Source organism: Colossoma macropomum, unplaced genomic scaffold (assembly GCF_904425465.1).
Source record: "Colossoma macropomum unplaced genomic scaffold, Colossoma_macropomum, whole genome shotgun sequence".
Taxonomy (NCBI): Eukaryota; Metazoa; Chordata; class Actinopteri; order Characiformes; family Serrasalmidae; genus Colossoma; species Colossoma macropomum.
In genome coordinates, this window is record NW_023494810.1 from 14,219,505 (window position 1) to 14,363,683 (window position 144,179).

The 144,179-nt window shown below is 38.4% G+C and overlaps 3 protein-coding genes across 3 annotated transcripts in view; 2 read left to right on the forward strand and 1 right to left on the reverse strand.

Moving 5' to 3' along the window:
- faim2b (Fas apoptotic inhibitory molecule 2b) overlaps window positions 1–1,803 on the forward strand; it is a 9,763-nt gene extending 7,960 nt beyond the window's left edge. Inside the window, exon 12 of the mRNA XM_036559888.1 lies at window positions 1,654–1,803. Coding sequence (XP_036415781.1) covers window positions 1,654–1,803 — 150 coding nt within the window. The remainder of the gene's footprint in view (window positions 1–1,653) is intronic.
- A 9,113-nt stretch (window positions 1,804–10,916) lies between these two features.
- rbms2a (RNA binding motif, single stranded interacting protein 2a) lies at window positions 10,917–85,971 on the reverse strand. The gene is made up of 14 exons (XM_036560025.1): window positions 85,869–85,971; window positions 53,941–54,107; window positions 39,644–39,702; window positions 38,596–38,687; window positions 27,176–27,333; window positions 26,619–26,698; window positions 25,436–25,545; window positions 23,672–23,715; window positions 21,942–22,035; window positions 17,819–17,869; window positions 17,541–17,651; window positions 16,781–16,861; window positions 16,610–16,697; window positions 10,917–15,593 (listed from the first exon to the last, which is right to left on the reverse strand). The coding sequence occupies exons 1-13, from the start codon at window positions 85,938–85,940 to the stop codon at window positions 16,617–16,619; spliced, it is 1,200 nt and encodes a 399-aa protein (XP_036415918.1). The 5' UTR covers window positions 85,941–85,971; the 3' UTR covers window positions 10,917–15,593; window positions 16,610–16,616.
- Window positions 85,972–125,628: 39,657 nt separating this feature from the next.
- The window catches only part of lrp1aa (low density lipoprotein receptor-related protein 1Aa), a 258,152-nt gene continuing 239,601 nt past the window's right edge, over window positions 125,629–144,179 (forward strand). The window contains 1 exon segment of the mRNA XM_036560017.1: window positions 125,629–126,197. Coding sequence (XP_036415910.1) covers window positions 126,101–126,197 — 97 coding nt within the window. The 5' untranslated portion in view covers window positions 125,629–126,100.

Genomic DNA, 144,179 nt, shown 5'->3' on the forward strand with positions numbered 1-144,179 from the left:
AACGTTCCACTTGAACCTGTTTAACTACATAAAATGCTACATTTTACCTCTCGCTAGTTTGTGCTGTGCTCTCCATTCAGTATCAAGTCAACAGCTTTATATTTCTTTTGTTCTTTTTTAACTAAACTGTTCAACATAATCATTACACTAACAGTTTTATGGGTTTTCATTACTAATTTATTAAAATTACTAATACAAATCTAGCAAATCTATTTCTTTTCTAATCCTCGGTTTATATTTTATTTATATGTTACTTTTGTGTCACTTACTTTTTTACACACTTAAGAAAGATGATTCTTCAAGGGTTCTTTAGCAAAAAGAAAATGATTAATCATGATTAAATGGTTGTTTGCATGGTGAAATGATTCTTCAGATTGATTGAGAATGTGTTGTATGAGATTTTATATAGTACCAATTAGGGTTCTGCTATTTTTACGTGTCAAGCTTAGATACAATAGAAATCTTTTTGGTGCTATATAGAACCATTTTCAACAAGGTTCTATATAGAACCATATACAACACATTCTACATCAATCTGCAGAACATTTCACCATGCAAACAACCATTTGAGCATGCAAATGGTTCTTTCAATGTTCATGGTTCTATATAGAACCATTGTCTTTACTATAGACCCCAAGAGGAACCCTCTTTTTCAAGGGTGTACAGTAAAGAATAAACGGCTTGGAGAAGACTAGAATCAGCCATTTCTCTGAGTCTGAACCCTTGAAGGATCATATTTTTAAGAGTGTATGAAGAGCATGTTCAATATAATGAAGTTAACTGATGTTAATTCATTACACAGGGAAGAATATTTGATTCAAGTTAATGTTAATAATTACAGATTAAGTAGAATTTGTAAAATTTGATCACTGCAGCTCAATGGACACCATTTATAATGGCTGGACTGTCTGAGGTGATCTTACTCACTACAGAAGTGTGGATCACTGAAAATTAGAAAGCAACTATAACTCACATACAAAGTTACTTAGGCTTGAATCTGTGGTGACACTTTATTTTGAGTGGTCCTTTTAGATGAAACAAACCCACAACAGACTCTCAGTAACATGTCAATAACATACAAGGGTTAGGATTAGGACCAGGATGAGGGTTAGGATTAGGTTATGGGTTGAGGTTAAGGTTAGGGTTAGGATTGGGGCCAGGGCGAGGGTTAGGATTAAGTTTTGGGTTTAGGTTAAGGTTAGGACTAGGGCCAGGGTTAGTATTAGGGCCAGGGTTAGGGTTAGGTTTTGCATAATGGAAGTAACAAATTAACAATACATCTACTTAATGTAAGTAATGTATCAACAGAACATCTACAAGATATTTACTTCAGTGTATTCAGATGCTTCACTACTGCTACTTCACTGATGTGTTGTTGATGTGTTACTGATAATCTGTTTTTAGAGTTTATTCATCATCACTCCAAATAAAGTGATACCAACCTGTTACATAACTTTATTTAATTCTTCAAGGTACTAAATTTGCATTACCTTTATGTAAAGTGGAGTAATTTAAGTTTACAGTATGCGGGAAAATGTGAAACAGTTACTGTTCATGCTGTGATACAGATGTGACAGACAGAACGCTGGAATATTCCACTTCTTTTGGCCTTCTTCACCTGCTGTACTTCTCCTTTGCTCTCTCTCTCCACAGTTTCTGGCGTTTGACACTCAGCTGCTGATGGGGAATAAGTCGTACGCTATGAGCCCTGAGGAGTACATATTCGCTACTCTGAGTCTCTACCTGGACATCATCTACCTCTTCACCTTCCTGCTACAGCTTTTTGGCGAAGGAAGGGATTAATTCATCTTCTATCCCTTCAACTTTACACTTACTAAACCAACATTCACCATTCTGCACTCACAGTGTACACTCTTAAAAAGATGGTGCCTCAAGGGGTCTTTAGTAAAGAAAATGGATCTATATAGAACCATGAACACTTAAAGAACCCTTTGCATCATGAAAGGGTTCTTTGCATCATGAAAGCGTTCGTTGAATCGATGGAAAATGTGCTGTAGATGGTTCTATATAGAAACTTTTTGAAAAGGTTTCTTCTATTGTTACAAGCTTGACACCGTAACAGTAGAAGAACTGTTTTGGGTGATACATAAAATCATTTTCAAAAAGAACCATCTACAGCACATTCTCCAACAATCCTAAGAACGCTTTAATGATGCAAAGAACACTTTAATCATGCTAAGGGTTCTTTAAGTGTTTGTGGTTCTATACAGAATCATTTTCTTTACTAAAGAACCATTGAAGCACCGTCTTTTTTAAAAGTGTAGGTACAGCACTGTACAAAACTCAGAGACCAACTTCATTTATTTACTTTCCAGTCAACACAGCCATTCAGTACAAGTCGTTGATTTTCAGGAGGTATTTTGCTGTTGTTGAAAGAAAACCTCATATCTCCAAAATGGTAACTTTACAGGAGAAGGGAAAAACACACTTTACTTTTTATGTAAGTCAATGGAACCAGATGTTTTTCCTAGTCATTTTAGGCCATTCCTTTTGTTCCATTCATCATGAAATTTACATACAATGTAAAGGGCAACAAGCATTTTCAAATTATGTCAAAAACTGAAAAATGACAAAAATGAGAAGACAACTCAGCTCTATGGGTCTGAAAGGATGTGTAGCTGTCAAGAAGCCTCACTCAGAAAAGGAGACGAACACATCAAACAAATAAGCTGAACAATGGACTGACCACCCCAGAGTCCAGACCTCAACATCCCTGAATGTGTTTGATTACTTCAGAAAATGATCAACCAACTTCTAAGACTGAACTTTGGAGGTGTGTCTGCAGATTTCTTTCAGAAACTGACAGTGAGCCTCCTGGAAAGAATGGAAGCTGGAATAAAGGGAGTTACACTGAACTGGTTGGAAATGAAATAGACTGACTTTTGCACAGTACTGTCAGCGACATGTTGGGAGGAACGTAATGTTCACAATCCTTTCAGCTAAAAGACTCAGCGAATGGCATCTACTTTGTGATTCACACCCAACAAAGACTGTAAATCTTACCAGGTACGCAACATCCAGGCCTCAGAGTCACTCAGTAGACTGTCCATTTCCCAGCACAAGGGATGTCGAATGCTGTCCATACTTTTGGTTGACCTCTCTCTGGGGTGGAAGGACATCAGTATTCCAGTCTTTTGAAGCACTGGAGTGGCCAATCTAGACCTCTACTAGTCACTTGCTGAATTTCTTGCTTTTTGAAGCACATCAGTGGAGGGCGGGACAAGTCTGGCATCACTGTCATGTGTTTTTATTTTGTTTATTCTTTTTTTTTTACTAGAGTACTCAGACTGTTTTAGCTCAAAATATTAAGCAATACTTTATTTTAAGACCACCTACACAGGGACTTTATAACACATGCATAAGCATTGAATTACACATTTAAAAATTTAATTGATTTTATTCAGTAATTGTGAACAGCTTGTGTCAGTATTCACAAGATGAAGTCATATTTTATGAAGTAAATTAAATTATATCGAAATAGGAACCCCTGAATTAAATAAACCCCTGATATATAGCACTTTTATGAAATATGTAATGGAACTCAAACGTCTAGCTAAAAACACTAAGCAGCAGTTTATGAAAGATTTTGATAGTAGACATATGCTTGGAAACATTTACACACTTAAAAAGTTTCTTTAAGGGTTCTTTAGTGAAGAAGATTGTTCTATATAGAACCATAAGCACTCAAAGAACCCTTTTTTATGATTAAGCGGTTCTTTGCATCATGAAATTCTTCAGAATGATGGGGAATGTGCTTTAGATGATTCTATATAGCACCAAAAAAGGGTTCTTCTACTGTTACAAGCTTGGAATTGACAACAATAGAAGAACCCTTTTTGGTGCTATATAGAATCCTTTTCAAAAAGATCCTGCATCAATCTGAAGAAACCTGTCATGATGCAAAGAACACTTTAATCATGAAAAGGGTTCTTTGAGTGTTCATTGTTCTATATAGAACCATTTTCTTTACTAAAGAACCCTTGAAGAACCATTTTTTAAGAGTGTATTGAACCGTCTAAAGTAAATGTGCTGTCATTATATATATATATATATATATATATATATATATATATATAAAAGACCTTATGAAGGTTACTGTATTTCAATGAAGCAAGAGATCTGATCCCCCTGCTGTTCTGTATGTAGTTCAGCTCTCATCAGGTGGAAATGTAGCTGTTAATGTAATATTAATGGTTCTTGCAAGTGGCCTTTTATCTTAGCTTCTTGATCAACTTTGTTCATTTTAGGCACTGTTGTTTAGATGTTTACAATTTTAAAAATGGTTTCTAATCGAGAATAAAGTAAATAAACAATGACTTGTTCTCTCTTACAAAGCATGATTCCGTATGAAACTGAAAATGGTTCTAGACGACTTTATCTATGGCCCCGAAAAGTTGGAGATGGAACCATATTATATGGTTCTTCTCAAAAAAGCCCAGTGGTTCAGTCAAACTGATATAAATTGTTCCATATTGAACTTAAACAGTTCAATTACTTAACGTTTATTATTATTAATTATTGTAGGAGGAAGATGATGTAGAGTAGTAATAATACTACAATCAACAGTAATAAGAAGAACCATACAGAACCATTTATATCTGTTTGACTGAACTGCTGGGGTAATACACAACATACTGAAGTGAATGACTGTTTATCATCCAACATTTAATAAAGTCAAGCTGAAGAACATTTTAGACAGTGAAGAGTTCAATTCCTAAATTATTAAACCCTAGAATCAACTCTAGGGTTCTATACAGAACCATCTGTTTAAGTGTGTGTTCCATGATGTGGCCGAATGCAAAAACACCCCTGATCAAATTACATGGTGTGTTGATTTTTTTTAAGTGAAAGTACGCTCTTAAAAATGGTTCTTTAAGAGTTCTTTAGTAAAGACAATGGTTCTATACAGAACCATAAACACTCAAAGAACTATTTGCATGCTTTAATGGTGCCTTGCTGGGTGAAATCGTTCTTCAGATTGATGGCGAGTGTGTTGTATATGGTTATAGAATTCTTTGTGCTATTGTTATGATGTTAAGCTGGAACCCTTTTTGGAGCTATCTAGAACAATTTCAAAAGGGTTCCATAGAACCCTGTACAACACATCCTTAATCAATCTGAAGAACTATTTCACCATGCAGAGAACCATTTCTGCAAATAGTTCTTTGAGTGTTCATGGTTTTACAGAACCACTGTCTTTACTAAAGAACCCTTGAAGAACTTAATGCATCCTCTACAGAGAACACACTTCTAGAAATTTTAGTGCACAACTTCAGTTTATTTGCAGAGTTTAACATATTTGGGAAAACAAAAACTTGAAATAAAAATGTTCCACAACTTTTGCACAACCTACAGGTTCTCTTTTCTTCACACTGTGTTGTAATTCCATAAACAATAACTGTGTATTAAAATGTGCAGTACTGTGTTCTCTGTAGAGGATGTGTTCTTATTTACACTCAGAAAATCAACAACGTAGAATTTAACCGCTTTTACATGGTGACACATAAAAGACACACATTTTACAACGATTAAAAACATTTTTTATTAAAAAAAGAGAAAAAAAATCAACAGAGTGAACTTCAAAAAAGAGTAAAACCAAGAAAGAAGATCTTTTTTTTTTCCTCCAACAAATAAAAAACAGAGTAACAGAAAAATCAGCAACTGTGGCACAGGAAGACAAACTCACCGGCTAGCTACACCGGCTAACATCCTAACAAAAAAAAACCAAGATATCAAAACTCCTGAAACTCCTCTGCTTCTGCTCACTGTACAAAATGAGTTATTTTATAAATAAGGAACATTTTAAAAAGCAGTTCAAGAGACAAGCCAAGCGTTTGTTCAGCTGTGGGACTGACCGGCGAGTCAAACCTGGCGAATTCGGAGTTCATGGACGGCTGTCGAGGCTAGGGAAAGCTTTTCATCTCCCAACCCAATACAACTAAGTTGAAGAGACTCGAGTTTTTACGCTATGAAAATATATCAATTAGAGATTTCACAGAAATTGCATATTCGTATACATAAACAAAACATCATGTTAGAGTTGCATATTAATACTAACATGTTCTCGTCATACTATTGCTTTAGCTAGTTTTAATATGGAAATGACTCCTACGATCAAAAAACAAATGCAAAAATCTCCAGGCCACTACATCCTCTACTTTACAGGGCAAGTAACTTAAGGCATGTTGTATTTTACACGCACACGTCTATGTACAGTATACCTCACTAACCAGCGAGGTAATAGTACGCTAGTACATACAGTTTAGACTATAAACACATATACTTTATAGTCTTGAGGCATATACATTTACCCTTCTTAGTTCTTCGAGGCACATTTTCAAACTCTGAATTCTGCAGGTTTGAATTCTGCCACGATTTCAGTCAGGTGTTAGCACAGTTAGCATGGCTGTCGTCTACTGAACCGCTCGAACATCCCATTATAGCAGCCTAACGTTTTGAAACTATGAAATGAGCTGTACAAGGCAACAACAAGAACGCATGTTGATGCTTTTTCTATAAAAAGAGAAAAACGTCCTATTAATAATACATGAACAAGCTAATGGAAAATCCCACCTGCTGCTTTTCAAAGTTTCTTCATAATTAAGCGGTTAAGATGTAAACGGAGTCATTCAGAGTGGTTTGGTGTGAAACGCTCCGTTCTCAGAACTGTTCACAGCGGTGGTGATAGGAACCAGACGTCCACCTCTAAAAGCTCCCTCACAGAAAGTTATTACATGAAATGGTTATGAATACACTGGCTGACGCATTTTATGATAGCTTTAAGAAGGTTTTGGTCTAAAACACACATTTTTCTTAATCCATTCATGATGGAGGGACACATGTAGGTCATTATAAGGCAAAAAAGCTTGTTTAGGTTCACTGGTGGTTTTGGATAGTAATAATTTGTTATTCTTTGTCTATAATTGTGTTATACTTTGTTAAAAAAGATGGTTCTTTAGTAAAGACAGTTGAACACTTTGAACGCTTAAATGCTTCTGTGCATGGTGAAATCGTTCTTCAGATTGAAGGAGAATGTGTTGTATATGGTTCTATACAGAACCTTTTTTGAAAATGGTTCTATATAGCACCAAAAAGGGCTCTTCTGTTGTTATGATGTCAAGCTTGTACACAATAGCAGGACTCTTTTTGGTGCGAAGAACCATTTAAGCGTTTCAGCAGGGAAGAAATTTGAATCTCATCAATAACATTTCACACCAAGCCACTCTGAATGTCTCTGTTTACATCTCAAACACTGATTTATGCAGAAATTTAGAAATTTTGGTGGACTTCCCCTTACAGTCTAACCATACTAAGAGTTAATCGTCTGTATTGGCTCAGGGTGGGTCCTGACTCATTCAGTAACACAGTTCATGATTAAAATCCATATCCTGCAGCACAGAAGACAAATGCTGGCATCGTTACGAAGCCATAAGAGGCTAACGACAAGAACAAGAGTCTAGAACCTAAGATGTACTCAAAACAGACAGAGAACCGAACATAAGATCTTGTCTTGCCTCTTCCGTCTGTGCAAATCTGACCTACACCCGACAAATCTCATCATTTTAAATATTAGCTATAATCTCAGATAATTTACACATTTCAATATCTCATCCGACAGTGGAAAAAATAAATAAAAACAAGTTTAAAAACATGATCTGAAAACAACACTGTAGTGTAACAACCTGTCATTTCATAGTTTCAAAACTATATTTCATGTTTTTGGATTGGTAGTGATGTCTGATACGTTTCCATCAGCTTTTATATTGCATGATAAAAACCCATATTCTTTCCTTCATGAGGTGAACTGCATGTTTTAACCTGTGAAATATGTTTCATATAGTATCTACACAGAATATAAACAATTACATCACACTGACAAAAGAAAAAAAGAGTGAAAGATGGAGAGAAGAAGAGAAAAGAACAGAACCACTGATCAGGAACCAGCTTCCAAACAAAAAGAATCATAGTGTTAAGGCCGACTTTTGCCAAAAGCATTACAAACCATACTTATCATACAATGATCTCTGAGGACTCCTATCATTGGAAATGAATTAAAGAGGAAATCCACCCATTTTTCAAAGTTTCGGCAAAATTAAATGGCTAAGATGTAAGCAAGTCCTTCAGAGTGGTTTGGTGTGAAATGCTCTGTTATACACTCTTGAAAAGATGATTCTTTAGTAAAGAAAATGGTTCTATGTAAAACCATCAACACTCAAAGGTTGAAAGTGTTCTTTAGAATGTACTGTAGATCGTTCTATACAGAACTTTTTTGAAAGGATTCTATATGGCATCCATAGAAGAACCCTTTTGGGTGCTATATAGAACCCTTTTCAAAAAGGTTCTATACAGAACCGTATAAAACACATTCTAAAGAATCCTTTAATCATGCTAATGGTTCTTCGAGTGTTCACACTATTTTCTTCACTGTAGAGGTGTAGAGTGTAGAGTCAGAATTGTTCACAGTGGTGGTGATAGGAACCAGACGTCCACCTCTAAATCCACCTCATTATGAATACACTGCCTGATGTCTGAGATGATAGTATTTGATAAAGTTTTGGTTCAAAACATTTTATTTTTAATCCATTCATGGTGAAAACACACATGCAAGGACATAACAGTCCCAAAATAACTTACTATTTCAGATTTTCCAATATTTTATCATCATTAACATTCCATATAAAACTCAGAAACACGTGTAAGTTCACTGGTGGTTTTGGAAAGTAAATAAAATGTCTATATTTGTGTTGTAGTCATGGCAACCCCTGGTTCCTATCACCACCACTGTAAAGACATCTGAACTATTTCACACCAAACCACTCTGAATGACTTTCACATCTCAACCACTGAATTATGCGGAAATTTAAAAATACCCCTTTACAACCATCATCTACTTGACTTAATAAGTTTCCCTGCTCTCTTTAAAACAGATGTGTGCCTGAATCGACATATTGCTTTCTAGCGGATGGCTTCATCGTCTTTGGTAACAGATGTAAATAAAACGTATGTGGTACTGAGTCCAGTCTTAAAAATAAAGGCTCCAAAAAGGGTTCTTTGGAGGCATGCCATACAAGAACTCCCCCAAGAACCTTTCAATGGATGGTTCTTTAAAGAAAATGAGATGTAACTATGTACAGTTATACACCTATTAAAAGTTTTTTCCTTGAACTGTACGTCGAAGCTGAGAACCGTTCAGGAACCTTTAGTTTTAAGAGCGTAAGAAATAAAAATTTACATACAACCTCTGACTTGAGTGTTATTTTCATTCTAAAAACTTCGTTCTACTATGATCTTCACTCTCAACAAGTTACAAATCAGCTAAAGGCTTGCCACTGCTGTTACAGATGAATGTTGACCATTACATTTTGCTTACAAAATGGTTTAAATCAGCTTTTGGAAGCAGGTGGTTGGCATTTACATTCACATACGGTAACACAAAGGCAAAGCTCTTACTGTTACTTCGAAGACACTGACGCTGAAGAAATATATCGTGGCCCTTAGTGTTTATAGAGTAAGCCCTTGGATCATGTTCAGATGTCATTATGAACGGAGTATGAAATGTAATACTTGAATTTGGGGAAAATGATTAACGTAGCTACTACTGAAAAGTCAGACTCCACCCATCACTTATTTCATTTCCAGTCAAAACAGCCATTGAGAGCAGGTTATGTATTTTCAGGAGATGTTTCTGAGGAGATTTTATACAAGATAATCACTTGTATAAGGAAGGAGAAAGTCCTTTTCAAAACTAGAGTTCAAAATGCAATTGAAAGTTACAGAGAAAATGTGCCTCCTAACAACCACCTGGAAGACCTGGTAGACACCAAAACTGCCCCATCAGATAAACAGCACTTAAAGCTTCCATCTTTGAGGGAGAGGAGAAAATCAAGCTGCTTCAGATCTGAAAACATCCACAGGTGTTTCTGTCCATCCTTCCACTGTGAGAAGACAACTCAGCGCTATGGGTCTGAAAGAAGCTGAACAATGGACTGACCATCCCAGAGTCCAGACCTCAACATCACTGAATGTGTTTGATTACTTCAGAAAATGATCAACCAACTTCTAAGACTGAACTGCCTCTTTCATCTCTTTCACACTTAAAAAAAAAAATGGTACATCAAGAGTTCTTTAAGGACATGGTTATAGATGGCATAGACGGTTCTATATAGAACCTTTTTGAAAAGGGTTCTATATAGCACCCAAAAGGGTTCTTCTATTACAACGTCAAGCTTGTAAAAATCTAAGAAGCTTTTCGGGTGCTACATCTTCAGATTGATGGAGAATGTGCTGTAGATGGTTCTATATATAGCACCAAAAAGGTTCTTCTGTTATTACGAACTCTTAAAAAAGATGGTTCTTTAAGGTTTCTTTAGTAAAGACAGTGGTTCTATATAACCATAAACACTCATGCTTAAATGGTTCTCTGCATGGTGAAATGATTCTTCAGATTGATAGAGGATGTGTTGTACATGGTTCTATATAGAACCCTTTTGAAATGGTTCTAGATAGCTCCAAAAGGATTCAAGCTTGACATCATAACAATAGCAGAACTCTTTTTGGTGTTATACAGAACCATTTTCTTTACTAAAGAACTCTAGAAGAACCTTAAGAAGAATCATTTTTAAGTGTGTGGTTGGTAGAGTATTATGAGCTTCTCTACCATCGCAATGTTTGTTGTTGTCAGAAACTTTCGACTCTGGACTGCCCTCTAGTGGACGTATTGCTTAACATCCAGATCAATGCATGAAAGTATGTGGGCAGTGACGGCTACACTGTTTGAAACAAACGTATTCATTTTCTTACATAACTGCTGATTTCCGAAAAAAAACAGAAGCTGTAATAAAGGTAAAGAGTGACACACTGAACACTCAAACAGCTGAGATTAGATCTTCTGTTTGTTTTTTTGTTTTATGCTTCTGTTGATGCTGACAAATGAATACCTGGTATGTTAATAGACCTTTTTAACTGGAAATGCAACAAATGAAGGGTAGTTTCTTGCTTTTGCACAGTTCTGCAGGTCAAATAGAATTTAAAAAGGTAAACGGAAAACGGGAGTAAGTGAACCGAAGTTTCTGGGTGGCATAAATCATGCAAATGCAACCACGAATCCTATGAATTCAGGGGAAAAAAAGAAGTAACACTGCCCTTGCAGTTCCTTTTCTATATCTAGAAGATCCTTATTATCTATTAGAAATAGAGAGAATAAAACTCAATGAAAGTTCTGCCCGAAAAATATGACGTTACAGCTAAAAGTGGAAGAGAAAAGAAAAACTAGACTTGATAAAAATCACCAAAAGACAGGACAAAAATGCAGAAGAAACAGCAGCACTGCAGGAAAAAAGAAAACAACTAAAAAACACTCCCATCCTTTCACATCCTCTCAACAGCAACGTTTTGAAGGATCTCTAAATCTGATTTTTTCTTTTAATGAATGAACCCAGCACCAAAATCTTAAACATACTTTTTCTCTAATGTACACAGGTAGCATCACCTGAGGAGGCTGTTTTAGCCTCGTGCACACTCTAACATCGCGATAAGCCTGAGCCAACTCAAACAAGCGCCTCAAACAGTCATCACACGCAGTTCATTATAACACTATGATGGTGCTAGACAGGTGATGCGAAGGCCTCGTCATAACATTATCAGAACCTTTTAGAAGATATTTGGGGCGACTATTCAACTAACACCACTTAAAGTCACTTCTTCACAAATGGCCAGTCAAACTAATTCAAGCAAAAATCACAGTGCAAGTGGAAAAAGGAAGTAATCTATTAGCAGAAGGAGCTCATTAGACTTTTCTCTAAAATGATACACTCATGTAAATGCGAGACTTATTTGTGCAATCTTGCACACCAAGCAAGATTATTCAGTGAAAATGATACATTATCTTACTTGCGCTCTGTTCGATCATCGCAGAATCTCCAAAAGCAAAGAGCTACAAACATCACTAAATGTGGAAGCACTCATCAGCTTCTGAATAAAGACATGGTTTTCACTTTAACAAAACGGACAGCAGTTCAGTGTGACCGTTTGTCCGCTCTGTGAGCAACGAAGGATCTTATTTGCACTTCAAGACATCTTGTGTGGAGGAGCATCTCCAAAATCAGCTGAGCTGTGAGTGAAAGGGCTCAGAAAGTTTCACCTCCCGAACAAGGTGGAGAAACTGTCTGCTCTCCATGCTAGGAGTGGCAAAAACCCCAAAAATCCATCCGCATCCACAAGACATGTGCAAAGTAGATCTCAGTGCAAAGACATTCCCGGGCACGCCGTTTTAAGAGAAGATTAAAAAGCCTTTATTAAAACATGGCAATATGTATTAAAATGTGCCGACGTGCTGTGGCCTCACATCAGGACACATTTCTATTGATATCGATTGATGATTCTTAGATGGTGAACCTGGGAATTTCTTTGCTCTGGGATTTACTTTCCTCTTGAGATTACTTCAGAAAATGATAAACCAATTTCTAAAGACTCATTTATGCTCAATGTTAAACATGGATACAAGTAAGGACGGAGCCCTTTGTCTGTACTTTGCAGTCATTTTGTCTGTATTTGTACACGTTCTCCGAATGCTTACAGATACAGACGAAACGGGGCAGAACAATCAATGCAGCCAATACTTCACGTGAAACACAATGTCAGTTTCTCTCACTGGTAAATTAATTAAAAGAAATTCTCTGTCCACATGTCGCAAAGTATTAAATGGGCCCACAGACCGCCACCGCCTACAACACCGCCTCTTTCGTCTTTTTCATGCCTTGTGGATGCGGATGGATTTTTTGGTTTTTGCCACTTCCAATATGCAAATGTTACTTGGAGTCTGCTGCCCCAGGAGCACGTCTTTTTGCTTCATTTTTGTGACGTCTGCAGTGCTTTTTCATTTTTGTTTTTCACTGTCTGCTCTCCTTTCGCTTTTCCAAAGTTGAAAGCATCCTGCACCGCACCACAGCCTGCATGTTTCATGATGTTTTTGATAGATTTTTCTAGCAAGAACACAGTGAAATCATTTTAAAAACCTGTCCGTGTCTATAGTTCTGATGTGGAAAGGTCTGAATATCTCACATTTGCATGCCATTTGTGTTCAGTGTGGAACGGCCTTAAGGCTGATTTATACTTCTGTGAAGAAGTCCTGGGGAAAATACTCTGGGGAGAACACACCCTAAGCCCTGCAGCACTTTGGTGACATCAACAGTGTGCAGATATACACCCCGTAGAGGTCATTACACCAACAGAATGAAAATCGATTCGATAGGTTAAGGCCCAAACCCATTTCTTATTTTTACCCCTACCCGAGGGGTTTTCGAGGGTCACCCTGTCCCTTAGAACTGAGTTATAAGGGGTAGTGGTTGAAATCTTCCCCTATAAAATGTGACAACCCTCAAATAAAAAAGAACATTACTTCATTAACAGACTACTAGCGGTGCTCTGTAGGCGACCCTGCCTGTCTGCAGTGATAGCAGAGGAGGGTAAAGCTCAGCTACCTCCCTGCTGGGCTTTACTTACATTTAGGGAATCATATTCCTTCAAAGAGGGGGATACGACAATTATTTATTACTACCCATTACTACCCACCCCTAATGATTCAGTGATACGAAGCTGAAGTCAGCTATTCGCCAGCTTCTTGTTCAAATTTTCCCGCTCCACCTTAAACAGAGCAGCAGTTACATTCTGGCGCTTCAGGCGACAGAACCGCTGGACTATTTAAGGCGGAACGGGAAATTTAGCTAGCTGGCTACTGAGACGTTAGCATACTATTAGCGTTTTTTTATGCTTGTTATGAAGATATATACATTGAATAATACACTGGTTATCGTAACTTTTTAATGGAAAAAAAATCTCACATATGTGCGTTTCTTTGGTCACTTGCGCAGCCAACTTGCTGTTTTTTTTTCTCTTAACACTTTGTTTGGAGTGCGTCTCTGAAAAACCTCCTAACACTTCCTAGCCCTACCCCTAGGCGTGAACCTGCAAAATCAAGGGATAGATCTAAGTGGTAGGGGTGAGGGGTGAAATGGGATTGGGCCTTAGTGTCATAACTAAATAGAATATTGCTTCTCTGTAACTCTGTTATCAGATGAACTAAGACTCTCTGTGTTAACTGTTGAGCTGCTAGCGAGCAATGAGGGGTGAAAGGGGAGGGGTGAGAACCCCTGCTGTGAAAAACAATTCACACCTCTCCACAAGGATGGCTGTGCCGACTTGCAGGTGGGATGAGTGCTTAAATAAACAATGCTTAACCTGAACCAGAACCTGCACAAAAAACAGAACGGAGCAGTTTGAGGACCTAGGAGCTCAAATGACTCATAATCTTAGAGTAAAAAGCTCAATTCTACTGTAGCACATCAAATACTTTGCTGCTTGTATTCATTCTTTACACTCCCACTTCTTCACCATTCAATTTCTGTGCATTCTGGTTTGGACACTGTGCACAATGCCTGCAGACTTTTTCAGAAGCAGAAATATAATTCAGCCTTTACTCACAAACTTACCAACCCTACTGACAAGTGATTATGACTAGAATATATGTGACATGAGCTAAAGCGAAATATATGTAACTAGTGATGATATACTCAATGCAATTTTTTACATTAATTTAGTCAGCCTATATTTTATATTTCTGTACACAGAAATGTCAACATTTTCTATTGAAATGTTAACAATTCTAGATATAGAAATATTACATTTTTCTATAAATTGAGCTCACATCAGACTTTTTCCTCCACTTTTTGGCGAACAGATATCCTGAAGATTCGGTGCCCACAGTTCTCGCCTTCTCAGAACGTTTCGGTAAATTTAAGCAATTCTACATCACTATGTACTAAAACAGACCAAATTCCAACAAATAAATAATAAAATTATGATTGTCGGTTGCATTTTTTTAAAAAAGAGAATAAATAAAATGTAGATACTAGACTTACAGTAAGATATAATCTCATTTTTTCCTTATTTTTTTTTCCGATGGCGTGAGATGAAGAAGTGGCTTTAAAAGGTTTACTCCTAACACGTGGCTAAACACATCAAATCCAAAATTACGACAAATAAAACTCACTGATCGAATCTGAATCTGTACAAAAAAATCTTACTGCTGCTGATTGAAAAAAAAGAATAAAAATAGAAAAAATGCTTGCATATTTTACAAAACAAACAAAAGAAAGAGAGAAAATAATAAAAGACACACTGTGTTGGAACTTTCTCTTTGCTCAGCTCCGCCGCTACTCCAGAAATATTTCTTAAAAAATAAGAATTTGCTGTTACGTGCACAAAGATAACACACTGTGTCTCTCTTTTACCCTTTTATGAATTATCATTGTTGTTTTTAGTTTTTTTTTCTGTTTTGTTATCAAAATAAATCAAAGCTCCTTCTCTAAAATCCCCCACCTTTGGTTGAGCGACTCTTGAAGAGCCAAGCGAAAGATGAGTGATGTCCTTTTTTAAATCTTTCTATTCTACAAAAAAAAGACACGTGTTCCTTTTGTTATCCGTGTATGTCTCTGGTACTGCTCGTCAGTGGAAACTGCACATCTCCCGGTGAGATTTCTGTCGTCCACGGCAACAAGTACCAATCACTCCACATCCTGGAAGAAAAGAGGACACGTTTTGTGATGCTTTTATGACTCCTTCTGGACGATTAGATCAGACATTTGCACATTTAAAACTGAAAAACTGGACTGAACAGTTGATGACAGATACACAGGTGACAAAACCAGACAGTTGCGCTGCATAATACAGGTAAAGAGTCTATATCCTGCATTATTCCTGTATTTTATTGTTTTCTTGTTTACCTACTAATAATTCTACCAAATCAGTTCAAAGTCAGAGCTGAAACACATTTGGGACTTTTAACTCATCTTGGACTTGGACTAAAATCCTTTTGCTTTGAGTGACCCTATACTTTAATTATGTTTATTTTATTAAATTATTAAATGCTCCAATTTGTCACTACCAAAACAATCATAACACTACCCAAACTTTACCAAATGTTTCGGTAGTGACTGTTTTGGTAGTGATAATTTTAGCTAATTTCGAGCAGAACTCAAACAGCTGTACACACATAAAATCATCATTTTTTATTAAAACACAAAAAGTTGAAAATCTGTGTTTCGGTAGTGACAATTCTTAATGTTCCACACTGATTTGCAGACTTTGGGACACATTTACATCAAAACAATGGGATCTAACAGCTCACCGTGTGGCCATGAGGGACAGGGATGCAGCCTCACTTCCTGCTCTAAAATGCAGGGGCTAAAATAAGGCTCCGTCTACAGACTAAAACTGTGTGTTTCGGTAATGACATGAAAATGTGGGATTGAATTTTTTAAATAAAGTTTTTTTTTTTTTTTTTTGAAGTGTAAGTTTAGGGGTTGGGACAGACGCCTCCCAATAGAATGTACTCTATAAATGATGGTTTTGTGTATATTTAGCTTATTACTATCTCTATTAATGGCTTGGGTTTAAATAAATCATAACATAATCCTTGTAAAGGTCTGAATCCTTCACTGTTTTTATTTATTGATTTATTTATTTATTCAGTGGGAGCGCAGTTTGAAGAAATGGTCCATATATACACATATATACATCTCTTTTTTCTTACCTTAGCTTCATTTGCTATGCTGGTAGGAGTAATTTGTGTGTTCTGCAGGTGTATCCATGGAAACCTGTTGTTGTTGTCCACTGTTTTCCTGCAATTGAACGCAGAGTATTTAGCCCAATGAAATAAAGAATGAAGATCAGTACAGGAGGCTGTCTGAGACGCATATCTTACCTCTACTGTGACACTAGAGGGAGGCACTGGGGTGTACTGTGGGATGTAAGTCCCTTGCATAGTTGTGTTTGCAGGCATGTACTGTGGACAGCAAACAAAGGAGATTTTCTCACTATTTATTCCTCAGTATACACACTTAAAAAGATGGTTCTTAAAGGGTTCATTAGTAAAGGCAATGGTTCTATTTAGAACCATGAGTTCTATATAGAACCATTTCATGCTTAAATGGTTCTTTGATGGTGAAATGGTTCCTCAGATTAATGGAGAACATGTTGTATATGGTTCTATATAGCACAAAAAACATCACTACAAGCCTGATGTTCTAAGTGTAAATAAGTTAACATGTCCTCATCAGAGCCCACATCTGCACACTGTAATACAGAATTCAGTAAATGTTTCCTTACTGAACTGAACATAACTGTGCAAAGGTTATAGCACATTTTAGATTTCATGTTTCATTTGTTTTTAACATGTTAAACACAGATAATGAAAACTGTGCAAAACAATATGCAGAAAAATCTCATATTTCGGTGTGTTCTCTATAGAGGATGTGTTAACTTACTTACACACAGAAATTAAACAAAGCATGTAATTTGACTGGTGGTGTTCAAATCTTTGCACAGGACTTGTCTGTGGTAAACGCCTGTACAGTGCAGGACGTATCAGGCAGAGATTGGGATGAAAAACGCTATATATACATATATATGGAGAGAGAGGGAGAGAGAGAGAGAGAGAGAGAGAGAGAGAGAGAGAGAGATACCGTGCCAGCGCTCCCCAGCGACAGGTGACTGAGCTGCTGGGTGAGGGGGCCCATCATAGAGGTGGGCTGGATGGACATGGTGTGGTCCATAGCTGGGGTCAAAACGGTCCCCTAAAGAGAGACGAATACGATTAGAGATGATTAAAGGGTTCTTTGCATCATGAAAGGGTTCTTCAGACACAAATACTAACATTACTAACTCAATGTCTCGTAATACTGGCCTTTTAAGAATTTTGTGATGCACTGAAAGACAGATGTACAGTATTTATATTACTTACTGTTGGCTGCATGAGGTACGACTGATGATGCATCCAGGAGGGACTGTGCACCTACAGTAAGAGAGAGAGAGAGAGAGAGAGAGAGAGACAGAGAGAATGATTATCATAAAACAGAAAACAGAGTCAAACAAATGTATGCTTTCATGTAAATGATGTAAATAAATGAATTTGCACATTAAGCTAATGCTGTAGTTGCCTATGTGGCCAAATATACACACAATGCATGTGTATATAAATAGCAGTACTTTTACTGGAGTTTAAGTCAGGCTACTCTACTCATCTCTTACAGGAGGGCAACAAATTAAGAGTCAAACAAACAGAGGTGGGATAGTATCCTAAACCCTCGTTCCAGTTAGAGTATCGTTGCATTAGTGAAATAATAACTGCAGTAGAATTCATAGCACCTTTCCAAAAAACAGCCTGAGTACTTGTACAAACATAACAGCTTAAAAACTACAGAGTAATAGACAGAACTGCAGTGAAACCAGAGAAGTTTGTCAGATACTAGATGGGCGTTACTGACTGAGTCCAAAATGCATGGGTTCCTACGGACACCTATCAGCACTAAGTAACAGCAATGCTAGCCAATCAGCATTTAGTAGCAAAAATGCCAACCAATCAGCACTAAGTAGCAACAATGACAACCAATCAGTGCTCAGTAGCAGCAATGCTAACCAATCAGCACTCAGTAGCTCTAAAAAACTGGTTCATGTGGAACTTCTTAGTGCATCCAGCATCTATCAGCATCGGAACTGAAGTCTGTACAGCTCTATTCTTCTCTTTTCAAATCTTTTTAGATTAAAATAAATTGCTAAAGCTCCAAAGTGAGAGGAGTGATCAACAGTGAAGCAGAGCAGGAGCTGAGCCAACGCCAGAGAATGAAGTTAAACCCCCAAAAGAGAATTAGGAGCCAAATGTTAATGACTAAGGATAAAGTAGATTACTCACTAATGCACCTGAGCAGAAGTAAAAGTATTAGCAATTTAAAATATCCATCAAAATGTACTTCAGTACACTGATCTGAGTAAACGGAACTACAATGATGCGTCTAAAAGTTAGTGAACTGGGAGTGTGTAGACTGCAACATGCAAGATGAGACACTTGAAACAGCAGACGTCTGTCTGAATGTAACAAAGACAGGCGGATCATATGGCTGAAGGACTGTCACTTATACTACATCCTATACTTACTGTACTCCTATACAGTGACAGTGACAATAAGGTAGAGTTTATGTTAGTGGTAATAACCAGCGTAGCTAATACAGTTATATCAGTCCTACTATAAATGTTAGGGAGGCACAATTATATCAGAATCGTATTGGTATTGGTAGCTATTTGCTTAAAATACATATATTGGAATTGGACAGATGATAAGATTTGACCAATAATTCAAACTGATATTTGCTGATGTAGTTATTCTGTGAATGAGCAGAACGTTAGAGCTGGTTTATGATGAGCCTGGCCACTTCCTGTTTCCCTCGTTATATCAAAGCACGACTGCAACACCAGTGGGGCGCACATAAGCAAGTTCTTAATGAATGGGGGTGAATTGAGCTAAACAGCTAAAAATGAAAAGTTAAAATAGTTTCTAATCACTTGCCCAGAAATTTCCTTTAATTTTAGAAAGCAAAATGACGCATTTCACTAAAGAATTAAAGAAAACTTACCTGTATGTTTCCTTTTTGTCTACAGCAAACGGAATAGTAGGAACGCTAACATTACTGCTAGTGAGTGCTGATTGTTTGGCTCACTGACTCATTGGCTGATTGCGCTTACTGACGTCATGAACACACATAAGACGCTGCTTTAAATTCCTTTAACTCGCGTTCCAAAGTTTTAAAAATATAATAGCAGTGTTAAAATGCTTTATGCTGTTCAGTGTTCAGGAAATAAATGTGTTCTTTTATATTAAAATGTTGAACCATTTATAAACTATGATTTTGCCCGAAGGCTCCATCTTCAACCATTCTTCTGGACTCGCTCGGGAGCGCCCTCTAGTGTTTGAGAAACCCAGAAGACGTTACAGAGTTAAAGAATTCTCTCTACAAGATCTCTGGCAATGCTACATTGGACACCACTAATATTTACATATATTCAGTTGACATCTGTAGATTAACATCTCTATTAGTGCAGACAGCGGTTCAAGGCTGTCTAGACAGTTGGCAAACACATTAACTGCTTGAACACACACTCTGAATGTTAAACGCTTTATTGATACATTGCTTCACATGCTACAAAGTTTAACTAGCGGTCACAAACAGTTCCTGTGTGTTTGAACATGCTAGGACTCGACTCACAGACCTGTCTGCCAGTAATTTAGGGTACAGTGAACTTCTGTTTTAAACTGCGTCTATTTCAGGGCATAATGTTAAATGTGACATATAATAATGAAATAATAAATATTAATAATATTGAAAAACCCTGGCATTTTTCCGTGCAAATATTTCTTAAACAAAAAAAAGAAACCTTGGAAAATACAGTGCAATGTAAGTTTTATATACACTTATGCATCAGCTTTTAGATCAAAGGTATCAAACTCAAAGGGGGCACCAGTCAGGTGCTATTTTCCAAGGGGGGGGGCAGGAATAGGGGTTGGGTTGGCGTTCAGAATGCTGGGAAACATGTGTCCCATAATTGTGTAAAAATATGCACTCATTTAAGCACATCTAAGTCAACATTTATTAACAATTTTTCTGTAACCACAAACAACAACTACTACTCGTAGTATTTAGTAGTAAGTACTAATTATCACTAATAATAAGTAGTAGTAAGAGTAGTTTTATACAGGGTGATTAAAAAAGATTAATCCAATTTCAAAGCGCCATATTTTTACAACCGTGAGGCGCCTAGGAACCAATCACATACCAATTGAGAGAGGGGGTCATAGAGTTTCTGACTGTCACCGGAAAATGGCTCCCTTCAGTCTGAGAGGAGATGACGACCCCTGAGCAGAAAGCGTTTCGCGTTCTCCACTTTAATAAGAGTGAGTCTGTCATATGAGGGAGTTTTTCCTTGCCACTGTCGCCAAGGCTTGCTCACTGGGGGCGTGGACCCGGATTCTTTGTAAAGCTGCTTTGTGACAACATCTGTTGTAAAAGGCGCTATATAATTAAATTTGACTTGACTTGACTTGACTTGGCTCATAACTGTGCAAGGTGATTTTCATCTGCAGTGAGCCTCCAACAGCTCAGAGCGTTCATCGTTGGTTCCACAACACTGGATGATCTCCGAAATCGCACTGAAAGAGCTGTGAATGCAGTGACACCTGACATGCTCAATCGCGTTGATGTTGTCCGTACAGCTGGAGGAGGTTCATATTGAGCACTTGCAAAATTACATAATAAACTTTATGCTCACTTAAACCATTTACAATTTACTGCATTATTCTGTAATGATTTACAAGCAAAATAAAATTTGAAATCGGATGAATCTTTTTTGAATCACCCTGTGTTTCAGTGTTTGATTAAATCAAATAAACTTGCATTCAACAGTACAATTGTGGGAAAATACTGACATTTCTGCTGAACATGAGCGAAGCTGTTGAGAGTGCTGACAGAGTGGTTTAAGTTATTATTCTCATTGGACTTCAATGATAATTCCATTCATTTCCAATTGTGGTGCACTGTACCTGCTACTGTGTGCTGAATGAATCCGCAAAGTCAGGTTTAACTAACTATCGCTCTGAATTAGAATAATAGCTGAGTTAGGTGCAGCTATATTACAGTCTGTGCAGCATTCATGCTGCGTCAGGTTCGTGTTTGAATGTGTCCTCTTGCATGCAGCTCTGTTTCTGCTTTTAACATCATAATCATCAGTCTGAGCTGATTTTATAGAGCTAATGTTGAGTAACCAGACACAGTGTCTAGTGGGTGAAGCTGGAAATATTTAGCAGCAGAATAACGATATTTAAATTGTATTTAAATTGTAAATTTGTGACTGGTCGGTACTTTGAAACCCCTGTTTTAGATCTAAAGATTATGAAAATCATGGATTGAGTCAGGTGTGTTCAATATTTTGACTAAAATAATGATGCAAAGAAGTATGGTATTTAAAAAAATACATATAAAATCAGTTCTGTCCCTGCAATGCTGCAGAACTGAGGCCGAAGGGAGCTGATCACTGACCTGGTAGGACGGGACTTGAGAGGGCATGTATGGGGACAGAGAGGTCTGAGCGATCATTCTGTTGGGAGCGATGCTGTAGGGAGACGAATAAAACCTGGAAATTAAAAAACACAAACACTTTTAATCTGCTGGTATCTTATGTATGTTACTGTGCAAATGTCAGAGACTCTTACTTTATATCATTTCCTGTCAAAATGGCCATTAAGTACAAATGCATCAAACAAAGAAGCTGAACAATGGACTGACCACCCCCAAGTCCAGACCTCGATATCACTGAATGTGTTCGGATTACTTCAGAAAATGAACCAACCAACTTCTAAGACTGAACTTTGGAGGTGTGTCTGCAGATTTCTTTGAGAAACTGAAAGTGAGTCTCCTGAAAAGAATGGAAGCTGTAAAGAGTGACACACTGAACACTCAACCAGCTGATATTAGATTAAGGTGTTGAACCTTCTGTGTAATTTTCTGGTAAACATGTGTACTTAATGACATTTGACTGGAAATTAAATAAATGCTGGGTGGTGTCTAACTTTTGCACAGTAATGTCTATAAAACATCTTATCTGAGTATTTTTCTGTATTTCTGTAAAGCACTTTATATATTTGTCAAATGCCTGACTATAAAGTGCAAAAGTAGTCTCATCTCTAATAAAACAAACTATACATATTTACAGCATAATTGACAAATATTTTAAATTGATTCACATGAAAAAAAATAAGTGTTTCACATAAATGTACTGACATAATTCAGAAATATCATATTGTCTTCTATGATCAAATAAGAATGTTATGATAATTGTAGATACTGAGTAATTTATAGTAGATACTGAATAATTCATAGTAGATGTTGAATAAATCATAGTACATACTGAATAATTCACAGTAGATACTAAATAAATTATAGTAGATGCTGAATCATTCATAGTAGATGCTGCATAATCTACAATAGATACTAAATAATTCATGGTAGATACTAAATAATTTAAAGTAGATACTGAATAATTCATAACAGATACTGAATAATTTATAGCAGACGCTGAATAATCCACAGTAGATACTGAACAATTCATAGTAAATACTGAATAATTTATAGTAGATGCTGAATAATTCATAATACATACTGAATAATCCATAACAGATACTTAAAAAATTAATTGTAGATACTGAATAATTTACTACATATTGGAATGTATTTAACGTTATTTAACCAGGATAAAAATCTTACTGAGATTTAAAATCTCTTTTACAGGAGTGTCTTGGCAAGACAGGCAGCAACACAAAACAAATTTATAATTAATAAAAGTTGCTGAATAATTTAAGTAGTTACTGAATAATTCATAGTAAGTTAGCTAATTCAGAATTAGTAGTTCTTAGTCTCAATACTGAGGAATAATGCTGCTGCAGTACTACCTTTGGCCACTAGGTGTAATCAACTCATACAAAGTTTACCGCAGACGGTGTTTGCTTGCGCATAGATCAGGTCTAAGCAGTCAAGTCTGCTTGATTAATGTAGGCATATTTCTAACAGATAATAAATAAAATGTGGCTTGGTGAGAGGTCCTCCTTAAACCCGTCAGCGAGCTGGATGATTGTCTACTGCAGAGCACATTAACAAGAACACTGTCACCATCTATAATACGCTGTCAGAATGAGTGAGAGTTCCTCGGTTATAGACAAAAGTCTTCAGTCTGCTTGGGTGCACACTGTGTCCTCTCTCTCCACTGTACTCACCCGTTCTGTAAGGCAGCTGGGTCATATGTTAGTGTCATTCCTCCCTGAGGGGACATAAAAGCATTATCATGATGGTGCGCAGACACTCAGACAGGTTACAGTTACTGTGCATATGAAACCTTTATTGACGCTGCACCAGGCATTCCAAGATAGAGAGACAAAACATAACACATAACACAGGACTCACTTTCAGTCCTGTCATATTATATGCTTTAACATATATAACATATCTGTGAAACCAAACACAGCATTTCAAGGGGAATTCCACCCACTTGTCTAAGTTTCTGCATTATTATATGGTCAAGATGTAAAGAAAGTCATTACTATCAGAGTAGTTTGGTTCTAGAGAAACTCAAAAGTCAGAATTGTTCATAGTGGTGATGATAGGAACCAGACGTCTGAAGAAGAATGTAATGCCTTTAAAGGCTCTTTTTAGGTTTTGGCCTATAAATTATTTCTTTTAAATACATTTATGGCAAACAAGTGCATTAAGCCGAATTCTAAGGCTGATCCCCCACCACTATTTTACTGTCATCAACATTTCTTATAAAACTCAGAAGACACGTGTAGGTCCACTGGTGGTTTTGGATAGCAAATAAAATGTCTATATTTGTGTTGTAGTCATGGCGACCCCTGGTTCCTAATCACCACCACTGTAAAGAAAGCCAAACCATTTCACACCAAACCCCTCTGAATCACTCTGTTTACATCTCAAACACTCAATCATGCAGAAATTTTGAAAAATCAGGCAAAATTCCCCTTCGAGCAATCTTTACATTTGAACAAGGCATTTAAAATGATTTTTTATTTTGTCAGTAGCTGTGTTTGCACTGACTTTGTGTGCATGTTGCAAGTAGTTCTGGGTATTGTCGCAATATTTTAAGTATCGATACCAATGCCAATAATTTCAATACCAATTTCTGAACGATACTTTCTTGATAACTCGTTAAAAATTATAAATTGAAAGTGGGTGTGGCTTAAACCAGAAATAAGTGATCACAAAGCGATATATATATCAGACAGCCAATCAGCAGTCTAAACTTTGGAACAAGCATGCCTATTGGCTCACGGATACTAAGACGGACTACTTAGGTCCTGAAATTCGGCAGTAAATATTTTTTTCATACTCAGTAGTACTGAAGTGAAGCAGTAAAAGTAATGAAATTAGAATCTAGTTGCAAGCAATAAAATAAAAATGTGTTATCAAAAAATATGTCTGACTGCAGCTTGTTTCCAAATTAACTTATAGTGATAAAAATGCTTTACATAATGATGTCATTACTGCAAAAAAGTTATTGTTTTACTTCATTAGATTTAAAAACGGCTTTTCCATTAAGCATTTCATGAAAAATAAAAAGTTACAGTTTCCATGAATCTTCCATAGTTTACGAATGAGGGCAACAAAGAAAGGCATAATATGCAGAAAATGGTTTAATATTGTGCAGTTTGTTATAATTATTATGTCTTGAAACTTAAACTTGTGTGTAATTGCATATTTTGTTCAGTCAAAAACATTTTCACCACAGTATTTCACAAGTTTAAGTATCAAGTGATAGGTTTTCCAAAAAATATCATTCAATCAGCTACATTGTCAAACACTTCAAATATAAAACACTTTTTCACATAAAGCCCTCACATGGAAACCTGCCTGGCCACAGAGAGAACTGCAGCAAATAAGAACAAAATTTGGGTGGAATTCCCCTTTAAAAGGTACAAAAGCATGCAGCTGGGAAGGCAGCACTTTGAAAAGACTAAACAAATTACCGTGTCAGCGTCTCTTGCCCAGGGCCGGCCGTTCTGTAGGTACTTTCCCTGGTTCTGCCGCTTCTTTTGTCCGCCGTCAGCAAACTTGCATAACAAGGGTTCTGTCGGCACTGAAATCAAGATGGAGAAGCTGCATTAATAATCCGAAACATAAGAAGACGCATCGCATTACTTCTAATGCCTTCAAAGTACAGCTGCACAATATTATTACTCTTTATTTTGACCCTGTCTGTAGCTATTTTGATAAAGGAGGCTACAATATGCAAACGATCCCTTCACTAATCACAGACATTCTTTGGGTGTCGGATGAATCAGGGCATTCCCATGATCCAATAAACATTAAATATGGTGGTCAAAAATACAGATCAATCTATTATTTCATCAAAGCAAGAGTTGTTTAGTGTGATGTTTATGATTTTAATACGCATTTTGTCTACTTTGTGCAGCCCTAACTAGAATATTAAACTGCTACTTTAATCACCCTCAGGAGGGAAATAATTAGCTCCATTTGAAATAAATATTTCAGTTCCTTTTTTACTTTTCAAATACCATAAATTTCAATAAGTGATGCCGACAAAACATACATTTCAAAAAGTGGTGGGGACAAAATCAAATGTTTCAAAAAGTGGTGAGGATAACGTGATACATTTCCAATTTTGTGTTGGGGACAAAATCAGATCTTTAAAAAAGTTGTGGGGACAAATTCATACATTTCAAATTTTGTGATGGAGTCAAAATGAGACATTTCAAAAAAGTGGTGGGGATGAAATCAGACATTTCAAATTTTGTGGTGGGGATCAAATCAGATCTTTCAAAAAGTGGTGGGGACAGAATCATATATTTCAAGTTTTGTGATGGAGTCAAAATCAGATTCAAAAAGTGGTGGGGACAACATCATACATTTCAAAATTTGTGGTGGGGCTAAGATCAGTTGTTTCAAAAAGTGGTGGGGACAAAAGCATTCATTTCAAAAAGCAGTGGGAACAAAAATCAGAGATTTCAAATTTTGTAGTGGGGACAAAATTAAAATTGCCTTTTTTAAAAGAGGTGTAAATACACGGTGCCTGAGCTGTTTAGCGTATGAGGTTTCAGAGAGATGTGAAAATTGAATAGAATTTAATGGTCATGCTGAATTAGAAACAGAAAAAGACAAATCAGATAAATCTCAGACACACAGACATACCTGGCACTCCTGGAGGAGTTTTGATATATTTGCCATTAAAATGTTGAATGATGGCTTCGCATTTTTCTGTGGATTCCATCCTTTAAGAGAGGAAAAAAAAAAGTGTTTTAGCAGCTGAACAGTAACTCAGTGAACAGTTCCAGCAGAAGAAGCTTGAGAACAGAACTGCCTGTGCAGGAAAACGTGTGACTTAGTGGTTTGCTCAGTTTAGAGGTAGAATGGCTGTATTTTGAGAACAGTTAAAACAGTTACATCACTGTGGGGCATTTTTGTGGCTCATTTTCATTTTCCTACAGCAGAACTGTGAATAATACTGTTCAATAACCAGACATAACCATGACGTGAAAACAGACAGAGTATTTCTTCAGTGACCTTAACACATATTACAGGACTAATGCACATCTGAACATGGAGTTTTCCCATCTAATAAGTAAAGCCATAAATAAATGTGTTCACAACACATCAGGACTTTTTCTGATCTCAAGGTGATTACGCCCCCAAAGGTTGCTTCACAACACTAATGCATAAAGCAGTGACAGCTGTAGGTGTTACTGTACCGTGCGAAGCCCACGCCTCGGCTGGTCCCATTAGCATCGCGAAGGATGCGTGTAGAAATGACCTGGCCAAAGGACTTCAGCATAGCCTCCAGCTCCTGCTCGTCCATCGACACCGGCAGATTGGAGATGTACAGGTTAGTGGGGTCCTGTTCCTGTTGCTGTGAGAAGAGAAGAGAAGAGAAGAGAAGAGAAGAGAAGAGAAGAGAAGAGAAGAGAAAACAGTAGAGTAGAAAAGAAAAGGGAAAGGTAAAGAAAAGTACAGAACAGAAAAGTACAGAAAAGACGAGAAGAGACAAAAAGAGAAAATTCAAGAAGAGAAGAGAAGAGAAGAGAAGAGAAGAGAAAACAGAAGAGTGGAGAAGGGAAGAGAATAGAGAAGAGAAAACAAAATAAGAGTTGAGAAATCAAAATTACTTTCATGACATCAAAACAGAAAATTTGGGGAGTTTTGGTATTAAATTGGTGCTAATGTGCTTTTACGCTCTTGAAAATAAAGACTGCTTTATGGTTCTTGGCACAGATGACAGGTTCTAGGAAAAACCTTAACCTTAACTGGTATAGAATCTTTACGTCATGTATAGATTCTCGAAACTTTAAAAAGGTCCTTCACATATGCAAGAGCTGCACAACATGCACAAGCACCAATCATTACATTTACACAGCCTCAAAAACAATCAGGCCCTTTGCTCAATACTAGCTTAGTATCAGCTCATTAATCCTCATATGAATCTTATAAATAAGTGAAAACAATGACTTGTAGCTTGTAGATGAAGAATAACACCAGAGTGCTGTTAATGAGAAATGGAAGAATCAATAAGTTCATTCTCCAGGCCCAGAGAATGTCAATATGCTGTTGACACTGGATCTAATTATCCAGTCATGTAGCATCAAATTGTGCACATTCATCAAATATTCAGTTTATAGATTTGGTCTTCGGCCCACCCTCCGCCCTGGGGCCTCCAAAAGACTTCAGATAAGAAACGACTGCAGCACATTCAAATTTCAGTCTGGCACTCGCACAGCCGAACGAGGATAAGAGGAAACATTTGAATGATGCACGGTTGACTTCAATTACAAATCTGTGAAGCAAATGAGTCACCTCAAGCAGGAGGCACCCGGCTCATGCTTTATTAATCCGAGATGCTGTGCAGCAGTGGATGTGCACGTTTTAGAGTTTCCCTGCTTCAACAAGCCCATTTCAACACATACACAGCATCTGAAGTTTGCTTCTTTAGTTTTGCACTGAAGCTACAGGGCTAATGTAGCTAAGAAGTAATGGAAGTCTATGGAAGCCAGTTAGTATGGTGCTAACTGCATGCAAATTATAACACGCTCACCTTGAGTAGTTCAGTATCTGTGTTTTCTGACACTGTATGACACAATGTAATCTATAAACATGGACCAAAGCATATTAGCAAAGCTAAAAACAGCAGCAGCCGAGCCTTATTTTGTTTTGAAGGTTACAGTGTCAGAAACCACTTAATCAAGTCTATTAGAGATTACCTGCAAGGGTATTTTTCAAATGTCTGTATAATTAAGTGGTTAAGAGGTAAACAGAGCCATTCAGAGTGGTTTGGTGTGAAATGCTCCGTTCTAGAGTCAGAACTGTTCACAGTGGTGGTGATAAGAACCAGACGTCCACCTCTAAAAGCTCCCTCACAGAATACACTGCCTGATGACACATTGTTGTACTATAGTTTTGAGTGTTTGGCCTTAAAATCCATTCATGGTGGAGGCATACATGCAGGGTGTAGCGAGGCAAAGTAGTCCCCAAAGAAAATATTCCATATAAAACTCAGAAGACACGTGTAGGTTCACTAGTGGTTTTGGATAGTAAATAAAATGTCTATATTTGTGTTGTAGTCATGATGACCCCTGGTTCCCATCACCACCACTGTAAAGAAACCTACAATCAACCATTTCATACCATTTCATTGGTTGATTGACTACATTTGGAGTAAGTAAATGTAAACTAGATTTGTCTCGAAACTACTGCTTTAATTAGCTGCATGACGAAAACATCTTTAGTAAAGACGGGAGGGGGGGGTCGTGTCCTTTCCAAGCATGACAGGAGGAGGAAGAATGCCAGAAGAGGAAAAGGAAGGGATGATAAAAGACAGGAAACATGAAGGCAACAGACTCAGGATTTGGGGGGGTGAAAGAGTGACAATAAACGTGAGGTACAGTAACCAACAGACAGATTCTGATGGCGGCTAAGAAGAAAGACAGAAGATTACAGAAAGCGTAAAGGACAGGAAGGGATGAGGGCAGGATGTGGGCTGTCTTGCACTCCTGTTCAACTCTCTGGGGATTTCCTTCGGTCTTTTCACTCTCGTTTTTTCTCTACTCCTCCCACCTACCTCTTTCGCTTCATACGTACACTGCCCTATCTGTGAAGTTTTCTTTGAAAACAGAAATAAACCACACTGGAACACCAATCCTTTGCGTCCTGCTTTTCCATGTTTTTGCTCCAATAAGTAAAAACATACTGTATATGAAGACAATGTTTGAATGCGTACAAAAATGATATCGCTACAGCATTTAAATAAGGCAACTTCATTCATTATTTGCAGCCTAAATGTTACATACGTACATAAATACTTGTTAAAGCACATAAAACTGAAAATGATTAAAGACAAAACTGATGCAAAATACTACATTATGGCTGGGGTGTTAAGCAACTGGGACAAATGATATTTATATTACACATAAATGCTGATTTATTTCCATTTTAAACCAAATTTTACAGATCATTAAGAAGCTTAGGACACTTCCCCTTTGTGTCAGAGAGGGCAACAAAGCCTTAATCACGACTAAACATTCCACTGAATTTAAGAAAAATCCTTTAAAGTACAATAAGCTATGTTTTCACACCCATCCACTCAGAGAACTATACACTTCAGCAGTAATTACAGCCACATGTTTAGGTCTTTACTCAGTTGCTAAAGCTGGATCAAAGAGAAACCAAACAGCTTCATCATTTTTGCTTATAATATATGAACTCAAAACATAAGACTCATTTTAATATCAAAGACGAAGCATGCTTGTTTTTGCTGAGAAAAAAAGAATTGCTTCCACATTGTTTGGCTTGCTTATGTATGCATGAATGCAAAAAACAAATAAAATGTACCAACCAATTACACTACCATTATCAATAACTGGTTCCAACTATTCTCAACCAAAACCTGCATGTTTATAATTCATTCATTCACAATACAATTTAATACAAAAAATACAAGTGTCCCAACAAATGTACGCTCTTAAAAAAAGGGTTCTTCAACAGTTCTTTAGTAAAGACAACAGTTCTCTACAGAACCATGAACACGCCTAGACCCCTTTGCATGCTTAAATGGTTCTTTGCATGGTGAAATGGTTCGTTGGATTGATGCAGAATGTGTTTCCATGTAGCACCAAAAGGGATTCTGCTACTGTTATGATGTCAAGCTTATAACAATAGAAGAGCCCTTTTTGGTGCTATATAGAACCATATACAACACATTCTCCATCAATCTTAAGAACTTTTACATCATGCAAAGAACTCTTTAATCATGCAAAGGGTTCTTTGAGTGTTCACGGTTCTATACAGAACCACTGTTTTAATAAGGAACCCTTGAAGAACCATCTTTTAAAGAGTGTAGTTATAGTAAAGAATACAGGCCTCTGGGGTTTGAAGGCTTAAACATCTCACATGGAACTATGGAGTGTTTAGCCATGTTCTCTGTCATAAGTCATATCACAGCATGCAGTGATATAAACAATGTGATATTGTCTGTATTTCGCAACTCCAATGGAACTCAAATAATCAGCCAGTCAGTCTTTTGGATCCTCTGTGTTTCCTCTGTAACTCTCGTCAGTGTCCTGGTTTATCCGTCTGTTGAGATACTGTTTATATCAGCTATTACAAACTGCATGCGTGCCTGAGCGCGTGACGCACATGTGGTTTTATCGTAATGACATCTGGAAATTAAAATAAAGCATGAAAGACGTACGTAAAAAAGGACAGACTTCTATATTTTAACATCTTTTCTCATCATTTATACTAACACCATGTAATAGATACTTACACACAGCATGCAGCACCCCCTGATTTCAGGGCTGCAACTGCTAAAAATAATAATAACAGAGAGATCTGAACTTTTTTCCCAATTTAAGCATTGCAAAAATGTGTGTGCTTGGTTTATAGTGGAGTTTTTTATTCTATTGTTATTTATATATTTCCAAATTCTGCAGTAGCTGCACTGTTTAACTTTGTATTTTCATTAAAGTGAGCCCTCGACTGCAGCTGGCTGTTTTAGGCAGGTCACTAAATCACACGCAGATTGAGGTGCAAAGTGTGTGCAGAGCTGTAGGCCAGCTCTGAACCCCAAAGCAGCCTAATACTGTTTTTAAACCATTTTTTTGTTTAAACTGAGCAGCTGGCAACTTATGCTCTTAACTAGAACTGGGCTGGTCAGCTAGCTAACAGGTAGCCAACAGCCTAAACAACTCTATCATTAATATCACAGGCTTGAATTAAAGCACTTACGGTATGATTAACTGTAAAACAGCCATATAAAAGCCTAAAAAATGTCACTTGAATTGCTTACGCACTTTAAATGTTCGTGTTTCCGTCAGAAGCAGCGTCAAACCCAGGCTGAATCCCAAACGGCTCCGTATTCTCTAAATATTAAAATAAAGTTTAGCATCTATAGCCAAATAGTGCATCATTTGTTGAATGTGGATGTGTCCCAAATGACTATTTCTTAGTTGTATTTTGCACCGTTGGGGTGCAGGATATTTAAATTCCTACGTAGTCCACTATGTAGGGAGCAGGGAGCCATTTGAGATTCAGCCCCAGCACGAGGAGAGGGGCGCCGCTGGATTGGTGCTAAATCAGACTCGCGGTGGTGATTTGGTGACCAAAAAGCGCTAATAAAGTGAAAGTTTTTGTATTAAACAGTGCTGTGTTATCATAAGTTCATTGTTATACCACAGAAAGTTAAAAAGTCATGAAATGATCACAATATACAGTGATGGGCGACTGAACATTCTCCTCATGCAGTGGTCCATGGTTGCTTGGTAACAATACCATACGATGAGTGAGTGAGCCCTCTCATTGGTTAGGACTTTCAGGAGCTGGACTGAAGGCCTTACATGTCAGATTAACTACCAACATAATTAGGCAGTAAGAGAGGAATCAACCAATCATGCATTAATGTACAATGGCATTGCTAGATATAATCACAATAATTAACAAATAATTAAGTTTCATATAAAACATAGAACAACTTTTACAAGCTTCAAATGCACAAGTTTAATGTAAAATGGCCAAAAAACGTTTATGTTCATCACTGTGAGCTTAGCGCTAATGTACCCACAGGAGCGCTAGCAGAAATTAGCATGGAGATGTTAATTTCTCTGGAAGCCTTTCCTGAATTTGACACAGATTATGATTTTGAAAATGGGGTTTTCATGTTAAAGCTTGTGTAACATTCACAGACAGGGATACAGAAAGGCAAAGAGAGAGAGAGAGAGAGAGAGAGAGAAACAAAGCAAGGCAGACAGCAGGAGTTTTGTCACCATCCAATTAAATTTGTATTAACACGTGTTGTGTGGTGTATCTAAAAGCGTGGGCCTATTTGTCTCATTGTGAACATGTGGGTGGTTGAGTATTGTCCGCAGCGCGCTCTCCGGGCAGTCTGCGAGTCGCAGAGGGATCAGCTTAATAGGCCTACAAGAGAACTATTCACTGTGCACACAAGCACACAAAAGGCAGACAAGAGTGCAGCGCCCACTCACCAGCCAGCAAAAAGCCCAAACAATCGCACGCACAGACAAAGAGCACGGCACAGGCCGGCTAACAGGACACACAAAGCCCACAGAAAGCACCAGGGGGTCAGTTGCTGTGTAATTCTATTAGAATTTGCATAGCTACAGCCCGTTCTCTCTCCATTTCAAACCCCCTCCCCCATTCTGCTACGCTTTTATATACGTTAGATCAGACGACAGAGTCTGACTGAGCAGCGTTCTGCGTGTGCTATCTGTGTTAACAGCATGTATGTTTCTGCTTTAGCACACACAAAAACAGAGAATGGACGCATTAGATAACTAAATAAGGTCATATGACAGTCAGAGCCAGTTTAAGAGGACCTTGGTCACTTCCTATTTCTCCTGTTATTCCAAAGAAATGACTGCAGAACACTAGATGGCGTCTGTGTGCAAATCCTTAATGGAGCTAAGCGGATAAAAACAAGAAATAAAACACATTTCTAGCTATTTACGTGAGTATGTCCTTTCATTTTGGGAAGTAGAAGGATGTACTCTGTTAAAAAAATAGAAAATTTACCAGTACATTTCTTTTTTCTACAGTAAACTACAGGTGTTGATTGGTTACCATTACTGCTACTGAGTGCTGACTGGTTAGCATTACTGCTGCTGAGTGCTGATTGGTTGGCATTACTGCTACTGAGAGCTGATTGGTTAGCATTACTGCTAGTGAGTGCTGATTGGTTAGCAATACTGCAACTGAGTGCTGACTGGTTAGCAATACTGCTACTGAGTGCTGATTGGTTGGCATTACTGCTACTGAGTGCGGATTGGTTAGCAATACTGCAATTGAGTACTAATTGGTTAGCATTACTGCTACTGAGTGCTGACTGGTTGGCATTACTGCTACTGAGTGCTGATTGGTTGGCATTTCTGCTACTGAGTGCTGATTGGTTGGCATTTCTGCTACTGAGTGCTGATTGGCTAGCATTGCTGTTACTTAGTGCTGATAGGTGTCCATAGGAACCCATGCATTTTGGACTCGGTCAGGAGCGCCATCTAGTATCTGACAAACTTCTCTGGTTCCATTGCAGTTCTGTCTATTACTCTGTAGTTTTTTAAGCTGTTATGTCTGTACAAGTACTCAGGCTGTTTTTGGAAAATTGCTATGAATTTTACTGCAGTTATTATCACACAGTGCATTAATGCAGCTGAGTACTGACTGGTTAGCATTACTGCTACTGAGTGCTGATTGGTTAGCATTACTGCTACTGAAAGCTGATTGGTTAGCATTACTGCTACTGAGCCCTGATTGGTTGGTATCATTATTACTGAGTGCCTATTGGTTAGTATTACTGCACAGATGTCAGATGTTATTTGCATATATCACTCTTAAGGGCGCAGCGACAAAAACAGCCTGTTTAATTCTAAGGGATAAAGAGGTTATAAAAGGGTCACGTAGAACAGAATTCTGACTATTTTTGGTACATAAAACCACACAAACGACATAAGTAGGGGGAAAAAGTAAAATGCAAGAAAAATATAGGATGTGGGCCCTTTAAATATGCACACATGCTCAGATGGAGGGCCTGGGTTTGTGTGCCTGTGTGTGGGTGTGCCAGTGGTTATATAACCAAGGTAAAGAAACCCCTATCATAAAACAGGCATGAGCTGCACGGCTGCCAGGAGGCCTTTCAGGACTGTGTAATGTGTAACAGCGCTGCACAATATACACTGCATGCCCAAAAGTATCCAGACAGCCTTTTTAACGAGTGCATCCAGCGTTTTAAGTATAAGACGTAGAGTGGTTTGTTGTTAAATGCTCCAAACCTACCGCAGTGTTAATGATAGGAACCAGACGTCTGAAGAGTTTAATGTTAAGTTTCTCTGTAATGCTCCATTTCACATCAAACCGCTGTGCATGACTTTGTTTACATCTTAACCATTTAATTATGCAGAGACCTTTAAAAATGAGTGAAAGAATGTGCACCCATTGCTGACGCAGTTTATATAATCTCTGTAGAAAAGCACTGATCAATAGACTGGACCCTCTGGAGCAGCCGCATATCAACCTACGGTCACCATGCCCTTCGGCTAGAGGGGTGTAAAGCCCCCCAGCATTTAGTTTGTGTATAAAATGTATTAATGCCTGTTCATGTGAGTGTCTATTTACACAACATTTGAACTTGAGATGGAATGTTTAGCAGTTTTAATGATATATCGTAGCATAAAAGCCCATCATTATCAAAACATTTCTTCACGCACTTTTAAAAAGGATGGTTCTTCAAGGGTTCTTTAGTAAAGAAAATGGTTTTATAAAGAGCCATGAACACCCAAAGAACTCTTTGCATAAATAAAGTGTTCTTTGCATCATGAAATGGTTCTTCAGATTGATGGAGAATGTGTTGTAGATGGTTCTCTATAGAACCTTTTTAAAAAGAGTCCTATATAGCACCAAAAAGAGTTCTTCTATTGTTACAAGCTTGACATCATAACAATAGAAGAACCCCTTTCGGTACTATACAGAATCATCTACAGCAAATTCATACAAAAAACCCTTTCTTGATGCAAAGAACACTTTGATCATGCAAAGGGTTCTTTGAGTTTCTTTACTAAAAACCCTTGAAGAACCATTTTTTTTAAGAGTGTATAGTAATAAACTGAACAGTAAACAATAGTAGTGCTGGGGATCATGTCACTTCCCTTTACATTTTAGGTGATTTTTTGGGTGTTTTAAAGAAATAAAAGAGTCTATCACTAATAATTACTGCGCAAAATGATTTAATGATGAAAATGATACTGAAAGGCAGCATTTGTGCCTACATTAAATAAACCTACATTAACATTTATAAAGGTTTATTCCAAGTATTAGTTGTCATAAATGCCACTTTGTCAGTTTTGATGTCATTTCACCTCTGCAAGTGTTATGACAGCTGATGATAGCTGCAATAAACCTTTATAAATGTCTATAAAGGTGAATGTCAGTTGTTACGTAGGTGTCGTGTAGCCTTATGAATGCTGCCCTTCACTAAAGTGTCATACAAGTCTGCATATACTACAGCCTTAAAAAAGGTTCTTCAAGGGTTCTTTAGTAAAGTAAAGGCAATGATTCATGAACCATGTGTTCTAAATAGAACCATTTGCATGCTGTAATGGTTCTTTGCATGGTGAAATGGTTCTTCAGCATGATGGAAAATGTGTTGTATATGGTTCTATATAGCACCAAAAAAGGTGCTGTTGCAGTTACAAGTTTGACATTGCAACAATCGCAGAATCCTTTTCAAAAAGATATATAGAACACATGGATCTAAATACAAGCATTGCCTTTACTAAAGAAAGCTTGAAGAGCCGAGTTTTTTAAATGTGTATATTATGTTTAATTAAACTCCTCATATTTGAGCGGCAAAAAATGACCTTGCTTTGCCTTTTTACTTTGAAAAATCATGTTTATGTGTTTGAAATGCCTGTTCACTGGATTTCTTAAATAAAATGTACAGCAGTCTACTTCCATTCACGTTATTTGAACAGAAACAAAGGAGCAACTCCAGTGAGAAACCCTCAAATGCTACAAAACAGCCTCTGCGGACAGTCTAACAGCTCCTCTGGTGCAGGGCTAACAGAGTGCAGCTGATTTATTGAAGATGCATGGCTGTTTAATAGCTTGTGCAAACCGAACTAGGTCAGTGGGGTGAAGGCTTTGTGGCAGACTGCAAAGTGTGCCATGTTCTACTAAGGTAAAAGCCTGAACTGAATGAATAATGCAGAACGCAGTGCATAACAGGGTCTTTCTGCAAACCGTAGCAAGATTTATATTGAATTGGAACACAACGGAAGTCAGTTTGTTGCCTGCAGGTTGCACAGTGTATGGTATATACTGTGACAGCATTGCAAAAGCGCCATATACATGAGTTTACATGCACAAAGAGCACGTATTAAAACGTCCTACTTAAGAGTGCTGCTACTTTAGTGATTATTCACTTCCCCGTTTTGACTGGAAATGAAATACATGATTGGTGGCCTCTGAATTTTGCAAAGAACTGTAAGTAAAAGCACTAAAGAAAAGTAACTCATGTATTCAGTTGAGTCAGATAATGTTTTTTTTAATGTTTTTTAGTGGGCGACATACTGGCTGAAATGCTTCTTAAGGTATTTGTTATTAAGGTTATTTTGATATGCAAATAAATAAAGATAACACAACGTACAAACTGGACAAAACATGCTTATTCACCTCTCATGTTGTGAGCTGTAGCCTGTGGTCAATTAGTCCAGTTTATTGTCAAAGGAGCGACATCAGATTGTATTGAGTCTATGAGTTAACGGGGAAAAGCGAGGAAAAGCCAGTCTCTTGGGGTTAGCCATTAGCCCTTAGCCTAACATGAAGAATAGCCGGCTTTCCGTGCTCCTCGCTTGGCCAGCTGCTTAAGGCGACACTGTGGTCTTGGCCTACAAGCTGAGAGGCTCTGCTCGGCTAAAACTGATAGTGTGAACGGCTGTAATATTTACTAAATTCAGCAGCATCTGACGCTTGTAGATTAAAGCTCAAGTGTGAGAGACACACATATGAGACAAATGACATTTGGACATAATACAACATTCAGCACTGTTTTTGCTGCGTTCAGAGAAGTCGCTGTGGTACAAACGCCTTCATCCTGTTAGAGTCAGAAAGCAACATTGACATCTGTCTATATATTGTTCATACTGTTCTTAAAATTTTGCTCGATAAAAATATTTTTGATTTATTTTAGTGATTAAATATGGTTCTTATTAGAAGTGAAGTGACGTCCAAAATAATACGCCACTGTTAATCTACAAAAAAGGTTTATTTAAGCATTCAAAGTGGTTTTATTTGAAAAAAATATGCATAAATATACTGTACCATAATATATACTTAAACCATTTTGCCCAAACTGCCCACTACTAGTTTAAAGGTTATTTGCCTTACAAAAAGTGCACTGCTCAAAAGGTTCATGTGGGCTGCCTCACAGGTTTACCTTGAACTTTAGCATTTTAGCTAAGATTGGTTGGTAGCGTTTGGAACTGAAGCTTGAAGCTTCCTTTATTAGAAATCAACACGAGTAACATCACTATGACAACACTAAAAAAAGCACAATTTTGGAAAAAATCAAGTACTGTAACGGGAGCAGCTATAATTCATTATTTTTCACCTGTGACAAAGATTCTATAGACATTGTTCACTGGAAGTAAACAGCTGCATAGTGATGATCATTTCTAATAAGTGTTAAGTACTAGTAAGAATGGAGAAACAGGGGCTGTACATAGATTATTAGACAGATAGAGATACAGAGATATCTGATATCAGTATGTGCAGATAACATATAAGAAAAAAGGACCAAAGCTTAGTTTTGACACATATTTCTAACTGATATTTGATGATGCATTTATTCAACTCCAGAAGAGCAGAATTCTTAGGTGACTCTGGGTGACTGGACTGAAATATCAGCATTTTATTCACTTTACTGCACTACTGAACTCTGCAGAAATATATTATATTTCTCTGTAATGCTATTTCAGGTAAATTCAGGCCAAATTTTTTTTTAGAAATGTTTATGTTTTACTGGAATAGACAGATATTTACATAAAAAGTACCTGAGAGCAAAATCAGCCCACAGTTCCCACACTATGGGAACTATGGACTACAATTAAAAATGACTTACTTTGGCCATTTGAGCTTGGACTCCACTGGACTTCAGGGCAGTTACAGCTTTCTGTGCTGCTGCTGGACTGTCAAAGTCGACAAATCCATAGCCTGGAAATATACACACGATTCATAAATACAGAAGGTTTCATATTCATTATGTGAATGTCACAGATTATTAGCAGTATTAGCAGTTACTGTACATATTTATGTAACCATAGTATATAAAGGTTTCAAAATGCATTCAAAGGTAGTGCATCCATTTTCGAATGCTAGCATTGACTATAAAAATATGACATAATAACAGGCCCCTATAATTAGCAGCTTAATCATTACCATCATCAACATCCCATATAAAACCCAGAAGATACACGTAGGTTCACAAGGTTCTACTTGTGCTACCATTTGAATGATTAACCATTCGCTTAGTGACATACAAATAATTGCACTGTAATGCTTTTCATAAATGTATTACACTTAAGTTTAGTAAGTAATATGATATATCTGAATAAATACAATTTAAAAGGCTATTTTAAAATATATTAATACATTTGTATTGTATTACTGTGCAAATTGTAAGGTCAGAACAAGTGAATATTCAAAATACAAAAGTGTCCAAAAGTGTGAAAACACCTGTGTTTTTTCTGAAATTAAGGTATTAATAGTGAGTTTGTGCTGCAGTAACAGCCTCTACTCCTCTGGGAAGGCTTTACACTAGATGTTGGAACATTGCTGTGAGGATTTGATTGAGCATTAGTGAGGTCAGGTACTGATGGTGGATGGTTCTGTATCACTCCAACTCATCCCAAAGGTATTTGATGGAGCTCTGCTCCACAGCCCAATGCTGGGGGGCTTTATACCCCTCTAGCCCACGCTTGGCACTGGGTATGGTGACCTTAGGATCATGTGCAGCTGACCCCATTCTATTGGTCAGTGCTTTTCTATGGAGAGTGTGCACAACTGAACAGGTGCATCTCACAGTAGCTGGTCTGTCTGGACACTTTTGGACACACAGTGTAGTAATATTTGGTTATTATTACACAATTAAATAAGATTTTAATCCTTACCTTTGCACTTGTTGGTAGTTTTGTCCAGAATGGCCTTGGTGGACACAATCTTGCCATACCTTCAAAAACAGCAGAGAAAGGTCATGTACAGCGTGCATACACACAAGAGACATGCTGATCTGATCCAGGCTTATGTAATGGATCAGGTATGAAACCTGATCCAGGTCTGGATCTTTTGCTTCTTGTTTTTGCTCTATTTACTCGAATATTATCCACGACCTGCAGCAGTGAAGACACTTTTCAGAAGATAAACAATCCGTTTACACCTGGTGGTTTTATATGACCTGAATCTGGATTGTAAACTGATAAGATTTTAACCACATGCATTTACACTTGGGCATCAAAGGCGTCTGCAGTCAGGCAGATTGAAATACGACTGCTATATGCCACGGATATGCAAATCAGCTCATAGACAACAACCAATCACCAGTGTTGTTCCTTGTTTTTCAGGTTTTATTTAAAAGTTAACTGTTGCCTCAAAAATTGCAACTGTATTATTGTCAAATTGATGTTTACAAGAAAACGGCTGTTCAGAATAATTCGTTTTTGTAATAAGCTGGCAGATGTTTCGAACAACGAAATCAAACTACCGCTGAACTATTGTGGAAACTTCTGGTTTTAAACTGGTGTTGCCGTGCCATTAGAACAATATGAAATCATAGTACATTAAATACTATAAAAAGGTTATTTCACATCAGTAGTCCACAAAAAATATCAGTCCAGATTGTACACTGCAAATCATACAGTACTGTGCGAAAATCAGAGACCTCCTTCATTTTTTATTTGCAGTCTAAACAGCCATTAAGTCCAAGTTATTCATTTTCTGGAGATGTTTCTGAGGAGATTAGTTATAAGAAAATCCACTCCCCCCATTACTGTCTCCTCTCTCCACCTGTATGTTTGTGTCACTGAGGGAGATCTTTGTGCAGTAACCGGGCTCAGTGGTGTTGTTTTTCCTACAGGTTGAGACATCCCCCAGGGACAAAAACAATTTGTTCTAGCTTTTCCTTTCCCCACCTGTCTGTCTGCCTTTCTGTCTGTCTGCCTGTTCTTTCTGCTTCTCTACTAAAAATAAATCATACTGAAATAATGTAAAGAGCATGCGCACTGTTTGAATGTTGTAGCATAATTATACAGGACTCACTGTGCTAAACAGCCAGATGCCTATTACTTCACATGGAGCTGCTTATTTGATTAATGTTATGCAAATAGGCATCTAATTATTTTTTAAATTAGAGTTTTTTAAATTAAAGTTTAAAATATACATTAATAATATATAAAAATATTATTATTATGCAACTTTAAAAAAATAGTTCTTGTACTGGAGTGTTTCATGTGTTCACTTCACGTAGACTAATAACATTTTCATCCCTAATATTATTATATTTTGGGCATATTTTTTATACTATTATTTTACTAACCAGCTCCCAAAAACGGCACAGGATAACAAATAAACACACATCCTTTACCAAAGATCAACAGCCCAAAACAACAACATAAACAGTCCTGTTTCCTGGGGGCACATGCATCCCATGAGCCTCTCCGAACGGCATTTTGCATTGCCAAACCTCTATGCAGTGCATCACCACCATATACAGCGCTGTGAAGAAGTATGAAGAAGAAGCCACCTTACCAGTTTCTTCTATTTTTGCATATTTGTCACACTTGAATGTCAAACTACTTTCAACATTAGTCAAAGAAAACCCAAGTAAACAGACACTGTTTTTGAATGATAATTTCATTTACTGAATAAAAAATGCTGTTCAGCCCTACCTGGCCCTATGTGAAAAAGTAATTGCCCCCTTTGCTACTAAATCAACCAGTTAACCAAATTCAACTGACTATTAGGTACAGTTTCACCATCCACACCCAGGTATGATTACTGCCAGACCTGCTAAATCTAAACATCACTTTAAGAGAACCCGTCTGGCAATGTGAAGCAGGCTAGAAAGTCTAAAAAAGCTGTACATGATGCCACATTCTAAAGGGATTCTAATACAGATGCCAAACAAAATCACTGATATCTACCAGTCTGGAAAGAGTTACAAAGCCATTGCAAAGGCTTTGCAAAGGCTCACAGTGGTGAACCTTTCCAGGAGTGGGCAGCCGACCAAAATTTCACCAAGAGCACATCAACGACTCATGAAGGAGGTCACAAAAGAAACCAGACAAACATCTAAAGAACTGCAGGCCTCACTTGCCTCAGTTAAGGTCAATGTACATGATTCCACAGTAAGAAACACACTGGGCAAAACTGGCATCCACGGGAGAGCTGCAAGACACAAACCACTGCTGACCAAAAAGAACACAAAAGCTTGTCTCGCATTTGCCAAAAAGCGTCTAGACGAGCCCCAGGATTTTTGGGATAATATTCTGTGGACTGAGTCAAAGGTGGAACTTTTTGGATGACATGGGTCCCTTTGCATCTGGCAAAAGCTAAATACAGCTAACACCACATTCCACCATAAGAACATCACACCAACAGTCAAACATGGTGGTGGTAGTGCGATGATCTGGGGTTGCTCTGCTTCAGCAGAACCTGAACGACTTGTCATAACTGATGGAACCATGAATTCTGCTCTATGTCAGGAAATCCTGAAGGAGAATGTTAGCCTGTCAGTTTCTGACCTAAAGCTCAAGCGCAGTTGGGTCATGCAGCAGGACAAGGAACTGAAGCACACAAGCAAGTCCAGCTCTTGAATGGCTCAAAAGAAACAAAATTAAGATTTTGGAGTAGATGAATCAAAGTCCTGACTTCCCATTGAGATGCTGTGGCAAGACCTTAAACGGGCAGTTCATGCTCGAAAACCCTCCAATGTAGCTGAATTTAAAAAATTCTGCAAAGAAAAGTGGACCAAAATTCCTTCACAGTGATGTAAAAACTGATCACAAGTAATCGCCAACGTTTGATTGCAGTTGTTGCTGCCAAGTGTGGCACAACCGGTTATTAGGTTTAGGGGGCAGTTACTTTTTCATATGGGTGATATAAGTTTTGAATAAATCTTTATCTCAATAAATGGAATGATCAGTAAAAAGGTGTACTTCGTGTTTACTCATGTTGCCTTTATCTTTTATTAAAACTATGAATGATCTGAAACATTTAAATGTGACAAATTAGCAAAAATAGAAGCAAATACTTTTCACAGCACTGTATAAGACATATTCATAAAGGACTACATCAGCCAAGCATGGACAAAAATGCCAAAATACTAATGGAAACCAGTTTGGATGATTTCTTTTAAATAATGTGAGCCAGCCTTAACTAGCTTTCATTCAATATTCACAAGAAACCTGTAAGAAACTATTGCTTCTACACAGACAACACATGCACATCTAAACACATCTAACATTTACATCTAAAATGCACTTTTAAAAGAATATATCACCAAAACATGGCTTACGATGCCAGAAAACTAATGGGAACCACTTACCATGACTTCGCTACACCAACTAGCTTACTTGATAATTTACAACGAGATAAAGTCTTGTTTTCACAGACGTTTACACACTTCCAATGTAGTTGTTTGCACAAACCTTTGTATATGTAAGATGTATCACAAGAACACATCAAACAAACATGGATAACAATGTTGCACGCCAGTTAGCATTGTCTCTTTAGAATAACGCCAACAGGCCCCAACTAGCTGCCATTTATTATTTATTATGTGAGACAGTAACTGTCAGTTAATAATAACTGTGTGCAAGGCTGCAGTCTTTAAACACGTCATCCATTATTAGACACTTTCATGAGTGTAATGTGACTTCGGTGTGAGGAATATGGAGATATTAGCGTTATTGTCATAAATTATGCAACAATACACTTTTTTTCTGAGTGCATAATGGGATCATCAGCACGTCTAGAACACCGAATAACTGTTTTAGACCAATTATAGACAACAACAATAAGCAGAGCTGTAACTGTACAAGCTGCATAGCAATAAGCAGCTGATTGAATGGCGGCCCATTATGCCATTATCTGTCTTATTATCATCTTCATTAGTAGCAGTAGTAGTAACAGTATTATTATTTATTAAATAATGTGTGTTTACTCTTGGATTGGAAATGTTACATAAAATAAATACTTTATTTTTGCAAATGTTACATAACATAAATAACCTATTAACACCGCCTATTAAATTACACATTTTGTTGATTGAAAATAATTTAACACATTCTTTACAGAGAACACACTTAAATATTGCATTTTTTCTGGTACATTTTAATGCACAATTTCTATTCATTTGCTGAGTTTAGCATATTGGAAAAAAATTTAAAATATAAATGCTTTTGCTCAGGCCAGCGTGTTATGTTATATTTACGTTAAATTCAGTATGTAAACAGGAACTGTGCATTAATTGTGCAGAAGTGTGTCTCTGTGGAGGAGGTGTTCACTTATTTTCACTTAAGAATTTGGAATTTGATAAGGCGTGGCTAAAGTTTTGCATACGACTTGTATGCATCCAGTGGTTTGGCTTATAACTTAGCCTGGCTAATACTTTTTTCAGAAAATGAAAAAAATCTGGTTAGTTTTTGACAGTATTTGTGTTTATTTGTATTTATTCTAATGTTATATGGTGCTGTTACTGGCCAGATAAACAGCTTTAAACAGTTTTCATGGCTGCCTAAGACTTTCCCACAGTGTGTAGCGATTCTCTCTCTCTCTCTCTCTCTCTCTCTCTCTCTCTCTCTCTCTCTGCATGTGTCCTTGTTCTGCACTACAGTGAACTCTCTCTCTCTCTCTCTCTCTCTCACTCACTCTCTCTCTGCGCGGTGTTGATGCACGCTGCTGCTCCAGTAACAGCAGGCCGTGTAACCAGATCCCTCCGCCCTCTCTTCCTCTCCTCTCTCCTCCCTCTATCCTCCACCCGCCTGCCCGCCCAGTCTCCGCTGGGTCTTAGAGCACCGTGGGTTGCCTGAGCCCCGATAGGCGTAGCATCTTTTTGTGAGCACTTTTCAGCAGCTCTGATCAGATGAAATAATCACTCAAGTCTGTTTGTACCTCAAAATCCAAAAAAGCCCCAGAAGGTTAAACAAGTCTATAAAGAAGCATCAAAATCTAATGTGACGAATTGTTATAATGATAATGAAAACGAGAAACAGTGATTAAGACCTCTGTTTCTTTTCTGCGCTGGTCAGCACAGACATGCTCAAACGGTCTGAAAATACCAGCTGTGTGGACGATCTCACGGTTTCTACGAGGAACATAAGACACCAGATTTACAACCTCTGTTCACGTTGGAGCATCAAGACACCCAAGAACATCTCCCCTGCAGGTGTGATAGCTCCTGAAAACATGACTCAATATGCAGAACGCAGCGAAGCAGCAGAAGCAGAAAGATTAGTCCCGACAGCACCAACGCCGTCTGCACACTCAGTTCATGAAATGATGAAAACAGTCACAAACCACAGACACAGAGCAGAGAATCCTTCACTATAATGGAGCTCATTATCTTGGATGATCAGCTGTTCTCTGCTGTCGAGGACGTTGTTGATTTTGTAACACATTCTGTACATACAGTAATAATTTTATTAGGTTTATTTTATATACAGTGCTTTTATGTCAGCTCAGTTTTGTCTTCTTGAAAGCAGAAAATGAATAATAATAACACAGTAATAAAAGTTTGTTTCTCTATTACTTTGTATTGTATTGTACGTATTATTGTAAATGGTTTTGGTTTTGGCCAGGACAGACAGACAGACAGATAGATGGACAGATAAAAAGATAAACAGATAGACAGACAGATGGAGAGGTAAATAGACTAACAGACAACTTGACAGACACATAGATAGACAGATAGAGATCGAGCGACAGAAAACTAGATAGATAGGAAGAAAGACAGATAGATAGATGAACAGACAGACAGAGATAGATCGATAGATTGATAGATACATAAATAGATAGATTTAAGAAGCTTTAGGGTTTTCTGATGCCCACAGCGATAGGGCAGAGCCTGTTACTACGCTGGTGACAAATGACAAAAAAACATCTTAAAAGCCAGCACCATCTTTGAAACGTACAGATTGTGTAATGAAAGTGTTCTATAAAATTACGCATTCCTCATAAACAGTTACTGCCAGAATTCAGCAGCGGCCCTTCGGCTTCTAGTGTAAACGAGTTTCAAACTGCAGGTTTTCTAATCTTCACTAAATACAAGGAAATGCATGAAACTTGCTGTCTATGATAATCAGCCCTGCGCTACAGACGCAGCAGATAGAGATCAGCTGAAAACCACAGGAATATTCCTTTAATAACACATAGTCAGGTTTACGATCAAAGAGATGGATCCTGGCTCAGCACTCCGCACCTCTCCCTGCAGACCTGGCTTTGGCAGCGCGCACAGACATTCCAGTCTGTCTCCCGTTCGTTTCCTATCACGCTGACATGTGGTGAGTCTGTCTTTAGGCCATTTGGCACCCTGGAGTGTGCGCTGCTGGCACCGCTACCTGCACACTATTCAGTCGAGCAGAACTTTCTACCTTAAGAGAGAACAACCGTTTTAACAGCAGGTTTACAAGTGCAAACAGACCACTTGGCTGCCACAACAATGAACCTGATGGCGTAATTTAGCAGGAAAAAGCTTTACTGGCATTAAAGGTGTCCTTACAGTAGTGTGCTGAAGTCAGAGATCACCTTTTACTTCATTATTTATTTTCCAGGAGAAAGTTCTGGAGAGATATATACTGTCATATAGACACATGCACATATCTATCTATCTATAGATGTATCTATCTATATATATATATGGGTTTATATCGACTGAATATATATATATATATACATATACACACACACACACAGAGACACATGCGTGTATTTCAAGGGTTCTTTAGTAAAGGCAGTGGTTCTATATACACCGAACCACAGACACTCAAAGAACCCTTTTCAAGCCTAAATGCTTCTATAGCACTAAAAAGGGTTCTTCTATTGTTACATGCTTGACATCACAACAACAGAAGAAGTATTTGAGTGCTGTATAGAACCCTTTTCAAAAAGGTGCTATATAAACCAACTACAGCACATTTTCCATAAATCTGAAGAACATTTCATGATGCAAAGAACTCTTCAGTTATGCAAAGGGTTCTTTGAGTGTTTATGGTATACAGAACCATTACTACATGTGCCATTCGGCTTAAAATAAAGCTACCTTGAGGTGGATCATTCTGAGCACTGCAGTGACACTGATATGGTGATAGTGTGTTAGTGTATGTTGTGCTGGGGCGAGTGGATCAGACACAGCAGTGCTGTGGGAGTTTTTAAACACCTCAGTGTCACTGCTGGACTGAGAAGCAAAAACATCCAGCCAACAGTGTCCTGTGGGCAGCGTCCCGTGAAGGACTAGAGGATGACCAACACAAACTGTGCAGCAGCAGATGAGCTATCGTCTCTGACTTTACATCTACAAGGTGGACTGACAAGGTAGGAGTATCTAATAGAGTGGACAGTGAGTGGACACAGTGTTTGAAAACTCCAGCAGCACTGCTGTGTCTGATCCACTCGCCCCAGTGCAACACACACTAACACACTATCACCACGCCACCCTAATAATACCCGCTCTGTGGGGGTCCTGTGGGGTTCCTGACCATTGAAGAACAGTGTAACAAAGTGTGCAGAGAAACAGATGGACTACAGTCTGTAACTGTAGGACTACAGAGTGCTCCTATATGGTCAGTGGAGCCAATGTAATGGACAAAGAGTGTAGATATATAGACCAAGTATATATAAAATAACTGCTGCTATGACAAAACCTCACACACTTATTTATTTTCCTTATTAGACTATTTGCACTTCTCTGTGTTCCTGGCTGTCTGAACGGATCCCTGGTGATCAGCGAGGTCAACAGACCACCAGACAGACTCCTGAACGTGTGTGTATATGTGACTGGAGGTCACCCTCAGAAGCTACTATTCAACTTTGACGCACACAGTGACCTTGGGTGTCCTCTCCTTTTCATGCCCCGGTGTTCGCTTTCCAGTTAACGAAGCTCCCCCTCCTGACTTCCTCACCTCCACTTCACCCCGTCTCTTCTTCCTTCTCCCCTCGCACTCTGCAATGGTACATTCCGAGAGCTCCTGCTTCTAAAGGGGACCACGTACTGTGGTGTCTATGACATACGGTCAGTGAAAGGGCTGCACGATTTTGAGATAAAATGTGATGTTTGATTAAAGCTGTTAGATATCATGATGACAGTGTGCCTCTGACGAGGCGTGACGCAAACACAGAAATCTAACTAACCTCTCCTTTAAGCAAACAGCAAAACATCATATTACAAAAGCATCATTCGCCATTGTGCAACATCAAATAAAGTGAAATACTAACAGCTGCTTACATCAGACTTGATGAGAAAAACATTCAGCATTACCAAATACATTAATATATATATATATTGCTGTCAGATCAAAACCTCATATCTCCAAAATAGTAACTTTACAGGAGAAAGAAAAAATTTACTTTACTTCTAATGTAAGTCAATGGAATCAGACATTTTCCCACATCGTTTTAGGTCATTTCTTTTGGTCCATTCATCATGAAATTTACAAACAATGTGAAGGACAACAGGTATTTTTAAATAATGTAAAAAATGAAAAATGCAAGGTTTTGCTCCGACAGCAGCGATACATATGTATTTGTGTGTGTATATATTTTTTTATATATATATATTTTTTTTATTAAACTTTTTATTATTTTTTTTATACTTTTTATTTATATTTTTGTTCAGTAGATAAATATTTGTTGTGACTAGGCATTACGTAACTATGTAAAACTAGGGCTGGGCAATATGACCATATTTATCATTATCGTGATGAATTACATCACAATATGCTTTTCTAATTATACTGACTAAAACTGACTAACTACATGTTTCATTACTAAGTGAGCATCATTAGTCCTGTTTAATCAGATTAATGCAGTGCAGGATGTTAAACACTGAATAGAAATTATTATATTCATAATTTTCAATATTATTTTATGAATGTGACACCACTGGTCCTTTTCTTTCCCAACTTCTCAGAATAATAAATATTATTAAATAAATTAAAATAAATACTCTGGCTTCAAAAAATTATATATATTATCCAAAACCACCAGTGAACCTACAGGTCTTCTGAGTTTTATATGGAATGTTGATGATGGTAAAATAGTGGAAAATCTGAAATAATAAGTTTTATTTGGGGACTATTTTCTCATATTGCCCTGCATGTATCCCTCCACCATGAATGGGTGTAAAGACCTACATTATGGTGGCTGACAAGACCCAACACACTGCAAAATAAGCTGCAAACACTTTCATCAAAATGAAGTACACTCTTAAAAATGGTTCTTCAAGGGTTCTTTAGTAAAGACAGAATTGTTCTATATAGAACCCTTGAACACTCAAAGAACAATTTGCATGCTTTAATGGTTTTTTGCATGGTGAAATGGTTCTTCAGGAACCATTCTTCTTCTTTGATGGAGAATGTGCTGTATGTGGTTCTATGTATTATATGAGGTTCTGCTATTGTTACAATGTCAAGCTTTTTGGTGCTATATAGAAGCATTTTCAAAAAGGTTCTATATAGAACCTTCTACAGCACATTCTGCATCAATCTGAAGAACCCTTTCATGATGCAAAGAGGCCTTCAATCATGCAAAGGGTTCTTTGAGTGTTCATGGTTCTATAGAGAAACATTTTCTTTACTAAAGAATCCTTGAATAATCATCATTTTTAAGTGTGCACTGTAGAATGTAGTTCTGCTGTCCAGAAGCTAAAAGCAGCGAGTAAAAGCAGCGCATGCTCTGAACGTAGAGGAAAGGAGTTCCCTCTCAGCCTGACAGACGAAGACCAAGCGAGTCTGCAAAACAGAGAGCTTTTCACGTGGGTTACATCAGCGTGAAATTACCATCTCCTCACGCTTCCCACTCCTCCACCCAAAGGGGAAAAGATGGGTGGGGTAGGAAAAATGGGAAAACACTTCACAACTGCAGAAAAATTCACATGAAAAAAGAAAGAGGATGTGGTGTAAGCAGAGAATCGGGGTGGGTAGAGAGTAATGCGCAATAAACAGGAACTTGGAGCAACAGAACTCCTTTAGAATATCACCAAAACAATGTGTTAGATCAGACGCATCATCTACTGTTCTGGTAAAAAGAAATCAACACCGATGCACAACTCTGTTCTTCAGAAACGGCTCATGCTTCTGCTGAAAGCCTGGCGCACTGCATGTTTGTATGTTATTTGTAGAGCGATATATTTCACAGTTGACATTCCAGACTTGTGTATGAAGGATTATACGCCACACTCGCTGCCAAGAATAGACGTTGGGCTGAATTTTCCATATGTTAAATACGTCTGCTGGGTGTTTGTGGAAAAGCAGAATCGCCGCCATAAATGTCACTTAGAAACCTTAAAAAAGTAATAATAATAATAAAAAACGTCACAATTTCCATCCCAGATTAAAAAGAGCTTAACTCTCGACCTGAGCTGGAGAATGAAACACTGGATTTGCGCAAAATTTTAAAATATTTCTCTAAATCCACAAAAAATTTGTGCCTATTTGTTAAAGTATGGGCCACTTACTTACTATGGCAGTATATGCCAGGTACAGTTAAAGGGTCCATACACTGTCAAAGTTTCAAAACGTCAGTTCATACAGTTCGACAGCAGCTGCACAAACAGCCTCACTGTTTTTGTGATGTCATAAAAAAAGCAGATACATGTATCCGCCTATTTAGCCCATGCAGTTTAGCCCCCCCCCACTCACGCTGAAGTTATAAGGAGAGGTTCAGCACAGGACTGCTTTTTGAACAAGGCTGCCAATCAGAACAGAGCTCATTTACACATACAAGTCTTAAAGGCGAAGTAAGAAAAACTTAATTTTAATTTTTTAATTTAAAAAAGTTTAATTTTAAGGAATTTTAAGGTCATAAAATTATCAAAAAAAAGCTGTCACAATTTTTGGTACATAAAACCACACAAATGTTGGAAAAAAGTAAAATACAAGAAAAATGTAGGACAATATGGGAATTTTAATTGCCGTCACGGTATTGGCCTCTGCAATAATGATACTCCAAAATGCTGCAATATTCAAATGAGAACTCTAACCAATCACAGTATTTATTTTCTCTGTGTTGTGAACATCTTAACCAATCACAGCTCCCAAGTTTCTGTGGGTGGTTTAATGAATCGAGGTATTCAGGGTTGTAAAAGTAAATATTTTTAATAAAATAATGCAGGTTGATCTTTAAATGGGTCAGATAATTACAAACATTCTTCTATTATATTTTCTTTATAATCGCAATACGAGCATTTTGTTTTTATAATCTTATACATAAAGCTGCCATAGAACAGATGGCACCATTACACTTTGTAAAGGTTATGTCAAGTAAAGCAAATGTGCTTCAGCCCTTTATGGCACATTTCTTTTTAAGAAAGTAGTGCTCCACACTAAAAAGGCTGATTTGGAGAGATGTCCACTTTTGGTTCCCCAAAACAACCTTTCACTAGTCATTTTTCTAAAGAACTGCTTTTGTAAACGAGCTGTGTGAGTGTGAAGAACCTTCTTAAAAGTTATCATGTAAAGGTTCTATGCCAATCTGAAGGCTTTTCCAAGAACAGCACGTCCAAGCCATGTACCACTGAGGAACCTTTGTTTTGAGGAGCGCAGTATAACATGTAACACGACACTGACTCATTACGTCTTATTAAACACAGCTGTTCTGTCGCTCTAACGCAAATGATCTCGGTAACACTGTTTAAAGTCGAAACATCTCCCGATCCAAACGACCGCCGTGAATTTAAAGCCACGACAGAGAACGTTCCGAGTGGTTTCAGTGCGTCTCTCGGTGCAGTGAAGGTTACCTCAGGACAGGAGCAGGCCTTCCCCTTTCTGGCCCCGTATCTGCCTCTGTTTCGCTATCGATCTCTCCTGCGCTCCTCACCTCGCTCGCCCTCGCGCTTTCTCTCCAGTCTTGCTCTGTTTCTCCTCAGCTCTGTTTCTGTCTTTTGTCTGTTCTTCTGTTTCTGCGTGTTTTATTTCACTCGTTTGTGCTGATTATGAGCCAAAGCTGCACGATATGAACACAATGTCATATCGTGAATTTTCAGCATCGAAAGACGAATCAATTTTTTGCAATTCAGCAAATCAATTTTTAAATCGCAAGAGCTGCGATTTTAATTGTAGCCCTTTGTCAAAAGTATTAACCTAGATATAGATGAGTTACACCAATCAAAATCAACATAATACTCTCAACTGACTGACAGCGTTTAAGCCTCAACCTAGAAAAAGTGGATATTCTGGTCTTCTTGTTTAGAAAAACGGAGCTCCATTTATAGAAATTAATCGCAATTATACTGTTAGCGCTTATATTACAATGCTAGATATTGCTGTAATGATATCACTTACACAGGCTTCTTCAGTGTGAGCATTTGAGAACACAATTTTGATTGAAGAGGTCAACTTTTGTCTGAATACCCAACCACTTATATATCACTGCTGTCAGAACAAAACCTCGTATCTCCATTTTTGTTGTTTTTCAGTTTTTAACATAATATGAAAATACCTGTTGCCCTTTACATTGTCTTGAAATTTCATGATGAATGGACCAAATGTAATGTCCCAGAATTACTTGGAAAAAAGTCTGGTTCCATTGACTTACATTAAGAGTGAAGTATGTTTTTTCCTTCTCCTGTAAAGTTACCATTTTGGAGATACAAGGTTTTGTTCCGACAGCAACAAAATACTTAATGCGTGAATACAAAGCGCACAGATTTTTTTAAACTGTCGCCCAATCCCATTTCACCCCTTACACCTACCACTTAGCCCTTAGCCCTCCATATGGCCTACAGGGTAGGGTGTCCCGATTCTCGTTTAGATAGAGAGATAAGGCGAAGTGTTAGTGTTAGTGTAATGCTTCATTTCACTGCATATCAGTGCATCCGTAATACACACTGCACAACAACACATTACATAGGCAAAATAACTTGCACTTATGAAATATAGCTCCACTTTGACTCTACACGCTGACCATAACAAACCTTTTTGGGGCAATTATGCAACGTTTAAGTGATAAAGCAACATTTAAGTGTCACATATCTGGCCGTAAGAAAACAGCTGCAGTCCATTTTCTAAGCACAGAGTAATACAAAAGTATTTTTGCACTGTTGTCATAAAATTAAAGATACAACAAAGACATTTTTCATGAAAGCGATGCAAATAATGAATAGTGCAATATTTTATGGTGACGAGAAGCACAAGTGTGTAGGTCTGCAAGTATTAATATGATCAGTGAATCTGGAAATACAGTCTGGGCACCAACACAGTTTGGGCACCTCCGATCAAATTCCATGTTATTGTTGCATTTCTAAGTGTAACTAAGTGAACAGATCCTCTACAGAGAACACACTTCTGCACATTTTAATACATAATTACTAGGGGTGGGAATCTCTAGGCACCTCACGATTCAATTACGATTCAGAGGGCTGCGATACGATTACAAAACGATTATCGATGCATCTTTTTTTTCTACATAGCATTTATATTTTCTCACTGTGTGAGCTCAAGTTTCGAGTTCAAGTTTAAGTTTATTTGTCACTTGCACAACATGTCAGGACATTTATGCATTGAAATGCTTGTGGTGAGGCTCTGCTAATCACTCTACAGAAAGTAAATAAGTAAAAATAAAAATACAAGAAAAACCAACTGAAATATATTAAATATACACAAAATATACACAGAATATAGAGAAAATATGCATTTTAAAGTGACTAAACTTAAACTTAAAGTGACTAAACTTAAACTTAATAAAATCACTTAAAGCAGGTAAAAATGTCTAGAAATAAGGTCATCCTAAATTAAGTTTACAACAATCTCAAAAAGAGGAATATTACATTTACTGACTATATTTAAGATAATTTTACTTGATAAGATACCATTTATTGCAGTGATCTCATTTAAAATATGTTAAACTCAGTAAAAAAAAAAAACGTAATTATGCATTAAAGTGTGCAGAAGTGTGTTCTCTGTAGAGGATCTGTTCACTTAGTTACACTTAGAAAATCAACAATAACATGGACTTGCAGACGGCTGTAAATGTCTGAAACATTTTACTCACAGTACCTTTGAGATCAGCTACATTTCAGCCAATTCAATTCAGTTTTAATTCAAAAACCCAACTGAGAGCTGAAATTCACAGAACTTCATCTTCACGTTTTTTCTGTACGCCTACACACCTCGATTTTTCCCTCCGCTGGGTGGAAGCTATGATGCAACACAGCCAGCTTAACATTTAACTGTACAGAATAAGCAGCACATTGACTTACGGCTGACAGAGCTTGACCAGGTCCTGGTCGGTGGTCCCTGGATGGAGGCCCCGAATGTAGAGATTAGTTTTGCTCAGCTGTTCCCCTCCCCCTGCACTGCTAGCGCTGCTACTGTTGGTGTTGGGACTGGGGGGTGCCATCTGGTGGCTGGAGGATACATAGGACTGCTGCAAAGAGAACACAAACAGAAAACATAATTGCTATTGGGCTACTGCTGAACATACCACACACTCTTGTAGAAAACTTTCAGCGTCTTAATTATCGTCCAAAGAAAACAATTGTATGATACAGATGTACAAATGAAAACATTTGAGCATTTATCATCTTCATCAATATCATTTATAGCATCATCATGATCAATTATCAACTATCCTTCCAAAACCCTGAGCTTCACTAAATTAATAAAAGCAATGATACATCAATCATCCAAGCTGCTGTGTTTCCTATCACTGTGTAAAAGAAGCTCCTTTCTGCCTTTATTGTTGGATGCACTGCACACGCATTCAGCATGTCGTTCACATCAGTAAGCGCTTATTATTGACTGGTTTAACCAGAGTAACAAAAATAGAAGTGTGAAGTATATTCCTTTCAGAAGTATCATTAATCATAAACATAGTTTGTATGTTTGTCACGTTAATTACATGTTAAAGCAAGTGCCACAACTGCATTGAAAAATCATGTTATTAGGGGAGAACATTGTAATAATATCAGATTCAATTGAATATTTTAAGATGCAAGTAATTTTATGGCTTTAATCGCAGTGGCACCTACAGCTGGTGCTCAGTGATAGTTTGTTTGTTTCTTTGTATTTATTCCAAGTTTGGAATAAATAGTTACTGCCACATTTTATCAAATTATATAAAATTTATGCACAGTTTTGTGCACAACTATGCGCTCACTGTACTCACACAGATGCTGTCATAAATGTGACTGATGTGTGAAGTATATTCTTTCCGTATAATGGAGCTGAATGAGCGGGCTGTATTCACTCTGGACTGTGAGCAGTGAACACTGGCACGCAGTTTTAACTGCGTCCTTGGCCTCAGTGTCCTCAACCCAACGTACACTGCTTAATGCAAGAAAGGAGCCAAAACACCCACACGGCATAAACCCACGGCCTCACTAGCGATAATACCTCCCAAAGCCTTTGGCCTCAGCCCCTCCTCACCCGTTTCCTCTCTTCATTGGTTCAGCCCATTGTCTCTGCTTTCTAATAATAACATTGTGCAACCTTCAGACACACATAATGGAGAAACCTCAGTGAAATGTACAGAAACTTTGCGTCCAAGGATCATTTGCGGCGGCATGAATCATCGCACAAGAGGAAATGAGGGGATACGCAGCCATAAGCAACAAAGCACTCTTTGAAAGCTTCACCCCGCCCCCCGCCCCCCCACCCAACCACCACCACCGACATTCTCCATGCAGCACTGCTTTGATCAGGATACGAATCACACTGATACTCATACTTTAATATCACGCATTATCCCTGAAAAGGTATTTAAAGTACTTTGCCGCTGGCCAACAACAGCACACTTCAACATTTTTTACGTAATGTAACACCAGTGGACTACAACAAAACTTTGACTAATGACAAAATGTTGGTTTAGTTTCCAAAAGACACCGAATTAACAAGGGATTTGAATTCCAATTTTACAACTTTAATATCCGCAAGAGGTAATTTGAGCTTTTCAACCAAGGAAAATCCCTTAGTCATTGAGCTTCAGTCACGAAGGCTGGGCCTTCACATGAGCTACAGAGCTAACGCTAACACAAGGGCAGGCCTTACTAGTTGGCATTAATACGGTGAAAAAGTTAGCATTAAGTAAATAAGTTAGCATTAATATGGTGAAAAAATTAGCATTAATAAAGTGGATAAGTTGGCATTAATACGGTGAATAAGTTAGCATTAAGATGGTGAATAAGTTAGCATTAAGATGGTGAATAAGTTAGCATTAATATGCTGTGCTGCTACTATATGCTTAAAGACTTTGTTCTGGTTGTTTTGTTTTTTTCTGTTTTCCTCTCTCCTAATTACACCAAAGTGAATCTTACACAGCACTGTAAACGTTAACCAGACAGAAAACATATTTAAGTTAAACAGAACAGAATAAAAAAAAATAAATATGAACTGATTCACAACAGGAATATTGCTATGCTTATGTTAACTGTTTATCAAATGCATTCTTTAAAAATATGACTGACACGGTATAGATGTTACACTATATGGACAAAAGTATGTGGACACCTGACCATCACACCTGTATGAGTTTCTTTACACCACTTCAGGCATGGCGCACAGTTATCTTAGCCTGTGTACAGCAGGTCAGCCATTGAGGCCCTTTTCATAAAGCTCCTTACGCACAATTCTTGTGCTGATGTTGTTTCCAGAGGCAGTCTGGAACTCTGCAGTGATTGATGCAACAGAGGATTGGCGAGTTTTATGTGCTACACGTTTCAGCACTCGCTGGTCCCACTCTGTGAGTTTGTGTGGTCTACCGCCTTTTGGCTGAGCTGTTGCTCCTAGATGCTTCCATTTAACAATGATAGCACTTACAGTTGTCTGGGACAGATCTAGCAGATCAGAAATTTCACAAACTGACTTGTGGCAAAGGCATCCTATGACAGTGCCACTCTTAAAGTCACTGAGCTCTTCGGTATGACCCATTCTACCGTCAGTGTTTGTCTATTGAGACAGGTTTGGCTGAAACACCTAAACCCAATAAATGAGAGAGGTGTCCACTTATTTTTGGCCATATAGTGTATATCCCCAAGCATTAATTTCTACTGATGCACTGATAACTATAACAATAACTGATACTTAGCACCTTGTTTTATCTGATACCAATATCAAAAACAGATGGCTTGTGGGATTCTACGCATGGTTCATGTACCAATACATATTAGCTTGTTGACAAAACACTAAGAAGGTTATCAGATTGGCAATAAAGTCTACACTCATCAGCATGTTTCATGCGGTGTCTTTGGGGGAACGGTGCTTATTTTACGTTTGGTAAGCGGAATCAGAAGACAGAGGAGGTGAAGGCAGACAGGAATAACATTTAAACAGCAAAACTACCGCTGTGATCAGAGAAAACGAGATATTGAGAAAATGTTAAAATCAGAATCAGAATCAGAATCAAGCTTTATTGGCCAGGTATGCTTACACATACAAGGAATTTGGTTTTGGTTACAGACCCACTCTACTGTCAGTGTTTGTCTACCGAGACTGCAAGATTGATTTACCCCTGCTAGCCTCAGGTTTGGCTGAAACACCTAAACTCAATAAATGAGAGAGGTGTCCACTTATTTTTGGCCATATAGCGTATATCTCCCAGCATTAATTTCTAATGATGCACTGATAACTACAACAATATGTCATTAATCTTCTGGTAGTAATCAAAATGTCAGTAATCTTTTTAAAAGGTGAGCAAACATCATTTTAAATTTAAAAAGAAATGTGAAATGTGTTTACATGCATCTACTCTCCACTATAGCCTCGTTCATAATCTTAAACATGAGCAAAACTGTTGTGCTTTACAGTAAAATGACTCCACAGAGCTCTAATTACATTACACAGATGGGTTTGGTTCAAATAAATATAAAGTTTGTTTTGATTAAAAACAAACGATTTCAAAATAGCGCGTGCAAAATAGTCATTATATGAAACATCCTAAGTGATATATAAACAACACAAAAACCTGAACTGCCTCATAGAAAACTTCTCCATCACAAAAGTATGTTTAAAATATGTGCAAAATGTATGTATTAGCTATATGTTACAGTTTTTTTACTACAGTAAACTGTGCATGCAGGCATTTTGGCACCTGGGATACGTGCCTACTATGCCTGCAGAAACTCGTCAAATATGATTAATATTACTTACATTTTTAAATTTTATAAAAATTCATTTGATGTTGTAAATCAAAAATATAACAGAACCCAAAATTTTGCCATGACGAGGTTTTGCAGACCTCTACTTATGATAACATAGAGCAGGGGTGTCCACCACTAAAAGGGCCATAGTAAAAAACCTCTACAAATCTGTGATCCAGAGAACGTCTGTGTTGTTATTTGATTGTTAAATAACATTTTGCCATAACTTGAGCTGGACATTGTTTATTCAAAATATGCCAAAACCAACATCACCAACATCAAAATAAAGACAGTTATGGTGAACCTTGAAATATTACATAATGAATACTTCAAATATTAAAAATAAAATAAATAAATGATTAAAATAGCATTGTTCACATTACAATAGGCTACATTACATCACATTACACACATTATGTTGCAGTGCATGCTGGGGATTGTAGTGCAGCGCATTGTGAAATTGGTTAATATCAATAGACAACGAAAATAATTTCGCAGGCTAGGATTATGCCATGGGCCTTAGACCATTGAGCCTAGAGGACAAACTTTAGCATTAGCTAGAAAACAGTGATTAAATTAGCCTCATTAGCTATAGCTGCCTTAAAAATACCTGACGAACAACGCAGGCATATAATGTTGACTCATAAAAACCTTATGTCCAATGATTATGTCTGAAAACATCTAGTATCTGTTCATGATAGACCAGTACAAACATTCAATGAGCAATATTAGATAAAACTAGTATATACTAGGCTATTAAACACAATATCACTTAAGCATAAAAGACCTTTGCCCACCATACAAAGACAAGGCTGAGGTTGTGCCCGCTGTAAAAGTACCATCCAGAACACTGTTCTACAGGATTTACAGCCTTAGACTATAAAACAGTCCAGAAGTATCCAGACATCCCTTCTACTGAGTGCATTCAGCTACTTTAGGGTCACTAATTGCTCACACAGCTTGTAATCTCCACAGAAAAGCACTGACCAATAGAATGGGGTGCTCTTGCATGAGCCTAAGGTCACCATGTCCAATGCCAAGCGTTGGTTAAAGGGGTATAAAGCCCCCAGCATCGGGCTGTGAAGCAGTGGAACTGTGTTCTCTGGAGTGATGGAGCTCCAGCCAATATGTGTGGTATGAGCTGGAGTGATCCAGAACTGACCATCCAACATCAGTACCTGACCTCAATAATGCTCAATCAAATCCTCACAGCAATGTTCTAAGATCTAGTGCAAGGCCTTCCCAGAAGAGTAGAGGCTGTTACTGCAGCACAAACTCACTATTAATACCCTTCATTTCAGAAGAAACGCTGGAGGGGCAGGTGTCTACAATCTGTGATCGTTATCACAATATTGGCCTTTCTGCTGATATCACAGCATGTCGAACATGTGGGCAGTAAATTCAGTGGTACTGTTACCAAAACATTCATGTGCATTACAGTGCAATTGCACAACATTTGGTAGAAAGAAATATGGAAAGTATGCAATCAAGAGTGAAATGTGATGTTTGTAATTGCTGAGAAGAAAAAAATTCAGATTCAGAGTGGTTTGGTGTGAAATGCTCTGTTCTACAGAAACACCTCTTAAAGCTCCCTCACAGAGAGTTAGCACACGAAATGGTTCTGAATACACTGCCACCACTGTGACAACTGTTATGAGTTTTCAGATAAGCCTAAAACAGAAAACATGTTTTTCATTCATTCATGGTGGAGGGATGCATCCAGGGTGTTGTGAGGCAAAATAGCCCCCAAAGAAACTTATAAAAAAATAAAAAAAAAACTTTTTTTTTTCAGATTTTCCACTATTTTATCATCATTAACATTCCATATAAAACTCAGAAGACACATGTAGTAAATAGTAAATAAAATATCTATATTTGTGTTGTAGTCAAGGCGACCCCTGGTTCCTATCACCACCACTGTAATCTGAACCATTTCACAACAAACCACTCTGAATCACTCTGTTCTGTACATCTCAAACACTTGATTATGCAGAAATTTTGGAAAGTCGATGGAATTCCCCTTCAACATAACTAATATACTGTAGCGTAAATTCCATGACCTAATACATTTCCAAAATGCTGCCAAATATTTCTAAAATAATACACAGTAGAAGTATGTACAACTATATATATCAAAATACATCAAAAACATACAACAAACACTAGAATTAGTCAATGCAATTATTTAACTTGTTTACTTCGCCTGCTGTGGGCATTTTTTTCTCTGCACAAAGTACCAAAACCAGCACTAAAGATTTCAGTTTTATGGTTTTTAGTACCTGCTTAAGACCTAATGGTACTTGAGGGTGTTCTTCTCTGTCTTCGCTAACAACTGAAGCTAACAAACTTTACTCTTCCAGGTTACCACTATTACATCACTAATAAGAGCAAATAAGAGCACTGGAATGACTACTAAAATTGTATTTTCATCAGTTGACTGATATTTTCAGAATTATTACTTTGTGAAGAGTTCACTAAGGTGAGCTACTGAGGAAGCTAACGCTATCAGCATTCATGCTAGCCTCCACAGAACCAGTGTTTTGTTCAAATTGTCAACTAAACAGAGAAAAAATATCAGCTTTAATACGCTGGCATCTTAAAAAACGTTCTTCAATGTGTCCAGGAAATGTTGGCATAGCCAGAACTTCAATGTGTCCAGGAAATGTTGGCATAGCCAGAACAAACGAATGATTAAATGCACGTACGCCTGACCTAAGATTACAGCTGACCGGTTTACATCGAAAGAGGAGACTTTCGGAAAAATCTATAATCCTTTTAGTGGACAATAGAAAGTTACTCACAGGTCATACTTTCTACAAAAGAGGATTTAGGTTCTCTCAGGCTTTAAGCTAAGCTAACTAGCATCAGTGCGTCAGTTCAAAGACAAAAAATAAGCTTTGGTTGGCTCTACATGTGAAATTGTTGTGTGTGCATAGAACAGTACAGTATAGCAGTTTATATAGTTTTACAAACTAGTGCAGACAATAAGTGACGCGTACTTTGATTAGTGAGTAAGGCAGCTAATCAAGTTAGCCGCTACAGCGCTGCACTACTACAGTGGCACAAAATGAACAAAAAGACATTTAAATTGTTGATCGTTTGCTATTATGGCGGCTCCAGCCGGTGGAAAATTAACTAGAACTAAAACCTTAGGTTTAATTGGTTCCTGTTTGGATCTGTTCTTGTTTTTGAACACTCTAAGGAACCTGATGGTGATTAAATTATCTTGTTTTCTTTTAAAAACATATTTTTTCAACATCAACAGACTTTATCAGAAACACTGAAGCAAAACTAAACCACCAGAGAGACTCCTACAAAGAACAGTTATTAAACTTCTCTCTCTCTCTTCTTCTGTCTGCTCCTCTCTCGCCCCAGCCTCCTGAATCAATGTGTGTAGGAGGAAGAGAAAAGTCATTAGAATAAACTTACAGCTGCATTTCTCTCACCCTAAGGCACTATTAACATTACTTTCTCCTCTGAAATATAGACATTAGCGCCAAAACGTTGCACGAAAACACCAGACAAAGAGCAACAGATTAAATATTCCTTCTCCGCACGGCGAGCTTTAGTCCGTGCCTCATAATAACCCTCCTTCCTTTGTGTTGCTATGGGGATCTCTCCTACTTCCCTTTTTATCGCTCTTGAAGGGGTTCAGTTAAGGATGAAATATCCAATTAGAGCCGGCGGCGGAGATCAGGCTTCAGGTGGACAATAGGCTAATTTGTTCAGGGCAGACGGGGTCAGGGATCACACCCCTCTTGTTTAGAGACTACCCAGCAAGTGTCGGGGTACAGGGACCCTGCGGAGAACAGGCCCAATCCTGCTAATTATGAGTCCGTCCAAAAGAATAGCACGTCAAATTAGGGGTGCGCTGCAAAAAATGCTATCTTGGCAAGTGAAATGATCTTAAATCTAGTCTATATGTCTCATATTTCTCATGTTGAGATCGTTTTAAGCTTATTATAACTTATTATAACTCTTTAACTTACTTCTAGAATTTTTTTACAACTTTCATTTAATAAGTCAATTGATTCCACTGAACTGGTAGACAAGTCTTGTTTAAAGCATATTTCTTACAACAAGCAAAATTATCCGCCACTATTGTGAGATAATTTGACTAAAATCACCTAAAACAAGTAAATAAGGCCTAGAAATATGTTAAATAGTCTTATAATAACGTTACAAAAATCTTGAAATGAGAAATATTAGGTATATCCATTACACCATCTTAAAAAGATGGTTGTTCAAGGGTTCTTTAGTAAATAAATTGGTTCTTTATTGAACTATGAACACTAAATGAACTCTTTGCATGATTAACTGGTTCTTTGAATGGTCAAATGTTTTCTTCAGATTGATGGAGAATGTGTTTTATATGGTTCCATATAACATTTTTCAGAAATGAGTTCTATATAGCACCAAAAAAAGGTTCTTCTATTGTTACAGGTTTGGTATTTGGCATTCCTCCATCAATCTAAAGAACACTTTAACAATGCAAATAACCAAGTAAGGGTTCTTTCAGTGTTCATAGTTCTATAAAGAACCAATTTCTTTACTAAAGAGCCCTTGAAGAACCATCATTTTTAAAAGTGTAGATATAAGATCATTTCACTTGCCAAGATATAATTTTCTGCAGCGCTATGAATATATGAAAATTTGTTTGTCACAATACTTAAAGATATTTTCACAATACACAACGCATATCACAATATGTGGAATAGGTCACATTTAAAAACTGCTATCAAAAATCATGAAGACAGAGAATATCATTAAACATTTCACGTACTGTACTGCACTCAACTCAGCCTACAAGATGTTTATATTGTGTATCACGACAACAAAAGTGACCACGATAATGATAAAATATCATATTGCCCACCCCTACGTCAAACACTTGTCGAAACAACCACTACTACAAGTAAAATACTAAACTACGCCATTTTATGATCTGATCTATACTGTCAACGAAAGTTACTTTTACCTCAGACGAGTTTATATCATACTATCAGTGATTACCTTCCACTCCAGACGCACCGACTAACATGCTAATTAATCATGGGTATTTCAAACGCTTGTCAAAACTACGGCTATTGCAACTGAAAAGCCAAACTATGTCTTTCATCATGTGTCAAAAACTTACAGTGTCCAGCTACTTTTACCTTGGATGAGTTTATATTTATATACCATATGTTCATATACTTGAATGCATTTATATTTATATACCTGGCTAGCTTGTATTGAATGACTGACATTAGCAGGCTAGTTAGCTCAGTATCAGTTATTACTTTCCCCTGAGTTGTACTGCCTGATGTGCTAGTTTATCCTGGACGTTTTAACCTTTTCAACTCCTTGAGACCACCGGTTGTTCCAAAATGCACTTCGTCATATTCGTCATAACTTTCATATTTCATAAGCTACATTCAAAAGGTGGGTGTCATATGAGAGCTGTAACTGTCTTCTTTCCAGTCAAATAGATGGGTAATGTAATTTTAAACCCTTATAATAGAAGAAGCTGAACTCACAATTTTTTTTGTCTACTGAAAGTTCACCCATTTTTCCACAAATCTGGGCTATAAACTATAAACAGATGGCGTCTCTTCCGTGATCGGCTCTGTAAAAATTATTTTTATACAATAATACAAAGAGCGTCTAAGATTTTTGGCTTTCAACAGTAAATTGTAAGCATATAGCAATACGTGTATGTTCATAAAACACGTTCTGTTAATTTGAGGAGAGCTTTTAAAATAAATAAATAAATAAATAAAATAAAAATTTACATTTATTTCATGCAGTTACTGAATAATTTGCCTTACGATTTGGTCATGTAAATTCAGATGGACAAACCAAAATATACCCTGGTCAATAAGACGTTTTAAACTGAGCTCACTGACAGAAAATATTTAAACAAAAAACATGAATCGCCAAAAAGATCACATAGAGTAAAGCTGATATCTGAATGAATGTTGCCAAGGTTTGAGAAAGTGAACCACACTTTCATTACAAATTGTGGAGTTTCCTGGCTACTTTCACATTCAAAACACATCCTGGACAATGCCGTGGAGGCTGGGTGGGCAGAGCCTGCTGTAGCACTGTGACTTCCCATTGGCTGAATGGGCTGTAAGTTGGAATTGAGGTGCGGTCAACAGACATTTTATTTTTATGTACACGCTTTAGAACAGAGTAGGACAACCGTATCTGGTTTCCCTATAAAAACAGTTTCTAGAGATATGAGCTAGAACTGTCAACTTTTACTCCCAATACAGGGTTCTGGTGTGTTCCAGCCCCATTTCCATTCCTGCTTATGAAGACTTTCAACTGGTAGCTTAAACTGCCCATTATTACATACTTAAAAAAGATAGTTCTTTAAGGGTTCTTCAGTAAAGATAACGGATCAAGAGGGTTCTATGTAGCATCAAAAAGAGCTCTTATGTGTTATATCTAGGCTTTACATATACGCATGTTCAACATATATTCTCCATCAATCTGAAGAACTTTTGCACAGAACCATTTAAGCTTGCAAATAGTTCTTTGTGTGATTATGATTCTATATAGAATCACTGTCTTTACTAAAGAACCCTTCAAAAACTCTTTTTTAATGTGTGTATGTTAACTAAAAGAAGGTATCATTCATGAATCCATATTGAAGTGAAGGCATATGAATGAAATTTAAAAAAGGTATTGGAATCAATATCTAAACATTTTTAATAATTCTGTGAATGCAATTTTAACAGCTCTGTCCGTTTGTAGCTGTAGTTGAGCCTTGAGGTGGGCAATATGGCAAGAATTTTATATTTTATATATATATTTATGTTATAATATATATATGAGGTGGGCAATATGGCAAGAATTTTATATTTTATATATATATATGTTTATTTATTTTTGATACCTAATAAGTTGGAAAAAAAAACAAAGTAGTGGCACATATAAAAATTACCTACCAAAAACTCCAAATACAATTAACTATATTGAACATTACACACCCTGCCCTGCACTACATGGCCAGTGTTTTTAAGTACTGACAATATCCAGGACATGCTCAGAAAACCATATTGTGTTCTACTGTGATGTGATTGTAATTCATCACCATAATGATAAATACTGTCATTACACAGCTCTACTTGAGCCCCTATTCTCTTTGTGATGACAACACATAATGGAAAAATATTCTCTATTTACACAGCTGACAAACATTTGTGCATGAACTGTGAAATTCAATGCTTGATTATTCAACTCAGCATCTCCAAAATACACAAAAACACCCATTTAAACTCTTATATGAACTCAAAACCTTAATGTGTTCTTTAACGTTGACTAAGCTACAGCAGATCTCCAACAATCACAAGAGTTAGAATGGTGCAGCGTGTGACGCATGGCTACTGTTTTACTGTAGGCGTCTTAGATCAACATCTGGCATCATCCGGCCTAAATAGTAAGAAAATTTCTTCATAAAGCACCCACAGGAAGTACACATGTATCAAACAGCCACTCTAATGCCCTTTAATAGCTCGAGAACAGCATTAATCGGAAGCTTGTGTCGCAATAAAAGTAATCTAAGGCCACAAGCAGGAACCCTACTGGCTTTTGACTTCCACTTCTTTCCACGTGATCATTTCCACTTCAATACCCACTAAGCTAAAGCTTAAGGAGAACTGAACTGCTGTAATTACCCCATATATATTTGTATCAATGGAGCAGTTTTCTCGAGTAAATGAGACATTTCAAAATGAGTGTTTTCCTCAGTTTTCCAGCTGAGTGGATCCTCAGACTCCGGCCGCTACGCACAACACAATTACTGATTACGCTGCACAGTGGAGAGTGAACACCCACTCAGTTCTTTAGGATCCGTCACACTCAGATTCTAAGAGTGAAGGTGGTTAATGCTGCTCTGTATAGCTGTAACTATCTATTACCTTAGCAACTGAGTCATCTATCAATTATTCGGACAATTAAACGAGTCATCAGAGTTTTCTGAAAAGGCAGAACAATAAAGATGATATTTTTTTAAACCACACATTAACCACACATTTCAAAACATCTAAAATTCTTTTTTTGGAAGTCTTAAAAAAGACTTAATATAAAAGATAATTTAAAAGCAGTGCATTTCATTAGAGCTATATGAGTGATTTAAAATACTGCTTTGTCATCAATCAGTTCTCGTTAAAACTAAGAACTGACTAGACTCACAGCTTTTAACTTTGAACAGACTGAAAAAGAGCAAGACACGGAGAGCACAGCGGCTATTTTAGAACTTTATGAAAATGAAAAAGAACATCTGACCAAGCAAAATCTAATTTTACAGTCAGGCAGAAGATGCTCGTTCTGGCCTTGTTCTTCACATTTCCTCTTTCTGAAAATGATCGCAGTTTACACGATTCTCCCTAAGCAGGGAGGAGCGGGAAAGCGCTTCCTGTTTAAAGTCTCCAAAATGCAACTACAGTTCCCAAGCTGAGGTGCTCCCTCCCTGAGAGTGCATAGAAACCAGAACTCAGAGCATCTGACCGGCTCCTCTGGTCTTAATTAAGAGTGGATAGAGAGGATTACGACGTCACGGCAGAGCCTTAAGGCAAGCGAGTTCAATTAAACACTTCTTTGTATGCTTTGTATGCTTCCCCCCCTCCTCTCTCTCTCTCATTCTGTGGGGAAATCCCTTTAAGACCCTCAACCCCAATTACATTCCAAAGATTTTCTGGATGTTCTTGAGGGAAACCTCCACTTAACGTCTCCACATCCACCGCTAACCTGACCGATAACCAGGAGACCAGATACGCACTGTATGTCCAAATGTTTGTAGCGTTTCTACTGAAATTAGAGGTATTAATAGTGAGATTGCGCTGCAGTAACAGCCTCTACTCTTCTGGGAAGGCTGTACACTAGATGTTGGAACACTTCTGTGAGGATTTGATTGAGCATTAGCGAGGTCAGGTGCTGATGTTTGATGGTCAGTTCTGGATCACTCCAGCTCATCCCAAAGGTATTGGCTGGAGCTCTATCACTCCAGAGAACACAGTTCCACTGCTCCACAGCCCGATGCTGGGGGGGCTTTATGCCCAACCTCCAGCTGGAAAATGGCCATGTAAAAAAATGATTATTAATCTTTAATGCTTTAATGCTATCCATTCACCTTGCTGTCTCAACTGAACGCAGTGTCATTAGCTGGGATTTCACAGTCAACAGTCAACTTCACAGCATAAAATAACTTTTTGTACATGTACATGTGAGGTAGAGCAGTAACATTACATAAAAGCTTGATTTTAGCCCCAGAGAACACAAGTAAGCACTTCTTAGAGCCTCCATACTTAGTGAACTGCTTTTCCACAGAATATGATAGATGCTGATTCGCACAGGATTAATATAACCTGCTTTATTTCTACTGCTAGTTTTATGGAAGGCTCCAGACCCCCCCACTGCGACCCAGAAGGATAAGCGGTTTAGATGATGTGTGTGTGTGTGTGTGTGTGTGTGTGTGTGTGTGTGTGTGTGTGTTTTGTAGAAGGTAAAACATGCCAGAATGTTTCCTGAAGTGAAAGAGCAGCCAGTAAAAATGACTGACATGGCACTTTCAGACGGGAATGATATCACTGAGAAATGGTAATAATTACATTACCCACCTCCTCATGTGAAACTAATCCTATCTGAACAGGGCTAAAGACACACGGATGGGAGTAAATTCACATGTCTGAAAGTGACTTGCAGCAGAGAGAACGAACAGACGCAGTGAGTCACTATCTGGGAAAATTCCAGACCAAAACTCCAAAAGACAGACTGACACAGCGATTGGCAGACACACAGGCTCAGGACAGACGAGGTGATGAGACACAGATACTCCGATACGCAGATATTCAGCTCTAGAAGGGAGATTCAGCTTCGAAACTCGTGTGCTTTGTGATACACAGTTTAAAATGATGGTTCTTCAAGGGTTCTTTAGTAAAGAAAATGGTTCTACATGGAACCTTGAACACTCAAAGAACCCTTTTTCATGATTAAAGGGTTCTTTGCATCGTGAAAGAGTTCTTCAATTTGACGGAAACTGTGTTGTAGAACCTATATAGTACTAAAAACCTTTCATCTATTGTAACAGTAGAAGAACCCTTTTTGTGCTATGTAGAACCCTTTTCAAAAAGGTTCTATATACAACCATCTACGGCACATTCTCCACCAATCTGAAGAATCATTTAATGATGCAAAGAATCATTTAATCATGCAAAGAGTTTTTTGAGTATTCATAGTTCTATACAGAACCATTTTCCTTACTAAGAACTCTTGAAGAACCATCTTTTTTAAGAGTGTAGCCATACAGAGAACCCCTGGAGAATGTATGTTCTCTAACAGATTTAGGCGACAATGGGTTACTGTACACTCTTAAAATATATGGTTCTTCGAGAGTTATTTAGTACAGAAAATGGTTCTATATAGAAGCATAAACACTCAAAGAACCCTTTGCGTGATTAGAGGGCCGTTTGCATGGTAAAATGATTCTTCAGACTGATGGAGAAAGTGCTGTATATGGTTCTGTAGCACCAAAAAGGGCTCAATTGTAAAGATGTAAAGCTTGTATACAATAGAAGAACCCTTTTCCGTGCTATATAGAACCATATCCAACACATTCCCCTATTAATCTGAAGAACCATTTCACACAAAGAACCATTTAAGCATGCAAATGAGTGTTTGTGGTTCTACATACAACCAGTGTCTATAGTAAGGACCCCTTGAAGAACCACTATTTTTTAAGCATGTACAGAACAGCTATTATGTTTTTTTCTCTCACATTTAAAAAGACTTTTATAGTATTTTAGTGTACAATATGCATCTTCAAGTACATTAGCAACTATAAACATTATCACTGTTCTTTTTAGAGGTGCACATTTAACATGATGCATGTTTTAAAAGGTCTGTAAACCAGAAAAACTGGATTTGACAATGAGACACATACCAAACAAATCAAAAACACAGTGGAAATAACCTCTAAGAAAATTCCTGGTGAGGATTTCAGTGCAAGTGCTAAGTGGGCAGCTAATACTGATTAGCCCGTCTAAATGTTCACATAAGGCACAGTGTCCCGCCCAAGACACAACGCAGTTTATCAGCAAAGACATGTATAGTTTTAGCACTGAGGCTAAAGTAGCTAACAAGTAACAGAAGCTAACAGGTGCCGATTAGCATGATGCTAACGCATGCCTAAATCATTAAACTCTCTAATAGATTATTATGTGGTTTCTGACACTGTAGGACACATTGTTATCTCTAAACATGGACTAAAGTACATTTATTATTATTATTAAGTGCCGTCAAGTCATTTCCAACTCCTGGCGACCATATGGATGGTGTTCCTCCAGAGGATCCCGTCTTCTGTTTGGGTCTCCAGGCTTCTGAATGGCTGGTTCATGATTCCACTGATTGTCTCCATCCATCTTGTTGCTAGTCATGCTCTTTCATCTTCAAGCACAGTCTTTTCCAGAGAATCAGATCTTCTCAGAATGTGTCCAAAATAAGACCTTCAGTTTGGGTCTCTGGGCTTGGAGTGAGAGCTGAGGCTTGATTTGTGCAAGGATCCATTTGTCTTCTTTACCATCCAAATTTCTCTCAAAAGTCTTCACCAACACCAAAGTTCAAAGCCATCAATATTTTTCCTCTCTGGCTCCCTGTCCAGCTTTCACATCCATGATGAACCACAGAGAAAACCACAGCCTTGACAAGTCCGATTTTTCTTTGTAGAGAGAAAATGTAGTATTTGAAGATCTTTCCAAGCTCCTTCGTCCTTGTTCAGCAGTGTCGATCTGAATCATATCTCTTGATCCTCTGTTGTTATTAATTGACCCGAGTAGGCAAAAGCTGTCCACCATTTCCACTTGTCCATTACTGGTACAGTTTGCAGCCGTTATTGTAACCGCTGCAGCAACTTCAGCAGCTGTAAACTCTCTGCACGCCATTTCACATGTGTCTCAGATGTGGACTACATGAAGAATGAAGGGTTTCCGGCGTGATGGGTCAGTCCTTCCTGAGTGTCCTTCCTTGGTCAGTTTCACACAGAATGTAGATGGACACACGAATCCAACAGTTCCACACGGTGAGAGGCAGATGACGTGTATCTCAGCCCGTCTTCATAGACTCATAACTCCATATGTGAGTCACGTACGATCTCGTGATAAGATCGAATGGAAAGGGCGACTCTACAGATTGAGGAAAAGTTTGAACTGTATTTCTGTGCTGGATTATCACAAAGATACAGACATAGATATATAAAACCTGGAATTTGATGCATGGGTGAGTTCATGGGCCCCAGAGGGTTAAACAGCACATTAGCCTCACAGCTCCAATTAAACTAAATAAGCTAACTCTCAGACTTGGCTGATTGACTACATTTGGGTCAAGAGGGGAAAGCTGTAAATTTGATTCTTCTCTAAAGTATTCCCTTCAGGAATGGAAAAAAGGAATCCAAGATGTGTTTATTTCTCCCTTTTCAAAAGGCGGATCGTCCTTTCGCAGGCTGCAGAAACGTTGGGTTGGGTGTTAAAGGGACACAGGCAGAACCTTCCTATCTGCTGTGCTGTTATTAAAGCGCCCACATGACCGCAAAGCAAACATGCTGAGCGGCTGGCTGCTGTGGGTAGAGCAGAGAAGGACAGGACATCCTTTTTTTTCCTGTCGCGCTGTGATATTATCACAAAGAGACATTTTCATGAGCCTCGCTGCATTCCTGGCAAGTGACGGGCAGCGTCAGGATCCAGTCCAGACTCGCTCGGTCCCCTGTGCCTCTCTTTCGTCATTTCTCACTGAGTGAATGCCAGGTTTCTGTTGAGGGTAGAAATTTGGGGAAAGCTGTGCGCACCTGAAAACTGCTATATGTTAAAGGGCTGATATCATACATTTTTCTAATATGTAGTTTATGTTTAACCACTGAGGTCCCCTGTTAATGCTTAAGTGGTTTTATGTACCAAAAACAGTCATAGTGACCATTTTCTGATCTCTCTGCGTTAGTTTTAAGACTAATAATGTAAATGAGCTCTGTTCTGATTGGCTGCCCTGTGTTATGACTCAAAAAGCAGTCTTGGCTGAAGCCGTCCTCATAACTTCAGTGTGACTGGGTGGGGCTAAACTGCTGTAGGCTGAATGGGAAAACGTCTGACTTAGATTTACAGGGGTAACGCACACAAAATAAACATTTCGGGAAATGTGCCAGCCAGTTTGGTTCGTTTTCAACTGCGTTGCGCATGTAAAATACACATTTTTAATCAACAGTCGTTTTTTGCAAGAAATGACATGATTACCTGAGGCATTTTTATTATAAAAGTCAGGATGATGGACGGAAGCTGCTGGGCAGCAAAAAACCCCAAATTTCCTTTTAAAGTTAGCTTGACAAAGACAGTTCGTTTTATTGTTCTACACTTTTCTGTACAGTTTAATGGGTTGAAGTTTTCAAGCTAGAACCACAAAACTTCGCAGGATCTCAGAGCGTACACGGGAATAGTGTGCTTGTGCTTTTGGAACCAGTGGTATGGTTTTTGTACAGCGTTTGTTCGAACACAATTTTTTCCCCATAGGAAATGAATAACGAAATGTTGAGAAAATTTACACAACTGACACAAATGATGTCACAAACTACATTTCTCATACTGCCCCGACAGACATTACTTACAGACTAGCACATATATGTACACATTAGCAACCACCTAGGACAACAAAGCAATGGCACAGCAACAGTGTTGCTAAGCTGTTGCTATGGTATACACCTCAGCAACCACTTAAGACAGCATACCAACAGCCCATCAACATGTTAGCAACCCCGTGGATACCACAGCAGCAGCCTTGCAACTCCTTAGCCACCACCTGGGATACCATAGCATGAGCCCAGAGACACCTTAGCAGTCACCTTGAGCTCCATAGCAACAGCCTAGCAACACCTTAGCAACTACCTTGAGCTCCAAAGTAACAGCCCAGCAACACCTTAGCAACCACCTGGGATTCTATAGCACAGGCCTAGCAACACCTTAGCAGCCACCTTGAGCTCCATAGACAGAGCCTGGCAACACCTTAGCAACCACCTGGGATACCATAGCACAGGCCCAGCAACACCTTAGCAGCCACCTTGAGCTCCATAGCAATGGTCTAGCAACACCTTAGCAACCACCTGGGATACCATAGCACAGGCCCAGCAACACCTTAGCAACCACTTAGAGCTCCATAGCAATGGCCTAGCAACACTTTAGTAACCACCTGGGATACAACAGCACAGGCCCGGCAACACCTTACTAACTACCTGGAATACCACAGCAGAGGCCCAGCAACACCTCAGCAGCCACCTTGAGCTCCTTAGCAATGGCCTAGTAAAACTTTATCAAACCTGGAGCTCCGTAGCAACCACCTAGGATAACATAGCAATGGCCCAGCAACACCTTAGCAACCACCTGGAGCTCCACAGCAACAGCCTAGTAAAACTTTAGCAAGCATCTGGGATTTCACAGCAGCTTTGTCATGCCACCTAAAACTAAGCATGACTAATTTCAGCATTTAAAAAAAATACAACAATAAATAACAAAAGTTCCATATTTATCAAAAATTGAAACATTGTCTACAGTACAAAAGATGTTGTTTACATATTATTTTCAGAAAAAAAAACAAGCCAAATGTTCCATGAATTCATTTAATACAAAATGACAGCATCAAACATGTCCAAAAATAGATCTGATAATAATAATCCTCCGTCTTCATTTGATGCATTTTTAATTTTAGAGCAGAAAGTGTTATCAGAAAACGTTCCCACAAGCAGGGAAGCTTTCAAGCTGTACATCATCATCATCCTCCTCGTCATCATTCACAGATGTCTAAATACAGTCTAGTCTAAAAGTAGCCAGCTGTCTGAGAGCAGGAGCTTTGTGTAGTCACTGTTACCGTGAGCTTTGAAGAGGAATACATCGGTTGAAAGGAACAGACTGTACAGTCTGAAGCGCAGTCCAGCATATACAGCCTAACACTGCACTGTATCATTTCTGTACTTCAGTGCAGCAGATTTACTGCTGAATAAGCAATAAGAGGCATTCTCAGTTAGAGTTTAATGAACAAATCAATACAACGTGATACTTAACAAGAAACTAGTGTTATTATATGGCTTAGGTCAGTCTGGGAAAAAATATTTTCCAGACTTTAAGGCCTTCGCTAATTCCTGTGGAATGCTATTTACTGTTACCGTGATAAACTATGTGACAGTATGATTTTCTGCTCATATCGTGAATATCGCCAGCCCTTAAAAACACTCACCAACTGCAAGTTTCATTAAAAAGAGAAAAGAATTAGTCCTGTTTAACTGGATTTAGTGCAGCACAGTGTGTGAATTCACTAGATTTAGATTTTGATCAATTCTCTTGATGTGGCACTACTGGAGCTTTTTGACTTATTAAATTTAAGAAAAATGAAATATTTTGATGTCTTCAGATATTGTGATGTTATATTTTTGTCATTTCGGTCCAAAACAGCCGTATGTAAAAGTTTGAACAGCTCTCATCCAATGATATTTGATTTTCTCAGTGAGAATAAGTAAACACATCCTCTATGAGAACACACTTCAAAAACAGCACTTTTCTGCAAATTTCAATGTTCAGTTTTCATACTGTCTGACATTTCATGTTTTATTTATGTTATTTTCAGTAAAAAAAAACAATACTTGTGAATTAAAATGTGTAGAAATGTGTTCTCTGTAGAGGACGTGCTAACTTATTTACACTATCTACAACAGCATGTCACTGACCGGGGTGCCGAGGTTTTTCTTTTTACTTGTGCCATACAATATTTCTCACATCTACGGCTTAAAATTAAAAAGTGAACTATGTAAAACGAACAAACAAAACATTATTGTTTTTAAAGGTGGTATGGAGAACAAGTATTCATTCTCAGCCCCTTAAAATCAGTATCGGTATGGCTGCACACTTAGGCCCAATCCCATCTAACCCCTTGCCCCTATCACTCAGCCCTACCCCTCCGTTTTGTGCGTTCACATCTAGGAGTAGGGTGTCCCGATTCTTATTGAGATAGAGGGGTAGGGCTACATGGCGCTCCAAACGGAGGTTTTTCAGAGTCACACTCCAAACGCAGTGTTATGAGGAAAAAAGAAAAACCAGCAAGAAATGCACAAATGTGAGAATTTTCTCTGTTAAAATTATGATCACCATCATATTATCTTTGTTTAATGTTGTTTCAATGTATTGTGGCCCTTTTCTTCTTAATAAGCATAAAAAAACACTAATAGTATGCTAATGTCTCGACAGCTAGCTAGTTAAATTAATCGTTCCACCTTAAAAAGTCCAGCAGTTGTAACTGCCAGTGCATTTAATGTAACTGCTGCTCCATTTAAGGTGGGACAAGACGCTTGCGAACGGCTGACGCCAGCTTCATATCACTTAAGAATTAGGGGTGGGTGATAATAAATAGTAGGGCCTTAAAGATGGTTCCTCAAGGTTCTTTAGTAAAGAAAATGATTCTACATAGAACCATGAACACTCAAAGGACCCTTTTCATGATTAAAGGGTTCTTTGCATGGTGGAAGCATTCCTCAGATTGATGGAGAAAGTGCTGTAGATGGTTTAATGAAGAATCTTTGGGCAAAGGTTCTATATAACACCAAAAGGGGCTCTGCTATTATTACAAGCTTGACATTGTAGCACATTTTGATGCTATATAAAACCCTATCATCATGCAAAGCGTTCTTTGAGTGTTGATGGTTTTGTATAGAACAATTTACTTTACTAAGGAACCCTTAAAAAAACATTTTTTAAGAGTTAGCAACCGAACAGTGAAACTGCTAGATGAAGATCATGCTGTGGCAAAAGGGTTCAGTGGGAATCGTGACTGAAATCTGTTTCAACAATAAAACAGGACGTTGTAGAAGGTCTAATATTCACGTTCATCCACTCTCTTCCATCTGAACAAGACTCGTTCCCAAGTTCGGATCAAAACATGCTACCAAAATTGGAGATTTATTGACTGAAGATAAACGTTCCCAGCAGTTTCGTCTCTCTTTCTTCAGTTTCATATTAATTTAAACGAGAGAACAATTTCGAACGCACATTTGACTCTTTCTCTGGAACACATTTTCTTCACTTTTCAGCAGCCAGACTATATTTGTCAGCCACCCAGAGTATTACAGCCAGGATTTCTGGGAAATGTAGTACTGAGTCATTCTGAAGGCACTGTGGTAACTCAATAGCCCCTGCCATCTGGTTCTGTAATCGCCGCCCACTCACAAAGGGCCTTTTTTTCAACCCTCACCCCTCATTTATTTTGTGTTCTCTCTTTTGTTTACCCTCACGGCCCAGGTACAGGAACTAGGGAGCAGGTCAGAGAGAAGGAGAGAAGAGAGAGATGGTAAGAGAGATACGTCTGGAATTCTCCACATGTGCACTTGACCTCCAGATGAACTCCACACCACAGCCAAAACGTTTTACAGCCAGCCGTGGAGTAAATGCTTCAGGAAAAAGTCCAAAACGCAGCTCCGTCAAAGTTCAAAAAATGGAGCTTTGGCTATTCTATGACTATTGTTATCAACTGTATTGATAATCTATTAATCTGTCGATTAAAGACAGTAAAACAAAATAAATCAATAAAAAAACAACGTCACTAAACAATATTAAACCATGCATAGATTCCTAAAAACTCTAAATTACAAATTATAAAATAGGAAGGCTTCAAAAATTCCAAAAACTAACCCTAACCGAGCAATTAAAGGAAACCACCAATTTTTCAAAATTTCTGCATAATTCAGTCAATGGCGATAGGAACATATTTTGGGGGCTAATTTGCCTCACACTGCATGTATCCCTCCACCATGAATGGAGTTTAAATCCAAACCCACTCAAAAACAATGTCTCTGACATCAGGCAGTGTATTCAGAACCATTTCATGTAATAACTTTCTGTGAGGGAGCTTTTAGAGGTGGACGTCTGGCTCCTATCACCACCACTATGAACAATTTTGACTAGAACGGATCATTTCACACCAAACCACTCTGAATGACTCTGTTTACATCTTTAACATTTAATAGTACAGAAACGTTGAAAAATCGGTGTCATTTCCCTTTAAGACAGCTCTACTCTTATTCTGAGCAGACAGCATTAAACTGCCTGCACAGCATCACCGTCACAGACATGATGGAGGGTTCTCTCTCTGGGCTCATCATGTTCTGGGATTTGGCAGCTGCCTCTTATTAGAAGCCTAAAACTGAACATTTGGTCTACAGTTGTTCCCATTATTATGATAAATTACATCAAAATGATCTAAATTGAGTATATGATGAGCCTGCTCAGTACGTCTGCAACTGCATAAATCATAAAACAGACCAATTACAGTGATCCTGTAAACAAAAACAACCAATAATCAATACCCGATTCAACGGCATCAAAAAACTGTTTGTTTTTTCTTCTTGTTCATTCCAAAATAGTTTATTTTCGCAAATGTTTTATGTTTTAAAAAAATCATTGTATTGGATAGCTTTCAAGTCTCTAGTAAAATGTTGCGTTGTTTGGCTTGTGTATATTTGCTGTTTCAGATTTCAGACAAAACAAATACTGTGGTATATATCATGTACAACGGAAAGTATTATGTTTTTAAATTATTCCCATATTGTTTAGTTTTATATTCACATTGTTTTCAAGCTATAATCAGAGAACTGATCAAAAAACCCTAAGATGACATTTAAAAAAGCCTGATTTTCCAAATATGTTTGGTCTGTCCCACTGTCACCAACAAATTTCATTCAGTTAAATATTAATAACTAAACCTTTATATTGCTGCTGTCGGAACAAAACTTTGTATCTCCAAATTGGTAACTTCACAGGAGAAAGAAAACACATACTTTACTTTTAATGTAAATCAATGAAACCAGACTTTTTTCCAAGTAATTTTGGGCCGTTTCTTTTAATCCATTCTTCATGAAATTTACACACAATGTAAAGGGGAACAGGTATTTTCACAGTATGTCAAAATCTGAAAAATGGAGATAGAAGATTTTGTTCTGACAGCAGTGACATGTTGTTACATAACACTTTTCTGACGGTTCTAATTCTAGCTATGTAGCTAATATTAACATTTTTAGCATAAAATTTGTGGCGGTTATAGAAAATTTTGGGGGTTTTGTTACAGTGTATGGGGTTGCAGAGAGAGTTGTGGGGAGAGCTGTTCCGCCTCTCCCCCAAAAGGCACAAACACCCGCCCCTCAGCGAGGTGGAAGCCAATGATGTACCAGAAATTTTGGGGTGACATCTGGGGCAGCCAATCAGACATGAGAAAGGGCCCGGCCACGCTGGACACCCCGTCCACACCTTTAAAACCTTGCATGCATGTCTGCTAGCAGAATGAGTGTTTTTTTTTTGCTTACATTTTCACTCTTGTGTGGTTTCGCTTGGCTGTAGACATGACTGTGTGTAACTGTAGACATGTAAGCATTTAGGTGAGCGCAGATCAGTGCAGTGTATCATTTCAACAGTACAACCAGTATTAGCTACTAATCTAACATAGCTGGGAAGCAAGAAGGCTAATCAGCTAATCTGGCCACTTCAGGCCTATACTGTAACAGCGGCATTCAATTAAGAAGAAAAGACAATTACGTTGTTAATCAAACAAATAAACAATACATATTGTGCATTGTGAAGTATCGTGATACAGTATTTTTGCTATATTGCCCACTCCTAACTTACTCTATTAATGTTATTTGTATTAGGCTTCTATTATATGTCTGTTTTGATTCAATGGGTCTCTAATCTTTTCTAAATACAAATAAATTATTGTCTGTGGCAATTGATGCTACAGATATAGCAGAGCCTTCTTTGGAGCATTCTTTTGAGTGAAGTATTACCAGTGACTGTAGCAGGGGTCACCTTTTTCACCTTTGCTCTACTTCTTTCCCTGACAGTGCATCAGGGTCTGTCCTTTCAGCGGGCAGTGGGTGACTACACGAGGGAGTGATTCATTCTGAGCTCGAACAGACTTTCTATCCTCTCTTCGTGGAAAACAGAAAAGCGTTTCATAACACTCTTATGGGACGCGGACAACATGTTTCGCTTTCGCTTTTTAGGAAATATTTCAGTCTGGAGGAAGTAATGACTAACACATTCAGAGAAAAAAGCTGCAGTTTCCAGACATCAATGCTGTCGTCAGATAACACAGCGTCCTCAACCTGCAAAGTGCATCCAGTTCACAGGTAACACAGCCGACAGGTGCCTAGGGAAAAAATGATTAAACAAACAGAAATCCTGCTATTTAAAGTGGAGAAAGTGCTGCAAACTGTATATATTTTAATGTATTTATTTCATTTGGTTTAAAACAATTTACGTATGTCTATTACTAGTATTAGATTATCATTATTAATATCATTACTGGGCCATTCCACCAAAGTTTCTGCACAAAAGATCTCTCGTAGAAAGTTAGTATTTTAAATGGTTGCAAATATGCTGCCTGATGCCTGATGTCCATTCAATGTTGAGGGATACATGCTGGGTGAAACATGCAGGCAAAATAGCTTATTTATATATCATATAAAACTCAGAAGACTCGTGTAGGTTCACTGGTGGTTTTGGATAGTAAATAAAATGTCTATAATTGTGTTGCAGTCATGGCGACCCCTGGTTCCTATCACCACCACTGTAAAGGGGAATTCCCCTTTAACATAACAAAATAAATACATACATACATCATCTAAACCGCTTACCCTTCTGGGTCGCGGTGGGGTGCTGGAGCCTATCCCAGCTGTCATTGGGCGGAAGGCAGGATACACCCTGGACAGGTCGCCAGCCCATCGCAGGGCAGACAAACAGACATACACATTAACACACACACACTCACACCTAGGGGCAATTTATCGTGTCCAATTAGCTTAACTGCATGTTTTTGGACTGTGGGAGGAAACCGGAGTACCCGGAGGAAACCCACGCAGACACGGGGAGAACAGGCAAACTCCACACAGAAACGACCCGCAGAAAAGCCCGTCCGGGAATCGAACCTAGGCCATTCTCGCTGTGAGGCAACAGCGCTACCCACTGCGCCACCGTGCTGCCCCATAACAAAATAATATTATAACAATATAAAGACGATTGAATGATTGTTTGCATGGTGAAATGGTTCTTCAGATTGATGGAGAATGTGTTATATGGTTCAATATAGAACCTTTTTGAAAAGGGTTCTATACAGCATCAAAAACTATGTCAAACATGTAACAATAGCTGAACCCATTTTGGTGCTACATAGAACCACATACAACACATTCTCCAACAATATGAAGAACCATTTCACCACCCTTTAATCATCTATATAGAACCATTTTCTTTACCAAAAACCCTTGGGAAACCATCTTACAGGAGAACAAACCTAAATTTGATGGTTCTTCAGGAGTACTTTAGTAAAGAAAATGGTTCTATATAGAACCATGAACACTCAAAGAACCCTTTGCGAGATTAAATCATTATGCATTATGAAAGGGTTCTGTAGACTGATGGTGAATTTGTTGTAAATGGTTCTATATAGAGCCTTTTTTTGGAAAGGGTTCGATATAGCACCAAAAAGCGTTCTGCTATTGTTTACAGCACATTTATACATCCTGAAGAACCCTTTTATGATGTAAAGAACCCTTTAATCATGCAAAGGGTTCTCTGAGAGTTCATGGTCCTGTATGGAACCATTTTCTTTTCTAAAGAACCCTTGAAGAACCATCTTTTTTTAAGAGTGTAATATATTTCCAAAACATTGCCAGTTTTATAAAATATTTGTTACATACATAATATAAATGTATACTTAACACATATATTATAGAAATAGTAATAAATGTGATGTATTCATGTAAAATAATTTTGTATGCATGTATTTGCAAATGTAGTATACAGCAAAATTTTGCTGCAATACATGACAGCAGAAATGCTGTGTTATTATAATAATCTGAGCTGTACAGTAGGATTTAGACTGCCTCTGATTATTACAGTAACATTCAGTCTCCCAGAGCCAGGAGAGCAATCAGCATCACGAGAGATAAGAAGCTGGGTGGAGAAAGTCTTCCAGAAATAGCACGAGCAGCTTTTTACACAATTCCTAATTAATTTGGATCACCAGAGTTACGTGGCAGTTACTGTTTTACTGTTTTGATGAATATTTATCTAAGAATGCTTATAACATGGTTAATAAACAACAAGCATTAGACTCGAGCTGGACAATGTATCATCTATATGAGTATACCGTGATACTGAAATACTATGATGCTGCAATATTTTGACAATACATTCGACATGCAAAACAGCAGTGTTGTAGCAGGATTATTATTATTAACACTAATTTGTTACCTTTATCAGGTCTGACCAATTTACTTTATTAATGCTAACTTAATAACTTTATTATTAATACCAGAAATCAGCAGATCTTTTCTGTAAGCCTAGAAGGCCCTGAGGGTTCCCTGCAGACCTTCAGTAATTACATGGACTACAATCACAATTATGTAAGCAGAATTATTTAAGCAGAACTATTTTCTGCACTTGTTAGCTTTCCGAATTATATGTACAAATCACAACAAAACAGGATGTGAATTTGGTGCATGTAAATAAAAGAAAGCAGAAAAGAAATCAGATTGGATTTGTGTGTCCAGACATCACCAGTCTATCTACATGGGGATCTACGTGCACCATCCCGCCCTCCAAACTCTTCAGAATTCTCTTCATAATCACGAACCTTTGGAGCTTTTCTTGAATCCCAGCACTTTCATCACTTTGGATTTGACATCGCCTTGTTTGTAGTGTTGCAAGTGACACAAAAGGCACTGATTTAAGCGTCCAGACTGAGATGCATCTGTAAAAATCTGGACTACCAAAAATCAATCTGGATACAATCTGATACATCTGAACAAGGCCCCCTCCGAAGGTAGTCTGAGTGATCGCAATGTGTCTCTAAAGCGCACTGTACCCCGTTCACGCCTGCACTGCACCGTCCACTTATGATCAGATCAGCCAGGGCACACGTTAATGCCAAGTGTGAACAGGGCCTAAGTTAACACACCCTCTACAGAGAACAAGCGTAAATATTTTTCTGCTATTTTTAGTGCACAATTTCTATTTATTTGCTGAGTTTAACATATTGGAAAAACTAAAACATAAAATATAAAATGTGCTATAACTTTTGCACAGGTCACATTTTATGTTTTCCCACAATTTGTTATATTTAGCAAACAGTGTTCAATGTAGAGGACGTATTAACTTATGTACACAAAGGTTGTCACTTTAGCCAGGGGCGCCAAAACTTCTGCATTAAACTGTAGTGCTGGACTCCAGCAACTGCCCATTGGCTTCTGTTGTAAGTAAATTGGGAGTTAGTTGTTTTTCTGTTCTCGTCTACGTACAAGGCAGTGTTTCCATGTTAACTGACGATACGATAATGGAGACGCTGCAGGCAGAGGCGAGCTGGAGTTTTCCTTTAAAACACCTCCACCCGGCAGCCTGCAGCTCTTTCCTTTTCCAACACTACTGCCATTTGGGAGGAAACTAAATAGCACTGCGACTCAAGTGATGACAGCTACAGTGTCCCAGGTGTTTACCTGTGACGTCCAGAGCTCTCCAGCGTGCTGTGACGTGCTCGCTGAGGGCACATGCACCGGAGCGCTCGACCGATGGCCAAGTTCAAAAATCCGAGCTAAACGCTAGCCAGTTGCACAACGGGGGCCAACGGAGGGCCGGAGTCACTGACAATTCCGAGAAAGCAAATACGTGAAGGAAAAAAAAGGACAAAGTGTTTCTCGACGTGCCTGACAGTCAAAATAATATTCTCCTTTTTCGAACTCAAACAGGTAAACAGTCTGATTTCCATTAGGCCCGTTTTCAGGCCTGACCGTCCAGAGAGGCTCTTCAGTCACTTAGACAACGTTTGCCTCACTCCTGACCTACATTCACAGCCAACACTGGAATTTGGCTTTCTCACAAACAGAGCCGTAGCGGGAGTGTTTAAAGGACAGACATTTTGACTCTTTGCATTAACGTGTTACAGAGTAACGCTGTTCATGAACCGGGCTGTATGGTGCAGTTAAAATCACTGAAATGTCTGGCTTTTGTACAGTGCGAATTTCAAAACACGGATTATGTAAACCAGCATTCAACAGTAGTTACTGTCACCACAGACATATGGGCAGCACTAGAGCTGTTCTAGGCATTTTCAAAGCTAAAGACCTACTATAGACATATATTCAGTTCTACCGCCACCTTATACATATATAATCAGTGACACTCTAAAGCTATTTTTATTGTTAGGGCCATTTAATACATATAGGCAGTCTTAATGATATTCTGTGGTGTTTGAGCCATTTTACAGACATATATTCAGTGATAGAGCCATGCTATAGACATATATTCAGGGACAGATCCATTCCAGAGACATATATTCAGTGATAGAGCCATGTTATAGACATATATTCAGGCACAGACCCATTCCAGAGACATATATTCAGTGATATAGAATGTCTCTATACATATATTCAGTGATAGAGCCATGCTATAGACATATATTCAGGGACAGATCCATTCCAGAGACATATATTCAGTGATAGAGCCATGCTATAGACATATATTCAGGCACAGACCCATTCCAGAGACATATATTCAGTGATATAGAATGTCTCTATACATATATTCAGTGATAGAACCATGCTATGGAAATATATTGAGTGACAAAACCATCCCAAAGACATATATTCAGTGACAGAACCATGCTATAGACATATATTTAGTGATAGAGCCATCCTATAGACATATACTCAGTGATAAAGCCATGCAATAGATGTATAATCAGTGAGAGAGCCATCCAATAGGCATATATTCAGTGACAGAACCATGCTATAGACATACTTTCAGTGACAGAGCCATCCTATAGAAATATATTCAGTGACAGAGCCATCCCAGAGACATATATTCAGTGATAAAGCCATGGTACGGGTGTCTAATCAGTGAGACAGCCATCCAATAGACATATATTCAGTGACAGAGCCATGCTACAGACATATAGTCCATGATAGAGCCATGCTAGACATATATTCATTGATAGAGCCAACCTGTAGACATACTGTGTATTCGATATTGGAGCCATCATACAGACATATATACAGCACTTAAGCCATTCCTTAGACATATAATCAGTTTTGGAGCCATCCCATGGACATACATTCAGTGATAGAACCATTCTATGAACATATTCTGTATTACAGCCATCTTATAAACATAGTTTCAGACTAGAGTCATGCTGCTGACAAATCTTCAACATTAGTCACGCTATGAACATATTCAGTGGTAGAATATTTCTATAAAAATATATTCAGTGATAGAGATCTTCCATAGATATATAGTCAATATTAGAGTCATGTTGTAGAAATATTCAGTGCTAAAGGCATCCTATAGACATATAGTCAGTGATAGAACCATTCTAGACATACATGTAGTTCTTCTAGATAGTAAAATACAGTCATTTCCGAAGTTCTAATGATTCTTTTTAGCCATTCTATAGACATTTATTCAGTGGTAGAACCATCCTATAAACATATTCAGTTTAATATATATAATATACACATTCTGGCAGCCCTAAAGGCTTTCTATGAGCATATATGCCATAGAAACTTTGGCAGATCTATAGACACTCTATATATACATTTTATATATGTTCAATATTAGAGTGATCCTATAAACATATACTGTGCAAAAGCCATTAATTCCACATATCTAGTAATGGAGCCATTCTATAGACATATTCCATATTAGAGCCATCTTTTAGACATATGCAGTGGCGGAGCCATCCTTTAGACATATTTAGTGCTAAAGTCATTCCAAAGACGTATTCAGTGTTAGAGTGATCCTATATTCTGTATAGGAGCCATTCTATACATACATGTACACCATTCCCTATACATACACTCAGTACTACAGTCATCCTATAAACATATATAAACCAATTTATAGACATATATTCTGTGTTATAACCATCCTAGAACTTTATTCAGTGGTGAAGCCATTCTACAGATATTTTTAGTGTCACCGCTATTCTATAGACATACATTCAGTATTACAGTGATCCTATAAACACATTCAGTGGTGGAGCTGTTCTATAGACATAAAGACAGTGCTAAATCCAATTTATAGACATATAGCCCATATGACAGCCATTCTCATAGACCTGTTCAGTGCTAAAGCCATTACATAGACATATTCAGTGTTAGAGTCATCCAATAAATATATTCAGTCGTGGAGCCGTTCTACAGACATATGCAGTGCCATTCTATAGACATAAATTCAGTACTACAGTCATCCTACAAACATATATAAACCAATTTATGGACACATAGTCTGTGTTATAACCATTCTATAAATATATTCAGTGGTGGAGCCATTCTACAGACATATTCAGTGTTACCACTATTCTATAGACATACGTTTAATATTACAGTCATCCTATAAACACATTTAATGGTGTAACCATTCTACAGACATATGTGCAGTGCTAAAGACAATTTATAGACATATGTTCTACTTTAGAACCATCCTATAGACATACTCAGTTGTGGAGCCCATCCATAAACATATTCAGTGATGGAGCCATTCTATAGGCATACATTCAGTATCACAGTCATCCTATAAACATATTTAATGGTGGAACCATTCTATAGATATAAAGACAGTGCTAAATCCAACTTATAGACATATAACCCATATGACAGCCATTCTATAGACCTATTCAGTGCTAAAGCCATTCCATAAACATATTCAGCGTTACAGTCATCCAATAAACATATTCAGTTGTGGAGCTACAGACATATTATGTGTTAGCGCTATTCTATAGACATACATTCAGTACTACAGTCATCCTACAAACATATATAAACCAATTTATAGACATATATTCCGTATTACAGCCGTCCTATAGACCTATTCACAGTTAGAGTCATACTATAAACACATTCTGTATCAGATTCGGTGTTAGTGCTATTCTATAGACATACATTCAGTAAAGTCATCCTATAAACACATTTAATGGTGGAACCATTCCATAGACTTATGTGCAGGGCTAAAGACAATTTATAGACATATATTCTGTATTAGAGCCATCCTATAGACACATTCAGTTGTGGAGTCATTCCATTCAAATATTCAGTGGTGGATCCATTCTATAGACATACATTCAGTATTACAGACATCCTATAAACATATTTAATGGTGGAATCATTCTATAGACACAAGTGCAGTGCTAAAGCCAGTTTATATACATATATTCCATATAAGAGCCATCCTATAGACATATTCAGTGCTAAAGCCGTTCTACAGACATAAATTCCGTGATAAATCTATTCTGTATACACGCACTCAGCGCTGGGCTGAACTGTAGCCGAGCCTGTTTTCCCAAAGCACTGCCCTCAAAGCAGCGCCGCCACAGTGGGCTCTTTCAAGGGGTGGGGCATTCTAGTCTGCCCTCACAGAAAAGTTTGCCAAACTTGGCGGATTCCAGGAATACACACACACAGACACACACACACACGCACACACACACACAAGCACACACACACACAAGCACGCACGCACACACAAAGAAAAGAACGGTGCACTCCAATGGCCCCCCCTCCCCCTACTCCCCTCACTACAATCACTAATCGATTATTATCTTCCGCTGCTTCCAGCGCAGCCGATGTGCAGACGCTCACGCACGCACGCGCTGAGTTGCGCGCACTCGCTCGCGTCGTTTTTCCACGGTTCCCTAGCAAAGTTCGTCCCCCTTTTTTTCAACGCCACCCCCCCCCCAACCCCAACGAGCCCGGCGACTCAGAAAACAGAGGGAATGAATAAATACGTAAGTAAGTTAAATAAATAAATACAGTGGAAAACAAGCGATGGAGGCGATTTATTTTCCGAGGAAAGCCGAACTTCTCTCCGTTTCCCGAACGCTTTCGCCCTCAAGGACACTGCAGCTCACTTGGCACGCGCAGAAAAAAAGCGCTCCCGGAGTAAACAGCCTCGAAAAACAACAAGCAAAGGGCTGTAAAGTGTCAACAGAGCGGCCCCGTGTCTTCTTACCTTCTTGCTGTTTCTGCCGTTGTAGCCGTTGTACGGATTGATTCCCGTCCTCGGCGGCACGGAGAGCAGCATTTTCCCCCCAGCGCTGCGTCCGGAGCGGAGAGTACTGCCAAGGCTGCCCGCTGACGTCAGCTCGGGAAGTTAAGCTCGGGATCGGGCGGAGGGAGGGAGGGAGGGAGAGTCGTCAAAAACCCACCCATATTCCGACAAACTCCGCCTGCTCTCGTCTCCTGGCCGGCGTCCTGCGCTGTGATTGGCTAATGCGCACATACAATGTAGTTTTTTCTGTGTTAGGAAATATTTCTGAAATTAGATGTGGACCACCTTAACGAATTAGTTTGAATTAGTGTAGTAAAAATATTTATAAAAAAAAATCCAGTCCTTTCAAAGTTATGATCTGTTTAAACTCAAGGCATTAATAGAGATGCACTTTAAAAAAGATGGTTCTTTAAAGGTTCCTTAGTAAAGGGAATGGTTCTGTTAGTTCTATATAAGACCATTTGCATGCTTAAATGGTTCTTTGCATAGTTAAATGGTTCTTCAGATTGATGGATAATGTGTTGTGGTTCTACATAGCTCCAAAAAGGGTTCTGTTACTGTGACAAGCTTGACATCGTGACAATAGCAGAACCTGTTTTGGTGCTATATATAGAACCATTTTCAGAACGTTTCTGCATAGACCCATATGCAACGCATTCTTGATCAGTCTTAAGAACCATTTCACCATGCAGATGTTTTTGTTACTGTGACTTTAAGACTGATAAATGTAAGTGAGCTCTGTTCTAATAAACTAATCAACAGATCTCTTAACAGTGGTGGTGATAGGAACCAGGGGTCGTCATGACTACAACAGAAATATAGACATTTTATTATCTTGTTATTTTATTTATGAAATACATTCCAAACACTAAAATGTATTTCAGAATATATTGCCATATTAACCAAATACATTATTTTAAAAGTGTATGGGGAAATATTACACATAGACAAAAATAAAGATATGTAAATCTGTTTATCAAATACATTTGAAAATGTATGAAAACAGCCAAAATCCTGTCTAATGCACTTTACTGTCTGATACCTTTTGAAATGAATTTGTATTCCAGCATCTTCATTTTAAATGTTAGCATATTAACATTTACCATGACAAAAGTGAGTGTTGTAGATATTGATACTCTGTGAAAATGCAGTTATGATTTGATATCTTGTTTATTTGAGATATATTGTGTGTGAGAGTCTTACTGCATACGGACATGGTTCATGTAAAGTACAATGCAGATCACAGAAGTCAGAACTGTTTAGTTACATCTGCAACCTTTATTACAACTACATACAACTGAACACATATAATAACAAATACAAATGAATTCATTTTATACACTTCAGTAATAATAAAGTTATGGCTGGAAAATACACATAAATCAGTTTTTTTAAGTTAAACTGAGTAAACAAAGCTGGTGATCATCTTAAATCATATTTCATTAGGCGAGGATGGCGGGCAGTTCGTGAGTTTTAACTACTATCCAATCATAGCGCAGGAGGCGGGGCTTGTCCCAATACGGGTGTGAAAAAAGAACACTAGCCAAGTCCCGCTGTCTGTCACCAGGACTGCTGTTCTGTCGCAGCTCCCTGGGTCCTAGCGCCGATGCTGTAAACCAACGACAAACTCTAAAAATATGGTTTTTCAACGGTTCTTAAGCAAAGGCAGAGATTCTTCGCAAAGCCATGAACACTCAAAGAACCAGTGGTTCTTTGCATGGTGAAATGGTTCATAAGATTGATGGAGAATGTATTGCATATGGTTCTATATAGCAACAAAAAGGGTTCTTCTATTGTTACTGGACTCATAATGATAGCAGAAAAAATTTGGTGCTCCATTTTCAACAAGGTTCCATATAGATGTATATATAAAAAAAATCACCCATCAATCTGAAGAACCATCTCACCATACAAAGAACCATTTAAGCATGCCATATGGTATGGTGAAGTGGTTCTTCAAATTGTTGGAGAATATAGTGTATATGGTTCTATATAGAACCTTTTTGTAAATGGTTCTATATAGCACCAAAATTGTTCTGCTATCATTATGATGCTTGTAACAATAGAAGAACCATTTTTGGTGCTATATAGAACCATATACAACACTCTTTCCATCAATCTGAAGAACCATTTCACCATGCAGAGAACTATTTAGCCACATAAGAAGTTCTTTGAGTGTTCATGGTTCTATTAAAGAGCCATCTTTTTAAGTGTGATAGGCTATACAAATCCAGCTCTAAGAGCAAGAATTAACTACACTGTTAGAAATAAAGGTTCTGTGCAGGTACATTCTTTGTTCATCAAGGTACAAACAATGTAAATGTTCCCTCAAAGGTACAGCAGTGGTTTTAAGGTCCAATTGTGAACCTTAAAAGTTTTTCCAGGTGAAAAGTATGTATTTGTACTTTTTCATAACCTAATGTTTTAAAACAGAACAATAAAATAAAAAGCCTGGAGACGAGATGGGGTGTGTGGAGTCAGTACAACAAATATCATTTCAATGGATTATGGTACAATTATGTTCCCTGACTGAAGGTGCTGAGATGTACCCTTGAGGGTCCCACCCCAGTGACGAGAGGGGCACTGCTGTAGTGAGAGTTTCAGTTTCAGTATATAAATAAATAAAATAAAATGTCTATATTTGTGTTGTAGTCATGGTGACCGCTGGTTCCTGTCACCACCACTGTAAAGAAATCTGAACCATTTTACACCAAACCATTTAAATCACTCTGTCTACATCTCCAACAGTGAAGTATGCAGGAATTATGTAAAATTGGTGGAGTTGCTCCTTAAACCTTAGTCTGCTACAGGTTCTCCACCAACATCTAAGGGACATATTATAGTGAAATGCACATAATTAATTAAATTATACCAGATTATGTTATGTTATGATGTTGCCCTTTGCTATTGGAGTAATATTATATTCATTAATATGCTTGTTTTTGTTCTCATGTCATTCACAGATCCTTTTTTGGAATATTTTGCTCTGAATATTTACAAAAGCTTCACTGGTGCGCATTGAGCCTACATATTATCTATTATCAATTATCTATCTCACTGTATTAACAGGTTTCCAAATCAGACAAGGCATATCGTCAAAATACAGTCTAATAGTTTTCGACAAAGTTTTCTTAAAGTATGCAGAATGAGATTGCTAATGTTATGTAATAAATAAACCTTCAGTGTTGAAATGGTCCCTTAGAGATTTTTTCCTGGAAATGAGGCTGTTTATTGTTTTAAATCTACCAATAAAAGATGCAGTCAGAGGTCTGTGTTATGTGAGAACTAGTTTTCTGAATATACAATAAATCTAGTGTCACACTAAATGCTCAATAGAGCCTCTCTAAGGAAAACACTGTGTTTTTGTGAAGGCTTCGGGTTCTGCGGCCATGAACCCTGACCTCCGACTGCTTACTGCTCTTTGTGTATCAACAGTGACCTTCCTGATCAAGATTAGCAAAGTCAGAGTGGTCACTGTCGATTTAGAGGGTACAGTCGTAATCTTATTAATGATAATCATTATAAACAGTTATACACAGTTAATTTCTCTTTTTGCAGTGCCCCCTGGAGGCCATTTCGCTGGCAGAACGGAAATTATATTTTTAGTTAAAATAATCAAATAAAATATTTGCTCCCTGTAAGTCTGTTATCAGACGAACTAGGACTCTGTCGTCTCTCTGTGTGTGAAAGGTTGAGCTGCTAATGAGCAATGAGGGGGGAAGGGAAGGTGTGAGACCCCCCTGCTGTGAAAAACAGTTCACATCTCTCCACAAAGACGACCATGCCGAGATCAAACAGACAACTGCAGGTTTTTTATATATGCATTGTGGTGTCTGCCACGGACCATGCTGTGTGAGGAGCCATGCAAAGTGGCTCTGGGAAGACGCAATGGTCCCTGTAAGAAAAGGACAGTCACTGTTGCTGTTGTGATGTTGTTGTATAAGTGAAGTAATTGTTTTTTATTACTGTACTTGTGACCGAAAAGGGTGGGATACAGTGTGTTGAGTATGTCTACCCTCCTCATATGTTGTATCCTCCTGGATCCACCGCAATACAGACATAAATCTATATACATATATACCCATAGGCTGCGTTCCAAAGCCTAGGCTGCATTTCTCGGCCGCTTCATCATAGAAAACTGTTCCAAAGTGAATGACCCTTCGTATACAGCCTAAAAATGCAGGCTACAGTGGTGTGAAAAAGTGTTTGCCCCCTTCCTGATTTCTTATTCTTTTGCATGTTTGTCACACTTAAATGTTTCAGATCACCAAACAAATTTAAATATTAGACAAAGATAACACAAGTAAACACAAAATGCAGTTTATAAATGAAGGTCTTTATTATTAAGGGAAAAAGAAATCCAAACCTACAGGGCCCTGTGTGAAAAAGTGATTGCCCCACCTCCCCTTAAAACATAAATTAACCTTGGTTTATCACATCTTTGGAAAGCTGAGTTCAATAACCACACCCAGGCCTGATTACTGCCACACCTGTTCTCAATCAAGAAATCACTTAAAAAGTGATGACAAAGTGAAGTAGACCAAAAGATCTTCAAAAGCTAGACATCATGCTGCGATATAAAGTAAATGAGATCTATCAGTCTGGAAAAGGTTATAAAGCCATTTCTAAAGCTTTGGGACTCCAGCGAACCACAGTGAGAGCCATTATCCACAAATGGCGAAAACATGGAACAGTGGTGAACCTTCCCAGGAGTGGCCGGCCGACCAAAATTACCCCAAGAGCGCAGCGACGACTCATCCAAGAGGTCACAAAAGACCCCACAACAACATCCAAAGAACTGCAGGCCTCACTTGCCTCAGTTAAGGTCAGTGTTCATGACTCCACCATAAGAAAGAGACTGGGCAAAAACGGCCTGCATGGCAGAGTTCCAAGATGAAAACCACTGCTGAGCAAAAAGAACATAAAGGCTTGTCTCAGTTTTGCCAGAAAACATCTTGATGTTCCCCAAGACTTTTGGGAGAATACTCTGTGGACTGACGAGACAAAAGTTGAACTTTTTGGAAGATGTATGTCCCATTACATCTGGCATAGAAGTAACACAGCATTTCAGAAAAGGAACATCATACCAACAGTAAAATATGGTGGTGGTAGTGTGATGGTCTGGGCTGTTTTGCTGCTTCAGGACCTGGAAGACTTGCTGTGGTAAATGGAACCATGAATTCTGCCGTCTACCAAAAATCCTGAAGGAGAATGTCCAACCCTCTGTTTGTGACCTCAAGCTGAAGCGCACTTGGGTTCTGCAGCAGGACAATGATCCAAAACACACCAGCAAGTCCACCTCTGAATGGCTTAAGAAAAACAAAATTAAGACTTTGGAGTGGCCATTTATAAACTGCATTTTGTGTTTACTTGTGTTATCTTTGTCTAATATTTAAATTTGTTTGGGGATCTGAAACATTTAAGTGTGGCATACATGCAAAAGAATAAGAAATCAGAAAGGGGCAAACACTTTTTCACACCACTGTATGTACTGAGTGATGTCAAGAACGCATCAGATATATCCTTCCAGGCCTTGAGTTATGTATATATATATATATATACACATATATATATATACACATATATATGTATATATATATATTTTCCCACATTCTTCCTGATTTTATTTCCATAAATAATGAGTTAAAAATAAAAGATAAATGAGTAATAGCAACAATGATAATAATAACCATAATAGTACTTATAATAATAATAATAATATTAGTGAAAAAGACCAGAAGACAATGGAACAAGGCCAGAACTGGTATGATTTGTTTCCTCTACCTTTACATTACAATTGCTAATATCATAGTTATAATGCATATGTGGGTATTTTTATATATATATATATATATATATATATATATATGTATATATGCGTGTGATGTACCACATTACAGGTAAACGTCAGTGTTTATCATCATAATCTCCATCTGTCCCATCCATGTTCCATCACTGATGCATTTCCCTGCATGTGAAAAAGTTAAAACCCCAAATAATTTGACAGAACATTCACTCAAGGATTCATTTTCGACCCCTTTATATTTCAGAGTGAGTAGCTGCTCTGAGATACGGAGTGACATTGTCGTGCTGTCACTAAACGGGACGCCGCGCTATCGACCCGTCGCTGTGGCAACTGTAATACTGTTTGGCCATAAACAGGTCTGTTGTCTGGCAACGTGACACCCCGCCCTCTGTCCGGGGCATTCTGACTCCTAAATCCACAATGATTAGCTGTTGTGAGCATTGAGTGGTGGTGGTGGTGGGAGGAGTGGAGGTGTGTGTGTAGGGGGGTGTTCCACTGTCTTTTATTCTTTCTAAAGCTGCCTTAAAGCTCTTCAAGGATTGAATTCTTGGCCGAAGAGCTACAGTGAAAACATGGAGGATAATGCAGCTTACCGTCAGGCTAAAGCCACATCAGACCTACAGCAGTGACCACTTTCACTCCAGTTTAGCGTTAAGATCCACACCATTTCCAGCCAAAACGGTCATTAAGTTCAAGTCATTCATTTTTCAGCCTCAGGAAAAAGAAGCAGAAAACATTTATTTAACAGAAAATTACACAGAAGCCACAACAGCTAAATCTAATCCCAGCTGTTTGAGTGTTCAGTGTGTCACTCTTTACCTTTATTCCAGCTTCCATTCTTTTCAGGAGACTCACTTTCAGTTTCTCAAAGAAATCTGCAGACACACCTCTAAAGTTCAGTCTTAGAAGTTGGTTGATCATTTTCTGAAGTAATCAAACACATTCAGTGATGTTGAGGTCTGGACTCTGAGGTGGTCAGTCCATCGTTCAGCTTCTTTGTTTGATGTGTCTGTCTCCTTTTCTCAGTGAGGCTTCTTGACAGATACACATCCTTTCAGACCCATAGCGCTGAGTTGTCTTCTCACAGTGGAAGGATGGACAGAAACACCTGTGGATGTTTTCAGATCTGAAGCAGCTTGATTTTCTCCTCTCCCTCAAAGATGAAAGCTTTAAGTGCTGTTTATCTGATGGGGACAGTTTTGGTGTCTACCAGGTCTTCCAGGTGGTCTGTCTGTGTATCTATCTGTCTGTCTGTCCATCTGTCTGTCTGTCCATCTGTCCATCTGTGTATATGACTGTCTGTCCATCCATTCGTCTTTCCACTATCTGCCTATCTGCATATTGATCTGTCTGTCCGACCGTCCGTCTATTTATCTGTCTGTCGCTCTATCTGTGTGTCTATCTCTCTGTCTGTCCATCATGTTTGTCTGTGTATTTATCTTTCTGTCTGTCCTTCTGTATCTGTCTGTCAATCAGTTGTTGTAAATGTTGAACTGCAGGACCACCAGAGTAAGGGTCTGCGTGGGGCAGTGGGGCTGCAGGTTCAAAGGGTTGGGGGGGCAGCAGAGACTCAATGAATGTCAGTTCAAGGTTCAAGGTCAGCGAGAGAGTGAAGAAAGAGGATGAGTGTCAGAACCCTGGTACAGAGAGAGAGAGAGAGAGAGAGAGAGAGAGAGAGAGAGAGAGAAAGAAAAAGATTGCTTCATTAGATACTCAGGCTCCAATAAGGGCATTAGGGATGAGTTGGAGTGATCCAGAACTGACCGTCCAACATCAGTACCTGACCTCACTAATGCTCAATCAAATCCTTACAGCGATGTTCAACATCTAGTGTAAAGCCTTCCCAGAGGAGTAGAGGCTGTTACAGCAGCACAAACTCACTATTAATACCTTAATTTCAGAAGAAGCGCTGTAATGTCTGGCACATTTAGATTTAGATGGTTTAGATGATTTGTCTACATGAGCACCAGGTTTTAATGATTCTTGTACGCTGTAAAAATTAAGGTCCTAATAGAATAACAACTTTGGGTTTGCTAGGGAACCTTTAAACAGACGGTTCTTTAAAAAAGACTTTTTAAATGAGATGTGGCAGTGTGAAGAACCTTTTTTAAAAATTACAGATTATTATTTCTGCACAATTCAGTCATTGAGATCTCAAATCTACTCGTGTCTTCTGAGTTTTTATGTGTAATGCCAATGATGGTAAAATAGATGCATTTTCTTTGGAGACTACAAAGAACATCCTGATTGTATCCCTCCACCATGTAAGGATTTTAAGGCAAAAATCTTCTTAAAATTATCTCAGATATAAGGTAGTGTATTCATAACCATTTAATGTAATAACTTTCTGTGAGGGAGCTTTTAGAGGTGGACGTCTGGTTCCTATCACCACCACTGTGAACAATTCTGACTCAAGTTTCTCTAAAATGGATCGTTTCACGCCAAACCACTCTGAATGACTTTGTTTACATCTTAACCATTTATTTATGCAGAAATTTTGACAAATCGGTGGAGTTCCCCTTTAACACATGACCACATGAGTACTAAACTAGCAAAATAAAGAGCTTTTTAAAGAACATCAAAATTTTTTTTTAAGTAAATGTGGAAAAAAGCTGTTTAAGCTGGGTTTCATTAGACGAACCTTTAGAACATTTAAAACACACACTCTGCTGCTGTGAATGGACTGAATTTATTTAAAATACATTTATTCGATTTAATTTGCCACAATTTCAGCACCACAACACAGTAATGTTTGAAGATAAACCTATAAATTGTAGTGCATCTTTTTGCTTTAAATTATTGTAAGACTAAGTGTTTTAAAGCTAATTATTAAAATATATTTATTTTGGAAAATATAGAGTTATTTATCCCATTAACTTAAAATTTAAAATGAACAAACATCCATAAAATTATGATTAATCATGAAATGTAAACATTATTTATAGTTTGGAATACGAGTATTCATTCTCAGCCCCTAAAAATCGGTATCGGTATTTACTACACATGGAGAATGTGCTGTATAAGGTTCTACATAGCATTTTTAAAAAAGGTTCTGTATAGCACCAAAAAGCGTTCTTCTACTGTTACAAGCTTGACATCGTAATAGTAGAGGAACCCTTTTTGGTGGCATATAGAACCGTATACAACACTTTCTACATCAGTCTGAAGAAATGGTGGAAGTAAATGGTGAAATACTTTTTCCCAAGTAATTTTAGACCATTTATGTTGGTCCATTCATCATGAAATTTTTCCACAACATAAAGGGCAGCTGCATTTCTCAAATTATGATGGAATATGTGTATATGAAACTCTCTATCTCTCTCTCTCTACATATATATATATGTATATATATATATATATATATATATATATATATATAATATATATCATACATATCATATATATATATATATATATATATATATATATTTACATATATGAGCATGTATGCATAAATGTATATGTGTAATATACACATTTAGTTTCAGTGGTGATGAGCGCTCCCTCTGATCCGGTGCAGTAGCTGAGAAAGTCAGAAGATTCTCACAGTTCGTCTTAAGTCTGTGAATTTGTTGACAAAGCAGCGTGGATTACAGCTCTAACCCAAAGCTGTGATTTCAGATTCGTCTGACTAAACATCCTCTGTGTCTCCCTGCGCTCTAGCCCGCAGTGGGAGTTCCCCTCAGAGCCTCTGAAGAGCTGCTCTTTGTTAGGGGCCGCAGCAAACAGTCTTTTTGAGGTTTCCACTGTTTTTTGGTGCAACAGCTCGACCTCAAGCCAGAGCAAATAAAGCTCGACAGACTCCTGCGATGGGCCGAGCTGCACCGGCACCGGCGACAATCTGATATTTCTGCTTTAATAAGGCTCTAGTGTTGCACTGGCAGAGTGCACACTGCACATTCCAGCTGGGAGTCGTTTGGAGAAATAGATTCCTGTCAGGAGAGAATGAAAGAGAGAGCTAGAGAGAGAGTGGGGGAGGGAGAGAGAGAGAGAGAGAGAGAGAGAGAGAGAGAGAGAGGGAGAGGGAATGAAGGGAAGTGGATGGGGGAGGGTGGGGGGTGTTTGTGCATGCCGGGCATTCCTTAGGTGTTATCAGCGTAGCCAGCACTGTGATTGCCCTTTGAGAGAGAGGGAGAGAGAGAAAGAGAGAAAGAGAGAGAGAGAGAGAGAGACAGAGAGAGAGAGAGACACTAAAATCTCACAGCGTTTCTCATTACAGCCAACAGAAATATGCTGACTGCTCAGAATGCAAGAAAGTAAACTCGCTGAAATATGTTAAGTGTGAGCGCAAACACTGCACACTTCTTCAAGGGTTCTTTAGTAAAGGCAACGGTGCTATTCAGAACCATGAGTCCTATGTAGAACCATTTGCATGTTTAAATGGTTCTTTGTATGGTGAAATGGTTCTTTACAACCCATTCTCCATCAACCTAAAGAACCATTTCACCACTACACTATTGTGCCATGAGTCTTTTGCATGCTTAAATGGTTCTTTGCATGGTAAAATGGTTCTTTAGATGGCATCAAAAAGGCTTCTTCTGTTGTTACAAGCTTGACATTGTAACAATAGCAAAACAATAGAAGAACCCTTTTTGGTGCCATTTAGAAACATACATATAACCCGTTTTCCATCAACCTGAAGAACCATTTTACCGCGCAGAGAACCATTTTAGCATGCAAATGGAATTCATGGTTCTAAATAGAACCATTGTCTTTACTAAAGGACCCTTGAGGAACCATCTCTTTAGGTGTGTAGAGCCATTTCATGCTTAAATGGTTCTTTGCATGGTGAAATGGTTCTTTAGATTACATAGCATCAAAAAGGGTTCTTCTCTTGCTACAAGTTGGACATTGTAACAATAGCAGAACCCTTTTTGGTGCTATAGAGGCATACACATCCCATTGTCCATCAACCTGAAGAACCATTTCACCATGCAAAGAACACTTGAACTGTGATGAGTTCCACAGTTTAGAGGCATAAACACAGAAGGAAGTGTTTCCACTGTGTGTGTAGTTTATCACTGTAGTTATAATAAAAATAAGATGTTCTTATTTCTTACATTTTATTTACTTATTTACTCACTTATTTTATTTTATTTTATTTTATTTTTTGATATTTGACCTTTTTATGATAAGGTAAAAATAAACATAAAATTTATTATTTCTTAGTTTGGCAAAAGTAACCAAATCACACACCAAACAGAGCCAAAAACTGTCCAGTAGAGCACTGTGCACACATGGCTGATCTGCCATCGTCAGAAGCAGATAAATACAAGAACTCTAGTCACACCTGGACCCAATCAGAGAGGTGTGGCCTGTCCTACACTCTTAAAAAACATTGTCCTTTAAGGGTTCTTTAGTAAAGACAATGGTTCTATATAGAACCATAAACACTCAAAGAACCATTTCATGCTTCTTTGCATGGTGAAATGGTTCTTCAGATTAGTGGAGAATGTGGTGCAAAGGGTTCTATATAGCACCAAAAAGGGTTCTTCTATTGTATGCAAGCTTGAGATTATAACAATAGAAAAACACTTTTTGGGGCTATATAGAACAAAAAGGTTCTATATAGAAATGTACACGTTGTCCATTAATCTGAAGAACAATTTCACCATGCAAAGAACACTTTAATCATGTAAAGTGTTCTTTAAATGTTTGTGATTCAAAATAGAACTATTTTCTTCACTAAAGAACTCTTGAAGAACCATCTTTTTTAAGAGTGTTTGGGATGGGGCGCTAGTAACACAGCAGGAAATCTAAGCTGTTTTGATTTGATTTTTATTTGTTATCACTATGGCAACAAATCAAATAAAATCAATGCAATTAAATATATCAGTTAATACAGAGAACTTGTAGAGAGGAGAATTACAGCTCTGTAATGTCCTCTGGGTTTCTCAAACACTAGAGGGCGCTCCAGAGCAAATGCAAAATGCATGGGTTAATATGGAGCATTTAAGCAAAATCATACTTTATAAATGCTTAAACATTTTAATATACAGGAATACATTCATTTCCTGAACACTGAACAGCATAAAATATTTTACACCACTGTTATATTTTTGAGCACTTTTAAACTCGAGTTATAGGAGTTTAAAACAGCACCTCATGCACATTCATTACATCAGTGAGTGTGAACAGCCAATGAGCTGCTCCGCACGCCAACCAATCAGTACTCAGTATCAGTAATGCCAACCAGTCAGCACTCAGTAGCAGTAATGCTAAACAATCAACACTCAGTAGCAGTCATGTTAACCAATCAGCACTCAGTAGCAGTAATGCTAACTATTCAGCACTCAGTAGTAGTAATGCTAACCAATCAGCACTCAGTAGCAGTCATGTTAACCAATCAGCACTCAGTAGCAGTAATGCTAACCAATCAGCACTCAGTAGCAGTCATGTTAACCAATGAGCACTCAGTAGCAGTAATGCCAACCAATCAGCTCTCAGTAGCAATAATGCCAACCAATCAGCACTCAGTAGCAGTAATGCTAACCATTTAGCACTCAGTAGCAGTAATGGTAGTCAATCAGCACTCAGTAGCAGTAATGCCAACCAATCAGCACTCAGCAGCAGTAATGCTAAACATTAAGCACTCAGTAGCAGTAATGCTAACCAATCGGCACTCAGTAGCAGTAATGCTAACCAATCAGCACTCAGTAGCAGTAAAGCCAACCAATCACCACTATGTAGCAGTAATACTAACCATTCTGCACTCAGTAGCAGTAATGCTAACCAGTCAGCACTCAGTAGCAGTAATGTTAGTGTCCTGCTGCTCAAAATCTGAAATCTGAAAATGTAGGTAAGTTTTCTTTGCCTTTTTAGTGAAATACGTCTTTCCACTTTCTAAAATTAAAGGGAAGTTCTGGGCAAGTGATTAGAAACTTCATTTTTTGCAGTTTAGCTCCATTCACCCCACTCATGGGTGCCCTCTGGTGTCTTACAGTCAGGTTTTGACATAATGGGGGAAATAAGAAGAGGCCAGACTCCTCATAAACCAGCTCTGGTTAATGAGCTTTAAAAATGAGACATAAGGGTCTGAAAAACGTGTTTCACTGCCTTTTCTACACCGATTAGGGCTTTATCTCACCACAGCTATGCTGAATAAACCTGGAGTTTCCTACCAAAATGGTGGTGTGATTGTGGCGTTATCTGAATACTATCTACAAAAACGACATAGAAGAACAGCTTTATTGGCCCAGACATGATGTTAGAGCTCTTGTGTGTTTCCAGTAAACCTCATTCTTGGCTAAAGCAGGTGTCAGCAGACCTCTCCTGTTCCATCATCTTGTAAGATTTGCTATGGAAAACACATTTATCATCCTTTATTTCGCTTCTGTATTTCAGCCAACACTGTATATATATCTCTTTATCTTCATATCTCAGACTGATATTATTTTAGGCTTTGCCCATTCGCTAAATATAACACAGCGATAAGGACATCTGTAGCGTCCTGTTGCTAGTGGAAGCCAAGTGTTTTGATTTATTGTCTTTTTTTGAGGGGTGTCATATATGAATGAGGAGCAGTGGTGCTGCATATGGCTCAGAAAGATGTGGAGCAGAGAGAATTCTGGGAGCTGTAATTGATAATGTCATCCATCTGTTTGGGGTGTGACCACCTCGACCAGGGAGTTTAAGAAGTTTTAAAAGATGACGCAACCTCTGCTCCATATGTGAGAGAGAGAAATGTACGTACTTTACTCTCACGTCTGCTGACACCTGTTAGCCTTTATTAAGAGGCACTGCCAAGATAAACTGCCCATAAGTGACCGATAAAGAAGGTGAATAGTAAAATGTGCTGGTGAGAACTTGGAAACTCACTTTAGATTGTGGCCTATTGTGTGTTTCCTCTTTGTTGACCAAGTTATTTAAACCAACCACACCCAGAGGAACGAAATACTCCAAATAATCACATTATTTCTGCTAGACATCAAGAGCGCCTGAGCTACTACACATATGATTTAATATATGGACGCACATTTAGGACTTTTAACTTATCTTGGACTTCCTTTGAGTGACTCTATACCTTAATTATGTTTATTTTATTAAAACAAATGATTCAATGTTCCATTTTGTCCCTGCCAGAACAATCATAACACTACCCAAACTTTACCAAATGTTTCAGTAGTGGCTGTTTCAGAAGTGACAATTTTAGCTTATTTTTGGCTCATAAATGCAGCCAGTACATTAGCAAACACAGCTTTGAACAGCTGTCCACACATAAAATAATCATATTTTCATTAAAAACACTAAAAATGTTATAAAAGTGTTTCGGTAGTGAGTGTCCTTAATGTTCCATACTGAGTTTGAGACTTTTACTTCAAAACAATGGGATCTAAATTCTCACTATGTGGCCATGAGGGACAGGGATGCAGCCTTACTTCCTGCTCTAAAATGCAGGGGCATGTCTAAAATAAGGCTCCGCCTACAGACTAAAACCGTGTGTTTCGGTAGTGATATGAAAACATGGGGAAACATTTTTATATTTAAAAATTCTACTCATGATCAACCTAAATCTTTTAACTTCCCATTACAAGAAATCAAAAAAAGATCTCTAGAAAAAAATTAAGTATTATTTTCATGAGTATAAATTTAGAGGTTTAACATAATTCCTCAAAAGGAAGCAACAGGATCAGCTGTATTGATCCTCTACTCCACGCCTAACCATATTTAAATTATATGTATATATATATATTTTTCCAAACATGTCAATGAAAAATTCAAATTTATTCACACATATTTTTGACACATGTAAATATAAGAAAATTGATACCATTACACAGATTTTTACACATACATATATACAATATATTTAGATGTATCATAACTCCTAATTACATGTAAATATATTTAGAATATATGATATTCAATTAATATTTTGTCAAATTTCAGTGCTAATCCATCACATGGATCGATATTCTGTAGATTTTTCTTCCAGAAGGGAATGCTGAATCTGAACGCACTGTACTCTTCACTGCAGTAATTGATCCTTTGGACTTCAACACCACATAAAAAAGGAGAAACCGCATTGTGAACCTTTCGTTAAACTTCTTTTCTTCATGCACCGCATTTTTCTAAGAAAGCTGAGTGTGGCAGACGTCTCTTGATTACCCTGTTTTAAATAAACCTAACCAGTTTTTTCCGTGTGCTCAGGCCAGTTACTTTCTCACGGCCACACAGCTGGCAGAGAGAGGATGAAGTTTAACATGCTCCTTGGACAGGAACTGATGGAGAACGCTATTGGCTGTGGGGACGACTTTCTAAGAACTCGTGAAAAATCAGAGGACCACATGTGGTGTTTTGTGTAACAGGGATGTACGCCAGCATTTTCAGTTCGGGGGGGGGATTTAAAGCCTCGACTGCTTCACAGAGAGAAGTAGTTGGATGGTGACACCTTGTGCTGAAGAACAGAAGTGCACTGACTGTTTTAGAGTGGACTGTTCTGGTATTGGGGAAATTTGGGAATAATAGTAGAGTCTGTAGAGTCCACAAATCTAAAAAGAGGAGCTATATTTAAAGGGGTGGTTTGGTGTGAAATGCTGCTTTCTAGAGTCAGAATTGTTCACAGTGGTGGTGATAGGAACCAGACATCCACCTCTAAAAGCTCCCTCACAGAAAGTTATTACATGAAATCGTTATGAATACACTGCATAATGTCTGAGATGTTGTTTTACAATAGTTTTGAGGGGATTTTGACCTTAAAATCCATTCATGATGGGGGGATACATAACATGCAGGGTGCTGTGAGGCAAAATAGTCCCTAAAAAATGATTATTTCAGATTCTCCACTATTTTACCATCATGAACATTCCATATAAAACTCAGAAGACATGTGTAGGATCACTGGTGGTTTTGGATAGTAAATAAAATGTCTGTATTTTTGTTGTAGTCATGGCAACCCCTGGTTCCTGTCACCACCACTGTAAAGAAATCCGAACAATTTCACACCAAACCACTCCGAACGATACTGTTTACACCTCAAACCTCAAAAATTATGCAAAGTTTTTTTGAAAAAAAATTGGTGAAATTACCACTGTTGAGTAAATATGGAGCCAAAAATAAACTCATCAATATCTAAACAAACACAAGTATATGAATGAAAAAGTGGACGATGATTAAAAGATAAATAATCATAGTTGTGACTAGTTTCATATCACATTCATATGAATTGTTTCAAAGTTTTAGCATAATCAATAAATTAAGATGCACAACATTTTGTCTGATTGGTGAGAAAAAAATCATCCAAAATCACACTTAAGTACAGTAATGAAGTACAATATCTTAACTATTTCTGTATTTATTTCTTTAGTAAGACTTACAGTCATAGTTCGGATAACAGTTTACCCAGTTTCTCCTCCCTCATCACAAATGTATAAACTTAAAAAGGATGGTTCTTCAGATTGATGGAGAAGGTGCTATAGATGGTTCTGTGTAGGGTTCTATAAAGCACCAAAAAGAGTTCTTCTATTGCTACACTCTTAAAAAAGATGATTCTGTAATGGTGCTTTGGTAAGGAAAATGATTCAATATAGAACCAGAAAGAGTTCTTCTATTGTTATGATGTCAAGCTTGTCACAATAGAACAACGCTTTTGGGTGCTATACAGAACCCTTTTCAAGAATGTTCTAGATGGAACTAACTACAGCATATTCTCCTTCAATCTGAAAAATGCTTTCATGATGCAAAGAATCTTTTAATCATGCAGAAGGTTCTTTAAGTGTTCATGATTCTATATAGAATCATTTTCTTTACCCTTGAAGAACCATCTTTAAGCATCTTTAATCATTTCTGGTGCTATATAGAACCCTTTTCAAAAAGCTTCCATATAGAACCATACACAACACATTCTCCATCAAACTGAACAACCGTTTCATCATGCAAAGAATCATTTAAGCATGAAAGCATTTTATACAGAACTCATGGTTCTAAATAGACCCATTTACAGCACATTCTCCATCACTCTGCAAAGAACCCTTTAATCATGCAAAGGTTCTTTGAGGGTTCATTGTTCTATTTCTGTTCTTTAGCTTTAGCTCTGGAGCTACTAGGCTAATGTAGCTAAAACAGCCGCATGGAAGCCTGAATTTAGTTTGTACTCAGCTCAACTGTGTGGAGTTGCTAAATAATCTCAAATAGACTTTCTTATTTGGTTTCTGGTCAAAAGTACAGTCAAAATTCTGGCTTTATGCTAATGTTAGCTATGCTAATGTACTTTGGTCCATGTTTGTAGATAACATTGTGTCACACAGTGTTAGAAACCATATAATCAAGTCTATTAGAGATACTGAACATCTCCACACAGTCTGAGGTCAGTGTGAGATGATTTAGTGATGATTTTATGCAGTTAGCATCATGCTAATTGGTGTACATAAACTCCTGTTACTTGTTAGCTACATAAGCAGCGCTAAAACTAAAGAAGCAAACTTTAGACAACAAAAAAGAGTAATTACATTTGAGGTAAGGGCCGGAAATCTGACAAAGCATCACTTGAATGACAATGCAGAAGCTGTTAAGCTACCTCTGTCATGCTGGTTTTAGCTGTTTATTGTGCTGTAGGAGCACCGGATAACGTTCCTGACGATTCTGTGAAACCCTTTGATTCCGTTCGGCCTCAGCATTCAGCCTAAACCACAGAAAGAAGGTGAAAGTGTAGAGAAACACAGCTTTGATGTGGTGGATTCAGAAGAACGGGAAGCACTTGATCCCTGGAGACGCCCATCAAAGCTCTGCGGTTATTTTCATCCCTGTTTTCCTGATTCAGGACAAGCTCTTCCAGCCCAGAACGATCCTCCTGCATCAAAACAACTAACCTTGACCCCCATCACATCGGAGGTTAAGCGTACTAGGCAACTTGACCGTTAAAGTCCTGGACATTCCTCATATCTCCAAAAGAACGTTCTTAGGTTGTGTTGTAGGTTAATATAAGTAGGATCATCACAGTTGATTATATTACACTGCACAAAATGGTTTTTCAGTGCAACCTCAGAAAATTACTTCATGTAGAAAACCAGTTTTCTTCAACTTAAATAGCTCCTGTGAATGAAATAATGTAAGAAAAGGGTTCTACATAGCACCAAAAAGGGGTTCTTCTATTGTTCTAATTTCAGCTCGTACACAATAGAAGAACCCTTTTCGGTGCTTTATAGAACCCTTTTCAAAAAAGTTCTATATAGAATCATCTACAACACATTCTCCGTCAATCTGAAGAACCATTTTACCATGCAAAGAACCCTTTAATCATGCAATAGGTTCTTTGAGTGTTCATGGTTCTACATAGAACCAGTATCTGTACTAAAGCACCCTTGAAGAACCACTTTTTTAAGCGTGTAGATATTTTAAAGATGTCAAAATACTTTATTATACCATTGTTGTCAGAACAAAACCTCCAAAATATCACCAAAAAAGCAATTTTACAGGAGACGGATAAGCAATTTTAATTTTGAATGGAGGGCAATGTAAAAAGATTATATTCTAAGCAGCACTGTAAGAAATTGCTTGTCAGTTTAATTTAAAGTAATTTTTGAGTTGAATAAAACTAGTTCAGTTGCTTGTTACTACATGCAAATTACACAGTCATTTTTTTAGGTTGAACTGATGAGTTATTTTTTACATTGTATGTAAAAAATAAAATAAAAAAAATCAAAACAGAGATACAAGTGTTCTGACAGTACGATGCATATATGAATTTGATACCTAAAAAAAAAAGTATACAGAGTGTACAAACAAAAAAGTATACAAAGTGTTTAATGTGGAAACAAACAATTTAATTGGTTTAATTCAACTCAAATAAATATTTGGACTTGTGAAAAGAAAACTAATTAGTATTCTTTAATTGGTGGAAAGTAATATTTTATATCAATTCAAACCTCAAAGACACTTCAAATTAAAGAGGAGTGAGAAACTGAGCCAGAATTGTTCACACTGGTGGTCATAAGAACTGGACATCCGCCTCTAAAAGCTCCCTCACAGAAAGTTATTACATCAAATGGTTGTGAGACATTGTTTTACAATAGTTTTGAGAAGTTTTTGGGCTAAACCTTATTTTTAAAATCCATTTGTGGTGGAGGGATACATGCAGGGCACTGTGAGGCAAAATAGTCCCCAAAGAAAATGTATTATTTCAGATTTCTCACCATTTTACCATCATCAACACTCCATATAAAATTCTGCCTGGAATTCACCGTTAAGTGTAAGCAGAGGGGAGATGGTGGTGGAATGTGGTTTTGAGAAACACATAGAATTAAATATAGTAAATGTTTTTCAGATATGCAAAATAACATCAAAATAATCTTTATTTTTCTCAAATCCTTCTGGCATCACATATTTAATCTGGTAGTAAAAAAACAGTCGCACTGTTAAAAACAGCAGAGAAAACCCAAACAGCATACAGTCAAAACAAACCTCTCTGGAGGAGAACGGCATACCGCCTCCGTCTCTACCACCTACACAAAATCTGTTTGAACTGAGTTCCTTTCCATTCTGCCTGTGTCCCTCCAGACTGAATCAATCATCACAAATTATAGAGACCCAACAAAAAGGCCCGGCGAGCAGCTTCCCACTCACATAGTTAAGAGGGGCTCCGTTTGGGGGGCTGCACATAGAACGTGCTCAAAATTCACAAAACAAGGTGAAAACCAGGAATGCACAAAAATACTTTGAAAAAGTAGTGATGGCTGAATAATGAATACACTGTCCTAAATGCACTCAGTAACATGTTCCATTACAACAACAACAACAAAAATCACTGTGATTTATCAGTCTACTCAGGCGTTAACAGAGCTCAGTAACACTGAGATTAATAACTGATCACATTGATTTATCAGTCTACTCAGGCATTAACAGAGCTCAGTAACACTGAGATTAATAACTGATCACATTGATTTATCAGTCTACTCAGCATTTAGCAGAGCTAAGTAACACTGAGATTAATAACTGATCACATTGATTTATCAGTCTACTCAGGCGTTAACAGAGCTCAGTAACACTGAGATTAATAACTGATCACATTGATTTATCAGTCTACTCAGGCTTTAGCAGAGCTCAGTAACACTGAGATTAATAACTGATCACATTAATTTATCAGTCTACTCAGGCGTTAACAGAGCTCAGTAACACTGAGATTAATAACTGATCACATTGATTTATCAGTCTACTCAGGCTTTAGCAGAGCTCAGTAACACTGAGATTAATAACTGATCACATTGATTTATCAGTCTACTCAGCATTTAGCAGAGCTAAGTAACACTGAGATTAATAACTGATCACATTGATTTATCAGTTTACTCAGACTTTATCAGAGCTCAGTAACACTAAGATTAATAACTGATCACATTGATTTATCAGTTTACTCAGGCTTTAGCAGAGCTCAGTAACACTGAGATTAATAACTGATCACATTGATTTATCATACTACTCAGGTGTATTTGTAAAGAAGGGGTGGTCTTTAATGGTTCTCCTATAGCACTGCTTCAAAGATCTCTTTTTTGCACCTTTATTTTAAGAGTGGACTGTTGTGACTGTGCGCACTCTTGTGCATGTCCTGTGAGCACTTACTGTACCCTCCATTATGATCTAGAACTCTCAATCTAGTCATAATTGAGCATGCACACTATATGCCTAAAATTCAGTCAAAATTCAGTCAAAAGAGCATCTGTGCGGTCAGACATTGATGTTGGATGAGACAGCCTGGCCCACAATCAACGTTCCAGTTCATCCCAAAGGTGTTCAGTGGGGTTGAGGTCAGGGCTCTGTGCAGGTCACTGGAGTCCCTCCACACCAAACTTCTCAAACCATGTCTTTACAGAGCTCACTTTGTGTACAGGGACACAGTCATACTGCTGACACAAAGTTGGAAGCATGTGATTGTGTAAAATGTCTTTGTGTGCTGTAGCATTAACATCACCCTTCACTGGAATTAAGGGGCCCAAACCCTGAAAAACAGCCGTAGCCCATTATCCCTCCTCCACCAAACTTTACTGTCGGCACTGTGCATTCTGGTAGGTAGCATTCTCCTGGCATCCACCATACCCAGATTCATTCATCAGACTGACAGATGAAGCGTGATTTATCACTCCAGAGAACACGTTTCCACTGCTCCAGAGTCCAGTGGCAACGGGCTGCACGCCACTCCAGCCAACACTTGTCATAGTGCACTGTGATCTTAGGTTTGTGTGCAGCTGCTCCGCCACAAAAACCCATTTCCTGAAGCTCCTGATGCACAGATCTTGTGCTGATGCTGCTACTAGAGGCAGTTTGGAGCTCTGTAGTGAGTGATGCAACAGAGGATGGGTGCTTCAGTATTTGGCTGCCCCCTGTGTGGGTTTGTATGGAATACCGCTTTCTGGCTAAGCTGTTGTCGCTCCTAGATGCTCCCATTTAACAATAATAGTACTTACAGTTGACAGGGGCAGATCTAGCAGATCATAAATTCCACAAACGGAAGACTTGTGGCAGAAGTGGCATCCTAAATGCCAAAGTCACTGAGCTCTTCAGTGCAACCCATCCTACTGCCAGTGTTTGTCTATCGAGATTGCAAGGTTATTTGCTTGCTTTTATACACCTGTTAGTAATAGGTGTGGCTGAAACACCTGAATAATTAGGAGGGGTGTCCTCATACTTTTGGCCATTGTGTTTGTATTTGTGTGATATTAAAGCAAACTAGTGAGTTTGGCTCATTTGTTTATCTTCCCATTGATATGAAATGTAAGTGACTTGATCACCCCCTATTGGTAAAGCGTGGGTTTGCAGTCGTCTAGCTAACCACCAAGCGCTATCGCCTCATGGTGTAAGTGTGAGTTGCCAATAAAAGAGCATTGCCAATTGTTCAAAATGCCTCTTAGTCATACCTATATTGTGTTGATGCCACATAATAATAATAACTATCCTCTTTTTATTGAATGATATTCACTCCAGCAATACTTAAAAAATTGTTTGAGATGTAAACAGAGTCATTCAGAGTGGTTTGGTGTGAAATGGTTCAGATTTCTTTACAGTGGTGGTGACAGGAACCAGAGTGAACTGTGAACAATTCTGACTTGGTGAGTTTCTCTAGAGAAATTTTGAAAAATGAGTGGATTTCCACTTCTATAGCCCTTTGGGATTATCTTTAGCAAGTGTTTTGTTTACCCCTCCTTTCCACCGGGTGGCAGTATCATACATATTTTTTTTTCCACGTTTCACCACAGGACACAGTCTTAAAAAAGTTTGTCACCCCCGAGTGAACTATGCTAGCGTCATGTTATTACATAAAGCAACGTATTTCAGACTACACAGCAGGCGTTTCCTGCAACCTGGATTAAAAAGAGCTCCAAGCCTCTGGAAAATATCCTTCTCAGATCATTACCAAAGTTTTCCATGTACAATTTACTGAGACAGAGTCAGAGCTGCAGCATGGCCTGCCATCGTTTGAGAAATTCAAAAGTGAGTCATTTTACATTGAACAGGCTTCAAAGGCGCTTCCTGGCTTTTGTTGCGTCTCATTGAGCGTCCGTCCTGTTTTGACAGGAAGTCATAAAGGCCCGATACAGGTAGCTCCGTCCAAAACCAACAACTTCATCAAGAGGCTCCAAATGTTTGCTTCTTTTGAACCCAGATTATTCTTTTGCTGCTGTATGGAGACAAAGACAGCATTGTGCATTTTTCATGCCCCATTTTCCACTGATGGTTCAAATTAGAAGAGACGACAAAAAGAACAAAAAGAACTCTTGACTGTTTTCTTCAGTGAGGCATGCTTTACGGAACGGCTAATGACTCTGTTAACATGGTGATATAGTAAACACAAAACAGCATGCTTCCAAACAGAGCAGTTATCCAAAACATACTTTGCGTTTTGATTAAATAGCCTGATATGGCAGAAAGTGAGACAAATTAATGAAAACAAGAACAGAAATAGTGCAAATATTAGCATGTTAGCAGATAGTTCTTCCCAGTTGAGCATTTCAAAAAGCTGGATTTCTTGGCCAAAACTCAGGCCTGTCCAACAGCTGGTCACTATTGATGAAGTTCAACATTACAAGCATCACAATATCAGATCATATTTAAGTTAGCATTAATAAAGCTAATAAGCTAGCATTAGCAAAGTTAATATGTTTACATTAAGTAAACTAGCATCAATCAAGCTTTTAAGTTAGCATGAATAGCATTCATAAAAAGTTCATAAAGTTCATTAAGCACAATTGTTAATAAGGTAGCATTAATAAAGCGAAAATATTAGTAGAAATCATATTAATAAATGAGCATTAGTAAATCTAATGAATCAGCATAATAAGATGTGCATAATAAGCTAATGTGTTAGTATTAATATGGTTAATAAGTTAGTATTAATAAAACTAATGTGTCAGCATTAATACAGTTAATAAATTAGTATTAATAAAGCTAATGTGTCAGCATAATACAGTTAACAAGTTAGTATTAATAAAGCTAATGTGTCAGCATAATACAGTTAATAAGTTAGTATTAATAACGCTGTGTCAGCATTAACACAGATAATAAGTTAGTATTAATAAAGCTACTGTGTCAGCATTAATACAGCTAATAAGTTAGCATTAATAAAGCTAATGTTTTAGCATTAACACAGATAATACATTAGTATTAATGAAGCTAATGTGTCAATATTAATACAGTTAATAAATTAGTATTAATAAAGCTAATGTGTCAGCATAATACAGTTAATAAGTTAGTATTAATAACGCTGTGTCAGCATTAACACAGATAATACGTTAGTATTAATAAAGCTACTGTGTCAGCATTAATACAGCTAATAAGTTAGCATTAATAAAGCTAATGTTTTAGCATTAACACAGATAATACATTAGTATTAATGAAGCTAATGTGTCAATATTAATACAGTTAATAAATTAGTATTAATAAAGCTAATGTGTCAGCATAATACAGTTAATAAGTTAGTATTAATAATGCTAATGTGTCAGCATTAATACGGTTAATAAATTAGTATTAATAAAGCTAATATGTCAGCATTAACACAGTTAATAAGTTAGTATTAATAAAACTAATGTGTCAGCATTAACACAGATAATAAGTTAGTATTAATAAAACTAATGTGTCAGCATTAATACAGCTAATAAGTTAGTATTAATAAAACTAATGTGTCAGCATTAACACAGATATTACGTTAGTATTAATAAAGGTAATGTGTCAGCATTAATACAGCTAATAAGTTAGCATTAATAAAGCAAATACATTAGCATTATTCACATAAGTACGTTAGTTTTAATAAAGCTGAAGTGTAAGCATTAATATAGATAATAAAGTAGCATTACTGAAGTGAATCAGATGCATTAATCAAGTGAAAAAGTTACCGTTAATGAAGTAAATTAGTTGAGTTCTGTTAAATAAAATAATATCTTATAATCTTGACAGAGTTTGTTCTGATTAGACTGTTTTATTCTGTTTTCTTCTCTTTAAATTACACCAAAGAGAATCTTACAGAGTACAGCACAAGTAAGGAAGCCATTTACGTTATCTGCGTGTAATCTGAAGCTCCCAGTAAATGACACACGCCTACATTTGCTGTTTTCACCTCTTATTCTCCAGGGTATATTTCGGTTTGTCCATCTGAATTTACATGACCAAATCATAAGGCACATTTTTCAGTAACTGCGTGAAATAAATGTACATTTTTATTTTATTTGTTTATTTATTTATTTTAAAAGCTCTCCTCAAATTAACAGAACGTGTTTTATGATCATACACATATTGCTATATGCTTACAATTTACTGCTGAAAGCCAAAAATCTTAGACGCTCTTTGTATTATTGTATAAAAATAATTTTTACAGAGCCGATCACGGAAGAGACGCCATCTGTTTATAGTTTATAGCCCAGATTTGTGGAAAAATCTGTCAACTTTCAGTAGACAAAAAAAAAAAAGTGAGTTCAACTTCTTCTATTATAAGGGTTTAAAATTACATTACCCATCTATTTGACTTGAAAGAAGACAGTTACAGCTCTCATATGATGCCCACTTTCTGAATGTAGCTTATGAAATATGAAAGTTATGAAGAATATGACGAAGTGCGTTTTAGAACCACCGGTGGTCTCAAGGAGTTGAAGAGGTTAATTGATCAAATTGGTAAAACTAAAAATTTCTCATTGTTGTGATTTTTGTAGATATATTGTAGACAATATTCCAGCACTACTATTAATATTATTAGACAGTCTTCACTTTTATCCATCTTATTTACTTTAGTGAAGTACCACCCAGGATTTTTAAAGTCAGAATAACTTAAGATAAATGGGAGGATTATCTAATAGGAATGTCTCTGACCTTGAGTTTTGGCTTAAGTAACTCAAAAATTCTACTTTGCAAACTCCATCCCCCCCGGGTCTGCAGTGCCTGCTTAAAATGGTTCACGGATGGAATCAGTTTTTATTGATGCTATTGACGATTATTATTATTGATGCTACAATAATAACCGGTACAGTTTAGATTTAAATCTTTTAAACTACACTCCAAAACATACATTCCAACCAAAATGTGTTTTTGCACATTTGGTTCCTTTAAAACTCCCAATGAATAGTTATATTAAGAACTAGTTTTCAAAGTGAAGAACATTTTTAAAAACTGAAGAAGGGAGGAAGAACCCTTGAACTACTGTGGAACCTTTACACTGTGTGAAGGAGAACTTTAAAAGCCTTTTTTAAACATGGTTCTTGAGGGAACCAAATGTGGTTCTTGTGTGTGATGGTTTTTTAAAGTGTATTTTAGATGCTTGTTTTCAATATTTTAAGAATAAGTCATTATATACTGTAATTGTATATTTATGTTGTTTTATTTTTTTTTTATTTAAGTATCTCCTGATTTATTACCACTTCTGAATCGCTGTGGAGCCAAACAATCATGACTGCTAGCCTAGCTACCGAGCTATAGGCTAATAAATACAACCAAGCTAGCAGGAGCGTAACTCCTACTTTGGCTGCCGAATAACATCATAAAGAAAACATTGATTCTATCTTTATTCAGCACAAAAGGGACTCTAGAGACAAGTTTTTACACTTTCGGCCAGAGAAAAGCAGCCTAACTGAGGTTACCTTGCTAACTTTAGCTTTTAGTTTGCTGTCCTCTGTTAGCTGACGCAACAGAACTAGCGATTAGCAGTCTCTGAGCGTGTTCAACTCACCAATGATGTTGCATTAGTGGCAGTTCGAAAAGATGTGGTGGTGACTTCACCCTACTGGTGGTACTATGTGCTTAGGTGGAATTGGAAATGATCAACATTGAGGAGTAAACTGGAAAAATACCAATTCAAAAAAATCATCTACAGTCATCTACATTACAGCCATTGGGAATCCCTGTGATGCCAACCAATCATGACTGCTAGCATAGCCACTGAGCTATAGGCTAATAAATACAACCAAGCTAGCATGAGCATAACTCTTACTTAAAATCTTAAAGAAAACACTGATTCTATCTTTATTTGGCACAAATGGGACCCCGGAGATGAAATTATACCTTTTCAGCCAGAGATAAGGAGCCTAACTGAGGTTACCTTGCTAAAAAGCTTTTAGCTAGTTGTCCTCAACACCTGACAAGTCATTTCTGTGGTTTGAATGATCCGTTCCTTCCACTCTAATAATGATTGAGGACAGTTGCTACAGTTATATGGCTTCCTCTATCATTACAGCTTTTTATGTTAGAATCATCTACAGGCAATGGGTCCAATTGGGGCAACTTTCTAAGAGTTACCTATCATCAGAAGATCAAGTTCAATCCCTGGTGATGCTACAGCCATCTGTGGCTGGGAGTCCAAGAGATGGGCAGGGTATGACGGACCCTCAGCACGATGCTAGCCAACACAGGCGTCTGTTAGCTGACGTAACAGAACTGGCAGTTAGCATTCTCCAATGAGCGTGTTCAGCTGGCTAATGATGTTATGTTAGTGGCAGTTCGAAAAGGTGTGGTGGTGCTTCACATTAAGCTCCTTGTTATTGGGTGGAATTGGACATGACCAACATTGAGGAGAAAACTGGAAAAATACCAATTGAAAAATAATAAATAAAAAAAATAATAATCATCTACATTACAGCTTAGCTACTGTGCTACAGGCTAATGAATACAACCAAGCTAGCATTAGTGTAACTCTTACTTTTGTCATCAAACAAATTACAGAAAACAGTGATTCTGTCTTTATCTGTTTTTACCCTTTCAGTCAGAGAAAAAGAGCCTAACTGAGGTTACCTTGCTAACTTTAGTTTTTAGCTTGATGTCCTCTTCATCTGATGAGTCATTTCTGTGGTTTGAATGATCCATTTCTTCCACTGTAATGACAACTGAAGACGGTTACTACAGTTATATGGTTTCCTCTGTCATTACAGTTTTCATTTTAGAATCATCTGTAGTCATTTTTAGTAACCCCTCTGATGCCAACTGCTAGCCTAGCTACTGTGCTACAGGCTAATAAGTACAACTGAGCTAACATCAGTGTAACTCTTGCCTTCGTCATCGAACAATCGAGCAATTCTTCATCTGTTTTTACCCTTTCAGCCAGAGAAAAGAGCCTAACTGAGGTTACCTTGCTAACTTTTAGTCTGCTGTCCTTTGTTAGCTGATGCAACAGAACTGGCACTTAGCGTTCTCAGAGCTGGCCAACGATGCTGCATTAGTGGCAGTTTAAAAAATGTGGTGGTGCTTCACATGACTTCACACTACTGGTGGTACCATGTGCTTGGGTGGAATTGGACATGACCAAAATTGGGGAGAAAACTGGAAAAATACCAATTGAAAAAACAATAATCATTTACAGTCATCTACATTACAGCCATTGGGAATCCCTGTGGTGCCAACCAATCCTGACTGTTAGCGTAGTTACTGGGTTACAAGCTAATAATGACTGAAGGCAGTTTCTACAGTTCTACGGCTTCCTCAGTCATTACAGCTTTCATTTTAGTATAATCTACAGTCTGCCTTATACAACCACTGGGAATTACACCTGGTGCCAACTGCTAGCCTAGCTACTGTGCTACAGGCTAATAAATACAACCGAGTTAGCATTAGTGTAACTCTTACTTTTGACGTCGAACAAAATAAAGAAAACAGCAATTTTACCCTTTTAGCCAGAGAAAAGAGCCAAACTGAGGCTACTTTGCTAACTTTAGCTTTTAGCTTGCTCATCTGATGAGTTCCACAGCTATGCTTATCATTCAGGACACATTAACCTTTCTTCAGTTTTATTTCACAGCTTCCTAGGGTCCTACTGATTATTTGAAAGCTGTGAATTGCATGTGACTCGCATACTGAAGTCATTTTATACTTTCATCTGCAGCCAAATTAGCTTTACATTATAGGAACATTGATTCTAAACTTTTGAACAATACTGAGTATTTTTATTCTAAGCTGTTGTTTGCCTTTAAGCATGAATGTAACCGCTGACACTGATTAAAAACACTATTATCTTCTGAATGTGTAGCAGTCTGGTTTGTTTTATCTGGTTTGACAGCAGTAGACTAAACAACTGTTTAATTCTCAAAACCCAGAGGCCCAATTCAATTAAAAAACTGAAGACTCTGAACATTGTCCTTGAGTGGCAGACCACACTGTGCCCACACAACAACAGCCTCGACCCGGAACAAAGGAACATCTCCTCAAAAAACAAGGCCGAAAGCATTCCTCTCGTCTTGAAGAACTTTCGTGAGGAGATGTTTTTTTATTTGTTTGTTTCCCTGAAAATACTTGCTGAGTTTTAGCAGCCTAGTTTTACAGAGGATTATGCCTCTGTTTACGCCGATGCACTGTGGACCCTGGCTGGAAAAACCACCAACCATATTCGTGACTCACCAAAGCTGTGCTGGACTGGCGGCTGCCAAAGCTTACATAAACATTTGCTCCAGAGACCTCACCGTCTCGGCTGCTGGTGCTTGCAAACCAAAACATTACCAGCATGTATGAAGATATGAGGCATATGAAGGTGGTTATTTTTACCTTTTTTGACATACAGCACTGCGTAAATGTCAGAAACCAGCTTTCATTTATTTCATTTATTTAACAGCCAATAAGCACAAGTTATTCATTTTCAGGAGATGAAAATCACAACCATTGATCATTAAGAGAAACACTATCAATGGTTGTTTATTCACCATTTTAAAATCAGCGCACAGTGTGTAAATACATATCCTAAAGAAGAACAACTTGCTTACAAACACCAAAGAAGTTCCTAAAGCCTGAGTAGACTGATAAATCAATGGGATGAGCCAGTGCAGGATTCTGTTATGGGAGTATGGTGAATTGTTTGTTTAGTTCATGAGATGTTAGTGGGATTGAGGGAGCAGTAGGCAAAGAGACCCAAAATAATGTTGAGAATTTTGTAGCTTCATTTAAATAAGTGGCTTTTTCATGAAACATATTAGCAGAAGACTTGCTTGAAGACAACTGCCAATCAGTAGCAGCGAGGAAACATTTAGCAGGGTTTTTCCCATCTGCCTTATCAATATGTATTGTAAATGTATTCTGAATATGCTACTTTTTATGTATTGTAATGAAATACAGTGCATTTAGTATTCAGCCATTACTACGTTTTCAAGATATTCTGCCCAACCCTGCTGGTTTCCCATCACACAAACTCAGTTATGTAACAGAGTGTGGATTTTGTAGAGCACTGTAAGCAGTTTTGGCTCATTTGGTGTGTGTTGGGGAGGGAGGGGGTGTTGGGAGGGGATTGGGATAATCGCCCCAAATGGTGGGTAGCGCGATAGCCATTTCTCAATCTGTGCACATGTTTGTTTTTCGATGCTTACTTGTGTCTGACTGCACCCACGGTTTTGGCTCACCACGACTGGTCATTTTCCACAACTTGGAATAAACAAAAGCTGCTGAAGTGCGCTGAGGTTGAGTCATTTGTTTCACATGGCAGGACTGTGGGGTCTTTTCGTGCGTTTGAAGCAAAGTGTGGAAAAAGGATCTTTGCAACAGATGTGGTTCCTGCTGCACAGCTGTTTTGGTAGAAAAGTATGAACTGGGCATAACGCAAACCTCACTTTTACTTACGCTTGGAATCAATAGTTCAGTGTATCACTTGTGCTGTTTTATACACTATAATAAAAACATACGCAGTGTGGATTTAAACCATGCAAACTAGAAACCAAAATTTATTTTGGTGAATAAATTTAATATAATTTCATGTTTAATCATTTCAATTTTTCAATATCTCAAGGATTACCTTAAAGATTTTGATTTATGATGTAAATTCTATCCTGTCATTTTTGTTATGTAACTCAAATTTTGATCACTACTTTTCAAATATGAGGCATTTGGATGTTCATTTTATTTATGACTTAGTTGTTGATGTTCTACAGCTTCCTCTGTCACAGTAGAATCTTCTACACCTTCCACATCTTATTGGCTGCCATTCTCAGTAGTGACCTACTAGTGTAGAGGTCGCAACCCAAATATTAAGAAGAGCTATTTTGTCCTTTCAACAAAAATCAAACCACCTTGGGAGCCACAACATTTTATGTTCATTTTATTGAAGTGACGTTCTACCATCTTAGCTGTAAATGTGTCTCAGTATAGGCTAAAAATATAGCTTACTTTGATCTGCTTTGAGCTTTAGCTCAGCTATAGCTGCTTTTCTCGCATCTCCAGCAGGAAACTTTTCCTCAAAAGTAGAATAGTTTCTTGTAAAATCTCTCAACGTTTGACGTTTTACGAGGCTGAAGCTTCTCTTTCACAGCTTCTTGTTTGAATTTTCCCATTCCACCTTAAATGGTGCCTGAGACGCCAGAATGTAACTGCTGCACCATTTAAGGTGGAACTGGACAATTCAAACAAGCTGGCAAATGAGAAGCAACTTCAGCCTCGTGAAACCAGCTGTAGTGATTATAAATGCAAATAAGTCCATTCGTCTCTAAATTATTGATGTTTGTTTTAAATCTCTCTCTTTGCCTTTTCGTTAGCTACTAGCTAGGCTAAATTGTTATCTGTGCCGTGATCAGCAGTCTGCGTGACGACCTTCAGGGTTAAAGGGTGAATTAGCAGTTATACATTAACTCCAGCATTTAAGACCATTTATTGTTAAAACTGTGTTAGAACGATCAGCCGACACCTGAACTAGGGTCTGGTTTTGGGTTTAATACGTTTTGGACCAGAGGGTGTTAATTTATTTCCTCTGATATATTTTAAATACTGCCTTGCAAATTAAAATCAAATTCTAAGATTATACTGATCTGGAATTCACATGCCCATATAGTGGCATCTGCCCACCAATCTGAAAACATTTCCAAGTGACAGGCACACATAGAGTACGCTGAAGGGGCTCCCCCCAGCCTGATAGCCTCTCTGGCTGCCGACTCACAGTCCCTCAGCTGTGGCTCCATTCTGGCAGTCAGAGTGAGAAGTACGGTCCAGCATGGCATACATTTTCTCCAGCTGGAACAGGTGGTCCTTCTTAAGCGGGTGCCATGGTGCCTCAGGAGAGATGGTGGCAGTGGAAACCAGGGTTTGGCATCCCACTCTAGAGCCACCAAAAGAACAGTGTGGTTCAAATTTTAATTCTATGAAATGTTCCCAGGATTGGGGGAAGGTGTATGGCAACCAATCCAGCAAAATGTGGAATTTCAGGCCATCAGGTCTGATTTCACAGCAAAAAAATCCACAGATGGCAGAAAGTCCCAAAGCCACGCCTAATCTGCCCTGCCTAGCTAGGCGAGATTGTTGTCTGCATTGCTATGGTAACCAGCATTGCTCCGATCTTCAGGGTTAAAGGGTGAAGTAGCAGTTATACATTAATTCCAGCGTAAGACCATTTATTTTTACCAAAAAAAATCTAATTCTGCGGTGGAGCCGCTAACAGGGCAGAAAAGAGTCGCATGTTGCCGACCCCTGCACTAGACCAAAGGTTATAGATAACTAATTTTATGTATATGTATTTTTTCTTTATATATATATATAATAAATATAAATGTAAATATAAATGCAATAAATAGAGTATTTAACCTGTTTTCAGACATTTCTACTCATTTTAAGTCATTTTCTCTAGTGAAAATGCTTCATTGGCTGATCATTTTACGTTTCAAATAATACATGGCAAAAAATAGTTTCTTGTCAAGTAAAATGATCTTAAGTGTAGTCTATGTTATTTCTCATTTTGAGATTCTTTTAAGCTCATTATAAGACTATTTAACTTCTAGACATTTTACTCGTTTTAGTAAATTTAGTAACTCAAATTATCACACAATACAGTGTGATAATTTGAGTTACTAAAATCTCTTAAAACAAGTTAAAAATTTCTAGAAGATATAATAAGCTTACAACTCTCAAAATGACAAATATAGATATTTTGGACTAGATTTCACGTGACATGATGGCATTTTTTGCAGTGCATTTTTTTAAATAAACAAAATTACCTGCATTATTTCTCAAACCTAGGAAAATGATCTGCGGCTGTAATAAGACACTTTCTCTAGATAAAATTTAGCAGGTGACGTTCTCGCCCTGGAAGCCTGGGACACAAATTCCATTGAAATGAATGTAATTTTGCCTGTGATTATTCGCTAGCAAACAGAAGTGTGGCTGGGCCTTAAGGCAGTAAGACCACTGTACCCTGGTCTAGGAGTTTGTCAGGTTGAGCCGGTGGAACCGACAAAGCCACAGTAGACCCAGCGGATAACTGCTGTAGCTGCCGACATCCTAATAAGCTTAGTAAAGTGAGGAATGTGAGGCAGCTGCAAAGCCTGACACGCGAATGGGGGCCCAGGTTTATCTCGGGCTTGTGTGGGGGTTGACAAGGCCACGAGTCCAGGACCTGGAGGAGCTCTTCATCATTTCACATCAATTCTCCTTCATTCAGGAGATCCAAGTCACAAGCAGTTCACACACTGTAGTGTACATTTGCATTATACTAGCTATGCACTCAACAAGTGCTAGGATGATCTGCTAAAAATTCAGATGGTCTAGCTATTGTCAAAATGGAGATTAGACCCATCTTCATGTTTTTTCAATCACACGCACAACTGCGTTGTGAATGACTAACTTTCCAATTGGTATGGACTGACCAACAAGCCTTTTGATTGGTCTAAAGGTCTTGTTTTTTAGCTGCTGCTCTCAGCAACAGTTGCTCCGGTCTTGAAAATTGAATGGCGAATAAATAACAGTACAAAAGAGGTCCACAAATGCACGCAAAGTTGAGGTCGGGGCAACTGACACATGAAAATAAGCATGTTGTGGATCAGGGGTGTCAAACTCAACCACTAAAATGGCCATAGTTAAAAACTTCAACAAATCCATGGGACCAAGAAAGCCTATGTTTTTATTTCAGTTTTAAATAATGTAGTGCTGTAACCCAACTGGCCACTGTTTTTTCAAAATACGCAAAAACCCCTGCATCTTTTCTTTGCTGCACGTTCCTTAAGACTTGGGCTCAGTTTTTGAGCTGCTGAGCTCACGCTAGGTGTGAATGAAACTAGTGTGTTTGGTGATATGACTGGTGTGGAATTGTGTAGAATTGAGGTGAAACCGCTGTCCCACAAAATGTTGTTGGGCTGGGAGAGTGAGACCGCACATTATTTTGCTGCACACGCTGGGGCTGTAGTAGGACTGTGAAACGAGCTAATATTAATAGAAATATGAAATACTTTCGCAGGCCGGATATGATTGCGCTGCAGGCCTTATGTGGCCCACGGGCCTTGTGTTTGACACATGGGCTGTAGATCTACAGAGATGATTGTCCTACAGGGGTTGGCAACCCAAATGTTAAGAAGAGCTATTTTGTCAAGTTTCAACAAACATCAAACCACCTTGGGAGCCACAGCATTTCACGTCCATTTCAGTGAAGTAACGTTTCACCATCTTGGCTGTAAATATGTCTCAGTATGAATGTACTAGTATAGGCTAAAAAATATAGTATAGGCAGAAAATTTTTCCTCAAAAGTAGAAAAGTTTCTTGAAAAATGTCTCTGAACATCTGACATTTTATGAGGCTGAAGTCAGCTTCTCATTTGCCAGCTTCTAATTTTCCCATTCCACTTTAAAATCACCAGAATGTAGCCAACTGTTGCAGCATTTAAGGTGGAACATGAAAATACAAGAACAAGAATCTGGCGAATGAGAAGCGACTTCAGCCTTGCGACTTTTTAAGTGTTTGACAGTTTCTTGTTGCAGATTAAACAATTCAGGAAACCAGCTAGAGTGATTATAAACACCATTAATCCAAATGATCCACAGTCCATTAATCTCCAAATGATCGTCTTAAATCTTTATCTTTGCCGTTTCGTTAGCTATTAGCTAGGCGAGATTGTTGTCTGCACTGCTATTAACCAGCAGTCTGCATGCTGGTCATCAGGGTTAAAGGGTGAATTAGCAGTTCTAATTATACACACACACACACACACACACACACACACACACACACACACACATCTTCTAAGCCACTTATTCTTCTGGGTTGCGGGGGGCGCTGAAGCCTATCCCAGCGGTTACTAGGGCGGAAGGCAAGTCACACCCTGGACAGGGTGCGTTTAAGACCATTTGTTGTTAAAACTGTGTTAAAACGACCAGCAGAGCTTTATTTTACTGAAAAGGAGGATTATTTTATTTTTACCTAAAAATCTAATTCTGCTGTGGAGCCACAACAGAGCAGTAAAAGAACCGCATGCAGCTCCGGAGCCACATGTTGGCAACCCCTAGAACTACAACATGGTCCAAGAAAAGCTACATGCAAAATGGCAGGTGTTTCAGAAATTAGCTAAGCCTGCAGATCCAGTATGGGGCGAAATATGCCATCTGCTTGTATTCATGTTATTGTATGTGTAACCCAGCCTTCCTCAAAGCCTCACTCTGTGTTGTGTTGAATGAAACAGGACCAAGAAGAAATCTGCATCGGTTTATTTTGCACAAAGAAAATCAGATAACATGAGACCTGCGGCAATCGCCCTGCAGATCTACCTCGCAAAAGAAGAAAAAGAAAAAAAAAGGGCAACAAGTGGAGCTGCAGCTTAAGAGAAACGTAGACTAGACATGTAATTGTAGAATAATACACATTGAAACCATTTTTACCATGTCTTATACTGTTATTACATCAGCTGCAGTCTTTAAAGAGGAGTAATAAAAAAATTAAAGAACAGAGAGTACACCGCTTACCTGCCCAGAGAAAATCACATAACATGAGACCAGCGGCAATCGCTCCCGCAGATCTACCTGCCGATCAAAACCTACATGCTTTTCACTCTATATGCTCTGTTTACGGTATTCATGAACTTACAGTGTGCATAAAGCTTGCAAAATAATGATTTGAACAATATACATGAAAACCATATGCATCACGTACGGTCTGGCTAACATGGCTTTCTGTGGCCAGCAGCGTGCAGTGCTGTATTAAGCTTATTTTCACCACAGAACATTGCAAATATCGAATAAGCACACGGTTTGCACTGAAAAATCACTGTTTAGATTTGTTTCTGACTTATATAAAGTTTTTTTTTGTTTGCTATACTTGTCAATATAAACTTTATACAATGAAATGAAAGAAGCAAATGAAAAGAGGCTACTAGATATCTAGGCCTAATTGGGCTAGGGTCAGTTTGATGGCGCTCAGTATAGGGAATGCTCTGCTAGGTGCAACATGTGATGAAACAGACATTCTTCCCAGTACAGAAAATGGCACGAAAGCAAGATAAAATACTGCCAATATGCAGATCTCCAAAGCTCCTGATCAAGATAATGGCCATGTAGTGGTGCAACAGAGCTAACACAATTGCAAAGGCCTGGGTAAACATGGTGTGAGAGGCTGACTGATGCTCGCTGGGCACAGCTCTAAGGCTCACCTAAAGTAGTGGCTAGCGGTTAGTCTTGTGTTAAAGGAAGCGCCATGTTAAGGTGCCAGTAGACTCTGATAATATTCCGATGGCAGTATGATTACAATTAGATCATGATAGGCTCTGAGTATTTCAAAGAGACCAGTATTAATGACTCAAGCCAGTGTGTAAGCAGGGACTCTAGACCAGGGGTCAGCAACATGTCGGTCTGGAGCCACATGTGGCTCATTTACTGCCATGTCGCGGAATTAGAGTTTTAGATAAAAATGAAATATTCCTCCTTTGCAGTAAAATAAAGCTCTGCTGATCATTCTAACACAGTTTTAACAATAAATGGTCTTAAACGCTGGAGTTAATGTAGCCTATCTCTGCTAATTCACACTTTAACCTTGAAGATTGGTGCACAGATTCTGGCCATCATAGCAACACAGAAAACAGCGTAAATGATCAAGACGAACGTTGATCATTTACAGATGAATGGATTTGTATTTATAATCACTCCAGCTGGTTTCCTGATACATTTAATCTGAAACAAGAAACTGTCAAACACTAAAAAGTCACAAAGCTGAAGTCTGTTTCTCATTCGCCGGCTTCTTGTTCGAATTTTCCCGTTCCACCTTAAATAGTGCAGCAGTCACATTCCGGCGCCTAAGGCACCACTTGAAGTGGAACGTAACAATTAGAACAAGAAGCTGGCGAATGAGAAGCTGACTTCAGCCTTGGAAAAAATCAAACGTTGAAAGTAATTTTATGAGAAACTATTCTACTTTTGAAGAAAAGTTTCCTGCTGGAGATGCGGGAAAGCAGCTATAGCTCAGCTAAAGCTTAAAGCAGAGCAAAATAAGTCTGCGTTTTCGTTTATATTTTAGTCTATACTAGTACATTAGCATATACTGAGAAATAATTACAGCCATAAAATGTTGTGGCTCCCAAGGTGGTTTGATTTTTGTTGTAAGGACAAAATGGCTCTTCTTAGCATTTGGGTTGCCGACCGCTGCTCTAGAGTTTGCCATCATGACTAACAGTCGGCTATGACTGGGGGTGCTAGCCTGAGGAAACCAGCGGTTTAACATTTAGCAATTGTTGTTAGATTAATGGATCGACAGCATGTCCAAAATATATTTAGAGTGCTTTTAGTCAGGGTTAATAGTTTGCTGTTGTCATAAGAAAATCTCTTATCTCCAAAATGATAACTTTACAGGAGAAGGAAAAAACCTGCTTTCCTTTTCATGTAAGTCAATGGAACCAGACATGTTTCCAAGTCATTTTGGGCTGTTTCTTTTGGCCTATTCTTCATGAAATTTACACACAATATAAAGGACAACAGGCATTTTTAAATTATTTAAAAAACTGAAAAATTAAAAGATTGGAGATACGAGGTTTTCTTCCGACAGCAGCGAATTGTAAAGGCTCCGGTACAGGAGTGCACACCCGAAGTCCTGAAGGGTCTGTGTCCAGCACAATTTGGAGGTCTCCCTATTCAAACACACCTGCTAAACCTTGTAATTGACAGAAATCTAATCAGGTGCGTTTGAGCAGGTAAATCACCAAACTTTGCTGGACACTTGCCCTCCAGAACTGAAGCACCCCTGCCCTAGTGGAAGGAAACCAACGGTAACAGCCAGAGCTATAGAAGGTGTTCCACATTTGGGACCTAAGCATTTCCTCTTTTTCCTATCTTAATCTTATTTATTATTTACATGCTACACTGAGATAACTCGCTAGTGATACAATGCAAACTGCTGAAAGATTTTATATTAAATGTGAAACAATCATGAACGTGCCACAAGTTATTGCTAGCTAAGTAAGTTCAGGTCAGCATTTCTCCTTACCTACCTGCTCGGATATGTCCTCATCCTCCTTAAATAGCCTTCATTCTTGTTTTCTTGGTCTTCTTCATTTTTGTTTTTTGCAGTTCTTGCCACTGCTCTCCATCTTCACATGATTCATGTTTGAAAACGGCTTCATTGGTACTGCTAAAAAGGAGAGCACTGCTGCTGTATCAGAAACAGATTCATATCTGTGCACTGAATTTGACAAGCTAATCTCTCGAGGCTGATGTTAGCTACTTATTCGGATTTCCGTTATACCTTAAATAATGCAGTGATAATACGTTAGCACCTGTACCGATGTCTGCATGTAACTGCTACATCATTTAAGATGAAACAGAGAAGCTACTTTAGCTTCATCTAATCTCTATCCACTGTACAAGACTCAGTTACGGTCGGCAAACCAGAGCCGAACCACTAAAGGTTTCACTCCAAAACAAACTTAACCCATCAGCAGGATGCTAACATTACTGCTATTGAGAGCTGACTGGCTAGCATTACTGCTACTGAGTGCTGATTGGTTAGCATTACGGCTACTGAGTCCTGATTGATTGGCATTACTGCTACTGAGTGCTGATTGGTTAGCATGACTGCAACTGAGTGCTAATTGGTTGGAATTACTGCTACTGAGTGCTGATTGGTTAGCATGACTGCTACTGAGTGCTAATTGGTTGGAATTACTGCTACTGAGTGCTGATTGGTTAGCATTACCTTTGCATGATTAAAGGGTTCTTTGCATCATGAAAGAGTTTTTCAGATTGGTGGAGAAAGTGCTGTAGACATTTCTATATAGCACATCTTTGAAAAGAGTTCTATATAGCACCAAAAAGGGTTCTACTATGGTAACAATAGATATGCCCTTTTCAAAACAGTGCTATATAGAACCATCTGCAGCATAGTCTCCATCAATCTGAAGAACCCTTTCATGATACAAAGAACCCTTTAAGCATATAAAGGTTAATGGTTCTATCTAGAACCATTTTCTTTACTAAAAAACCCTTGAAGAACCATCTTTTTTTTGAGTGTGTAATGTAAAGTGTAAGATTTAACAGGTGTATCGTACACCCTTAAAAATAATGGTTCTTTAAAGGTTCTTTAGTAAAGAAACCATAAACACTCAAAGGACCCTTTGCATGATTAAAGGGATCTTTGCACCATGAAATGGTTCCTCAGATTGATGGAGAATGTACTGTAGATGTTTCAAAATAGCACCTTTTTGAAAAGGGCTCTACTATGGTTACAATTATGATGTCAAGCTTGTAACAATAGAAGAACCCTTTCTGGTACTATATAGAACCCTTTTCAAAACTGTGTATATAGAACCATCTGTAGTATAGTCTCCATCAATCTGAAGAATGCTTTCATGATGCTAGGAAATCATGCAAAGGGAAAAGAGTTCTTTGAGTGCTAATGGTTCCATATAGAACCATTTTCTTTACTAAACAACCCTTGAAGAACCACCTTTTTTAAGAGTATAACATTTCCTGCTATTAAAGAGACCCAGCTTATGCACAAGTTGTTGTGCTTTATTAAGGGGCTGTAGTTGGCCACAGCCACCCTGTAAACAAAAGGAATTTGTCCTAATGGAAGATACTATGAGCTAACCCTGCCTTCAAAATAAGAGTCCCTTTCAGAATAAGCCAGTGAATAAATGCTACAGAACTAACACCCAAACGAACATGCATAACATTATAAACGTGCTATAATATATGGAAATATCCTGAGGTTATTAATGCTCCTAATGAGATGTCATTGTATGCACAAATAAGAGCCTTCTCCTCATTCTTCAAAATTAATAAAAACGCAAAAAATAAAATAACCATGCCTTTAAGACTGAAACATGGAGTAACATGAGTGAACTTAGGAAGAACATTCTGGTCCTTCTTCAGCAGGGCTAGGAAGTCTCCACCGCTTAAAGCCGATTCAGAGGGTATATTAAGCGGCTTCTTTCACCTCCGCTGGTAAGACGCCATAATGTAAACGGTTTTGAGAGGAGGAGGAGATGGCAGTCACCGTCAGGGTTCCTGGGCGCAGACTGTTCAGCGGACTCGAGCTCAGGCTGAATTAACATTAAACACAATTACTCTGTGGTGGCGATGTGCGCATGCTCAGTAGGACAAATTGTTAGAAGACGATCTAACAATTGTGGTCAGCGCCTCTGGCGGCAGGGAGGAGCGCCCTCAACAGCGTCGTGGTTCTCACCGCGCTCGACGCTTATTGGCTGAAGCCGCCTCGCCAGCCAATAAGCCAGGGGCTCACTGAGGAGATTGCCTCGCTGCCCATTGGCTGCTGCGACGTCACACACCGCAGGCAGCTGAGTTAAGGGTCGGACCTCGCACCTCACTCTCTGCGTTGCCAGCAGCAACGGAGGAGCGGAGCGAGTGAGAGAGGGAGAAAGAGAGAGAGAGAGAGAGAGCGAGAGAGGGCGCTGAGGGGGAGACATAAAGCCCTGCGCTGTTCTCTGTTTTCTCCCCGGCTGTCACCGCGGGACAAAGGCATGGTGTGAGCACGCTGCACTTCTTCTCGCCTCTGTGAGCTTTCTGAAGCATGCATCCGAGGAATCCCTGACCGAGGAGGAGGAGGAGGAGGAGGAAGGCTGTCGGGGCTCTCGTTTATTTTTTAAGTGCGCAGAAGAAAAGAGAAAGAAAGAAGGAAAGAAAAAGAGGGGGGACGAGTAGCCTTTGAACCTAGACTGCAGGCTCCTTCTGCAGGATTGGACCCGGCCGGTCTGTGAGGGCTTTGAGGGGGGCTTTGGGGGGCTTTGCATTTCTTTTTGTTTGTTTTCTTCCTCCAAACAAGAACATGTTGCGTCTGACAGCGGATCTGATGGCTGTCGGGTTGCTCTTCTTGGGCTTTTTGCACAGCATGGAGGTGATTCTTCCAGCCAGGGCTGTCGACGGTGAGTAGCGCTGCTGTCTGAACTTCACAATGGCTCCTTCTCTTCTCTTCTTGTCTTTTTTTGGCCTTTTCAAGGTGCCGCGCTCTTTCTGTTGCACTGTTATATTGTTATATTGTTGCATTGTTGCGCAGTCGCCGCTGCCCACGCTTTGTCCTGACAGACTGACTGAGGGGGATCAATCAGTGAGTCTGTCCGTGCAGGTTTGTGATGTTTGACCGCTGCGTCTGTGCATTGATGTCCTAACGTGTGGCCACTCAGCCACTGCCGATACAGGCTGTCAAGAAAGGTTGACTTTCCCTCACTCACTTTCATTAAAGGGCCCATATCACTGAAAGCTGAGAACTGATGATTGAATTAAAGGAGTGTAACAAGTGTACTGGCGACTACAAGTGTGTGGGTGAAGTTTCAGTGTTTGTACACATAAGGAGGCTAAAGCTGCAAGCCCTTTTTTAATTTAACATTTTTGTGATGTCACAAACTTGGCCCCTCCCACTCACACTGAAGTTACAAGGAGCGTTTCAGCCTGTCTTTAATAAAGCATGCAAATTGGAATAAAGGTCGTTTGCATATATTCCAGTCTTAAAGACACGGCCTCTTCTTTTCTTTTGCATTTTTTTAAATTTATTCTGAGCAGTTAGGAGAAGACTCTTATTTGTGTATAAATCATTATGCATGCATGGTTTTAGGGTGTTAGTACTATACAGCATTTGTTCACTTGGATATTCTGGTAGGGACTCTTATTGTGAAGGTGTGGCTAGCCTATAAAGTGTTCCGTTAGATTAAGACATACTGCCTTTGTTTATGGGGTGGCTGTGGCCTACTACAGCCCTTTAATAAAGCACAACAACTTGTGCATAAGGTCTCTTTAATTAAATGCTGCACTCTCAAAGGTGGTTCTTCATGCATTCTTTGATAAAGAAAATGGTTCTATATAGAACCGTGAACACTCAAAGAACCCAGTCCATGATTAAAGGCTTCTTTGCATGCTGAAATGGTTTTTCAGATTGATGGAGTATGTGTTGTATGTGGTTCTATATAGCACCAGAAGGGTTCTTCTATTGTAACAGTAGCAGAAACCTTTTTGGTACTATATAGAACCATCTTCAGCATATTCTGTATCATTTTGAAGAACCATTTCAGCATGCAAAGAACGCTTTAATCGTGCGTGTTTTGAGTGTTCACGGTTCTATATAGAACCACTTTCTTCATTGAGGAACCATTTTTCTAAGAGTTTACATAGTGTTTTCTGCTAATAAAGAGAACTCGAAAAATCTGAAAAATACAGGATATGGGCCCTTTAATGCATGAAGTGCACGATGGACGGCTCCTGAGTGGCTGTGCAAAGGCTCTGTTTGGTCCGTCTCACCTTGTCGTGGAATTTCTCTGCAAATCAAACGTTCCCCCTCTTAACAGTCAGCCTTGCTAGAACCTGAAGTGGCACCTAATTCCTACATTAACCTGCATTTCTCAAAAAACAGTGACAGTGTTGAGGTTTGTCCATTGGTTCTTCGGTAAATAGGCCCTAAGATGTGAGTTGTGAAGTTTAAATGACTGAAAATCACAGTCAGGTTTGCTGACGTTCCCCCCTGTTCTAACCCTGAACGTTTCTTCTCTGGGGCCTGGCGAGAACCCCTGAGCTTTCACGCATGACTGTTGCTCATAAAACAAAAGGGGGAGAAAAAAAAAAGTCCAAAAAGCAGCAGCAAGGCAAGGTCAGTGAGTTTAATATGCATGAAAGCCAAATGTGACCAGACAAAAGTAGCACAGTCTGCCTGTGAGGAAGTTCTTGAGTGCACTGAGCTAGCGCTCATGGACTTCAGAGATTCTGAGCAGACGTGGTGAGTTACCAGACTCGGGGAAAGAGGGGAATGCAACAGGCAGCTACCACGTAGGCTGCTCAGCCGGCCACACAGCCAAAACCCAGCCTCTGGAAACCATTAGCTGTGCGCAGTTGGGAGGCGAAGGAAGAGGCGTGTGCTTAAAGGTGTCGCATTCGCAGAAAAATTCTCCAGCTTTTTTGGCAGGGTGGCGATTTTCCTCTACGTAATCACGGCCCGTGGAGAAATCCCTAAAATAACCAAGTGCAGCCGGAGTTCTTTAACAGCTGCTCACATCCTCGAGTTTTGCATACATAAAGATCTGCACTCTTGAAGGGGAGACATGATTACATGGTTAAACAGTCAGAATTTTTCCCAGTGGTGGTGATAGGAACCAGACGTCCACCTCTAAAAGCTCCCTCACAGAAAGTTATTACATTAAATGGTTATGAATACACTGTCTGATGTCAGAGACTTTGTTTTATGATAGTTTAAAGATGAAATTTTGACCTCAAATATATATTTTTCTTTAATTCATTCATGGTGGAGGGACACATGCAGTGTGTTTTAAAGCTAGGGTTAAGTTTATTTCTCTATTTTCCCATCATCAACATTCCATATAAGACTCAGAAGACACGGGTAGGTTCACTGGTGGTTTTGGATAGTAAATAAAATGTCTATATTTGTGTTGTAGTCATGGTGACCCCTGGTTCCTATCACCACCACTGTTAAGAAATCTGAACCATTTCACACCAAACCACTCTGAATCACTCTGTTTACATCTCAGACTCTGAATTATGAAAAATGAGTTGAATTCTCCTTTTAAAGAAAATGAAGGTACTCAAAAAGAGTTATTTGAAGCGATGCCGTAGAACAGGGGTGCACAAACTTTTCCAAAGTGCAGAGTTTGTGGCCAAAAATTATAGCAGTATACAAAAAATCTATAAAATAATATTTTAGAACATTGCACTGTTTATATTGGTCACTAAAATACTTCTAAAATACAGCCATAAAAGAAAATTAGTATTTAAAGGGCCTCTTTTTTATCATTGTTTTTATCATTTTTTCATGACCATAGAATTAAACAGGCTTATTTTTGCTACTGCACCTTTAAGGCTGCTATATGTAAATGAGCCCTGCTCTGATTGGCTGCTTTGTATTGTATCTCACTCATTAAAAAGCAGTCAGTGTGAAAGACCAGGGGTAAACTTTTCTAAGCTGAATATGCGGGTATAAGCATTGCTTTTTGTGACATCACACAAGTGACTTCAAAAGAGGCTGCTTAGTTTCCATATATGGATTGCATGGAGTGGGAAGTGAGCAGCTGTTTTTATGCTATTTTATGAAATCAAGCTGATTTTCCAAGATATGGGCCCTTTAATGATGGTTTGATGGGATAAACTAACAAATAAACACCTTCTGCCCAGATAAGCAGCTCTACAGATCATTTTTACACAGTTTTGCACTTTTAATTGGCCTTTTCAAGCTTTCTGCCTCCTGTCGTGCATTTCTGGACATGTAGATTTAGTCGCTTCTCTGTGCACTTGTTCACTTATGCTGCAAAACTTCATCGTTACCGTTGGTGCCAAAGCCAGCCGCCACTGCTGAAATCAGAACATTCCTTGTGCCAGTGTAGAAATCCCTGCTGTTGCCAAAATCATTCAGCATTGTGTGGTGGTCATTAGTATGGAAGCTCCACAGAGGCTCTTTCTGAGTGCGTTGACGGTGCAATGACTCAGTGAGCATTTAAAGTACCTTTAAAGTGTATGTTATGTCATCACATGGGAAGCATGACTTTCATTCGCTGCATGAAAACGACTGAAGCTCAGAGCAACAGTGTCACAAGCTGAAACGTTAAGTGGCCGCTGTTTCTCACATGGGCAGCTGCATGACTTGGCATTAACTGCTTTATGATCTACATGTTGATAAATATTAATGGATGGTAGTTTTCACTCTGTTTCTGTATAATATTTGGCTGCTTACGTTAAACTCCATACAGGCAAGATGTGAGTGCATTGCTCGGTTTATTCATCAGTCATTCAGCTCAATTAGCTGCTTTTTTTTTAATGTATTTCTGCTGCTGTGTTGATGCTGTGCAGGGTTTGGGCCAGTTGGTGCTGGGCGGTGTTGTATAGCAGTATGCAAATTAATTAATTGAGGTGTGTAAAAATGAATTTTAGAACATGGCACTGTTATTTGTCACTTTAACACTTCAAAAATACAAGAAAATTGGAAATAAAGCGTCTATATTCTACATTTTTGTGTGATTTTTATTTTTCTCTCTGAGATGGACTTCTAACATTGGTGATTACTTTTAGCCAAAAAAAAATCCTGCACCTTTTAAGACTGATATACGTAAACGAGCTCTGCTCTGATTGGTTGCGCTGTATTGCATCTCACTCATTAGAAAGCAGTCACTGTGAATGGGTGGTGTTGCTTAGTATAGCAGTGTTTTTAAAATGTATAACCGCATCAGATAATATTTAGTTTAGGATTGAGACACTTAATAAGTGGGCTTTAATAAAGTTAATGTTATTAATAAAGTTAATGAGCTATTGCTTCCTGAGAGCTGCTACTCTACACTAATCCTGACAGTTTGTCCTGATTGGACTGTTTTTGTTCTGTTTTCTTCCCTTTTAATTTACACCAAAGGGAGTCTTATAGTATTGAGAATAGTAACCAGACATACACCTATGCTATAGGCCTGCATTGCAGTTAAAGGGAAACTCCATAGATTTTTCTAAATTTCTACGTAATTGAGTGTTTAAGATGCAAACAGAGTCATTCAGAGTGGTTTGGTGTGAAATGCTCTGTTCTAGAGCAACTTACCGAGTCAGAATTGTTCACAGTGGTGGTGATAGGAACCAGACGTCCACCTCTAAAAGCTCCCTCACAGAAAGTTATTGCATTAAATGGTTATGGATACACTGCCTGATGACTGAGACACTGTTTTACGATAGCTAAAAGATACAATATTGATCCAAAATGTATTTTTAAGAACCATTTGCATTACGTGCAGGGCACTGTGAGGCAAAATAGGCCTCATAAACTTTATATTTCAGATTTCCCACTATTTTTTCATCATCAACATTCTATATAAAACTCGGTCGGGTTCACTGGTGGTTTTGGATAGTAAATAAAATGGTATATTTGTGTTGTAGTCACAGTGACGCCTGGTTCCTATCACCACCACTGTAACGACATCTGGGTCACTAAGTTTCTCTGTAGCATGTTCTCAAGAAAGTTGTGTGTTTCAGGTTTAGCAGTGATACGTTCTTTCCAAAGTGCACATTCAGCCGTTCCCTCAGCTGCAGCCCATGGCAATGACTTTTTACCTCAGTGACAGGTAATCTACTCCAGTGAGCGAGTGACATTTCAGCAGGTCAGAGCAGTAGGAGAGTGGAGTGTAAGCGCAGGGAGGAGGAGAGAAAGAGAAATGGGAGAGGTTTTGGCCGAGGAGAGCCTGAGATAAGGAGAGATAGAGAGAATGGAACTAAAACCCAAACTTGACCCCCTGCGTTCAGCCTCCTGAGAACCCTCATAGAACAAGTATGTCTATAGTTGGAGGAGGGGTAGCCCCCCTCTCCCCCCGTTCTCTTTACCTTGCTTTAACCTTAACCAAGCTAGCCCTGTCTACTCTTTTCTTAAGCAATGTGGAGAACGTTAGAGTAATTTTCAGTGACATTTAAAGAAAATTGCCTGAGTTTTTAATCTAGTCTGTCTGCTGCTGCTGTAGGATGTGGTCAGTTACAAGGGATAATAATTTGGAGTCATTTTCCTGTGCTCAAAAAAGAACTGAAAATCTGTTATGTGGTCCGAGTACTGACCGCCTGTGCAACTCTGACCTGTCACTCATCACCACAGTGCTGGAAATCCCACCAATAAAACGCTCAGAACCTCTTTTAAGAAGCGTCACGTTCCGCAATGTAGTTATTTTTAACAATGACCAAACATATGAGCAGTAAGGAGTCTTCATAACTTTTTACACCAAGGGTCACTCCTAAAAAATGGTTCTTCAAGGGTTCTTTAGTAAAGCCAGTGGTTCTGTATAGAACCATGAACATTCAAACACTCATTTGTGTGCTTAATTGGTTCTTTGCATGGTGAAATGGTTCTTCAGATTGATGGAGAATGAGATTTATACGTTCTATAGAGAACCTTTTTGAACAAGCTTGTAACGGTAGCAGAACCCTTATATACAACACATTTTCCATCAATCTGAAGAACCATTTTGCATGCAAAAGCATTGAAGCATGAAAATGAGTGTCTGTGGCTCTGTGTAGAACCGTTGTCTTTACTAAAGAACGCTTGAGGAAAAAAACTCTTCTTAAAGCTTTAAAGGAAATTCCACCTACCTTTCCTCTGTGATTCAGTGTTTGAGATGTAAACAGTCATTCAGAGTGGTTTGGTGTGAAATGGTTCAGATTTCTTTACAGTGGTGGTGATAGGAACCAGGGGTCGCCATGACTACAACACAAATATAGACATTTTATTTACTATCCAAAAGCACCAGTGAACCTACACGTGTCTTCTGAGTTTTATATGGAATGTTAATGATGGAAAAATTAGTGGAAAATCTGAAATAATATGATGAGTGTTTTAAGTGTTCATGGTTCTATATAGAACCACTGTCTTTACCAAGCGACCCTTGAAGAACTATCTGTTTTAAGAGTGTACACCTCTTTCTCAGGAAAAAGAGCAGAGCTGTACAGCTAGAGCTTTTTAACCTTTATAAACCTGACAAGAGAAAAGCAAAGCTGCTCCCCATCCCATCTTTCTCTATCTTTATCTTATCCTTACATCCCTGCATGACTCTACATGGGTTCCCACTCTCTGACGTCCTCTGCTTGTCTGGTCTGATCTGATCTGACTGCCTCCATCCGACAGAGCAGAAAACTCCTCATAGGACGATGGCATGCAGTTCAGTGCAGCGGAAGGTGTAGTTCAGCCAAAAAATCAAGTGCACCTATTTTAGTTTTTCACTTGTGGTCAACTTGTGATACGATAATGCTAATTTTTACTGCTTGTTCTATTGGATTCTAGTAGTACGTTCATGCTAAGCTAATGATTTATTATGATTTTTTTTTAAACAGACATTTGAAGCTTATAACAGACATTATCATATATCTGAGCCTGTATATCAGTTTTAGTGACTCTTTCAGCAAAGAGTTCTGGAATAGAGCTGCCACTGCTGTTTTCCATTCCTAACAACTAACCAGATCCTGCTTAGACTATGACTCATTCAGTCAGTGACGTATCTAGAACTCCTAGAAGGTCTAGAGAGATGTTTGTCCTCACCCATCGTAAATCAAAGTGTGACTGTTTGATTCCTCTGTCACTTCCTTATTTTGTTGGTAGTTAATCAAATGTGTAAGGCCTTCAGTCCAGCTCCTGAAATCCTAACCAGCAGGAGAACTCAATCATTTCACGAGTACAGTACTTAGAGATTAAGTTGAACAAGCCTGATTAGTCTATGAAATAAAAATTAATAAAAATGTATTTACCTCACTAGATTTATCGTCCTATTTCTATCTTCCAGATGACTTGATATCTTTAAAGTGTAGTGTCATTTATTTAATTAAATAAATCTAATGTACATTCTAATGTGCCAGACAGATCAACAGTCAGTCAGTGTGTCTCTGCTTCGTTGAGATCATAATTCTGTTTAGTTGTTACATGTAGGTTAGCTAGAGTGACGTATCTAGAACTTCCAGAAGGACTAGAGTGATGTTTTTCTAACTAAATTGGTCTAAAACATGATTGGTTGGTTCCTCTGTCACTTCCTCATTATGTTGGTAGTTAATCTGAGGCATAAGGCCTTCAGTCCAGCTCCTGAAGTCCCAACCAATGGGAGAGGTCGCTTGGCTCTATGTACCTCGATGTGAGTCCATGGTCCTAGCCCGGAAATAGATGGGATGCTCACTCCAGGTGAGGGGAGAGGACCTGCCCCGGGTGGAGGACTTTAAGTATCGCCGGGTCTTGTTCACGAGTGATAGAAAGAGGGATTGTGAGATCAGCCGCAGGCTGGGACAGGCGGCAGCAGTAATGCGGTCACTGTATCGGACTGTAATGGTGAAGAGGGAGCTGAGCTATAAGGCAAAGCTCTCTGTTCACCAGTCGGTCTACATCTTACCTCACCTATGGTCATGAGCTTTGGGTAATGACCGAAAGAATGAGATCGCAGATACAAGCGGCGGAAATGAGCTTCCTTCACAGGGTGTCGGGCTACACTCTACTGACAGGGTGAGGAACTCGGTCATCTGTGAGGAGCTCATAGTAGAGCCTCTACTCCTCCACATTGAGAGAAGCCAGTTGAGGTGATTCAGTTGTCTGATCATGATGTCCCCCTGACCGACTCTCGGGGGAGGTTTACCAATCACGGCCTACTGGGACGAGACCTTGAGGTTGTCTTAGGACCCGCTGGAGGGATTATATCTCTAAGTTGGTGTTAGGGCGACTCGGCGTCCCCCGGAATGAACTGGAAGTTGCAGAGGACAGGGTTGTCTGGGATTCTTTGCTTTCAGTACTGCTACTGCAACCCTAACTGGATCAAGCGGTTTAAGAAGATTATTTTTTTTGTTCTTAGAGATCATTAGGCCTTCTCTGAAGGGGAACATTCATTCATTCATGCAAATTCAATATTTTTTGCCAAAATGTCACTTTAATCCAGGTGCAAAACACCTAGATCAGGGGTGTTAAAGTGGAATTGTGTAGAATTGAGGTGTAACTGCTATCCCATAGATTGTTGTTGGGGTAGCAGAGTCAGAGCGCGCATTATGTTGCAGTGCATGCTGGGGACTGTAGTACAGCGCATTGTGAAGCAGGCCAATATTAATAAAAATGAAAATACTTTTGCGGGCCGTATAGGATTGTGACGTGGCCTTGTTTGACACATGGGACCTAGATACTTGGGTTTGTTCACTTCTAGATCTCTCAGCTGTTTGCTGCACCAGCTGACATCAGGCTCTCTGATGCTGAGTGTTGAAGGTTGTGGTCTGGGAGCTCATGCATGAAGCTGTTAGCAGAACTAGTGAAGCAGTGAGGGGGATATTGGAAATATTGAGGCTGCGACATTACTCATCCCACCATCAGCTAATGCACAGAGACGAACCGTGATGGAGAAGAGAGCACGAACGGTGAAAGAACCCACTGTGTGCATTGTTTCAACTCCGCTGTCAGAGGAAAGATGACTGTAGTAGATTATAATGGAGGTACACTTTGAAAAAGAAACCTACAAAAAGAGCTTTTTGCAACAGTGTCATGGAAGAACCACTTTCGAATCCCTAAAGAACCTTTTAAAGGGTATGTCTACCAATTTTCCAAAATTTCTGCATAACTATATGGTTAAGATTTAGTCATTCAGAAGTCTGAAGAGGTCAAAGAGTTTAGAGTTTAAATGGTTATGATCACACTACCTGATGTCTGAGACATTGTTTTACGATAGTTTTGAGAAGATTTTGGACTAAAACATCTTTTTCAAATCTATTCTTGGTGAAGGAATACTTGCAGGACGTTGGGCGACAAAGTAGTCCCCAAAGAAAGTCTCTTTTCAGAATCTCCACGATTTTCCCGTCATCAACATTCCATACAAAACTCAGAAGACATGTGTAGGTCCACTGGTGGTTTTGGATAGTAAATAAAATGGCTATATTTGTTTAGTCATGGCGACCCCTGGTTCCTATCACCACCACTGTAAAGACATCTGCACCATCTCACACCAAACTACTCTGAATCACTCTGTTTACATCTCAAACACTGAATTATGGAGACATTTTTAAAGATTGATGGCGTATACCACCTAAAGTTGCATTGTCAGCAGTGCCCCCATCATATTTAACTTTTTTTGCCACCCAAATAATGTTATAAACATAATAAAGGTTACATATGAACATTTTGTTTATATCTTATTTAATGGTTTATGCTGACAATTTGTGAAATTGGTGGAGTTGCCCTTTTAACGGATGGTTCTTTTAAGCAAGTGATTGAAAAATCTTAAACTTCAGAGAACTGTATGATGTAAAAGCTGACTAATTAAAGGCTTTTTTGAAGTGAGACAAGAACGGACTGAGCGTGTGAAAGGAAAGGAAGAGAAAGCAGAGAGGGACGTGAGAGGTCCCTGTTCTTGAGAAGCCATGAAGGAAGGATCAACTCTCCTGTTAGCTTCTCAGGGGGATGTTGATTGCTGACAATTCTCCAGATTAGCAGACACAAACTGAAAGTGTTTGTCTTGGCCTGTTCTGCACATCCAGTCGCTGGTGCTTCACGTGTTCCGTTTGGCTGCTGTGGCTGGTTTTCGGTTTGGCCGCTGGGCCTCTGCTGCTCTGTTTGCTTTGTGTAATTGCTGTGTTTTGAGGGTGTGGACGGAGTCTGTCTGTATGTTAATAATTTGTGTGGGAAACTGTTCAAGATACACAAGGTGTGTAATGTGTTGGCCTTTGATTATAGCAATTTGTTTCAGTTCTGATTTTGGGCTTCCTTAAAAATGACTCACTAGAATAGGGGTTTTAGAGATTTAAATATTTTTTACTGTACATATATACACCAGTCAGGCATAACATTATGACCACCTCCTTGTTTCTACGCTCATTGTCCATTTTATCAGCTCCACTTACTATAAAGGTGCACTTTGTAGTTCTACAATTACAGACTGTAGTCCATCTGTTTCTCTGCATACTTTGTTAGCCCCCTTTTACCCTGTTCTTTAGTGGTCAGGACCCCCATGGATCCTCACAGAGCAGGTATTATTTGGGTGGTGGGTCATTCTGAGCACTGCAGTAACACTGATGTGGTGGTGGTGTGTTAGTGTGTGTTGCGCTGGTCTGAGTGGATCAGACACAGCAGTGCTGCTGGAGTTTTTACACACTGTGTCCACTCACTGTCCACTCTATTAGACACTCCTGCCTTGTCAGTCCACCTCATAGATGTAAAGTCAGAGACGATCTCATCTGCTGCTGCACAGTTTGTGTTGGTCATCCTCTAGTCCTTCATCAGTGGTCACAGGACGCTGCCCACAGGACACTGTTGGCTGAATATTTTTGGTTGGTGGACTATTCTCAGTCCAGCAGTGACACTGAGGTGTTTAAAAACTCCAGCTGCACTGCTGTGTCTGATCCACTCAGACCAGCGCAACACACACTAACACACCACCACCACATCAGTGTTACTGCAGTGCTCAGAATGATCCACCACCCAAATAGTACCTGCTCTGTGAGGGTCCATGGAGGGTCTATATGGACAAAAGTGTTGGGACACCCACAGGAGTTTTTATGACATTCCGTTCTAAATCTATAGGCATGGAGTTGGTCCCCCATTGCAGCTAAAACAGCTTCCACTCTTCTGGGAAGCTTTCTACAAGATTTTGGAGTGTGTCTGTGGGAAGTTTTGCTCATTCATCCAGAAGAGCATTTGTGAGGTCAGACACTCATGTTGGACGAGAGGGCCTGGCTTGCAATCTCTGTTCTAGTTCATCCCAAAGGTGTTGGATGGGGTTGAGGTCAGGGCTCTGTGAGGGCCAGTCAAGTTCTTCCACACCAAACTCACCCAGCCATGCCTTTATGGACCTTGCTTTGTGCACTGGGGCTCAGTCATGCTGGAACAGAAAAGGATCTTCCACAAACTGTTCCCACAATGTTGGAGGCATATAATTGTCCAAAATGTCTTGGTCTGCTGAAGCATTAAGGTTTCCCTTCACTGGACCTAAGGGTCCTAGGCCAAACCCTGAAAAACAACCCCATAGCATCATCCCTCCTTCACCAAACTTTACCGTTGGCACAGTGCAGTCAGGCAGGTAACGTTCTCCTGGCATTCGCCAAACCCAGACTCATCCATCAGACTGCCAGATAGAGAAGAGTAATTCGTCACTCCACTGAATACAATTCCACTGCCCAAGAAACCAGGGTGGCGTACTTTACACCACTCCATCCAACGCTTGGCATTGTGCTTGGTGATGTAAGGCTTGCGTGCAGCTGCTTGGCCATGGAAACCTATGCCACAAAGCTCCCGGCGCTCCGTTTTTGTGCAGATGTAATGCCAGAGGAGGTTTGGAGCTCTGCAGCTATTGAGTCAGCAGAGCTGTTATTTCTAAACGGTTCCACTTTTCAATAACACCACTCACAGTTGATTGTGGAATATCTAGTAGGGAAGAAATTTTGCAAACTGACTCGTTGCAATGATGACATCTTTTTAATAGTACCATGCGCAAATTCGGTGAGCTCTTAAAAGCAACCCATTCTTTCACAAATCTTTCAAGTCAGATTGCATGGCTAAGTGCTTGATTTTATACACCTGTGTCAAAGGGACTGAATGAAACACCTGTAATTCAATGACTAAGAGGGGTGTCCCAGTGCTTTTGTCCATATAGTGTATATACATACATGGCACCGTCACAGGATGCCACCTCTGCCACAAGTTAGTTTGTGAAACGTCTGTCCTACTAGATCTGCCCCAGTCAACTGTAAGTGCTATTATTGTGAAATGGAAGCGACTAGGGGCAGCAACAGCTCAGCCACGAAGCGGTAGACCACACAAACTCAGAGAGAGAGAGAGAGTGTCTGTGTGTGTGTATATAAATAAACAGGTATTTCTTAAATAGTAATTTTAGAAGGTGAAAGTGTTCTTTACTTCTAATGTAAGTTAATATCAAGGGATTTTATTCCAAGTAATTTTGGAGAATTTCTGTTGGTCCATTCTTCTTGACGTTTTCACACAACATAAAGGGCAGCTGCTCAGTTTAAATGATCTAGAAAAATAAAACCTGGCATTTTGTTTGTTTTCAGACAGCGATGATATGCAGTACATGTAGGACAGTTCCCATTTGTGCCAGAGGAGGCGACAAAGCCATAAGGCCTTTTCATACCAAGTTTTATAAACACACAATGAAAAGTATGTGAAGTGTTCAGGACATACACATTAACATCCATCTCTAGCTTTGATTCCTTCCAAGTATTTATTTGAGTTGAATAAAACTTAAATTACTTATATCACCCAACACTAGTACACACTAAATATTTTGGGTTGTATTTTTGGCGAGTTTGTAGGAATTATTTAAGCTGTTTAAAAAGCTTAATGTGTCTTGGAGGCAGGGCTTCATGTGGTTGCCCATTTTTGACATTTTTGTCCACTTTATGGTAAAAGTGTTTTAATAGTACATCATGCGTGTATTCATCTTTATACTGGTACACCTGCCATCCCACACTAGAAGTTATTCTTTTCCAGTTTTGATTATATATTCCTGTTTAATCTCTCTCTCCATAATATCCCTGGTGGAATGTCCCTCCAGTGGTTACTGGAATATTCCGGTTTTGGGGAATGTCTTGGTTCTCCTGACTCAGGCCATGGTTACCCTCATGTGCTCATCACATTTTCACAGCCAACGCCCTTTGCTGCCTGGCTAACAGCGCATTAGCCTGAGGCACGATGACACGGTGGTGTTGGCCTGCAGGTCCAGACAGAAATCTCCACCCTGTCCACTCATTTTCTTTACGGTCATTTTACAGTGCTGAGGTACAGGCACAGTTTACTGTTGCACGTCTCAACCTGACTGATTTTTCGGTTTTTCTTTAGTTAGTGTAAATCTCATCTTGGCTACATCTGTCTACTCCTGAGTTTGTTTACCTGAGCAAGGTGGCTCGCTCGGAATTTCACTGTTTTTAAAAGTTCGGTGCTTTGAGGTGAGGGCACAGAAACTATGAATGTAGCAAAATGAACTGGCGCATTGTTTGTGCAATGCATGGCGATTCAGTTGCTTCACCTTTAGAGTCTTAATTTGTAATCAACTGTGGTAAAACACACACATATCGCTGTTGGCGGAAGAAAATCTTGTATCTCCAAGATGGCAACTTTACAGGAGAAGGAAAAAACATACTTTACTTTTAATGTAAGTAAATGGAACCAGACTCTTTTTCCAAGTAATTTTGGGCCATTTCTTTTAGTCTCTTCATCTTGAAATTAACACACAATATAAAGGGCAACAGGCATTTTCAAACTATGAAAAATGGCATATATATTATGAAAAACCAAAAAGTTTGAACTTGGTTCTCTAACATGTTTAGAGGGCAGCGCTGAGTAATGTTGGTGCTAGTTGTTAGCTAAGAAGCTAAATCTAGCGTTTTTAGCATGTATGCTAGCAGAATCATTTTTTATTTGCTTATATTTTCGCTCTTGTGTAGCTTTGCTCAACTCTGCACATTATTCTGTCGATTTGTGTGAGTATTGGGGTGCGCACAATAAAGTAGAGCATCATTTCAACAGTATAACTTGTATTAGCCACTAGCCCAACATAGCTGAGAAGCAAAATGGCTAATCAGCTAATTTGGCCACTTCAGGCCTGTACTGCAGTAGTTGTGATGCATGTAGGTTCATTAGCGGTTTTGGATAGTAAATAAAATGTGTATATTTGTGTTGTGGACATTGCGACCCCTGGTTTCACTGTGAAGAAATCTTACATAATTGTTAAAATGTAGTGTTAAGGTGGTTTCCAGGCTGAGGTTAAGTCTAAGACTAAACTAGGTTAGTCAACATGTAATCTTTTTTATTCTGTAAAATAAACAGGCTTACTCATCTTTCCTGCAGATATGGTCAGTACACAGTGAATGTTCTGTAGTTGGAGCAGGATTTACTTACAATCTTGAAGGCGTGACTCAGAGTTGGTTTAGAGAACAATCCCTCCATCTCTGAGTCAGCTGAATTCCACTTCTAAACTACAACTTTCAGGCTCCGTTTATGTTTTTATCCCATTGTTTATCCAGAGTGGACTATAATTATCATTGCCTCGGCCTGGATGCTGTGGTTTCCAGATTATATCACAGCTTTGATGCTCTTTGGCAGTAGCTGAAGGCGTATTGACCTGTTCCGGCTGCGGAGAATCAAGTTTGAGCATGGAGTTTTCAGGGCAGTGACTCTGTCATTGGCTATGAAGATTGTGTTTGACTTTTTGTCTGTTTGTCTGATTCCTTTGCCAGATAATTCTACTTGTTTCAGACGGTAATGCAGATCATTTTTGCTCATTTCAAGGAATAATATTTGAAACTACCAAAATGTTCTGTTACATTTTCACTAGATAAAATGACTTAAAACAATTAAACATGTACAGAAATATGTTAGTCTTACGATATTCTTAAAGTAATCTTATAATGTGAAATTTTGGAACTGGCTGATTTTGCTCCTAACATGTGAATGGCATTTAGAGCATTTCAGCTGATCTGTGTTGTGATTTTATGCTGTACATATTACTACTCAGCAAAGTACATGGAAGCTGTTGCCTTTGCTGCTTTGGCTAATATAGAAAGGAATTATATTAAACATCAGTATTTTCTAAGAGTGGTAATACAAAATATTTTATATTTATTTAGCCTAATTCATGTAAAGCTCTCCCAGCCATGTAATCACAAATGTTTTATTAACTAACAGTAATTCATGTAGGAATATTCACTTTTGAAGCCATTTTTGTCTGCTAACATAATGCTAATTTACATTAGCATCAAGATATTGGAAATGTACCACTATTTTTAATGTGACTTACACCAATTTTGGTATCAGAAGGGCATAAAATGTACATGAAACATTCTTTTTACTTTGTATGTTGCAGATTAACACAATCTTTCAACAAATATTTTAACATAAGACCTGTATCTGAGTACTTGTGGAGGAAACCTTTAGCCTGTTAGCCTGTTAGCCTGTTCACAGCCTTCTGTCTGAGGTGTTATTATGGAGGAGATGGGTCACTGGTTGAAATGTGAAGGGGAAAACTCGTAATGCTTAAAATGGAGTCTGTTTAAGAGCCAGTCAGCTTGCTGGTAAAGTTTTGGGAATAAAATCCATAGCTCTGCTGTGCCATTGTAAAGCCTCTAATATTATACTTTTTAATTTTGAATACTCTAATCAACTAAAACATTAACATAAAAACATACGGTACATTTTCTGGTGCTCATCTTTGCTCTACACACTTGAAAAAGGTGGTTCTTCAAGGATTTTTTTAACCATGAACACTCAAAAAAACCCTTGCATGGTGGCAGGATTCCTCAGATTGATGGAGAATGTGTTGAATATGGTTCTTTGTAGAATCTTTTTGAAAGGGTTTTTTTAAGCACCAAACAGGGTTCTTCTATTATTATAGGCTTGAAATTGTGGCAGTAGAAGAACCCTTTTGTTGCTGTATTGAACTCCTTTTCAAAAAAGTTCAATATAGAACTATATTCAACACATTTCTCCATAAGTCTGAAGAACCCTTTCATGATGCAAAGAATGCTTTTTTCAGTGTACTGAAAAGTGTGTTGAGTCAACACTCCACTGTATCCTGTGGGTTTGTGGATGGTGTGAGTTGTTAACCCTCTGCTGGAGGAACAGTTGATGGACTGTGTGCTGTAACTCTTGGTCCTGTTACAGATTTCTGGTTTTAATATAAAGTTAATAATAGACTTGGACTGTTTGTTCGTTCTCCAGCCAGACATTAGGCGAAGTGGTGGTTCTCAGCGGAGCTGAGATCAGCTGTTGTGGTGAAGTCAGATGTTTAGGTCAGCTCTTCTGGTGACAGTAGATGTTAGAGTCGCATCTCCATTCAAACTGCAGTGCAAAAGTTCAGACGCCTTCACATTCTGTGGAAGGAAAAACGGAGCAGCGTTTGTGAAATGTGCAGTGACGTTTTAAGACTGCGCTCTTGGCAAGTTAGGGCATTTGAAGCATACGTAATAAATATAACATTTCTCAAGATGAGATTGCTGTTGGAATGTTAGATCGTTTTCAACTGTTTTACATATTTTGAGCGATTTAATGAAGTCAAATGATCTTTACTTCAAGAAATATTATAAATAAAATAATAATCTGTGAGTGCAGTGAGAATTTCACTTGGATGACGGATGACTTTGGATGACTTTTTAAGCCAAAATGTCAGTTGAACAGTGTAATGGTCTTACAGCAGTCTACAGCAAATATATGATGACCTACATTTAAGATTATGCGTACAAGAAATGTCAGCGCTATTTTCTGATTAATATGATCTTCATTAGAGAAATTTTAAAAAACTATTTTCCATTAATTCAGCTGTCGTTCTTTATTATTATTATTATTATTATTATTATTATTATTATTTTTTCCAAATTGGATTGGATTGGAACCTTTTCATGCTGTGGTTGTTTTTCATGGTGAAATATTTCTTCACATTGATGGAAAATATGTTGTATATTGTTCTATATAGAACCTTGTTGAAAAGGATTCTATATAGCACCAAAAAGGGTTCCTTTATTGTTATGATGTCAAGCTTGTAACCATTTTTGGTGCCTTATGGAACATTACAACACATTCTCCATCAATCTGAAGAACGATTTCACCATGCAAAGAACCATTTAAGCATAATGTTATTTAAAGAATTCATGGATCTAAATAGAACCATTCTCATATGTATATAGTACTTATAAATAGTATTATACATTTTTATAGATCCTATTATATTATCCTACAAATACTATGTGTTTACTGCTCTTTACAGTTTGTGTAAAAATTGAAAAAGTGGAAAAGACCAGAAACGGGTGCTTCAGAACTTGTTCTGATTTGGTCTAAAGTGACTGTATATAGTTGCATCTTTGGATAAACAACAACACTGTGTTTGAATTTATCACATGTAATTAAGTTACTTTTCTCAACAAAAAAAAAACTAAATTTTAGCCATAAGTGATAAACTAAGGAATTAAAAAACTCACTTAATAGCCAAATGGGTTTGATGGATTTGTTCAAACTTCTTTAGATTTGATCTCAGACAAAATCTGGGCCAAAGAAAAGGTAATAAGGACATTACAGGTTGATGTAAACTCACCTGGAATGCTGAGAGTGCAGTACAAGGCAAATTTCATTACACACAAGCCTCTAATTAATCAGGTGGTTGATCTCCATCATAAAGGCTGCCTCTTTTATTACTATTAGTCATCATATCCATTTACTGCTGCATACAGAACTATGTTTGTCAAGGACGTTGTTCAGTAACACACTGTAATCACTGTGCGTTTCCAGCATGATTTTGTTTACACATTCAATAAAAAGCAGATTGCGCTGGAGGTCTAAGGACCAGGTCTATTTTTTATGCCAGTGTCTGAAACTTGGTGCAGTCTGCTGTAATGAAGGCGCTCAGTGCAAACTGTTATTAATATTAATGAAAACAGCAGCATCTCACCTTGGA

Excerpts from the sequence above, each read along its gene's own strand:
- rbms2a (XM_036560025.1), bottom strand. The coding sequence starts at position 85,940 with ATGCTGCTCTCCGTGCCGCCGAGGACGGGAATCAATCCGTACAACGGC. Across the intron at positions 23,716-25,435 it reads GGGCAAGAGACGCTGACACG|GGAGGAATGACACTAACATA; the intron begins GTAATTTGTTTA and ends ATGTCCCCTCAG. Across the intron at positions 17,652-17,818 it reads CGTACCTCATGCAGCCAACA|GGGACCGTTTTGACCCCAGC; the intron begins GTAAGTAATATA and ends GTCTCTCTTTAG.